This window comes from Netta rufina (genome assembly GCF_964035555.1).
Source record: "Netta rufina genome assembly, chromosome: 15".
Taxonomy (NCBI): Eukaryota; Metazoa; Chordata; class Aves; order Anseriformes; family Anatidae; genus Netta; species Netta rufina.
Genome location: NC_140138.1, coordinates 7334395 through 7445004, shown reverse-complemented (window position 1 = coordinate 7445004; position 110610 = coordinate 7334395). Strand labels below are relative to the sequence as shown.

The 110610-nt window shown below is 45.4% G+C and overlaps 5 protein-coding genes across 10 annotated transcripts; 4 read left to right on the top strand and 1 right to left on the bottom strand.

Annotated features, from left to right (window-relative positions):
* Nucleotides 1-20921: 20921 nt before the first annotated feature.
* MPG (N-methylpurine DNA glycosylase) lies at nucleotides 20922-35807 on the top strand. Of its 2 annotated transcripts, XM_084295731.1 has the most exons (5): nucleotides 20923-20990; nucleotides 24016-24164; nucleotides 24771-24996; nucleotides 28907-29111; nucleotides 35117-35807. In XM_084295731.1, the coding sequence occupies exons 3-5, from the start codon at nucleotides 24775-24777 to the stop codon at nucleotides 35509-35511; spliced, it is 822 nt and encodes a 273-aa protein (XP_084151857.1). In that variant the 5' UTR covers nucleotides 20923-20990; nucleotides 24016-24164; nucleotides 24771-24774; the 3' UTR covers nucleotides 35512-35807. The 2 variants fall into 2 exon arrangements, with proteins under 2 accessions (XP_084151858.1, XP_084151857.1); XM_084295732.1 differs by lacking the exon at nucleotides 24016-24164 and having other exon boundaries at nucleotides 20922-20990.
* On the bottom strand, nucleotides 27428-88252 carry NPRL3 (NPR3 like, GATOR1 complex subunit). 5 transcript variants are annotated; one of them, XM_084295728.1, is made up of 15 exons: nucleotides 88127-88252; nucleotides 85476-85545; nucleotides 80163-80201; nucleotides 76350-76479; nucleotides 72567-72641; nucleotides 69287-69440; nucleotides 68389-68470; nucleotides 59230-59367; nucleotides 58319-58475; nucleotides 57756-57862; nucleotides 56369-56498; nucleotides 46405-46594; nucleotides 45081-45273; nucleotides 38715-38847; nucleotides 27428-27477 (listed from the first exon to the last, which is right to left on the bottom strand). In XM_084295728.1, the coding sequence occupies exons 1-15, from the start codon at nucleotides 88242-88244 to the stop codon at nucleotides 27472-27474; spliced, it is 1722 nt and encodes a 573-aa protein (XP_084151854.1). In that variant the 5' UTR covers nucleotides 88245-88252; the 3' UTR covers nucleotides 27428-27471. The 5 variants fall into 5 exon arrangements, 4 of the variants coding, with proteins under 4 accessions (XP_084151854.1, XP_084151853.1, XP_084151855.1 ...); XM_084295727.1 differs by lacking the exon at nucleotides 27428-27477 and having other exon boundaries at nucleotides 38102-38847; XR_014618875.1 differs by lacking the exons at nucleotides 27428-27477; nucleotides 38715-38847 and adding an exon at nucleotides 45699-45903 and having other exon boundaries at nucleotides 45145-45273.
* A 4791-nt stretch (nucleotides 88253-93043) lies between these two features.
* LOC311215210 (hemoglobin subunit pi) lies at nucleotides 93044-94991 on the top strand (the record flags this gene model as incomplete). The annotated part of the gene is made up of 3 exons (XM_084296265.1): nucleotides 93044-93138; nucleotides 94089-94293; nucleotides 94863-94991. The coding sequence occupies 3 exons, from the start codon at nucleotides 93044-93046 to the stop codon at nucleotides 94989-94991; spliced, it is 429 nt and encodes a 142-aa protein (XP_084152391.1).
* A 2901-nt stretch (nucleotides 94992-97892) lies between these two features.
* On the top strand, nucleotides 97893-98928 carry LOC311215250 (hemoglobin subunit alpha-D). Its single transcript, XM_084296326.1, has 3 exons — nucleotides 97893-98037; nucleotides 98190-98394; nucleotides 98753-98928. Exons 1-3 carry the CDS (start codon nucleotides 97946-97948, stop codon nucleotides 98879-98881), a joined length of 426 nt encoding a protein of 141 aa, XP_084152452.1. The 5' UTR covers nucleotides 97893-97945; the 3' UTR covers nucleotides 98882-98928.
* Nucleotides 98929-101042: 2114 nt separating this feature from the next.
* Nucleotides 101043-101866, top strand: LOC311214850 (hemoglobin subunit alpha-A). The gene is made up of 3 exons (XM_084295688.1): nucleotides 101043-101183; nucleotides 101332-101536; nucleotides 101641-101866. The coding sequence occupies exons 1-3, from the start codon at nucleotides 101089-101091 to the stop codon at nucleotides 101767-101769; spliced, it is 429 nt and encodes a 142-aa protein (XP_084151814.1). The 5' UTR covers nucleotides 101043-101088; the 3' UTR covers nucleotides 101770-101866.
* Nucleotides 101867-110610: the final 8744 nt, after the last annotated feature.

The following is a 110610-nucleotide window of genomic DNA, read 5'->3' as shown; positions in this document are numbered from 1 at the left end:
GCTCCTTCGGTGCCTCATCTTCCTCAGCACCCCACGCTTCTCCCTCCTGTGCACACGTTTGTATGCAGTGCTCATTGGAACACTTATCCTGTGTAATCAGGCATCAAATCTGCCAGCACTGACAGTCTTAAGAGCCTTAGCTGTCCAGCTAGGAGGCATTAGCGCAGCCTGTCTCAGGAATGCAAAACACAAAAGCCAAGTTTCCTTCGATTCTGTGCCAACAAAGTGGTCCTTTCCTTCCCTGCCTCCCAGCACTGGTCCCGCAGTCCTGGCCTGTCCCACCTGCTCACTCCAGTCACGCCGAGAACCTGGGTGCTGATTTTTACCAGCTTTTTGATGCAGCTGTAAAACAGCATTTTTGTGTTGTCCAACATAAGTTTCAGGTGGGTGCATGGGCTGGTTGGACCTGCCACATTGTCTAGTCCCAACACAAAAGTCATGGCCCCTCTTTTGTTTGGCACAGCACAATGCTCTGAGCCAGCACAGCCCCTTTTCCTTCACCTTCTTTCAGCTTGCATGCATTGCCTTACAGTTATGTGAGGACAGCTGGGACACACCAGGAGCACAGAGATCTATTTTTATCTGTATTGCTTGTAATCTAGACAGATGGTTTGGTTTTGACCTGCTTTGTTCATGGTTTAGGCCAAAAAGTGTCCTAGTATACAGCAAGCACAGCTGAGAGCATCGGATTGCAGCCTTCACAGGGAAAACAGAGCTTCCCTTGCCTCCTGGCAATGGACTGGCTTTGCAACAAAAAGTTTTAAAATCTATATATACAGATATGATACACACAGATATATGTTTCATATGAAAGGAATAAAAACGTCATGGGAGAAGTAAGATGCCCCCCCCACAATATCTGTTATATAGCATGAAAGACTCTTACAATTTCCAAATCCACTGTTGGCAAGAGACTAAATAATATTGCTTCAGAATTTCAAAACTAGACAGATTTATCTCCAAGGGGCACACAAGGGCTCTCATAAAGCAGTCAAATATGGAGCATTCTTGAGCCTGTGATCAAACCTTGCCTTTTAGCTGGTGATTTGTAATTCTGGAGTGCCCTAGATTTTAAATGGTGACTTTCATGTATGAAGGCAATATAATGTTGAGGGGAGAGCTATTGGTGTCCTGTTTCTGAAGGACAAGAGCAGGAAGCTCAGTCTGGTGGAAAGCAGACAAGGGGAAAGGGCACGATCTGAATGCAGAAAGTGTTCCTACAGAGAGTATTTTTTGAGAGCTGGATCATCAAGAGAGCTTGAGCACTGACATCAGTAGTCTGGCAAGGGCCAAAAGGTGGAGATACATCTAGAAGGTATACAAAAGACTGCTTTGGAGAACAGCTCCTGCATTGCACATTAACAGCTTTCTATCCAGGAACAAATGACAGGGACTCCTTGCAGATTTGCAATAATGCAAATCTGAGGAGAAAATGTGATGAAAAAACACTCATGGGCTGAGATAATGACAGGGAGATCACTCACTAATTACCACCACAGACAAAACAGACTTAGATTTGGAGATTAATATAATTAATTGCCTATTGATAACAGAATCACAGAATCACAGAATCCCAGAATTTCTAGGTTGGAAGAGACCTCAAGATCATTGAGTCCAACCTCTGACCTAACACTAACAGTCCCCACTAAACCTAGAGCAGTGAGAACTAAAAGCAAACTAAGACCACTTTCCTCCCATCAACCCTCTTTTACCTCCTCCCACCGAGCAGCGCAGAGGAATGGGGCATGAGGGCTGCAGTCAGTCCCTAAAGCTTCGTTCCTGCTGCTCCCTCACGGCCACTCTCTGCCCTTGCTCCACGTGGGGTCCCTCCCATGGGATGCTGTCCTTCCCAAACTGATCCCATGGGGGTTGCCCACAGACAGCAGCTCTTCAAGAACTGCTCCAGATAAATGTCCGTACCACAAGGTCCATCCATCAGGAGCAAACTGCTCCACCATGGGGCCCCCACGGGCAGCAGCTCCTGAGCATCATGAAAAGGGACTCAAACACAGCAATCACCACATCTCTCAACTTTCCAAATTAAAAAAGGGAAATTAATTTAAAGAGAGACAGAGATTTCCAATTCAGTTACTTATAAATAACCTGAAAGAAATCATAAAAGAGGTGAGGAATTTTGTTCGGTCTGTTAGAAATAAGCTACTTTTTTTTTGAAGAAAGAACAATGATATGCTATCTTCCTGCAAAAATATGAACTCAGTAATTGGAGAATAAATTAATTTGTTTACTGACAACAGTCTTATAAAGAACTTGCTCAACTAAAATGATAGGGCTTTGTGTAAACCCAATAAATCTTTAAAGAAATCTTGACAAATAGTTTTGGCATAAGCAACTTAGAGACAAAATAAAAGGCTGGAATTTCAAAGTAAAATCTGGTCTCCCTGTTTCATTAGCATAGTTTGGATCCACCCTCCATCAACAAATAAATTAACCCTGTCAATGTTTAGCAAGAAATGCTGTAGTTATATTTAAGGAACAATAATATTTAAAATAAATACTATTTCAAACCATCTTATTTCATGGGATTTGGTCTAAACTATTGCCCCTGTGCTTCCCAGCCAGTGAGAAAAGGTACAACTGGAAAGGTAGCTCCCTTTCCTGGTCTGTCACTGCTTTATTGCTTTGGTCCTTCTGTGCTAATCCTCATTTTTTAGGATGCAACAGGAGCTAATGAGAAGGAGGGGGTTACCAGCCTCCAAAGCTGCCGTTTCTCCACAAATCCAAAGGATCCGAACTGGACACCGAAACACGAGCTATGCAAACAGGAAGAGAACATTATTTGGAATTAACCCCTATCAATGGTGAGCTACAAAACATGCTGAGCTATAAATAGAGCCTCGTTTTCCAGCAGACTTTTTGGTGGAGGAGCTAAAGAAGCTGTTGCCAACCTTAAATGACAAGGTAGTGGAGCTGTCTCTGTCTTTCCAGACCTTTCACACGACATGGTAAAAAGAGGAAGTTGCCATCTAAGTTTATAACCAATTTTCTGTTTGTTATAAGATGCCAAACCAGGAGAAGGCAAGTAAAGAATAAAAATTCATAAACTGTAAAAGAAAGCAACTGAGCTGAGCATAAGTCTTGACTCTCACCCAAGACCTTTGCATGTATTACATTTTATTATAAACATTTATTACAAAAAGTCTTGACTTGGAGCAAATGATCCCAGTAGTTTAGCACAAGCCAGCTTGTTTTTCCCTTCCAAAAATACTGGCACATGAAGCATTTTGAAATCAGATGGAGTTTTCTACTGCTTCAGGACTTGTGAAGTCCCAAATCAAGTCATTCAGAAAATTCCCAAGTCACTGTTTGGAAAACTTTGGGCGTATATGAGCAATCAAACTGTCTTCTCAGAGACCAGCTAAAGCAGATTGTCTGGCCCAGAGGCATCTTTCCCTCTTTAACTGGACATGACAATTGCACCAGTGAATATGGTCAAAGCTTCAATTAGGCAGAAAACCAAAAAAATAAGCCAACCTCCTGCAGGATTTGGAAAAAGAAAATATTTCTTCGTTCCAGGTTGCTACAAAGCCCCTGGATGTCAAGTTGTCCAAAAAGGAAAGGACTGCACAAAATATCTTAGTCTTTCAAAAAACACACCCCAAAACACAAATGTTTCAACAGAACCCATTATTAATGTAACACACAGAAATATCTCAAAGACTGGGTAGAGAATTGTGTCAGAAAAAGGAAAAACCTTCCAAACTGCTCGCTTCCAAACTGTCTCAGAGCCTTGGGGATGAGATGGACAGGCGTTTTACTGGGCTCCCCACAAAATCACCACAGGGCATGCTAGATCATCTGGGAAAAGGCAGATCTGGAGCTTCACTGCCCCAGCCTGACTCTTCAGGAGCAGAAGGGCTGCAGCAAGAGGGACCTCCTGGATGGGCCCATTGCTGGGCTCTGCATCATCCCGACACTGGGCCCTTTCCTGGGCTCTGCTGTCCACTATTGGGATGGCAGCCCTTGCTGCCAGCAAGAGAAAGAAGTTGCTCACTGTCTCATTCCTATTCTCCCCTGAATAAAGCCTTGCAGGAAAGGGAAGGGATCATTTCATTTCTTAAAGGGCAGCTGAATCCCCTCTAAATGGCCACATTCTTGTCCTGCTTGCAGAGTGCGGCCGGTGCCAAACGTGGTCACAAAGGCGTATTCACAGCTTTTTCCGTCCTACACATTCAGGAGTTGAAAGCCAGTTTGGTACAGGCCCTCCAAAATGACTTATTCAGCAGCTGCTCGCCAGCTTCCTGTTTGCAGAGCGGCAGAGCTGGAGCCAGGGCACGAGCCCGTGCGCTGTGCACGCTGCCAGGGGAGACCCCGCTCCGCTGGCAGTCTGCAGGGCAGGGATCCTACCAGCCAGCACTGCTGGGGCTTGGTTTGGGAAAAAGCCCCATCACCAGGCTGGCCTCTTCACCTCTGCTTTTGGTTTCATCACCAAATTTGCTCTTTCCTGAGGTTGCTGCTCCCTGGGCCACGTTCCAGCTGTAATGAGGATCTTTTCAGCAGTAAATAATTCCTGCTGTCTCCAAGGGAATGGAGCAAATACTCAGCCTCAAGCTACTGAGCATTGAGGGCAGCCAGCTCCTACCCTTGCCAACAGCCATGGAAGTGATTATCCTCCCCGGGATCAAGAGACTGAATGTCTTGTCTAAAAAACTACAGGAAGACATTGGAGGAACAGTGACAAAGCTGTCCCTTAGCTCTTAGCTTCATTTATAGCAGGGAGGTCTGGCAAAATGAACTCCTCAAAATGACTAACTCGAAATGAAAAGTCTCCGCCTGACACAATGCCACCTTTGCACCGTCTCCCTCCTGGTACACTCTCAGCTCCATAACACTTCGGGGAAGTGTAGGAAACACCAGGCCGTAAGTCCGGGTGCTTTTCAGCTATGAGCTGAGCTCCCATGAGTGGGTTGGGATGGTGGGGTGACTCTGATGGGGACATCGTTCGTTTACCAAGGAGGAGAAACCCCCAGGTCCGTACAAGGGAGGTGAGCAGCTCACAGGAAACCCACATCTGCTGTGAGTGGGTCAGTGGCAGCTCCTGTTTGCAGGGGCAGGTAATAAGAATGTTTTCCCAAGGGCAGCCTTGGGTTATGTGGTTTCTTCACCATCTGTGGCTTTAGCATGACTGCCAGCAGCATGGTTTCTCCTCTCAGCCTCCTACACAGGCCTTTTTCTGGAAAACGCCTGCGTGGTGTCTGCAATCCCTGCAGCCACACTTGCTGCTCGGGCTACAAGAGGGAACCGAGAGCATCTTCACGTCCACAGATGTCCCTGGTTAAGTGACTCCCCTCACACAAGAGACAACCTTCCCAAGAGCATGCCACAGCCTATGGAAAAGGAACCTTTTGCTGCCAGATATTTCTTCTACACCACCACCATCGTTTCACCTCACATCTTGTAACTGAGCAAGCTCGTGGCCACCAGGAGGATGGCAAAAACAGCAAGGTTTCACACCAGTGGGGCCACACTCTTTCACGGTTGCACACACCATACTGGAGGCTCGGGCGGTCCCCAAATGGGACACTAAATCACTAAATCAGCAGCATGCTGCTATGCTGACTACAAAAGCTGGTATAATGATCACACAGATGATCGTTTGTTGCAGGCCCGTGGTAAATGAGCTCCTCTGTGGTTCCCTGGCACTAAGGGGACCCTTCCTGCTCACTACATGTTTGCTCTTTCAGCTGTGGTCATTTGTAAATGAAGAAAAGTGGTCACATCTGACCCTGGCTGTGGGCCATATGCATTGCCCCATTGCCCTCAAGATATATAAATTAGAGGCCTCTAAATGTCAAGCATGGGGAGCCAAGTGTTTGGCACCTTCCTGCATTTAGGGTAAAGACATGAACGATTTCCCCGCGTAATTGGGTTGTATGGTTACTGTGGCACCATAAGGTGATGTGGTGGATTGCTGAGCTTCCTGATGGCCATGGGAAGGTCTCAGGGAGTTTGGCCATGAATTAAACAAGAGTCTGCAATGAATTTTTAGCTTTTGTCAGTATGTCCTGCATATGCATATGTATGCAATTACACATGGTCAGAGAGCCAGCAGCAGAGCAGTGAACAGAAAAGTCAGTCCTTGATCTAAACACTGGAGGAATCGTGAGATCTTCACAGGGTAAGTCAGACTGGTGAGCCAAACCATCTCTTCTAGATTTAAAATTTGTGATTGTATCACACATATGCTAGGGCAGCCCCTAGTTGTGCAGAATTAGCTGAGAGTTATGCCTGGAGAGCAGGGTCTGGGAAAACAGTTCCATGAAACACAAGGAGGGAGAACCCTTGAGGGGCATTTTTGCAGGGCTGTGGATGGTGCTCTCTGTCCCCCTGCGGCCCCTGCTCACACCTTTCCTTAAAGAGCTTCCACCCTGGGAACTCTTTTCCAGGCCAAGTGACCTCAGCCACTCCTCGTATGTTTTCCACTCTGGGCCCTTCACCGTCTTTGTAGCCCTCCTCTGGACACTCTCCAACAGTTTCACATCCTTTTTGTACTGTGGTGCCCAGAACTGCACACAGTGCTCGAGGTGAGGCTGCACCAGCGCAGAGCAGAGCAGGACAATCACCTCCCTCGACCGACTGGCGATGCCGTGCTTGATGCACCCCAGGATGCAGTTGGCCCTCCTGGCTGCCAGGGCACACTGCTGGCTCATATTCAGCTTGGTGTCAGCCACAACCCCCAGATCCCTCTCTGCGGGGCTGCTCTCCAGCGTCTCACCACCCAGTCTGTACGTACAGCCAGGGTTGCCCCATCCCAGGTGCAGGACCTGGCACTTGCTCTTGTTTAACTTCATGCGGTTGGGTCCTAAGCTCCAGGGACAGAGCTCCCTGACCACAGCTCCAGCACAAGGCAGCTTGGACCAGAAACAAACACTTACATTTCCCCAGAAGTGTAGGAAGGATGGGAGCGCCTGGCACAGCGCTGGACCCTGTATTACTCTGTACCGAGGAGCAGGGAAGATGGAGAAATGTGAGATTTGGTGCTGCTGAGGCTCAGCAATCACAAGGCCTCGTATATTTCTGTTGTACATAATCACACCAACAGAGCCAGCTCCTTTGGTACACAGCAGGTGAGTGCTGTTGGAAATGAGGCCAGTTTTCCATGGCATGTTTTATATTCTTACAGCCACTGATTCAGCTAAAAGGATGTTCTGCCCTGGGGCTGGGCAATTACGAATTTAGCAGCTAGAGTTATAGGTCCGTAAGTGTCTCTGTGGTAACCTTTTTTCATTGCATCTGGGAAGAGCCCAAACAGGAAATCTCAGGTAGAAGTGGGAAACAAAACCTCATAATTTGAGTCATCAGTCATACGGCAAAGTTAGGAGAGGAGTTAGCCCTAGTACAAAGGCGCTTGTCTCTGGCAGGGCTTCTAGAAATAGAAGCAGCAATTTCCAGTTTCCTGGAAATCTTGCATTTGAGCTTGTTCTTAATTGTCCCGCTGGAAAAGGAATACAATCTGACCTACTTTTGAGCAAAAGAGCAATTGGAATCAGGCTCCCAAAATAGGCCTGGACATCGATGCTTCCTTGGTGCCCACTGAAGCTGGTTGTTTGCAGTGAGAAAATGCTTCCGTGGAAGAATCTCAAAGGAAGAGTTTCTGTAAATGGAGCTTCAAATAAAATTATCTGCCTTGTTGTTTGGGGTTAACGAGTCCATCTTAATATTGAAAGGCAGTTGTGTTTTCTCTCTAGAGCTTGTTTTGTCTTTTTTTTTTTTTTTTTTTTTTTTTTTTTTTTTTAATAATAACCCTGGTAACCAAACTGATGTGAAGCCACTGCTCAAAGTGAAGTCAGAGCCTGAAATCAGCCCTCACAAACAGTTGTGTTGCTGGCCTTTTGAAAACAACTCTTTTCAGATGTGTGATTGGGAATTTGCCAGGCCACTCCAGATATTTCCCCAGAGGTCCAGATGGTACCAGAAGACATGGAAAACAAAATATGTCATTCTTAAGTAAGCCTTGCTGTAAAATACTGTCATTGTACTAGTTTATTTTGAGTACATGACCCTTAGACTTCCAGTCCTTTGCAAACAGAGGGTGTCGTGCTAAGCAGGAGGGATTCGTGTGGGGTTGCACGTGTCCAGGAGACTGAACACAGCCCAGTGAGTTGGGTACCCAGGCAGTCCAGTCCCACTGCAGGTGAAAAGCATCATCCAAACCATCACCATGATTTTCTTCAGCTGTAACAGCTAAAGCACAGTTATAAAGAAAATCCAAGCAGCCACAGAGCAGAGGGTGAGCCTTTGGAGAATCCCTCTGAGCCCCTGCCTCAGTCCCTCAGCAGGGTACTACTGAGAGCTGTAAGCAGAAGGACTTGAAATCTGCTTTGGGTGAGGAACTCCAAATAAGGGGGTCTGGAAAAAGTTGCCATTCAGTTTCACAATGAGGACCAGATTTTCAAGAATTCCCACTGAAAGGAAATTTCTACACATTTAGAAACTAATTTTGGAAAACAAAAATATTTCCATCCGTTTGCAGGAGGGAGGAATATATGTCCCAAACAGACCACTATCCCAAATGTGGCTTTGAGCACCAGGGGCTTCACAATGTACCTGGGGGACGAGGGGTCCTGGCCAGCTGAGGACACCTCTCGGTGCCCTGGGGAGGACATGGAGGAGATGGCTCATCAGCCCCAGGACTTGGTAGCATCCGCCCCACATTTTTGTTTGTCTATCTCATTTCACAGTCATGAATGAAAGGATGTAACGAGACCCAGCTCTGGAGAGCACTTGCACAGTGTGTCTGGGCAAAGCCATGGTAAGCCTGGCTTTTGGCAAGCTTCAAGTGGAAAAGTTACTCCTCAGCCCCTCCATCCTCTCCAACAAAATGTTCCAGGGCCCCTCAGGACAACTTGTCAGGATTCAGCAGGGCTTTGGGAGCCAAGCGGGGAGCAGAGGGGTGCCCAGTGGTGCCAGCAGCCCTTCCAGGCTCATCACCTGCAGCGAGCCCAGCGTCCTGAGGAGGAGCACAGCCCCTGGCTGCTGTGTGGGAGGGCCTGGGCTGCTCTCCACCTGCCAGAGCGGCGGAGATGGGGCCTGACTCATCTCCCCCTGCAGCTTCAAGTGGGGATGCTGGGCAGCTTACAGGCCGTTGCCAGGCCCTGTGCCCCGCTGTAACCCCCAGGAATGCTTCCTGGGCTAATGATAGCCCTACGGAATCTCATGGCCCACCAGATTGCTGCATGCTGCTACTTGCAAAACACTATTTCTGGCACCACTGCCATCCTAAAACCCAAACCATAATGCTGGAGTATGCCCAGTTCCCAGAAATTCCAGCGACTGATGAGATGGGATTTTTCTCACACACCCACACAGGAACTTAGGAAATGAAAAGCTAAATGCAAATGCAGAAGCTGTTGGTAGGGGTTACTTGAGCCTGGACACTTGGAGAAGCTCCTTTGTCCTAAGACATGAAATTCTCTCACTTTTTTTTCCTAAGGAGTTTGCTCTCTGATGGAAGCTTCTCCCTAGATGCTGGAGGTCCAGTTTGGCACACGTTGGTAGGGAAGGCTCTGGTCACTGAGCTGAAATGTGTCTGCCCTGTTGAGAGGAGGACAGCTCATTGGGAAAGCGAGGAATCTGACTTTCTCCAGGGATTATTCTAATTAGACACTGGCTATTTTTAACCCATATCATATGTTTGAAATACAGCTTTAAAACCACACTGGAGCAGCCAAGTTAAATACTGTAATAACCTTGAAAATAGGTTTAGTGAATTTAATGGCTAACAATAACATTTCTAGCCATAATGCTAAACCAGAGGGACTAACTGCCTTGCTTCTTGGCACAAGCTGGAAACCAGACGATTCAGGAAAGAATCTGCAGCACCTGACAGAAACTCGTGACTATCTCAGCCTCTTTAGCAGAAGCACAGTCACAGGCCACTGCGAATGATGGGTGAATGAAGTTGCTCAGATACACACGGTCAAATCCTAGAAACAAATTACGTTTCCAGCAGCTTCTATATTCATGAATATCCCTACAGCGTGTCTCATAAATTAGCCAGCAAACCAGTGATTATGGCTAATGGGAAGGAGGCCAGTGGCTCAGTGCCCAGAGCAGCACGGGAATCCTGGGCTCCTTCTCAACTTGCTCTGGGACCAGGGAGGAGCAGCAGTGAGTCCTCGCTGACCACCGTCCCTCTGTGCCGTGATGCTGAGCAGCTCAGCGAGCCCACCCCCCATGGGCCTGCAGCCATAGCACACTGGTGGGCTTGATCCAAGTTTATTTTTCCTGCGCTATGTAGCAGGACCCTGTAGCAGGACCCTGCTGCCTGAGCCATGTACACTCTGAAGCTGAGGTCTGGCAAAAGCTCTGGGAGAAAAAAATCCCTTCTTGTTCCTAAAATAGCACACCTCTTGTATAGCAGCTTAACCTGGCAGACTTTCAGTTACATGAGCACAGATTTGGAAGGATCAGGGTTAAATTTAACTCCAAATATTTGTGGAATTTGAGCTTTTTTTACAGCTGTAGAATTCCTGCTTGTTTTAAAACCTTCACACTGTGCCCAGGGGCCTTACACTGCACCCCACCCAGCCCCTTTTCACACGGGGGTCTGGTCCCTCCAGGGGTATAGAGATGCTCGTCCACTGCAGTCAGCTGTGATGGAGCCACAGCAGCTAAAGACCCGTGCCCAGCCTGTGCCAGCAGATGGATGTCCTGGACAAAGCTGCAGGAACGTGCCCATTCTGCTCCCACAGGGCACTCGGGTTTGCCAGCACAGCCTGGGAAGGGAGGCTTCTTTCCAGGCAGGGTGCAGGCAGAGGCTGCTGGGGTGGCTCCTCTCTGGCCCGCGCCTCCCACAGCAGGAGATTGTTCAGGGCCCGGCTCCCTGTGGGGCTGGTGTCCCTGCAGGTCTGCACAGAAATGTCACCCTCAGACATCCTGGCTTTGTCAGCCCTTATCCACGTGCGTCTTGCTCAGCAATCCTTTAGCTGCCTTCCTACAGGGCAACAACCAGACCTAGTCCAAGCCACCAGCTGGAGACTTAGTCAGCTTCCAATCTCAGCTGCCACTGTGGCATCATTCTGATAAATTCTGTGAGATTGTCCAGGCCAAAGTAAATTTACTTCACCTTGAGCACAGCCGTCTGCAGAAAACTTTGTGTTATTTTTTGTTGTTGTCCAGACAAGTTACCCTCGTTTATGTAGGGTAACACTCTCTTTCAAGGAGCATGACAGGCTTTGATCTCAGGGCTGTGAGAGGTGACTGCACAGCTGTTTGGCCTGGGGTGCACACATTTTCCATAACCCTCTTAGAAAACATCTGTGAGCTAATCCAAGAAACACACCTGGAGTGGCCCCATCCCCATCCCTGGCCTGCTGTGTGCATGGGTCGTAGGGGTCTCTGACATGAGGGAATTTTCCCACACATACTGCAATGAGGATCAAGAAATTTCAACAGCACTGGGATGATTAAAGACAAAATTTGGAGTTTTTTTGTTGTTTGTTTGTTTGATTGATAGATTTGCTTAGCTTGCTGTGGTCTGCGAATGCAGTGCCACTCCAGTATCTGTCCTGAGCATTGGAAACACAGATCCTGGGGGCTCCACCCCAGGGGCAACTGTGCACAATGCTGCTCAGCAGCCAGTTTCTCTAATCCCCCAGGTTTTTGGCTACTGTAACCCACCATGCCAATGTCAGTAGCCCTGAAACCACCTTGACCTTCCTTCCAGCAGTCCCAAAAGCAGTTTGCATTCTTTCTATTCTTTCCCCAGGTGCCAAAGTCAGAGGCTGAAGCTAGCCCCTGGGAGCACCTTGCCGTGCCATGGGAGATGATCCCTCTTGAACAATGGGAGTGCGCTGACACGGGAGTTCAGCTTCTCTTGTTCCTGAGTGCACCAAGTCCCGGGTACATGTATTATCCCAAAATAGTAGGACCAGCCATGTGCACGGCCTTCTCCTGGGAAAGGGCAGACATACAGCATGCTGCAGGGTGACAGGGCAGGACAGAGGAGTTACTCACAGAAGCATTTCCTTTCTCATGATCACTTAGTTTATCTTTGATTAGAAGAGGGTTTTTTTTTGTTGTTGTTGCTTTATTTATTTATTTATTTATTTTAAACTTTAACTAGTCAGACTGAGAAAACAGTGTGGCAGTGCTTCTAACTGTCCTGCTAACTGCTTCATTAAAAGCGTTTTGAGGGTTCGTCTAACCCACAGAAATTGTTCCTGAGACAGCCCTGACACCAAAAATGGATTCTACAACATTTAATTTCCAACCCTCTTAGTTGAAAAAATAAAAATAAAATAAAAATCCATTCCAACAGTAATTGAATTGTGGTGAATTTAGTGATGCTTATGTGAGATGTGTAAACAGCACGTGTAAATAACACCTTGGCTATTTGGCTGGAGGTCACTGTAGCGCACAGCAAGCTGTTCTGCTTCCCCTACACACTTGTCATCACACCCGCCATTCCAGCTGACTAGTCCTCAGTCTCTCTTTTTCTCCTGTTTGAACCCAACATATGGAGAAGCAATGCTGTAGAAATGCTATACATCGGAAGGCCACGTATCAGATGCGCTATGGAAATTAAAATGTAGTAGCAGAACAAAATTAAGGCACTTTCAGATGCAAGTCCATAGGTGATATAGCTCCTCTCAATGGTTTCTTAGTGAAAAAACAGAGAAGCAACCTTGCTATATCCCAGCAAGATGTGTCAACTTGTCAGAGGGCTTCCAAAAACAGAACAACTCTGAGCCAGGTTACAGTCAGTGGAGAATCAGGCAGAGTAATGTCTGTCCAGAGCCTGGGGTTTGGCCTCTTGGTTTGCACAGCAGCAGCACAGCGCAGAACACAGGGCGTGGTGGTTACTTTTCTTCCTCCTTGTGCTCAGTGAGGGAGGAGGGTGCCTCCACATCCCAGGTAAAGTTCTACAGTAATAGTGAACTCAAGTTATGAATGCTGTGTCAGCAAAGGATGTGTGCTCCTTTTTTCTGAGAGGAGAGACACAAATCACCTTTCTCCAAAGTATATTCAGCTGGTCTATGCAGGTGTGCCACATCCCCTTAATACCACTATTTGAACACTTGTGTAATCCTATGCACAGAACCAGAGATGGATTCCTTGACACCTGACGCTTGAGGAGGACCTAACAGGGGGCAAAAGGCCTACAAGAAGATACCACAATATGTAAGTCTGTTTTGTGAATCTAAATTTCCTCATCCTGTCTGTATTTAGACTTGTAAAGCACAGAAGTATTGATTAGAAGTGACCTTGGAGGTGTCCAGCCCAGTCTTCTACAAGAGCAGTACAGTCACCAACACTAGATCAAGGCACCTGTGGTTTTGCCCAGTGAAGTCTTGAAACCTTCCAAGGGTGGGAAAAAAGCTTATTCACTTGTCCAACCCAAACCAGATGCTGTTAGGCAGATGCTATCCTTTTAAATGTTTAATTACTGTGCCAAAGGCTGTATCTTTGATCAGTGGTTAGCTGCAGAGCAACCTGCTGCAAGTGATGAGAGTGCAAGTTTCTGGCCTTCAGCTTACAGCAAGGCAACACATTCATGGCCACTGTTTGAGAGCCACTGCTCGGAGATGATGCTGTAGGCAGAGAGGAGCACTGAGGGGCATGGCAGATGGGGTTTTCATCTGTGGGGGTCTCATGCAGCCTCAGAATGGCTGAGGTTGGAAAGGACCTGGAGGTCAGCTGGTCTGACCTCCTGCTCTGAGCAGAGCTGGCTGCAAGCTCATCAGAGCCTTGCCCAGCTGAATTCTGCAAATCTCCAAAGATGAAGGTCCCATCATCTCTCTCAGTACTGTTCTGGGACTGCTCCATTATCAGTTATCTGATGGGACCCAGAGCTTCCCTTGTCACTGCCTGTGGCCTCCTGCCCTTCCAGGGTCTTTGTAACCCCCAGCAACAGCATAAGGTGCAATTCAACATGAAGAGGAATTCTCCTGCTGCTCAGACCAAAAAAAGAAACCCCAACCCCCCATTCTGGTCACTTTCTTTGCATGAGGAGGAATTCTGACTTACTCCCAATATCTTTGGGTATCCTATATCACTACAAATTTGTTAAGACTAGAACTGGCTAACCCACAGTCCCATTGAAGACAAAATTGCAACTTTTATTTGAAGTTTTAAATACCACAGCCCACAAAATGGAGCAAGACACAGCTTGTGCTGCACTCTCAGAAATATGTCAGCAGGCCGAAAACAGATAAGTGGGGAAAAGCCATGAGCCAAGCAAGTGTGATAAATTTTCAGGAAGTAGGAACAAATAAATTGGGAGCTTAGCTATTTTGAAAATAATTCCTATTTTTTCAGTGAATATTTATATTGGCTCTGCGTTCCTAACTTTCCAGTCAAAAGTCTTTCTTGCCATGTGACAACATATTTTAACATTCAGCCAAAAGCAATGCATATCCCAACTAAAGCAACATTGTGATGTACACGAACTCTTTGGTAAGGCAGCCCAGAGAAGGGCAAAAAAAGTTCCAGATCATTGCAACCAGATGTGGTAGCTATCTTAACCAACTCCTAGACTAAAACGTGAAATGAGCCTCTGGCAGGCAGCAATCCATGGTAGGGAAAAGAGGTTCCTACTTGGAAAAGAGGGAGTCTTGGAGCTAGGCCATATCAGCTTCTTTTCAAAGACCTCATAAGTCTGTGGAGAATATTTGTGTCACCAGGGAATTCCATTTTGAGTATTAAAGCCATGGGGATCAGAAAATCTTTGCCTACTGTCTTTACTGCCAGTGTAAATTCAAGTCCCTCAGCTTGAGGGCTGCATTCAGTGCCCTGCTGTTTTGGGATTGTTGAAGGGTTGTCACGTCTAGCTGTCTGCTCTCACCTGGCAGGAGGCTACTGCCTCCAGAGCAGACATGACTTCACGGCACAGCTTACAGCACACCGTGGGAATACACATATTCCTATAAGAGGACACAAAATGCTCCTGATTTCAGTACTTGCGTGTCCTCTTTGGCCACCCATGACGGCAGAAGGGCAAGCAGATGGGGCAGAAACAGCTTCAGCAGTGCTAGTTAACCCTGCTGCTTTGTGAGTGTCAAGGCCTTTCGTTAGGTTAGACGTGCTCTACAGGTTTACTGATTTCAGTGTAATCACCCCCAAAATATACAGAAGGCCCAGGAAGAGGGGGAGCCCAGTCCCCTCTTTGCAGAAGTTCAGGAGCCATTGCTCAGGAAAGCTGATTCCTTAATTATATGATTTACCTTCAATGCCCATTAAAAGCTCTTACACAGGGATCTTGGCTTACATTGCCCAGAAGTTTTCCTTGTTAGTACAGAGGAGTTACCACCTCAAACAGGCTACAATCCCTTAGCAAAGGGTTTTGTTTTTCCATTATTAATCAAACTACACTGGGATTTTCCCAATATAATTGTACTGGTCAGGGTGTTGTGTTTTTTTTCTTGTTACATTCCTAAAGTAAAAGCCACAGCAAAGCTGCAGCATAGGCCTGTCTTGACTGAAGCAGATGTTAAAAGTGGGTGTATGCTGCAGAAAGCTTTAGTGATTTACGTTCAAAAGCAAACTTTACCTATACTGTAGTTATGCTCCCAAACTGCTTTTTTTCTTTTTTTTTCTCTCTCTCTCTCTCTTTTTTTTTTTTTTTTTTTTCCTCCCTGGGAATATCGAAGTTCCCATCTCTTCAAAAAGAAGAAGAAAAAAAAAAAAGACATTTGTTTTCAGTGGCAGTACTTGGAACTGGAACACTATGTCCAATGCCAACTGAAAAATTGATATGCAGAGGGTGCATCCTGCTGCTTTCCAACTACTTGAATTCTCACCCCAAAGTCTGCATTCTTCTGGGAAACCCTGCAGCAGGAAATAACCACATTAAACCCAATGAATTTGTCTGAAGACAGATTTGAGGGTTCAAGAACCCCCCTTTTTTTAAAATGGGACCTCAGACAGAAACTAGAGATCCTTCATGTTTAAGTGGGTCTTTGAGCAGTGGAACAAAACGTTAGGCTCCTAGGCTCCTGTGTCCAATTTCCCTTTCTTTCCACAAAAACCTCCATCTCCTCCTGTCCTCCCGAGGACCTCACCATGCTGCCAGCTCCTCTATCTCCCCCTCCCCACCCCATATGGTTCTATACATCATTTACCTCCCATGTCCCATAAGCAGCATAGGACTGGGAGGGTGGCCAGTAGCTCTGTGCTGACCACCCAGAGCACTTGAAACAGCGTAGGGAATTGCTGAGAGCATTTTTTCCTTTTCTAAGGGGTGAAAACATGATTCCAAATCTTTATCCCCTACCTAGAAACTGGGTTTCATAAAATCTAAGGAACCTCAGCCTGCAGATTCAAAAGGGAAGGAGACAAGGGGAGTGCATAGGTTTGCTTACCCTGGGAAAGGATGTTAAAAGGGAATGGAGCAGTAATTTTAGTTACAACAACTAAATTTGAAACACAGACCCTAAGAGTAGGGGTTCTCCGGTTCTTGTTCTGCCTTGTGAGCCTTAAGATGAACATCTCTCATGCAGCATTTATAATCATCTTTTTAGTCTATCGGGACATGAAAACTGGAGTTAAAAAACACCAGGAATATAATTAACTTACACTTCAGTCAGAACTAACCTTTTTGTTGCCAGCAGTCTTATACAGGCAGTAAACCCTTTCTTAGATCATTGCCTACATGCCAACAGTTCTGGTCAATGATTATCCCTTGCAAAAAGCCTGTGACATAGTCCCTCCAGTCACCTGTTTACATCCCAAATGTTCTCATATTCTGCTATTTCAAGCTTAACTCTTGTGACCTTAGTCAATGATATTCAATCCAAGCCTCCTTACCAGTTCCTGCAAGGCAAACAACTTCAGGTCAGTTTTAGCAACCAGTGCTATGTCATGCCTGTGGTCAATGACTCTAAATATGCCCACGCCCATGTGTATCCTAAATCTAGACGTCTGTGATGGCAAACAACAGGGTCTGGATAGGCAGTTCTGTTTCACTAAAGAAGATTTGTGGCATTTTTGCTCTTCAAACATTTTCTTTCACCTTCTGTGCATTGCCTGGATGGATTTAGACGTATTAGAAGGGGTCAGCTAGGCAGGATAAGCAAAACAATTGTGACTCCAACATAATCTCTAAGGGCAGATGAGTCAGATAACAGATCCATCGAGCAGAAGATATGTACCTCCAACAGCGCGAATTGCAAAAGCTTACAGACAGTATAAAACCAGGTCAAATGTACAGTCATACTCCTCCTAAATACTCCACCAGACCCAGCGGTTTGTGGCTCAGAGACTTCCCGAGTTAGAGATGGTGTCTGCGTTTAACAGCCCTGGACAGACTTTCCTACCAAGTATTTATTCAAACGAATATTGAATTCCTACAACTTTGTTGTATCCACAATGCCCTATACAAATACTCTCAGTTGGTGTAATTATCTTTCTTTGTGATAAAAATTGCCACTTTTTGCTTCTTTCTAAGCCTCTTTCTTTTCTTTTCAGTCTTCGCTCCCCCTCTCCATGACAATTTTTGTGACCAGCCCCTAGGACAGTGAGTGACTGAGTCCCAGTCAGGACATAAGCTTCTGATCTCATTTGGAAACTGCTCTGTTCTTTTCCCAGCAAAGCTAGTAAGTAGGTGACCAGTCTTTATCCCAGTACACTCATACAATACAAGCATCACCTTTGCAAAGTTCCCTTTGGTGGTTAACAGTACGTACTGAAATGACTCCCTTTAGTGTTTCTGTATTTACAAGGGGTACGGGCTTACTCCTGTAAAAACAAATGATCAGCAGCAACTCGGCTGCATTTGAATTTGAATCTTTTTCATCTCTTAAGAGACAGTGGTAGAGTGTACCTGAGCTACTAGCAGTTTGCTGACATTGCACAGGCTGTGGAACAACTGTCATTCCTCAGTGTTACCCTGACCTCAGCTTTGCTGATGCACCTTCTTTGTGCCCGCTTCTGCTCAGACTGCTCTAGGTTATCCATGTCAAAGGTGATCTGTTGCTCTGCCTAGGGAGTGTGGGCATGCTCGTGGTGGTTTCACACCAGTAGGTAGCTCAGCACCACCACGCCGCTCTCTCACTTCCCCTCCTCAGTTCAAGGAGCTGGTTTAAGCACAGGCCTGCAAGTTAATGCACTGGTACAGAACAAGTGCCTGGAGGCAAAGAGCACTGAAATGTCTTACACTGGCATTTTCCCTGCATCCAGCACATTCTGAGCACTCCCAGCAGAGGGGCAGTGATGGCCAATAGCATGTGTCAGCTCCCTTTCATGGCTCCCAACATCCTACCAGTTTAGCTGGGCCTTTGGCTTCAGCCTCCAGCTTCCCACTGTTGTTGCTGCCCCATGCAGCTGGGAGAGACCCCAGGCATGTCTGTCCTTATGGAACTGCCAAAATCTGTGTCAGTGGGGATATCACGTAAGCTCTTAGTACTGCAGACACAGTGAGCAGAGCCCACCAGCCCAGCAGACTGCCCTGCTCACTTGTTTTTTCTATTTGTTTCTCTGCACTGAGCAATCCCATAAAGCAAAGCCTCGTCAGAGAATGAAATATCCTGCATCCAAAACAAAAATGAGACCCAGTAGAGTCCATTAAAATGTTACTAAATAGGACTTGCCTGCCCTCTCAGGTCCAGAGCTAAGGCTCCCTGGAGGTCTGTTAATTTACTGTGTTTTCCCATTACATGCAATGCACTTGCTATGATTCTTTGCACCCTGAGTACAAAGTAGGTGGAATGGTATCCATCATGGATGTCACCAAATTTAGAATACAACATACACATCTGCTTACATAACAAGCTGAATGGTCTTGGTTCGCAGAACTAGATATTTGATCCATGGCTCAGCTTGGGTGTGGGAGATACCAAAGTAGCTATGAGCCCTGCTGCCTTCTAGTAGCTGGTTAGTTCTGGTACTAATTTGAGGGCTGTGTGTACATACCTCTAACAGACACTGACTGGAAATAGCTCTGAACAAGACGCTGGCAACTGAAACTAAGCAGGAAGCAGCAGCCAAGACTGGATGTCAGGAGAGGCCAGGAGTGGGTGTTATAAAACCCTGTGCTGTTTGGAGCATTTTCATCTGCAGGAATTCTTCAGTAGTTGGCTCATGAAACTTTGCAGCTGTCTTGCAAGTCCTGGTGAGAGTCGTGTGGCCATGCAAAGTGGCCAGTCAACAGCCACTGGTAGGGAGCTGACTCCATGTCACTTTCAAACTGGACACGAAATCCAGTTTCAGCAAGTATCACAAAAACTTGATTTGGTATCTTATACAGGGAAAACTTGGAAATCTGTCCTTTGTGCTTTCTTCTGCTTCCACGCTGATTTGCTGTCCTCACTGCAGAAGGAAGGTAAGTCAACAGTCATCACATCCTGGAAGCTGTGGAGAACACTTCGCAAACACAGTTTTTGTTCCAAGAAAAGCCCAGCCCTCTGTATGCATCCAACATGCTGCAGATCCCAGGTCTCAGAAGGCCAGATTTTCTAACAGCAGTTTCCAAGTCGTTCCTTTCAAGGGGAAAAAAAAAAAAAAAAAAAAAGTGCTTTTGCCCAGTAGACAGGGAAACTTTAATCTTCCCAAATAGATCAGCTTTTACAAGAGGCTATTTTAGGTTTTAATTCTGTTACGCTGAAGTTATTGGACAAATGAAGATCATGGCATATGCTGTAGCTTGGAGCAATTTGCATTCTTCAGGTGTTAAAAGCTTGAAATACTTCCTTTGGGCATGAAATAGATCCATCATCAAAGTCAGCATTCCTGAAAGTGCCTGTCCCACAGACTCCCATAGGAGAAAGTCTGCAGAGCTGAACTAGTCTGACACCAGGAAATCCTTTCTGCATCTCTCATTCCTTCTTAGTTTCACATTTAGTTTTTGGAATTTGATGAAAGGCCAGTTTGATGCTTGGTTATCTTCCTTTTTATACACATTCTTGGCCTTCCTTTCTTATATTGACACCATATTAAAGCTGGGATGTTAACCATGCAAGTGAGGAAGTCCAAGATGCTAAGCTCTTCTGGAGGCATTCAGTCAATCAACACTGATTATGATTGTATATATGTATATACATTTATATCCTGATTTCTTTGCTAATAAGTGACGGATTTTCTGCTGGAGCTAAATGCATTTATGCAGCTGGACAACAGTATATCTCCAGGGAATCCTAACTGTTGTGAGCTTATTTTTGTCCATTTGTCCATTTTAATTAAACAAAGTCATAGAGAGATCTATACTGTATAAACAGGAAATAAATACATTTTGATCAATCAGACCTTTCCTAGTACCTTTTATGCAAACACTTGTTTATGAATCCATAGGCCTGTGTCTCTCCAGAAAGTGGTGAGGAAAATCTTATTTTGACCCTGTTTTGACCATACGCTCCATCTGGGTAAAAGCCAAAGCCAAGATTCTTCTTCTGCAGGCCAGACACTTGTTATTCAGAGAACTGAGGGAGTAATTAATGCAGCTTTCTATGAAGTCAGCTTGTGACCATTCGCATTCTCTGGAATATATATTCACCCTTCTATTTCATTTTTCTGGGTGTTATTAACATGAAGCAGCAACACGTCAGAAAGTCGATGTTGAAAACCAGGAAGAGTTCAAAGATGTGCTACAAAGCCACCTGCGGCCCATAAAGGAATGACAACGAAAGATCAAGCAAGCTCAGAGAAAGGGTTGCAAATCGACTTGATTGTGGACCATCACCACCTACACCGTGAGAAGACGGCAATAAATAAATAAGTAAATAAATAAATAAATAAATAAATAAATAAATAAATAAAATAGAGGCCTTTTTAAGAGAGCCTGGTGCCTGGACACAGGAGACAGTGAGGTAAGGCCAAAAATCATGGCCTGCGGGCACACAGACGGTCTCCGGAGCCCACCGCCGTCCCCTCAGCCCTTCTCCCCCTCAGCAGCCCGGCCCCTCACGGCCGCGTATGGCGGGCGGGCGGCGGCCTCACCGGGAGGCGGTGCCCGGCAGCGGCCCGGCCCAGCCCGGCTCGGCCCGGCCCGGCCCGGAGGCACCGCGGGACAGGGGGCGGCACGGCGCGGCCCCGGCCAGGTGCGTGTGCGGCGGGGCCGGGCGGGCTGGAGGCCGCCGCCGGGCCCACCCCGGGCTGGCTGCGGGGCCGGGGCTGCCCCCCGGGGCCGCCTCCGCCTCAGCCGGGGCCCGGCGCCAGCGTGCGCGGCCTGGAGGCGTCGGGAGGACGGGGCCGCCCCGTGAGGCCCGACCGCGGCGGCTGGGCGGGGAGCGGGGTGCTGGCAGCCCCCGGTGCTGCTGCGGGAACGGCTTCTGCGCCTCAGGGGTCCCGCAGCACAAGGGACGAACGCTTCCCGGTGTGTCTGGCCACCGAGCTCCCAGGAAAAGGAGCTCTTGGAGCTGTCTTCACGGTCACCAGTGGTGTTTATTTCAGGCTACTGTGTCGAAACATCCCTTTCTGATGCTATAAAAGCTATTTTCTGTGCTTCCTGGCTCTAAGGTGTTGCAAAGGCCATATAATGAATTGAGGGGAAAACAGCATCCCCGTGCTGTGAATGCAGCTGGGGTGAAAGAGGTGTGATAGCTGATAAAACAAAGCGTAAATGGACGGCTGCCTTTGGAAGATGGGTGCGCAGTGAGCCCCATCTCCTGTCCTGACACCTTCTGTTCTGCAGAGCCTCCTGGGGCCTTTTTATACGTAACAAAATGCACAGATAATCAAATCAGTCAGCGATGCTCCAGAGATCTTGGAAAATCTTCGAAGATTTCACAGCTAAACACTGGAAGGCCAACTGCTCTACAGATGTGTGTGTGCCAAAAAGAAAAAAAAAAAAAAAAAAAAAAAGTGGTATGAATTAGGCCCTATAAGGAGGAAAAATACCCAGTCTACAGGAAATGTGCTGCTAATCTGTTTTGGAAAATGGAGGCTTTTCTAAATAAGAATGCTGTGTTAGAATCAAGGCTACTGTGGCATGAAAGGGACCGTGTTCATGCTTTACTCGTTCATGTCTATGTCTGACTCATATTTTCACAGCCTCTACAATAAGTGGGGATTTGCTCGATTACTGGAAGTGTCTTTTTATAGGAGAAACTTTAGCTTTTGTTCCTGTATTACATCATCAGATGTTTTTTGTCTCATTGCCACTAGCAGGCTGGTTTTGTCCCATACAGCATATGATCCCAAGCTGTGCGGGAAATTGACCCCTCTCCTCAGATCCTTCACTGTTTACGTAGAGCCTGAAGACTTTGGGGGTTTTGAAAATGTTCATTACTGTGGTGGACATCACGTCAGCTATGTATCTTAACCTGCATTTACAATTGTATCTCAACAGATCATCATCCATTAAGGCTTTGATCAAGTGTTCTGTTTTCTGACTTGAATTATTTAACAATGCCTGGTAATGTAATGCAGAGCACAGACAAATATTCTCTCTCTAACTATAAAGATTAACCCGGAATCACTAAATGTAGGAAAAGTCTTTCCTTTGGTTGAAAATTGAGGAAAGGAACCTTGGAATCCTATTGCTGTTTCTAATGAGAGCTGAAGATGCTGAGGTCTGTGTAGGATCAGCCTGTAGCAATGAAATTACCGGTGCTCTTGGGCTGCCCATGTAGCATGTCTGTGAGAGCACTTGCAGCTTTTAAGAATTGCTTAACTGGAGAGGCAATAGGTGCCAGGCAACTCGGATCCTGTTTCTGATGTTGCGTTCCATAAAAGCACAACTCACCAACTGAGTTAGTGCTCCACACAAACTGGCCATGTTTTCAGCACGTCTTCATGTATTGCTGGTGATCTGGAAGTTCCAGTTAACGCCATCAGAAGAGTCTGGGGGTAGTCTCCAGCGTGAAGCACTCCTTTGATTGACTCTTCAGAAGTATTCCTCTTCTGTCCCTTCCTTCACACAACCCCTTTTCCCATCCACGTCCTCCTTTCTAGGCGGGATTCACGTTTGCAAAGGCCAACAAGCAATTTTGTCTGAGGGAGGTAGGTGACTTCTAATAACAATTTAGAGTTGATACAAAGTGAAAGCAATGGTCCCGAGCAGAATGCTTGGCATGGAGTTGGCCATTCTATGCCAAGTCTCTACCATCACTGAATTATTGCAATAAAGAATTAGATGTTCAGGAAGAAACAAACGTACCATCTTTTTGCAAGTCATGGCACTGTGATTTTCTTACTGCATACCTTTATATGCATGTGTCTCTGCTTCTGAAGAACGTAACAGTACCGGGGAACCCACACTTGTGATTCATTATTGTTTCAGTGCAGGTAAAGGAAACTGTTGCTGATGTCTTTGTGAAAAATATCCAGGCAAGCTACAGATCATTTTTGATGGCAAAAGGTTTTGCAGGCATTTTTAAAAGCTCCTGATCTAGTGGAGAATGAGTGGCAGTAGTTTTACTGTGTATATGCTTCCCTTGCAGATTCAGCTGTGTGTAGGTCTCTTTCGATTTCCACTTATGTAGGATATTGAACTCTTGCTTTTTTCCCTTGTGTCTAGATTTGGTTGAATTTTAGCATTGGTGAAGCATCTTTTAAAACCTGATGTCACTGCTGTCTCTTATAAAACTTCCTTTTTAAGGCTGACACTTTCCGAATTTAATAAGTGGGTGGGATTTTTTTTAGAGTTTGGTTTCAGCTTTTTGTGTATCCGGTCTTGTTGGAGTACAGGAACAGTGCATTTTTCCCCACTGTTTTTTTAGCCTTTTTGTATAAAAAAGGCTAAATAAAGAGCATTTCCCAAAATGACAATGTCCCAGCTGGGAGACTGGCTTTTGCTAGACCCTGAGAAGAAATAGAAAATTGTAAGCTGTTCCTGAGTAAATGATGCTTTGTTGGTATTATGACCTACAGCTCCAAAATCTCTTAGGCTACCTGGGAGGTTCTGAGAGTCCAGTAAGCACCAGGAGCAGCATACACAACAAAAGGACAGCTCACTTCTGTGTTGTGCTCTGCAGATGTTCCTGCAGTGAAATATCTCCCACCAAAGCTAGTTGGAGTCACGGTGCTAATCCATTGCCCCCAGCTCCCACGTCACGCTGTTAGCCAGCATAGATTTCAAAGAGCTTCATAGAGTGAATTAATAACTTTGTTCTTCTTTGACAGGTGTAAGGACTGCAGCACAGAAAAAGAAACAAACTTTTGAATCTTGCATAGTAAATTGGTGACAAATCTGGAAGAACAATTTTGTCTTATGTAGTTGTCACAAACACATACTGTAGGCTGGAACAGACTGCTCTTCATCCCTTTGGCAGGTGAATTTAAAGCTTATTTTGTGAGGGTCTTAATACAAACATTTTTACAGCATGATAAACAAGTCTGACACTACGACTGTAAATAGGGCATCTCCCATCTCAACTGTTCTGTGCCCTGTGGAGACTGAGATTGTTGTCCAGCTACATTACTGTATGAAATGATTGATACATCACTTCTCTGAACCTTCTAACTTGGTACAATTTTCAGGGTGTTTGTTTCGTATTTTTTTTTGTCTGCTTAACAGATCATCTCCTTTTTTGGAGAACTAACATAGTACTGCTTCGTATTTATTTTCAAATTCTGAATTTCCTAACCTAAAAGCAAACATATTTTTACTGCTACGTAGAACAGAGTTATTTTCTGTCTGGAGTCTTTACAAGATGAAAACTCAAACTGCAGTTTTCTATTTGTGTATCAGCAGAGCCCAGTATTTGCTTAACCTGATGTAGACCCGGCTAAATATGTCACCTGCTTCTGTAGTTTGCCTAAGTTGTCTAACCTTTCAGATTCATTTTGTGGAGAGGTGTAAAAATCCGTGTGTGTGGACACGAGTTACTTTTAAATAAGCTTTACATCCTCTAATTATGTTTATATCTATTTTCTAGAACTATGCCAAGAAAAAGAAAGCTGTTGGCTGAATTAAGTGCTCTCCAAAGGAGCTCCAGCATTCCTCCCTCTGATGCTTTGGAGAACCTGAACACCACTCCTGATGGGGACTCTTCTCCAAAAAGCAGCAAATATTTTGCAACAGAGAAAAAAAAGTCTTTCCAGCTAGAAGCAGATTTTTTCAGCCAGCCCTGTATTAGTCTGGCCAAATCCTTTCTAGGACAGGTAAGACATTTAGACTGAGATTACTGTGCTGGAGCATGTGCTAGCTAATAATTTAGTGTAAAAGGATGAAATTCTTTTTCTGCAATTTGACCCTAGGGCTTTTCTATTTTAGGAATACTGTTCTCCTCATTCTTTCTCATGCAAAGTTTAGGAAATTAAAGACTGGTAGCTAAATCTATTTTGGATGAAGACATAAAAGTAATTTTTTTAGGTTTAATTTATTGTCACATTTCAGAATTAGTTTATTTTTGTGGCATTTTTCTCACTTATTTTCTGATTTACTGAAACACACTTTATTGTTTGTGGTTTGAAGGTTGCTTGAGGCCAATTTTTTCTTTTCAGGTATTCCTTTATTTGTTTTTGCCCACTCCTGCTTTGTCCACTGGAAAGTAATGCTGTGCAGTCAACATCATTTGCTCCTCTACCTCCATTTTATATCTTAAGATGCTAATAGCATGCCAGGTCCTTGGCCTTTCTTGACCAATAACCACTGTCATAGGGTACTGGAATATTCCGTTCTCACCTGGAAGTACTCTATGAAAGTTGTGTCTTTCACGATCTGCTTTTATTTTTGCTGTTCTGCATAACTCAGTATTGTCAGTAGAGATGGGGAGCTTGCTAACAATCACCTTTCCCAGCTTACTAACACAAATACGTGAGGCAACATAAGCCCTAGCATGGAGGCCTCTGGGATGCCACAGTCCCACAGTTAAACTCTGACATGTTATTCCTACCTACAACTACTTGTTCATGAAAGTACCTTCTACCTTATCCCACTGCAGAAATTTTGAGGAATCCATGGACCTTGCTGAAAGCCTTTGGAAATCAGAGTACAGGAGATCACGTGTGTCTCTTCTGCTCAGCAAGTCCTTCAGAAAACCCTCTGGCTCTCTTTATGGGAGGGAGTTCCTCCAGTGTTCTCCCTGTAAAAAGTTCCAGTCTGAGACCTCCTAAACACAACTGCAAAATGTATTTTTAGTTTTACTGCTACAATCTTATCTGAGGCTTTTTTTTTAATACCTTTATTATCTGTAGGGTGAACTCTCTGGGTTCTCATTGGTTTAGATAACTTCAGGAATTTGTTCCACTAACTGTTGTTTTTGGCATGTATTGCCATGTCTAGCTTTGGTTTTACTTTTGAAGGATACTGTCTTGCTTGTAATTGATGCCTTTGCTCTGTTTTCACAGAATCACAGAATCACAGAATTTCTAGGTTGGAAGAGACCTCAAGGTCATCGAGTCCAACCTCCAACCTAACGCTAACAGCCCTCCACTAAACCATATCACTAAGCTCTACATCTAAACGTCTTTTGAAGACTTCCAGGGATGGTGACTCCACCACTTCCCTGGGCAGCCTGTTCCAATGTCTAACAACCCTTTCAGTGAAGAAGTTCTTCCTAACATCTAACCTAAAACTCCCCTGGCTCAACTTAAGCCCATTCCCCCTCGTCCTGTCACCAGGCACGTGGGAGAACAGGCCAACCCCCACCTCGCTACAGCCTCCCTTGAGGTACCTAAAAAGAGCGATAAGGTCACCCCTGAGCCTCCTCTTCTCCAGGCTGAACAAGCCCAGCTCCCTCAGCCGCTCCTCGTAGGACTTGTTCTCCAGGCCCCTCACCAGCTTCGTCGCCCTTCTCTGCACCCGCTCAAGCACCTCGATGTCCTTCTTGTAGCGAGGGGCCCAAAACTGAACACAGTACTCGAGGTGCGGCCTCACCAGAGCTGAGTACAGGGGGACGATCACCTCCCTCGCCCTGCTGGTCACACTGTTCCTGATACAAGCCAGGATGCCGTTGGCCTTCTTGGCCACCTGAGCACACTGCTGGCTCATATTCAGCCGACTATCCACCATCACTCCCAGGTCCTTCTCTGCCTGGCAGCTCTCCAACCATTCCTCTCCCAGTCTGTAGCTCTGACTAGTAGCTTTTTTAACCCTGCTGCTTTTTTTTGTTCTTTCTCAGCTTTTCTCTCAGACGTCATGATGTGTATTTGCTCTTTATAGACTTCCTGCTAGAGGCTTGCCTTTCCTGCTTTGGCCTTTGGCTGCCTCTTTTAAGTTCTTCCTAACAAGCTTCCTCATTTTATGTAGTTTCCCCTTTTTGCTGGTAAGCAATACTGTAATAGATTATTTTTAGACCTGAAAGCTTGTGGAAGGACACTGAACTTTGTACTTCATGGCTGAAAGCTCAACAAATTGAACAACTTTGTGAAAGTTGTTTTTCAGAGATGAGCCTTTGGAGGACACTTTGCATTTTGCTCTGGATCACTTTGACAGTTTATATACTGACAGTTGGTGGTATCTAAAAAATATGGTCCATGGCCAATCCTACTGTGGTATTTTCTTAGTCTATATGAAGATACCTGAAGTTTTCTTGTACTAGTGCATTTTTTGTTGTCTTGATGATTCCAACATCCTCATGCATTCTGTTGCCCCAGGCAGATGACGTTTTAGTCCCAGTTCCATACTTTTCCTGTTTAGGCCTACAATTACAAACCAGGCAAATTCTGTGTTAATTTTAGATTTTCTTTAAAGTATAACTCCCAGTTTCCCGTGATGTAATCTATGGTTTCATTTTGTTATAATTATAACTGCATTGGTAGTTCACTGTTTACTTTTATTGTCTTTGCTCTACCAGATTTTGGAGGTGCCTGCTTTATTAGTATTGCTTATTATTTTAAACTGTTATAACTGTAAATAGTTTGTCTGAAGAGAGAGGGAAATGCCTGCCTACTCTTAAAATTGTAACTTTACCATTGCTTTTCATCATATTAAAAGAAAAATTTGGCCATCTGCGTGTGCTTTTGGGGTGTTCACAGACACCGGTGCTTTTCTGAAGTCACTGTTGTTCACAAAACCAATAAAATGTTGTTTTCAATGATTTGGGAACTGCTGTAGGGAAAATGTGATATATAGGAGTTGCAACATTTAAGACAGACTTCTGGAGCATCTGTACTGGATCAGGTCAATGACTGCATTAACAATCCAGGAAAAAGATTTATTAGGAGGTATGCTTTGTTTCTTGCAAGTCATTCTTGAATTGCTGGTTTTTAAGTATGAAAGCACAGAACATGGTGTAATTAGACTGATGAGACCATAGTGCAGTATTTTATAAACACGCATTAAGTAAAAAAAAAAAAAAAAGTTTAGAAATCAGGTCAAAAAAAATGCTGTACAGAGTTTAGTGTTTATTTTTCTAGAGAATCTTTTCACTGTTGTGGTTGTGCTTTTCCCCATCTACTGTGTTTTATTTAAGGAGGTAGCAGCAGTGAAGAACACACTGCAGTAACGAAGATCCTTTGTTGTCTGCCTGAAGCCACTTTCTAGCTCTTCTGCAATTGCCCTCTCCATGGTGTAGAAAATAACCAAAGTATCAGTAGTACTTCTGTCTCTATAGTCACTAGGACTTTTTTGAAACACCTCTAGGAGAGACTATCCAGTCACAGTAGTTATTTAATTATGCTGCTGTCATATTTCTTCTGATCAAAGGAAAACATATTTGTGGTGCTTCAGAGTTGATATTAGTGCTGCTTTTTTGCCTTAAAGCTCTAGCTCTCCTGCAGGGTTGAGGTGGAGAATACAGAAAATAACCACAAAAGAAGCTCTGTGGGCTGTGGAGATTGCTGCTTTGTTGTAGATATGGTCATAAATTTGCTCTGTATGATACTGTAACATCTAGACCCTCCAAGCATTTTGCTGAGTGAACGACAGGTAGGAATTTCTTGTACTGGGATGTGGCCCAGACAGTAGAAACTGAAAGAGTTCTTATTAGCTTACAGACTGAACTCATGGAGGTATAGGAGAGTAGGTTGTACCATCGTGCCCTTTTTTCTGACTTGCTTCTACAACCCTTGTGCTGTGATTGTTTTGTACAGGGGGTTGCTAACCGATGCCCTCTGACCTCTGTTTCAGATTTTAGTTCGCCGACTTCCTGACGGCAGGGAGCTCTGGGGGAGGATCGTTGAAACAGAAGCCTATCTGGGTGGGGAAGATGAAGCTTCCCACTCGAAAGGTGGGAAGCAAACTCAACGAAACGCAGCGATGTTCATGAAACCAGGCACCCTGTACGTGTATCAGATCTACGGGATTTACTTCTGCGTGAATGTTTCCAGCCAAGGTAAGCTGAGGCTGAAAAAGATTTAATGCCTACAGCACGGGTCTGATATTGCAATCTACATTTGCTGTGGTGCAGTCACTCGTGAGTTCCCTATGGACTCTGTGAAGTCAATGACTTGTCATAATCTCTCCTTTGGACCTTAGTTTTGCCATTGTAAATGGTTTGTAGCTGTGGCCAGTGTGTTAGCTTCAGACACTACAAGCAGGGCCCATCTCTGGCTATGCAGTGACCAGCCAGATGGGGTTTTTGTCCCAGCTGGAAGCTCTATGGCTGTTCAGATGCAGAAATAAAGGTGAAGGACTAGAAGGGAATCTGGACAGGATGGAACTTTCAGTTTTGATGACCAGAGCTGCTGCCTTATTCATGTGAGTTGGTGAACTTTGTTCCTTGAAGGTGGTATAAGTAAGTAGCCACTATAGGATCATTTTAGCTGCTTTGCTGTATCTTAAGGAAAAAAAAAAAATGGAAAAAAAAAACAGGCTGTTACAGGATCTTTAATCTTCTGTTATTCTCAAGATAATAAAAGCCCTAATCATATGATTCTCCTTTTAACAAGCAGGTGTTGCTTGTAGACCTGTTTTTTGCTTTACTTACAGATGACAGTGTTTGCCTTGCAATAAAGCTATTGGTTAATTAGACACCTTGAAATGGCAGCATGTATTTCTTAGAGTAAACACTTACTTTGTTTGAAAAATCTCAGAAGCTTTTTTCTTTTTCACCATTGCAAAGATAGATCTTAAAAACAAAAACAAATTAAAAAAAACTTGCTTGTATATTCCTAATTAGAAAGCAAGTGCTGTCACAGTGACCATTAATCCTCAGGTTTTGGCCTTTGGACAAGAGCCAAGCAGAAAAACAGTGCCAGGTAATACTGTGGGGGAAGAGCCTGACTTCCTAAATGGAAGTCTGGAGTCTGATGGATGAACACATGAATTTCATTATGATGTCTCTGCCAAATCTGTTCAGATAATGAAAGAAGAATGTTTTGTTGTTGTTGTTGTTCAGGATGGGATTCTTAGTGTATGAAATATTAGGAATAATAATTTTTACTTTAAAAAAAAAAAGCTTAGCCTTTGAATTCTAAAAGATTTCTTTGAAATCTGTGCTTTCGGAAATTTTCCCTTATATACCTATGTTTAGTTTTGTAGCAAAACAGTCAATGAGCTCACTGTTTTGATGGAATTTGGAGATTGGGGTCTCTGCTTTTTTTGTGATTATGGCTAACAAAGAATTTATATCCCTCTTCCTAAATAGCTCCAAGCCACACCTTTAAAAGTTAGGCTGTTTGGAAATCTGAAGATTTAGCTGAGCTCTTAGCTTTATTTTTAGTTTCTTATGTTATTTGTGTTGCATTAGGACATTCCCCCATGTATCTGACAAGACGTTTTGTTCCCTAAGCAATGCCCAAGACAGTGAGTCTCTGCACTAAAGCAAAGAGAGAATTTGTATGAAACAAAAAGATCTGTTAGTAAGTTATTACCTGTCTTTGCCAGGATCTTCCTGTGCTTTAAAAAGAAATGAACTCAGCCTCTGTCTGCTCTGCAGCCTTGATATGGTGTTGTGGGGACACAGAGTCTGAGATGATGTAAGTGTAAGAACAGACCCTGGAAGTATTTGTGTTCCCTGTCTGTTCTTGGGCACCACAGCTGTCAGACCCCTTGCTCTAGAAATGATTTTTCTCTCTTTGAATGTCAGCAGGTACTGCACGATGACTTTTGCATAATCAATTATTCATTTAGGCCTGTTTTGCTATGGCAAGTTGACTGTGAGGTCAGAAGGGAAGCTTTTGATGGTGACCGAGGCCTTTACTTGAGTTTTCTGTACTCTGCAGGATTGGGGTGCAGGAGGAAGTGCCCAGCAGATTTTGCTTTGCAGCCTTAGGTTTGCTGCCCCAGCAGTGCCCTGCTTTGGTCTTTCCGATCGGGTGGCCACGTTTACCAGCTGGAGTAGCGTGATCTGGCCCTCATGCTGGAAACGCCTGTTCTGTATCCAAATTTCTGTTGTCTCAACCACTGCTTTTCCTCAGCGTTTCTATGCCCCTGCTGAGACCTTGTATTGCTGTAACTGTGCCGGCTCAGGTCATACTGACCAGTTCTGCATTGCTGGCAAGCCCTCGTGCTGCTTCCACAGCAGGGTCCTGATGAGGAAGGGGCGCATTTCAAGAGAGCCACTGGCTGCTGTCCTGCTGCGGCTCAGCTTCCTGAACTGAGCGACCAGAGCGCTGATGTGGAGCTGTTAACTTAATGAAAGCAGCTGTACTTGCCTGGAGGAAGATCAAAGCGCCGTGCTCTCAGTGTTGCCTGTGTTTTGCTACCTTCTTGGCATAGCTGCTACACAGGGCTGTCCCGGACACATGCGCTGTTGGGACCAGGCAAGCAGCACAGGTCAGACTGTTGCAGCAGACAACAGCTAAACTCTGACTTGAATTGTGCAGGCAGCTTTTTGCTTCTTAAACAGCTCAGGATCTAAGACAGTAACATGTGTGCAAGCCTTTATATGCCCCTCTTCCTTGCTGCCCTCTGCGTACCTTCTCAGGAATGAGGTATTTGGCTCTTGAGCCTCTCGCTCTTTAAAGCTCCCTTTTTTTCATATGTAGCCTCGTAGCATTGTCTGTTTTCCTACCACTTGGGACAAACATCTTCTGTTTTTTGTATTTGGTTTATGCGAGACTTCAAGCTCAGCCGTGTCACTCGGGGATAGGAAGAGGCGTGTCACCAGTAGAGCTGTGCTGCCAGAGATGTGTGGCAGAACAGCTACAAAAGCAAGTTTTACTGCACGACCCACCACCACTGCAGTGTCCTCAACAGTAAGTCCTCAGCCCAATGTGATGCTGCCGACAGACGGCAAAAGCATTTCAGCTGTAGCACGTTGCCTCGCCACATTGAGGCGAGAAGTTGAGGCTGTTTGTGTATTCAGCCAAGTCCACTTGGCTGTGGTTTTGTGTTCATAAAACCGTAACGAGCTGAAGGGTGGTCTCATATTTTCTGTCACAGAGGAAGGGGAAATCTTTGTGTACATCACCAAGAGAAAGCTGAATCGTGGGACTATACTGGAGGGGGCCTTTCCCATTACTGTCAGGACTGGTACTGCCTGAAGCCATGGAGTGTGTCACTGCATTGTGTTTTTGGAGAAATCATAAAAGATAGAGGAAGAAAAGTTTATAGAAAAATATAACCAATGTCCTTCAGCGTGCATGAATCCTACCACGAATCTTGGCAACAGCAGAATAATCTTAGCACAAAGAGCCTTCCCAAGGGCTATGAGGGATGCTGGGCTTCCCTTGCTTCAGAAAGACAATAAATGCCAGTCAAGCTTCTCTTTGACTTCGCTGTGATTTTTTTTTTCTCAGGCATTTGCCAATGTGAGCATTTTGCTGCCATATCTGAAATAATCTCGTGTAAAATCAGGATCCTGGTTCCTGGTGATTCTCTACCCAGGCCCAGGGTCACACAGGGTGGACTTCTCCCTAACTTTTGGATCCTAGACCAGGACTTTGAAGGAAGTGCTTTGAGAGCAGTGAGTCAGATGGGTGGAGAGAGGAGAAAACGTCTCTACAGCAGCCAGGAGCTGTTTCCAAGAATGAGAGCTGGAGTTGATCCAGGGAGGGAGAAGCAAGCTGCACAGCGCGGGTGTGGGACTTCATTATCATTTCATGATTTCTAGCTGCCCAGGGAGAGAATTGGCCTCTGCATTGCTGCCAGACCCCAGCTTTTAGTTCTAAACTCTGCTCGGTACACAGAGTGACTCTGTGAGGCATGGGAGGTAAATACACTGTCTCTGGACTGGAGCAGAGGACCCGAGCTGCGCTGATGGTGTGGCGGTGGCAGTGTCTGTGTCAGGCTGCTGCTGAAGCCAGGTGACCTCACGAGCTCGCAGTGGCAGGCTGCAGGAAGGGAAGAAGGAAGGCTCAAGCACTCTGGCAGGCAGGTGGTGAGCCAGGATTCAGGTACTATTTGGTAGTTAAAGTAAAACTTCTGATACGCAAATACACTCAGAGGGTCCTGAGCGCCAGCCTGCGGGCTGGGAGGGCAGAGAAAGCATCAAGGCATCCCTGCACTCATATCCTGCCTGCTGGCTGTTCCCAAAGCTCTCGTGGTGTTGCTCTCACGCTCAGGGGCTGCTGGCTTGGAGCAGAGCAGGGTCTGTATTGCACACAGCTAGGAAGAGCTGGAAAACTTCCTAGTGGAAACGCACAAAGAGCAGCCAGAGACAAGTGCCAGGTACACCCTGCCACTGCTGTGCGGGTGCTTTGGAGCACCTGGAGTTTCTCTGAGGGCTTGTCTTTCTTCACATGAGCTCCCAAGGACTTGCTTTAATTCACATGTAACCACAGTTTCCACTTGCATTTGTGATGGATGAAGGCAAGTAGTGTAATTAGCAGCTCCTCGGAATCCCACAGTTGTTCCTGGTGAGTGAGGCAGCATCCCAACATGAAGGATGTTTCTGTTTGCACGGATGAAAAGCAGAATTAGGACATGGAGCATGTTCTTAAAAATCTAAAATGAGCTTTGAGCTCTAAATCAGTGTCAGAGAGGGAAACAGCTTTTGGCTGCTAGATTAGCATCAGTCCCCTTCCTTAGAGAAGGGAGTGTTTGGAAACAGATTGCGGACAGCTGTTGGAATTAAGTCTGTTTATTTCACTGAGCTGCACTGGGGGCGGTGGGGGTTCTGTGCAGGTTCAAGGCAAGAGGCACACCTTGCAAAAGCAAGAATCAGGCCTTCAGTTTGTAGGTTCATTGGGAACCCAGGAGAGCAGTTTGTTATGGGCCTTGTACAAAATGTGAGAGGGCTTCTATTTTTGGAAACTGCAGGTCCCTAGGGATCTGGTGGGCTACAGAAGAGCCTTTGCCAGGCTTGAGCATGGCTCCAGATGTTTGAGGCTGGAGAGGGAGAGGAGATTCTTGTGGAGCAGCATCACCAGAGCGCAGATGCTGGAGAGGAGGAATGTCGTGGGCGGCCCCAGCACAACGGGTGCTGTGTGGGGCAGCACACAGATCGCATTGCCAGGCTCTCAGCTCGCCCACTCAAGGTCATGAGAAGACCTTCCCTGCTCCCCAGTGGAAAATATCAAGGAAGTATTTATGTCCCACTTCAGCTGGATAGCCTCCTTGCAGGGGAGTTTCTCTGCTCAGAGCTGTAGCTTTGCTTCACTGTCCCCAAAATGAGGGGGAGCTCCAAAGGCTCCCGACAGGGTGACAAATCGCATTTGAGAAGAGAATGGCAGCTTTCTGCCCTCCTCGTCGCAGGTGGACCATAGCTGCAGAAGGGATGCTCCCAGGGCCGTGCAGCCCCTGCCTGCCCCAGGACCCCATCCTGCGAGAGCTTCCCTGGCACAAGGATTCGGATTGCACTCCTCTGCAGTTCCCCAAAGCCACGTTTGTCCCACCCACACCTCAGACGGGGCGCTGGCGTTGGGAACGCCTCCATCCCAAGCTCCCTCAGCGGTAGCCCAGGCTGCTCCCAGTGCCTGCTGCTGCCTGCCAGGAGGCTTTGTCCAGTGTCACTCCACAAGCTGTCTCTTTCTGTTGGCAGCATCCACACTCATTCCTCCTCTCCTTTGTTAGCTGGAGATCTTATAATCAGAGTTTATTATAAATCCACTGGGTTTGGGAGCAGCTTCAGATAGTTATGCCAAAACTGAACCATATGTGTATTTATTCCCGAACATTGTGCTGACAGAAGGAAAACCTCTTGTCCTCTGGCAAGCCTTGGAGCAGCAGTGAGACCTGGGAACATCAAGAAGTGGGGTAAAGGAAGAGCAAATCAGCTCTGGTGAATCAAGGACACGGAGTTATGGGACTCCAGATATTCAGGATAGGCAAGGGAATGCACTGACCATGGGTTTGCAGCTGATTTGGTGACAGCCTGGGAAAAGTAGAGGCCCTGTGGCTGGTGCTGCAGGCAATTGAGATAGAAATGAAGAGCTTCCACTGGCCTTGGGGCTGAGCACGGAGATGCTTTTGACAAACAAGCCTGTACTAACGTGTGGTTCTTGTTCCGCACAGGGGAAGGCGCTGCTGTCTTACTTCGTTCTTTGGAGCCTCTTCGGGGTTTAGATGCGATGAGAGAGCTGCGCAGTGCTGCCAGGAAAGGACCTGCAAAGCCACTGAAGGATTGGCAGCTGTGTAACGGGCCCTCCAAGCTCTGCCAAGCGTTTGGGATTGATAAGGCTTTTGACCAAAGGGACCTGACCCAAGATGCAGCCATCTGGATGGTACCTGGACATGAACTACCAGGGGAGCAGGACGTGGTAGCCACAACCAGGATTGGTGTTGGCAACAGGGGAGAATGGTCACATAAACCTCTCAGGTTTTATTTACGAGGAAATAAATTTGTAAGTGTTGTAGACAAGAAAATAGAGAGAGAGATGGCAGTAAGGGGACCCTCCCCTTGCAGCTGATGAGTCTTGCGGGTGTGCCACCAACCAGGACTTGATCGGTGCTCTGTATGAGAGCCTCAAGCTCCGCTGCAGCAGCAGCAAGGACAGCTTGTAGGTTTTTAACAATAAACGTACTTTATCACAATGAAGACAGCAAGGTGGAATTTTGTTTGGGGAGGCAGATGGGCATGGCTCTCCCAGCCAAAACGGAGGTTGGTTTTGAGCACTGAAGGGCACTGGAGGCATTGTGAACAGATCCAGGCTCTGGTAAGGTGGGTGACTGGTGAAGGCTCACGCTGCTGGCCTGCTGTGCTGCTGCCCAGAAGAAGCTTCCCACTTGGCATCTTCTGGGGAATAGCCAACAGACTGGATGGCAGCAGGGCTGACGGAAGGGAGGAGAGAGCTGTGGGTGATCAGCCTGGAGGAGCGGAGGTAAAAGAAGAATCTTACTGTCGCCTACAACTACCTAGTGGGAGGCTGTAGAGAGGGCAGAGCCAGAGTTCTGTCAGAGGTACACAGGGGCAGGATGAGAGGTAATGAGCACAAGCTAGAAAACAGGAAATTCTCATTAGCTACATGGAAAACTTTTTTGCCATGAGGGTGGTCAAACACTGGAACAGGAGCCCAGAGAAGCTGTGAGCAATATGTCCTGGGAGGCATTCAAACCTCCTCTAGACAAGCTCCTGCGTGACCCGACCAGACACATTCTCTTTAAGCAGAGATTTGGACAAGAGCCCCTGTTCAATCTATAACCCCAGTCTATAAAGTCCATCTTTTTTTTGTTTATTTTTCCTGCTGCTTTTGAGACCAGTTCAAAACTTACGAGTGTGTGAGCCTCAACACAGAGAAAGCACCAATGCTGAGGCTTCTGCTTCGCAGCACTGCAACCTGCCATGAGGTACGGGGTGTGTGTGTGTTTGCACTTAGGATTCAGGGCAAAACCCACAGAACTGCAGCCCTGCTGGCAGTTTGCCTTGGAGATACGGCACCAAGCCATGCAGCCAGGCCAAACAATTGCCTGGGTCTCAGGATTTAGTGGCCACCAGCCAGTGTTAGGAACCTCTGTGCCACAGCGTTGCTGCAACTTCCCCCGCGGAGAGCTGCACCCTGCCTTCCCGTGCCATGACCGTGGGGTGGGAGGGCAAGGGAGCGCTGTGCTGCACTCAGCCACAGCTTGCACAAATGCTGCTGCAGGGCTGGTGCCAATGTGCCCTGCTGACCTTGGGCAGGATTTGTCTTTTCACCTGCCAGCCAGGCACAGCTGGGTGATGGCCAGCAGCCTGGGGGCTGGCCCCTTCCCCTTTAGGTCCGGTGCTCACCTGTGTCCCTGGGCTTGGGCCCAGGTGACCACATCCCATCAGTGAGGTGTGGCACTTGGCTTCAGCTAGCAGTCTGTGTCAGCATCTTGCCTATGACCACAAATGAGATGACAGGGATTCCTCTCCACCTTCAGGATTCACATGCAAGAAAAAGTTCAAGTTTCCAACCCCCCCATCACATGAGAAGGCTCTTACCCTGCTCCTCCAAAGGGGCTTAGTTATGTCCAGCTCATTAACGCCCCGAGATGCATTTGCTGGGGACTGGATGGGCCAAGGGGCCCTGCAGCAACGTTGTGCTGATTCTAGCTCAGGCATCACTTTTGTCCTTCTGTAACATCCTTGCTTGCAGCTGCAGGGGGTGATGCACAAAAGGGCCTGGCATGAAGTAGCTGTCATCAGGTATCCAGCACGCTGTGGGCCCTGGGCTCCCTCGGTGCAGCTGCACCCTGCTGGTGGTGGCTATGCTGGGCAACGCGTTTTTCACCCCTGCCGTGTGGGCAAGTGAAGCTGCTCTCACATTCCTGCAGCTCTGGGGAGAAGTTCAAGCTTGTCTGTGTGGTCTGTGTGGTATACAGGAAGGTCTTCAAGAGGAGCCTGGTGGTCTGTACACACCGCATGTCCCTGGAAGCCACCACCACAGAAGCAAAAGTTGCCCCTGCGCCCTTTCCTGGATGCACAGCACAGAGCTGTAGGGGTGCTCAGGAGCTCAGTATCTCCTAGCCCCGGCCCCTGGGTCTTCTCTGCCTTCACCCATGCAGCAGCTGGAGCTCAGCGTTGGCCTTAGGGGAAGAGGTAAAACGGGCACTTTGCTGCAGCTGATGGCAGAATGTCCCTGCCTTGCTGTCGCCTTGGACCCCGCCACGGTGAGCAGCTGTGGGGAGCTGCTCAAGTGTTGCTGAACTGGGTAAGGAAGCACAGCCACGTACAGCCCTGTGTGTTGGTTTTCAGCTGGATGGCTTTAACCCAGGCCAGCTCCCTCGTCTGCTGCCCTGCAGCTGCAGCAGTGCTTGCAGGGAGGGAAACGGAGCCACAAACTAGGCCCCAGAGGGGCAAGCAGCAGCCTGCAGCTTTGTGGAACAAATACAGCCAAGCACCTGCAGTATGGCCAGACAATTTCAGTCCTGCTCTGTAACCAAGCTCCTCCTGCCCCAGTCAAAAACAGATCTGCAAATCTGCAAACAGGCTGCCTTGTGACAACAGGGTCCCCACAGACACTTAGTAATAAGGATACTGGGAAGAGGAAGCAGCAAGCCATAACAAAGCAAGTCATTTTCATTCATGAAACTGTTTACTTGTGATACTTTGCATTCTTAGTTATGTCCCCACTGCTGCCAGATAACGATGATCAGACAGAATTCCTCGGCACCCAGGGACATGTCCCTAAAAGCCAGGCCAACTCTGCTCTGCCCTTGAGCAGAGGCCAAGCACGGTCTGCCGTGGGGAGAGGCTGCCCACGAACAGTGCCCACGGCTAAATGACCCAGCGGTCACACTGCCGGAGAGCAGAAAAAGCATTTCTGCTGCAAAACATCCACCCAAATGTACTGTCAGTAACACTGCCGTTAAAAATCTTCTTGGACCACACTTACAAGCCCTGGTAAAGGAGTAGGAAAACAGTGACCCAGCAGCTCCCCTGCTGTGCAGGTGGCACGGCAGGAATCCAAGCTGAGCAAGCACACGCTGTCCTGCAGCAGGCCCCAGAGCCCCTCACATAGACTGGCCTCAGCAGTAACCGCAGGATGAAGATGGGAAATGGAGGCACGAAGGGAGAGAACCTGCTCTGTGTCATGTGGCAAGAAGGAATTGAATTCATCTCTTATGTTTTAAGCATCTCCTAGAACATCAAGCGTGTGGCAGGTTTTTGCCAGTAGAGTCATTTTAAGACTGACTGGAAAACTGAAATCACCGGGTCCTCGTGGCTGGTCACTACCAGGACACTGCGGAATTTGTCAAACAGCATCAGCAGCTGGGAGCGACGCATGTTCTCGTTGTACATGATCTCCTCCAAATGGTGTCGTCCTCGGAAATAGTGCAGCAGCCTGCAGGGAAAGAGAACAAGGGAGGCATGTGGGCCAAAAGCAAGTGGATGCAGCAAGACTTGATATTGCCACCCTCAAGGTCTCCCCTCCGATGGAATGCAAATCAGAAGACACCTGGCTTGTGTCCCTCATTTACATGAAAAGCGAGTTGAGTGAAATCTGTGCCTATCTTAGACATGCCTAGCGCATAAGTCCCCCGGGAGAGCAGTACAGGGGACATCACCCACTAAATTCTCATTTACGTGTGCAATTTCCATCACACTTACTTTGCTTCAGCAGTGCCCAGCTGTTCTAACGGCTGCCCTGCTCCCGTGTTGCCCTCATCGCTACATCACATGGCAGCTAGACTGTAATGAGGAAATGCAGCCTGGGGGTTTTGCAGAGGCTCTCCTTGTATCGAAAAGTTTCCTGGCCTAGGGCATTTCCTGAGACTGTCAGTAGTTTTAACTCCAGAAAACACAGAACCACAAGTGCCAACAAGCCCTGAAAGCAAGAAGTGACAGATTTACTTCTGCAGTCTCTTAGCTGGATCTACAGTGTGCTTGTCACAGCTCTGCAGCAGCAGTCTAGGTAACTACACTTTAGACTTAAGAGGCTATTTTCCTCCAGAGCAGTCCAACTGGCTTGGTAACTACAGGTCACGCACTCCTGAGGTTTGGTTAGCTTGGGGTGGGTGAAGTGGTTGCAATAGGGAGATGGCAATTTTGGCCAGAATCACCACAAAGAAGGCCTGGGAATTACGAAGTCCTGAAAGAGCCCCTAAACCCTGGCTCTAAGCTAAAGCCACAGCAACTACTTGCATGGCCAGTCCTTGTTAGTCAGTACAGATACCCCTTTGCTGGGCACCACCATACTGCACAGACATCAGCTCACCTCAGCACTGCACAGTCACAGCAGGGTCAAAGACTAACTGTGGGCTCTGCACTGCATGATGGCATCCCTGATGGCAGAGGAGCTGCTGCTCCCCCAAGACTCCTCAGAGCACAGCCACCAAGCCAGCCCTTCAGATATAGCTCAGGTTTGCTGCACAGCCTCTTAATTGTCTTAACAACCTCCCAAATGAAGGAACCATGCTGCACGTCACTCAAAGTACTCCCACTAGCCAAGGCCCAAACACATGCCAGAGTCATTTCTCCAGTTAAACATAAAGATGTGCATCTCCATGTGTTATACATCACATGCTCTGCTCTGGAATTCATCAGCTTTTGCTCATGTTTCCATACCCATCTGCAGTTTAGGAACATACTGGGCTGCTGCTTTATGCCAACTGATGGTAAAAATGAGTGGAGATGACAAGATCTGTTTTCCAGTTCATTCATACCGTCCTCATGCAGGAACAGCCCCTGAAAGATGCCAAATATCCCTTAGAGCATTCCTGCCTGTATTCAGGTGATGGCAGGATGGGGCCTCTCCTGCTTTCACTGAAGGACTGAAGCTTGCCTGGTTGTCTTCTGCTCTTCAGGCTGGGCACTCCAGTCACCTCACCACCCTTCATGGACACCTGGAAAGGAGTCTGTATGCAACGAGCCTCCCTTCATCACACCCTCCATGTACACCACACACACGTCACCTCCAGTCTCCTGATGTTTCTCTTTGCTCCCCATCTTGCCCCATTGCTCATATCACCCTCCTCATGCTCCCTGGCCACGGGTAAGCTCATTGCCTCATCCCTGCAGGCAGCCCAGGGGTGTGCAGTTCCCCAGCAAAACAAGCACGCAGTGCAAGCACAACACGCTGCACGCTCCCTTCTGCTTTGATGTACATCTGCCAGCTCTCACGTTGGCACCGTTATGCAGAACATAATTGCTAAGTCTGAAATGCAAACAAACAACGGGCTCCAGTCATATTTACATTTCCCCTATCAGTGGAGTGCATTGGCCTCCTGCAGTATCTCCCACCGGGCATTTAAATTAGGCTAATCAGCTTCCTTCCCCCAGTCGATGGTAACCAGCACGCTGAGAAGTGGCCATTAGCAGGCAAAGCGGGGGGTTGTGTGCCTCAAAAACTCACCATTGCCTGAAGTATTAATGGTAATTTTTGAAAACACTGATTTTGGACTTTTTTCTTTTCATGCTCACATTTTAGCTAGCAGGGGGATTAGCATTCCTTTCTTTCTAAAAATGACTACCTATCACTTCTACCAGATTCTTCCCCCAGAAGGACTGCTTTCTAGAATTCTCCATTTCATTTTGGCCAATTTATTTGCTGTGATTTTCCAAGCTGAATCAAATGCTGTCTAGCCTTGTCTGGGCACTGTGTTGCTATCTGTCCCTGGCCAAAGCTCCTCCTCCCCTAACCTGTGTCACTGCTCAAAAAAACACTTTAAAGATTTTTAAAGCTCCGTATTCCCTCCCTCCTACAAAGCTGCTCACGGTGACTGTCCAAACTCTCAAACCCTGGCACAACTGACTTCTGTGTGGATGGTTGCGACCTGGTTTTCAACAGCTATGCAACCTAAGTAGGAGTTTTCCAATAAATACATCCGTCCTATATTCAAAAAGAGTCTGGATTTGTAACTGGTCAAGATGAAATAGTTTCCATTCCAATAAAAGCTAGAGAGGATATTAAAGAATATCACAAAAACGCTGGCTGGAAGTCACCTCCAAGGCCTAGTCCAGCCTCCTGTCCCAGCTGGACTATTGCCAATGCTGCAGATTTTTCTGCCCAAGCTCTGTAACTCTCCAAGGGCAGTGATCCTCCCACATAGCTGGGTAATCTGTCCTGGGCAGCATCGCCCTCCTGGAGAAGTTTTCCCTAATGTCCAAATAGAATCTACCAAGCTGCAACTTGGTGCTGCTGCCCCTCGTTTAACTGAGGAGAGTTTGGCTCCATCATCTGCTGTAGCTGCCCTCCAAAGTGCTGCAGGCAGGCGTTGGATCCCCCTCAGCCTCCACTCTGCTGGCCTGAATAAGCCCCATCTGAATGAGCCTCCCCACCTGCCCCATGCCCCAGACCCAGCCCAGCAGCCAGCACGGGCCCTTCTCCACCTTCACCAAGCTCTTCATGACCCAGGGAGAGGAGAGAGAGGGAAACGAGACAGTTTTCCAGGTGCAGCACCAGACAGAAAGGAATAATTTCTTTCAGTCTGATGGCCGCTCTCCCCCACTAATGTATCATTTGTCTCTAACAAAATAATAAGGACATATCCATGGACAACAAGCTCAGGCGTGTGCACCACAGGAGTCAGTGGTCAGGCTTGGTGAGCCCCACGCTTTGCTCCTGGTTCCCGTCTGTCCTGACTGACCCGAGCCCAGTAACTCTGCGCTGGGCTCCTTCACGCGTGCATGCATCCATGTCCATGTGCATGCCTGCAAGCCAGAGCTCTGGGAAATGCCTCGCTTCATCTGTCCCAGGCAACTCCTACCTGGAAAATACAGCAATTAAAGGAGGAGTGAACAGAAAGCTCATTTTGCTGTTACACAGGGATAAACCAGTAGCACAGGCAGGGCAGAGGGAAGTGCCCGGTACGATGGCATGTCGTTAAACACTGCCCCACAGAAGGGTTACACCAAGCACCCTCATTTACAGCTCCAATGAAGGCAGGCACTATCTTCACATTGTCAGGCAGTGAACATTTATGGGACCCAAAGAGGACATAAGATGGCAGTTCTGAGAATAACACTGCATTTGGGTCCCTCTGAAGCTGCACAACTATGTCTGTTGACAGATGTGTGCTTCCAGGTCCAGATGCAGTGATGGAAGATTATTTCTTTCCATTGCTCATCACTGTCCTCCCTGCCTCCCCGTTCAAGTTACCAGAGCTGCCCTGCTATCAGCACTGTGGTGGTACAGCAGTTCCCTAAACTGCTTCAGACAAAAAAAAAAAAGATATCTCAGGTTAGTCATTCAAATAAAATTAGCTTATATCTAGCCAAAGAGATAACCTTTCCAACACTTCTTGAAGATGGAGCAGAACTGTCCACAGCTTAATAACACCTACGAATATTCCTCTATGGAGTAAAGGACCTCTATTTCTCAATCTAAGAGTAAGAAAAAATCCCAAAAGTGACTCTACACCCATGGCTTGGGAGAGAAGCCTCAAACTGTCTTTAAAAGCACTGCTTGATGTGCATTGAGGAACACTTTATATACATTACTGAAGATCTAGCACAAAAAGAGCTTTTTTGCTTCTCAAGTGTAGTTCTGGAAGGACAATGCCATCCCTCCTCCAGCAACACCTATGGAAACAACTTGGATTTGAATTCCAATTCCATGCTATGAGGATTAATGCAGCCAATGCTAAAGCCAAGCTCCCATATCCCTTATTTCCCCCTTAAGGTTTCTGCCTTGCAAATACTGGCTTTGCATAGTAATGGACAGGCACAAGTTCTTTCTGGCATCTGTTTAATGAATAACAGGAGTTCAGAGGCATAGACACATGAAAATATATCAGGCTGAACTTTACTGCTATACTGAAAATAGACCATCCCTTCGTGCACACACAAAACTATACTTAGAAGGTCAGTTACAGTATATTTAGTGCACTAACTATGCATTTATAGTAGGAATTTGTTCTGGTAGGCAGCTGATACAGCACAGCTATTTGCTGTAGCACAGCTCTCATTAGGCTGTTATTCTTAAAGATGAAGCGAAAAGCAGACCTGATGCAGTAACCTCTGCTGGGGTAATGAGGAGGATCAGCTCATTCACTGCAGTGGCTTCTCCACAATTATTTATACTTTCACTAAGAGCCACATGCTCACCCAGACACTCATCTCTAATGGTTTACAGGACAAAATGAGAGAAAATACATGCACGACCTCCAAGTTGCGGTGTCTCATAAAATCACAAGTAACCAAGAGCATCTTGTATAAACATTGCTATTTTTACACTCTAGCATCCTACCCACAGGACCAATCTATTTACTCTACCTCCTCTCTTTCTCACTGCTGACTTAAGAGTGAGTTATGGTTGTCAATTCAATCTACAGTGGAATGGAAATTAACATTTTGCAGATGCTCAGCATGGCTTTGCTAAAGAACCTAGTGCATGGACAAACTGCAAAATACACATCATTAAGACAGCTGCCTGATTACGGCAGCTGATTTTCTGATGAAACTGAAGTCATTTTTGGCATCTGCAATTCAAAAGCTTTCAAATTGTTGCTTTATCCAGATGAAAGAAGTGACAGAGAAGCAATAATGAGATCCTTTCCTCTCTCCAGGATAATTAGGAATCTGCATTGCCACTAAACTCACCCGAAGTGTCCCCCACAAATTCTTTCTTAAGATACTACCAATTATGATTTTTACTTTTCTTTCTCACAGGTTTTATAACCACTTATCTGGTAATGAAGCTGCAAACTTCATCACAGATAAGAAAAGCAACTTCTTGCCAATACAGTTTCTGTAGGCTACTTGACTGTATCCATCCTAGGGTGAAAACCATGTTTTCAGGGATGACCACTTGAATTTGTGAAGTACGGAAAATGTTACAGAACTTGCCCCAGGTGGTTTTCTGCTCTGCAAGTATGAAAAACAGTGAAAGCTGCATTCCAGTGATGCCACCATGTTTTGAAATGCTCAGGAAAGGAAAAATTTCCCCCCTACCATTTTCACAGATAGCTGGTTAGGAAGTCATTCTGCTTTTGACCATATGCAGAACCACACCTTGTGTATTTTTGTTGTGTTAAAATTTGTAACAACAAAACTGGGTGCTACTAATCACACAACATAGTGACTTTAACTTCTAGAGCTAACTAACCTACTCAAATAAGCAGCTTACCTCAGCAAAACTGTCCTTGAAACCTTTGTAAGCTGTTCTGTAGAAGTATTCAGGTTGACTTTGTCTCTGATGCTTTTTTCTTTGTCTCATATTTACATGTAGTTTATAAATCTTAAAATAAAGACTATCTGGCTTGAAAATACTAACACAAAATGTGTCAGTATGAATAAGTCTTTGGTTTGCATACCCAGATTTTTTTTTTAGGCTATGCTATTATATCTACCATGTGTGGACACAGGAAAACTGGTAGGTAAACAGTGATGGTTGGACAACAGGGTCTTATGTCCTGATGCTCCTTCATACATGGAGAATTTTGTTAATAGGTGTTCTTGTGACATATATATTAGTTTTTGTCAAAAACTGTATGAAATAGTTATAAAGGAAACAAAATCAAAACAATTTATCTTCCAAAATGCCAAGCTAATGGTATTTGCTTCGAGTCCATGCCTATCCTTCAATAAAACAGTAAGGATAAGAAAAAAAAATTATGCTCTGTACTCATTTCCTACCTTGCAAACATGCGAAGATCTTCTGGATTTTGGGCAGCAGGGACATTGAGGATAGCTTCCCGCTCGTGTTCCAACAAGCTTGCTAGGAGATTCTCTGTCATCCTTTTATTTAGGGGTGAGTCCCCACCAGGTATCAACTCAGCACTGGAATTGTCCATGCTAGGACTTGTCAGAGTCATGTCATCACTACTAGCTATCAGGGGATGAGAGAAAAGAGACAGAATGTTTACATTCCTCAGCATAACAACATAAAGATTATCAATTCAGGTCATTTCTGTGCGGTCTTTCCAAACAATCCCCTCAAATCTGTAGAAAGTGGCTCTGGAAATGCTACATGTATCTGCAACTAGTGATATGACAGCACAGGAATTTTCTCAGTTGGAAAGTCAAATATTTCAACAGCGTCATCAATTTATGTGGGAAACTACTTCTGGAGACCATAAACAGTCCATAAAAACACTTGAAAAGAAAATTCCCAGCCAGCTCTGCTGGAATACCATGAAGTGGTAACATGAAAAGCCTAACAACACAGAAGGTGGGAGCAAGCAGAAAGGCCAAGAAGCAATATCCTCTTGTGAGTGAGACAAAATAAGCAGAGCGCAAACTTATCAAACTCACGTTCCAAGATTTCTGCCCTAATTCATGAGTTCTGTAAAGCTGAAGGTTGCACAGAGTATCAATCCTGATTTCCAGCCGCAGTGCTGTTCAGCGTTCTGAGAATGCTGCTCATGACAGCACAGGCAGGCACATTTAGGGATTTCTGTGTTGTATCTTCTTTACTCTTTGAGAAAATGCTTTCCTAGAATCACTCTGAAGAATGGCACTAAGGAAATTAAATATGTCAGGAAAGAGAAATCAACCATTTGTGAGACTGACAGCCAGCTTGGTATTTTCTGCATGCTGCTCTACAGCCCACAGAAATTAATGCTGTTTAAAACAATTTTTCACAATTTTCTTCCTCTCCTGATAACAAGAGCTCATGCAGTAACAGCAGTGCAACCAAAGGTCCTTCATGGTTACTCTTTAGCACAGCAAGGAAGTAGAAATTTGCTTGGGAAAAATGCACTGAAGTACCTCTGATAAATATTAAAATATTTGACATAACCAAATGAGAACTTGACAAATTAAAAATACCTACTTGTTTATAAAAACAAGAATTTAAGCCCTTAAGACTTTCACTAATGCCCAGCTCTAAATTTAAGAAGGGCAATTCATAATTTGCAAGCACTCCAGCAAAGACAAGTTATCTTGATACTAAGGCATCGCTAACAGAAGGTCTAGAAGTTGGCTGTAGTCTGAACAACAGAGAAAAGCTTGCTCATACTTGGAGAGCCAAAGCTGAGAGCATTGGGGGTGCTTAAACTTCGGCCTCCAACTCTGGCAGTAAAGGGCATGTCTTCATCCTGGGCCCGGAAATCCTCCTCATTTGGTGGCACCATCAGACAGACATAAGTGTGAAGCTGAATAAGAAGCCGGTGTTGGAGCATCCATATCACCATTTGAATGAGCTGAGTCTGCAGAGTGAGAAAAGAGACATTATACACCTGTGAAATAAAACACAGGAGAAAAAACAATGCACAAAGCCTAAGAAATCACAACCAGAAATGCTTTCCATGCCAGAAAACAGTTTTATATTTTCTCTGAAACATCAGCCTACACTTTCCATCACAAAAAGGTGACCAGGCACATGTGTGTTCATTACACCCAAAGCATTTGTGTATGTTTAGGCTGTTATCTAATGACCAACACGTCTTTATGCAACACTGGCCAGCACAGCCAGTGCACTCAAACAAACCAACCTTGCCCCCCTGCCAGAGTTTCAGCAGCTGCTATGTTCTAGCAGAGCAGCTGAATGCCCTCACCACACAAAGATTTAGCCATACAGATATGGCCATACCTAATACTTTAGCCATACAACCCCACGTAGAGCTGTTCAGTCCTCTTTTAACAAAAATGTTCGTAGGTGCTAAAAGAAAGAATGATCATCCTTCTGAGAGACACAGGGCATGCGAAACAAATGAGGCAGATGCAGCCCTGATGGCCTAGGCCCAGCAGTGTGAGCCCCGGGATCAGCATGCTGGCTTTTACACAACGCCCACTAAAACCAGTAATCACCAAACGGTTAATCCCAGAGCGGTCAGACCAAAGTTCATCTTCTCCTGGAAAGCCAGGGAGAGGGCAGGGTGACAGGACACAGCTGAAGCAACCAAGACAGGTGCCCACATGCAGGAGGCTTTTGTCATCAGGTGAGAAATTGTTGCAGAACCATGAGAGAGTCTGGGTATCAGAGCCACACCAGGAATCCCTTCCTGCTGCAGAAGTAATGCTGAAGGCAGCAGACAACTGGACAAGCAACAGCAGCCTACGGCTGCCAGGGAGTCCCCTCTCAATATGCAGGGTTAATATCGCCCATTTACTCACCATCTCTCCACAATAAGAGGACAGGCCATGCTTGTAAAGGCACCTAGCTTTCTATAGTACAGACAGGCAAGAGTTTAAAATCTGCCAAGAGATGACGCTCAACTTAAACAAACAAGCAAAACACCTTTGTGTTGCAGCAGCTGAAGCAGCACAATGTCCCAAAGGCGATGCTGAAAGCAGCAGGCAGAATGAGGGAGGAACATTGGTAGGTTTCTGGCATGGCCTACTTTCAGGAGTTTTAGAGGAGCATTCAAAACCCATCATCATGTCTGAATTTCTACACAAAAAGCCTTTTCATTTCACTATAGACAACCCTTCCCATAGCTAACAGCTCTGAAAACACTGATTCACTGACAAAAGCTATTTGGGGATTTCATAGCAACCAACATTGTTTTGGTGAGAGAAACACACACAGAATGAGCTCAGACTCTGAGAAGGAAGCTAGCTCTGCTGTATTAATCATCAGGATAACAGGCCAAATCTCAAATACAAGCCCCCAAGATGAAGTTCATCAGCCCACATAATCTTCCTTTTTCCATAATTCATTTAATTTTCAGTTCCTTCTCTGCTATCAAATCACAAAAGAAACATCTTCTGCTTGCAGATAAACACACACCCTGTCTTTTCAGGGATTACCACTTTTTGAGGCTGAATGGATTTTAATTTTAAAACATCTTATCTGGGATTGCCTTCTACACATCTTTTCCATGAAAGGTGTAATTAATTTTATATGTTTAAAAGAAAATCTAGAGAAGGGGAAGTTAGCAGAAGATAGCAAGTACATTTGCATATTATTTTGCTAACATCTCAGATCAGCCTGTAAATAGAAGAGGCTTATTCCAGTGATTACATAGCTAAAAACCTTCCTTCCAGATGCAGGCCTGGATGGAAAGATCTCTTTTATGTTTTACTTAAATTTCCTACCTGCTGGCATGCAGCGGCATCTAATTACCTAGTTTCATGTCAAATTAAAGAGGTCTGCAGATTTCATAGACCAAAATAACCTCAGAAAAATCCAAGAAAACTCAAGGCACAAAGACAGGCTCTGCCGGACCTGCAGAATCTGCTGTGTAGGGCCTGACCTAGACCAACCTCCACTGGCCACTTTGGTGATTTTGTAAATTACAAAAATAGCCAGTTGTTTTTGCTGCAGCTCTGTATGCTTGGGAACTCTCCCATTCTGCATACACACCTTCACTCCAATCCTCTTATGCAAATATCTAGAGAAAGCCACCCCTGAGACAACAGCCTTGGCTCAGTGGAACAATAAGCCAGGCAAAAGTGGTGGTAAAGATTTACAACTATAAGACACTTCCCTGAAACAATGACTGCCTAATGTCTTTGTGCCATGACTGGGAGACTTGGAGATAGTGAGTAACTCTAAAACCAGAGAGAATTGTTCTTCTGTATTGAAGTGAGCCTGAACAACCACCTCTAGGTAAAAGAAATTGATCATTGAAGCTTATCTCTAATAAGCCTGACTTCAGTGGGAATTTAGTCTCTTAAAATCCAGTCCTAGAAAAAAGACCAGGCAGTGAAAAAAAGAAAAAAGACCAGGCAGTGAAGCACATATAGCAGGCACTATGCCCTAAGTTGTGTGTATTGTGCCATCACTGCTAATACACCTCCAACACCTTTTCCACTTTGTCTTATGTACACAAAAATACTTCTTCCAGGTTTAAACTTATTTCTTACCAAAAGCAGCAAGCATTTTCACAGATAAGATAAGGCAGAGGCTTTGCTAATACTCTGCTGCCTGCACTTCTAGACATGAACACAAAATTTATATCCTTTCTCCATCTGTTCGTCCTGAGCTATGATGGAGTTTCCAGAAAGGTCTGTAGGAGAGCGGGCTTCCCCGCACCATCTGCGCTGCTCTGTCTGTTGGAAATGCTCTTCATCCCTCAGGGACACAAGCTTATCTCCATGCTTGGTCTCAGTCTGCTGGATTAGCTGGGTTCTTCCTGAAGCAAAAAAGGCTGAGAGAAACTTCCCAGGAAAGGGTATGCTTCAGTCCCAGGACTGACTCCACTCAGTCATTAAATGACTGTAGGAAGCCATAGCTAGCCTTTTTTTGGCTGAAACACCAGTACCATGATAGAAATATAAAAGGAAATATTCTTCATTGTTTAATTCAACAATCAACTCTAAATTTCATCTCTATTTCTTTCGTAGTTCCCCTCTCCCCAGCCTGAGGGGTTCTGTCAGCTGCAGCATCTGCATGGTTCCCACTGGCACAGATCAGCCCGTGGCCATCCCTTTCCTCACCCCCCATCGTGGCGCAGCAGACCCTGGGTGAATTAGGGTATTCACCACAGCATGGAAGGCATTGGTAACAATACATTGCCTTGTGTTTACTGATAAAATCAGAGAAGGTGGGCACTGTACGGCAGCCCATCTGGGCAGTTTGAGACACTCAGGAAAGCTCAGACCCAGGTCCTGGAGGAACAGGATTTAGCATTCATTCCCTCTGTGAATCAAAGGGAGCATTCCTAAAACTGTTCAGTAGTATGTTAAATAAAATGCATTTCCTGCACAGATTCCTTAAGGTAGTTTCTTTCCCAGGCCTAAAAAGCTAAAGAAAACACAAAGGTAACAGGGCCTAGCAACATGTTCAGGAAAGGGAAAACAGCACCACAGAAGCACCCAAATCCCAGCTCAGTATTTCTCACTACCCAAGGATATCCTCTTAGTTAAGAACCAGCACATTTTGCCTGCTGAAATACGTAAGCCCCCTTTCTCCAGTCTGGATTATCTAGTTAATTTGACACACGCTCTTCATGGTCTGACTGGAGAACTAAGCATCACTCTGTAGCAGTAAAACAGCACCTGCATAGTCACTGCATGAAATGGATGTTTGCTGAAATGCATTAAGCATTTATCATTCAAACCATCCTGCTTTACAAATAACAAATCTATTACATTTTATCCTGTTTTGCATAAAACAAATTCAGAATACCCCTATTAATGAAGGATAAAACATTACTGTTTAATATTGCCATTTTTATCATTATGTGACAGCTCTGAATTCTCACTTTACCAAGAGAGCTTAACCATTCCCTCCCTTCAGACCTAGAAAGCCATATTTTTTAACCTGCTACACTGAAAAACCCTACTGTTTCCATACCTCTGCCAACAAAAGCTCTTATAACTCTTAATGCCTTCCAGATGCCCAGCAGAACAGTGCCATTTGCAGTCTGTTTCTCAGAAGACAACTGCCTTCTCAGCATGCAGTTCTCCTCCCACTCCCATCCTCTGACACACACGCTCATTTTCCACTGTGCCGTTACACAAAGCATGGCACGTCTTCCGGATGTGTAAGGCAGAGGCCTCATCTGCTGGTGCCTTTGTCCCAGCAGTATGGATTGACTTTATTCGAGTAAAGGTGAAAAACCAATCATGCATGTTCTGTTCCCTGGCAGCTCTCATACTTCTCTGTTTTTTTCCACAGTTATCCTAGCCCCATCAAGGAAAAAGTAGTTAACTGTAATAATAACTGTGTATTATGATAATGAACTATTGTAGTGAAGGGGATGCAGGGGCAAAATGGGATGTCTAATTCACATAGGTGCATCCCTTCTACCTCATGGATGGAAAGATCATCTTCGTTCCTCAGGGCAGCAGAGAGATGTTAAATCTTTGTCTCAAACAGATGAACTAGCTGAGGCTACAAGGCATGGAGGAGGGAAGCCACAAGTATTATGATTTACCCTTGGTTTGCCAAGAAACTTAGCACAGAGTATCTGGATGAAGAAACTCCGATATTGTACAAAGAAAACCTTGCATTGAGAAGCAGAATTAAAACATTCCTATGCAGCAATTGCAGTTGTCAAGCACATGCCTGGTACACTCACTCTCTCAATGGAAGGTGTTGAGCTAATGGTTTTAGGGCTCCAAGTGTTTCAGTGCTTTCACATGAGGGCATGAAGGGGTGCGCACCAATGAACACCTTGCCACTCATCCCAGATCCCAGTGAGAGATTGGAAAAATGGCAATGGGTCATCACAGATCTGAGTGTACAGCACTTCAAAGAACCAGCTGCTCTAACTGCTGCTTCTTAGTGCTTGTAAAGGTGCACACACACACACACACACACGCACACCCCCCTTCACAATTCAACTGAGCAATGTTCCTTGGATGACACCCTGCCACTTAAGCAGTGATTGCTGCACTCTGAAGTTTTAATCTGCTCCTGATACTCCTGCATCAGCATAGAGGGACATGACCAGAGGACTGGTGTTACTGCTCTGCAATATTCTACAAGAATATTCTTCCAAAAGGCTGTAAGGCCACCCTAGAGTCAAGCTGCCATAAGTGGGTGTTCTCTGCACACAGACACTTATATTCTTTGTCGAGACTGAACCAGTTGCTTTGTATGCAATGAATCTAGGCTGTGTCTCCTTATCTCCTACAACTTTTGAGAAAGAGCATCTATCAACAAACGTACAACCTGATCTAGGTGATATTCAGATCCTTTTTTTAAAAAAGGAATTTGAATTACACCTTCAGTTAATACTGTAATCTTAGATAAACTGAATATGGACTTAGACTCAAAGCTCACAGCTCTTCACTTTGTTTAGCTAATGCCACCACAATGATAATAGGCATCTTAGCTTATCAACAAGAATGGGAGCAAAAAGCTGGTAACTCTACAAACAATCTTGTGCAAATCAGAGGGGCAGATTCTCTTATCAGCAGAAAAGCTTGCTGTATTCTTTAGAAATCACATTGTTCTCAGGTAAGAGAAAACAGAACGACGCTAAGCAGGAAGGTGAGTGTCAGACGTGGCTTTGAGATGAAATTTTAACGTGCTTACTGAAACCCTCGGCTTCTGTATGTAACCTCAGACCTTCTTGATCAAGACACAGTTGCAGGTCCAAGCAGCTAATATTGCCCACAAGCTACATACACATGCAGCTAAGTTCTTCCCAGTAACAATATGTGATATCAATGCTGTTCTAGCTACAAGTTGCTTCCGTTTTCCTCACTCACATACCCAGCTGCAAAAGTGCCTCCCTTGCTCTGTGCCAGTCCTGGAACTTGCTGATCCCCTGAGCAAATTCCACCTGCTAACCTGGCAGAAAACCAGCCAGGCTGAAACAAGTTAAGTGAATAGAGTCAAGCTGGACAGGAGCCAGAGCACCAGCACAAAGGAAAGGGGGAAAGGAGGAAGGCATGTGTGCACACACTTGAGAATGGAAAGGAAAACCAGGGCCGCCTCCTCTTGGCAGCACCAAGATGCCATTATATCAGCTGAGCTGTAGGCATAGGCTCATCCTCATGCTACTGCAGCACTGCTATCCAAGCAAGGCAGATTAAACAGAGAAAAAGGGAAGCTAGCATGGAGATCCCTACCCAAAGACCAACAACTCGGCAAATATAAGCACAAGGCCACTGACAGAGGATGGATATTCAACCACTGAAGAGTTCAACTGCAATGCACTGCAAAGGCAGTCTCAATAGATGCCACTGCCTGGCCGCCTCCTACCTACCTGACAGACAGACACCAAAGCAGAAAGTAGACATGCACTGAAGCTCTCAAGGCAGTCTTATCCTTACTGAGGGTATTGCAGGTTGTTTGTACCTCCTGCCAGACAAAAAATACCACAGCACCCCAAGTACAAAAATGCCAGTGTCCCATTTTTCATCTACCCAGAGGAATGGAGCGCCTCCATCCATGTAACTGAGCAAACAAAAAATAAGTGTTCTCTTTTAAATGAGGCATTGTGACTGCATCAACACAGAAGGAAGGAACTGCATCAAAACATCACTACTGAAGATAAGGAAAAGGCTGAGGTTTTAATGCCTTCTTTACATCTGTCTTTACTAGACAGACCACTTATCCTCAGAGTACTCAGCCTCCCAACCTTTAAGTCTGGGATGGGGAGCAGAAAAAAAAAACAGTGCTCAGGTGGAAATAGTTAGAGACTACTGCCCCATCTGGAATGTCACAAGTCCATGGGACCAGATGGGATCCACTTGAGTGTGCTAAGGAATGTGGCAGATGGGATTGCAGGGCCACTTTCCATCATCTATCAGCAGTCACGGTCATCCAGAGAGGTCCCAGATGACTGGAGACTTGCTGATGTGATGCCCATCTATAAGGGTTGTAAGGAGGAACTACAGGGCTGTCAGCTTGACCTCGGTGCCAGGAGAGGCGATGGAACAGGTCATCTTGAGTGCAATCACATTGCATATGCCGGACAGACAGGGGATCAGGCCCAGTCAGCATGTGTTCATGAAAGGGAAGTCCTGCCTGACCAACCTCATCTCCTTCTATGACTGGGTGACCCACCTGGTGGATGAGGGAAAGGCTGTTGATGTCATCTACCTAGACTTCAGCTAGGCCTTTGACATGGTCTCCCAAAGAATTCTCCTGAAGAAGCTGCCAGCCCATGGCTTGGACAGGTCAATGCTCGCCTGAACATGAGCCCAGGTGCCCAAGAAGGCCAACGACATCCTGGCTTGTCTCAGGAGCAGTGCAGCCAGCAGGACCAGGGAGGTGATCATCCCCATGTATGCTGCTCTGGTGAGGTCGCACCTTGGGTGCTGTGTTCAGTTTTGGGCCCCTCACTACAAGGACATTGAGGCCCTGGAGTGTGTCCAGAAAAGGGCTATGAAGCTGGTGAAGGGCCTGGAGCACAAGTCCTGTGAGGAGTGGCTGAGGGAACTGGGGTAGTTTAGTCTGGAGAAGAGAAGGTTCAAGGGAGCCCTTATTGCTCTCTGCAACTACCTGAAAGGAAGGCGTGGGGAGCTGGAGGTTGGTCTCTTCTCACAGGTAACTAGCAATTAGACTTCCCACAGTACCAGCCTTCCAGTACAGACTACCTTCAGAAATACAGAGACAGTACAGTCAGCATGACGAAAAGCACAAGGTATGACCATGAGTGAATTTCTTCAACGTTTAAAAAAAAAGCACCACAAATTAAAAAACATCCACTCCAATGTACAAAATTACAATGAAAAGTCCAAACTTTGTTGGTTTTTTTTTTTCAAAGGCAAAGCAAACACAATTAGACAATATTTACAGTTCAGAGTGCAGCATCTTCTACTGCTGCACAGCAGAAAGAAAGAACACCCACGTTTCATCAGATTACTTGCTCTGTCAACTAGATCTCTGTTAATTACAATTGGAGCCTGGCCACCTCAGGATAGGGATGGGATTCATCTCCCTTAAAAGGCTAGTTCCTAACAAAACAATACTACAGGAATTCTATAAAGCTACATTAAAGCAGAGGAATGTACCTTTTCTACAGGAACATAATAATACAAAAACACCCCTCCATTTCAATCTTCTTCAAGAATTGGCATGCTTAACTTTACGCAAAAGAAGCTAGCCATCTCTCACAGCAGCCCACTGGTTTATAGTTTGTCTTGCTCATCCTCATGCACGTCTTGCCAAAGGAGTCCCAAGTCTTCCACAACCACAGAAACTCACCTCCCCTTTTCAGATTGCAGGAGGCAGTTCCATAGCTTTTCACAGCATCATCCTCAGTGCATGAACACATGCCAAAAGGATGAGGAAAACCACCCATGCTGTTGACTTTCAGAGCCCCATCACGGAGAGGCGAGCATCAGAGTGAAGATGCACAGCCTAAAAGAGCTATTATAGCATCCAACAGCTCTGGCAAACATTGACTCACACTGTTGTTTCAAGGCTTTCCTCATAACTGCAGTAGTGTGTGGCAGATTTTACTTATATATTTTAAACAAAAGTAAGATGTCTGAAAACAACCAGAAGTATTGAAGGAAAAGTCCTAAAGCAGGTAATTAATTTTTTAAAAAGTACTGAGAGTAAAAATGCCTCCTAAAGCTACTGCAGCTAAAATAAAATTAACTCTATTGATTCAGCTTCAATTTTCAGGACAGAGATTTGTCTGCAACTACAGCAAAGTACTGACAAAACAGTAGTCACTGCTCTTCCCCCGCTTCTAAAGATGGCAGCTGACCAGTATATACTATGGGGATTAGAAGCTACATAAGTAGTTACCTCTATCTCTGATCATTATCTCTGCCAACCTGTAATTACGACAAATTCATCTCTCGCAATTGTTTGTGTGCTTGATTGATGTTAATCTTCTAGGTATTTGAACAGTGACTAATTTAATATAAACAGAAAGTCATCAAAGTACAAAGGCTAGCAAACAGCACGACAAGATACCAGTTAAAAAATTTGCCTATGCTCACTTTGCCACAATGATTGTTCAGAGGTTTTTTCATTTGGAAATGTAACAGCATCAGCCTGGAGGTCTTACATTACTGAGATCTTTCTTGCATTTCGCCAGTTCCCAGAAATGCTGCAAACCATGATCAAGCAAAATAACAGCACACAAATTGAAAATCAATATGCTATTATTCCAAATCTGAACATCAAAATGCTGATGTTGTAACACGTGGGCTTCTGTTGACTACCTGCTGAATCTACTTCCTGCAATAGCCTTTAAACAATTCCAGTTTTGTACCAAAAGCTAAGTGAATAGACAGTTTGCTTTTAAAAACAGATGGGATATAATAAATGTGATTGTGAGGAATCCACAAACTTGCATTAAGCCCTACAGTTTATGACAGGCCTTCACTCTTCTTCCATACTACATCACTCAAGGAAAAACAGCATTATGATTTTTCTTTTAGGAATGTGCTTTGCTACCACAGAGCATCCACACAGCTTCATCTTGAAAATCCCCACAGCTTTTTGGCACACGGATATGAAACAACAAATCACGTTTGGAAATGTAGTAAGTGGCAACTTCTAAGCCTACAGTAGCAAGTTCCTAACCAGGTACTCCAGAAATATTACCAGTCCTTTTTCTCCTTAGCAGGGCAACCATACACTGTCCAAACAGCTCTTGCATGCTCCCCCATCTCACCTCCTGAACAGGCGGTGCAAGTGGATTCTTGAACTCTGAGAGTGACACTGGGAGGGAGAACTTGGAAAGCATCGATGGCAGATTGTGGCCCCGAAACTGGCAAGAAAATGCATCTGCTAATGGAGAGTAACTACAGAAAAGAGATAAAAGCAGAAGTCAGTTTTATATTGCCGGTCAGTGTAATATTTATCCACTTAAGCATTACATTAAGTGTCAATTTCAAATGAAATATTCTCTATCATCTAAAAACACAGTAAGGGTACTTAATGGCATGTTGCATCTTGCTTTAAGTAACCACATAGAATATGTATTTTCATCTTGGCATTACATTCAGCTTCACTGTATTACTGAGGGTGTGGAGGGAATCCAGAGAAGAAAAATAAAAATGATAAAAAGTCTAGACCTGTGCAGTCTCTGATCAAAGGAACAGGGATTGGTCAGTCACGAGATGACAGGACTAGGGATGGGCAGTATACAAGCACAATCTTCAAACAAGCTAAATGCAGCTGCAGATGTGACTGCTCTCCCTGCCTGTGCTGAACAAGGAAAGCAATATGACTGATTAGAAGTACAGGAGAGTCAAGTTAAATATTAAGAAAACTGTTTGTCTTCAAGAAGAAGACTGCCATGTATGACACAGGCACAGCTGTTCGTGCATGACCTCAAGGTCCCTTTCAGGACTATTTTTATACTTCCATCCCATTAGTTTTGACCTAAAAGTATTTTCCTATAACTGAGTTCCAACACAGATTCTAAAAACATCTCAAAATACAACCCAGAAAAAGTTGCCAATCTTCAGCAGAGCAAAAATATCCACTGCTGCCTCCATATCTTCCTTGATTGCCACTACCTTCCCTCAGACTATCTGCATTACCTTCAGTCTACTGAAAGGCATGTAAGTGGAAATGCCATCATATGAAACAACACAATATTGATGGCAACACTACCCTGACTTGCTAATTTGATTCTTTTCAGGTGATGCTGTGTGCCAGATACCCAGACAGTCCCGTGAAATATTCAGTGATTCAACTTAATCAAGTTTTCTAAGTCTTTCCACGTTGCTTAAGGATCATACAACCTTTTCTGATATGGACACAGTGATGTACTAAAGGATGGGACATACTAAGAGTAGCATCACAATGTAAATACTGTTTCCAAGTCCCATGTCACTGCAGAAGCATATTGAACTGCTTTGATACCGCTCCCTACCCCAGACAAACTCATATGTGGCTTTGCAATTTCCAGCTCATGTAATGATTAGTGTTCTGCACAACTGCAACAAATTCATACACAACGAAAGATCTACCCTGTATCCAGTCAGACAGGAAAGAAAATCTGCACTTCTCACCAATTTCTTAATACAATCATTGATCTTCCTACTACTTACAGACAGACACTGGCATTTGGAGAAAGCATGTAGACATTGTTTTCACACAGCGGATAAATAATAATTGCTTTTCCCCAGTAAACAAGATGTGCAGCAAGCTGAAAAACCTGCATTAAGGAAACAGGGAAAAGTTAGGACAGCAAAAAAGCAAAATTCAAAATCTCACCAGGACTTCCATACAATGACAGAAAATTCTTATCAGATAACCAAAAAGTCTTGTTTGAGCTGAAATGAAAGCAAAATATTATATCTTTTAACTCTGCCTTCAGAATAAGTTCAGGGTTTAAATAACATGTGGCACATCAAAAAACATTTGACAAGGTTAAGGATTTCCACAGCAACCCATGATTCAGCTTTGGATGCAGGACTGTTGAGCACCATCACTGCACCACTGATCTTCATTTTGCCCATCTCTCCCCCACACTGTAAGGCTCAAGCTTTCTCTGTGCACTCTGCTCACACTGAAAAAAAACTAGCATGCTCATATACCACCGAAACCCACTGGCATGAAGAACGAAAATGTCTTGTGAATTAAAAGAATTTCAGCTTACAGTTCTCCATACCTGCAGCAATGCCAAGTCAGCATCTTGAGCCAGTTGCTGCAAATTCTTCACAGCAGAGGTAGTTTTAATTACTCTCACCAGGGCAGGAGAGCAGTCCAATGGGAGCTCATTAAGCAACGACTTCTCATCATTTAGAAGTAATAAGGCATGGTAAGGCCTGCAGAAAAAGAAGGAATATATTTGCCCAGTAAACTGCAACTTTTCCTGAAGGTTTAGTTATTCCCAGGCCATGATACCTCAGCTGGTAAAAATGACACTCTAATATCATCCTTTTGCTGTAAGTGGATTCAGAGTAAGCTTATTTTTATGTTACAAGATAAGATGTTCCCCACAAAATGGGGATAAAGGGTTATATGATAACTGGATGCCCTAGTGACTAGAGAAGAAATGACACTGTGCTGGCATACAGTTAACCCTAAAGAATTTGACTGAAAACTGCACATTTGCATCACTGAAATACAGAATGAAGTAGAAGAGAGGAAGAAGGCAGGACTGAGTTAGTTTTGCAGGTAAAAAGCTGTAACCATAGAGAGCAAGAAATAAGACATCAAAGAGCCCAGGCTCTCTTTCCTCTTTACAAAAAATCAGTCCTGTGTCAACAGATTCAAATGAACACACAATTTCTCTGAATGCAAATAGTGCAGACCTCTCCCGCAGCACTGCCTACCAAACTCAATTATGTTAACCAAACCACCTTATGTTAACATGAAAGCTGTGGCTTTGCACCACCACGTATACAGCAGCAGCACGATACCTCAGCATAAGATTCAGGGAGTCCTGTCTCAGCTCACGCCCCAGCCACCCACCACTCAGCGTCCTTTCATCCCCCCAGCTGTGCCAGTACAATCATTTGCAGCATAATACTTGGGCCTGGTGAAAGGACAAACCGCAGCTGAAGGACTTGCTCTTACCTGATCGATTTCAGGCTTCTCTCAATTGCTTCTGGAGGAATAAAGTTTGTTGCAACATAATGGATTTTATGAGGCAGGCAGAAACTCACTTCCAGCCAGTTGTTGATATGTAATCGGACCACTCCTGTTGTACAGAGACTATAACGGGAAGAAAATAAATACATACAGCATTTATAGTGTATACCAAGTGAAAATAGTGGACCAGATTGATTTCTGCATGGGAATCAGAGCAGGGCAAGAAAAGGGTGAGAAGGGTGAGTGTACCATGTCTACCGCCAGACTGGATGAGAACAAGATGGATGATTCCTGGCTGCAAGGGATTCCTTAATTTACAGAACATTATGTATTATGAGGCTTTGGGGAAATTTGCAAGACTATATCCCACTGACTGCCACTTCCCTCTGCTCTTAACATTGCAGCAGTATCTCAAGAGAGAACAGTTACTTGAAGGTCTCCTGCAAGGTCACTACACTAGAAAATTCCCTAGACCAGAGATGGAAAGGGCAAAGATAAATAAGGCACAATGTTTTCACCACCATTTTCCATCTTTCTGGAAAAAGCTCCGTTTGTTCAGAATCCTTAAACAGTTCAGAGACTTGAGACTTAAATATATGCATCCAAGAAAAGTCTCTCAAGCTGAAAAGCAGAATTGCAAAGTTTCCATTTGGGATAAGTATTTGCCTTATTTGCCCTCAGTCCTGCATTTCAAAAGCATGTTGAACCACAAAAAGTAGTTTCTGCCAAAATCTCAGTTCCACAAAGCAGACAAGAGCACCTATATCACAAACATAACCAACATCTTTTGATCCATACATCATATGATAAACAACTGAGATACCTTATAGGGCTTGCTTTGGGTAGTGACACTTCCAGATACTTCAGCAATGAACAGAATCAAGTCAGAAACAATACAGAGAAATGGAAACAGGAGTCTGTAAATCTAAGCAAGAGATGAAACATACCTAGGTAGGTAACTGTAGCTGCTGAAAAATGGGTACAGGTGGGCAAGATACTGTAAGGAACTAAGCCAGCACCCCCATGCAAATTTTTACAACACTGCCCAGTCTGACAAAATGAAACACTGGCCTGGAAACAGCCTTGCTGGAGACCATGGGACGGAGCAAGGAGGAAGAGAAAAGGCCCAGAACATCTTTCTATGTATAGGGAGTTAGAAACAAAACCAAACTCCCTAATCATTCTTAAGCCAAAGCCAACTTTGTCTACACTGGAGAGCTGAACTTCTCAAGATGCCTACAGGCTGTTGTCCTCCAAGATGAACAAAGTGCATCAGAGGCTAAATGAATATTGCCTGAATTCAAACCTCATCCTCAGAAAAAGAAAAAAAAAAAAAAACAGTCCTCAGAATGTTTCATCCCGAGAACAAAAACCAGTCCTCAAAATGTTAATCACTCCATGGCACCAACTCCTAAAGATGAGCTGGCTGGAATCCATCAGAAGGAGTACGCACGTAGGTCTGTAACTATAGATTACAGAATCACAGGTAGACCTTTACAGGCCAGGTTTCAGACAAAAAAAAAAAACAAACCTCTAGCTCCCTTAAGATGCCCTCTGCTTTTGAAGTTTGTTCTAAAATATTTTTTTCTAAACAAAACAATATTTTGAAGGTTTAGGTTGGATATTAGGGAGAACTTCTTTACAGAAAGGGTTGTTAGCCATTGGAATGGGCTGCCCAGGGAAGTGGTTCAATCACCATCCATGGAGGTCTTTAAAAGATGTTTAGATGTTGAGCTTAGTGATATGGTTTAGTAAAGGACTTGTTAGTGTTAGGTCAGAGGTTGGACTAGGTGATCCTGGAGGTCTCTTCCAACCTAGACAACTCTGTGATTCTGATTCTGTGATTCTTTTTACAAACTTCAGTTTGCAAACATTCCAGTCTAAATTTTAAATTTGAGTGTGTTGAGACTTGCAATATGACTTTTGTGTAGATAAAACCCAAGAATTTCCCCTCTGCTCAAAACACATTTAAAAACAAGCCAGGAGCACACAGAGAGTGAATACATGTCTTGAACATTCTTTATGTGGTGATTTAAACATTTATTCTGAGCACTTAATTTTAGGCCACAAACTAACATGCTCTTTTTCAAGTTCATCTGGTTGTATAAGGAGTTTAGAGAGATCAGAAAATTCAGCTTTAAAACAAAAGCATTGGTAGCTTTGGCTGCCAGTGTAACTATTCACCAAACCACAACAGAGTGGTGAGAGCACAAACAAGATCCTGTCCTGCCTTTTGCATGATCAGACTCATAAAGTCAAATCTCACTGTAGACAAAGCTTTTGTAAAGCAGGGGCCATGGTTTTGTTCTCAAATCCTGCACTGAACACTGAGAAGTATTTATTTTCCAAAATGTTAATGGAACAAACACTATACATGTTTTCCTTTAAAAAAAATTCCCTGAAAAGCTAAATCCACTCTCTGGTGCTACCATCTCACACCCATTTAGAGGCTACAAACCCTGAAGGAACATGCAAAGCATGGCAAACACCTCAGTTTGTCTTGCTGCAACTCCGGTAACACTGCTTAACCCACCAGACACACAACAACTGACAGAGAAAGCTGAATTATCTTAAAATACATCAAGGTAAAGGGCACCTTGAAGCAGTAGTTATCCGCACTGTGTAGGGGGCCAAACACTCACAAGAGAAAACATGACAAAAAAATCAATTGCACAAATGAGTTAAGAGACTATGTGAAAGCTAGTGTGGTTGTCAAAATGGGTTACCAAAATGAAGGAAAGAAACATGAAAATATGAAACATTTGCAGGGATATTCTCCCTGTGTACTCTAACACTCAGGAAAAATATATGTTTGGTTCCTTTCATTCTTTGGTCCAAGTGCATTAAGGCAAAAGCTTTAATTATATAATTACATTCTCCACAGCATAATTTTGACTACATTGCATTATACAACAATAGCCTAAAATTAAAGACAACAAGAAAAACAGATTTTGAGCTCTGATTTCAATTTTAATTTCATTTTTCTACATTTGCATTCAATTTCAAACCTTCACTATAGCTAGCTTTATGTAACGATTTCTCTTTCACTCCTCCCCTTGTGGATGGAAAATAATTTAAGTCTCTAATAATCTGGCTGGGAACAAAATACATCCACCAGCAACAATGTATGTGACTGCACTTAGCCAGTCAAAATCAATTAGTTTTACCAAGATATATGCAAGGATTCATGAAATACAGTAAAGTCCAAGAAAGTGAAATGGACAATGGGATGGAGTGCACCCTCGTTGAATTCACAGATGGCATAAAACTGTGAGGAGTGTGATTTACCAGAGGGCCATGCAGATATCCAGAGGAACCCTGTCACACTGGAGCAAAGCACTGTCTGTCAAGAACCTCATGACATTCAGCAAGGAGAAGTGCAAAGTCCTGCACCTGGGGAGTAACAACCCCAAGCACCAGCACATGCTGGGGGCACCCAGCTGGAAAGCAGCTTGGCAGAAAAGGTACTAAGAGTCCTGGTAGACACCAAGTAGAACAAGAGTCAGCAATGTGCCCTTGCTGCAAAGAAGACTAACGGCGCCCTTGGCTGCATCAGGGAAAGTACTGCCAGCAGGTTAAGGGAGGTGATCCTTCCCCTCTACCTAGATTTGGTGAGGCCACACGTGGAGTGCTGTGTCCGGTCCTGGGCCCACCAGTACAAGAGAAACCTGGACATACTGGGAAAAATCAAATGTAGGGCCACAGGGATGATGAAGGGACTAGAGCTCCTCTCCTGTGAGGAGAGGCTGCGAGAGTTGGGACTGCTCAGCCTGGAGAAGAGGCTCAGGGGGATCTCATCAATGCCTGTACATCCCTGAAGGCAGGGTGCACAGAGCATGGAGCCAGGCCCTGCTCAGCGGTGCCCAGGGCCAGGCCCAGAGGCAGTGGGCACAAACTGGAGCACAGGAGGCTCCCTCTGAGCACCAGGAGGCACTTCTGTGCTGTGCAGGTGTCGGAGCCACACAGGTTGCCCACAGAGGCTGTGGAGTCTCCTCCTTGGAGAGCTCCCAAAGCCACCTGGACATGGGCCTGGGCTGCCCTACTTGGGGTGGCCCTGCGGGGGTACGGGGGGGGAGCACATGGGCTCAGAGGGGCCTCAGGCCTCAGCCATGCTGTTGTTGTGTGAAATTGAAGTTTGGATCCGCATTTGCTTTCATTTTTATTTGTTTCCCACAAAGTCATCTATTTAGCAAGCTTTTTACTGTAAGCCTCACAAATCCCCATGAGCTGGCTGCCAGCTGTTTGGCTGGGGACCATGCACACCCAGAAGCTTCCTTCTTTAGGGACAGAAGCACAACACCAAAAACTGGCAACAGAAGAAAGAACCAAGCAAACAAGTTGTAAGTTATCGAAGTTGCGTTACGGAGTCACCTAGCTGCACTTCGACTTTGCTCTTCTCAAACAACTAAAATTGTGGAGCAAACAGTCCTGTGTAAGTGGTGATATCCATGCTCACTGAGCACATGTAACTCTATAACATGATGTCCGTATGCAAAAGATGTGGTGCTAGCTCCATTGTGCTGATCCTATCCTAAAGAGACTGAAACGCAGTTAGAAACCAAAGTGGAATCATCTGTACCTAGCAGCAGTGAACAGGTCAAATCCAAAGGAAAACTTAAGAGCACAGACCTCACTATCGCACCCCCAGTCCAGCACCAGGAAGACACAGGACCACAGAAGGTGAGAACACTGCGTTGGCCAGCACTGTACCGTGAGCCTCTGGCTCTGGGACACATTTACATAGCCCCTGACAGAAAACATAGAATTACACAAAGATTTCAAAGGCGTGGTAGATTTACAAGAAACGTACAGGATTACCTCTTTTCTTCTTCGCTCCTTTCCCAACTTCTCTTCATGTTTTATGGGGATTTTTTCAGTGCTACTGTACCCTGAGGTTTTCCACTGAACCATCTGCTCTAATTCCAAATGCCCTTTTCAGAACAGTTATATATTATACAAGGTTTGCCTTGTCTCATGTGCATTACTTTACATCCAACCATAGTGAATATCATCTGCTGATCAGTTGGTCTCCAGTAACCTTTCTTCAAATCTTCCTCATCTATTTGCGTTTTTATTCCCTTCGCTATTATCTATAAACTTTGTCACTTCACACATTGCCCCTTTTTCCAGGCCAGTTATCAATATGAACACATTGAACAGCACAGGTATGAATACAGATTGCCACAGACAAACTGGGTAAAAATGGCTTCATTCTCCATATTCTAATCCTCCATTAAATCCTCATTGATGTTCCATTTCTCTCATGAAAACTTAATTTCAACACTTTTTGTTGGAAATCTCTGCTTAGATGCTACACGATGAGTGATGCTGAGGGATACATAGCAAGGGATTAGGATACTGACAGGGGATTTTGTAGTAATCTGAAAATGAATCAGGGAGGAGTAACCAGTAAAAAGCTGTTCGCTGTCTCTCTAGTGTAAGACCTAAAATACATCTAATGAGACTGGGAGGAGGAGCAAAGTTCAAAAAGAAACAGAAAGAAACAGAGCAACCAGTTAAGCCATGGAGCTCCTTATCAGAGGATGCTGTGGTTGTTAAATATTTACTTTGGCTTGCAGGAGAGTGAACTAATTTTGGGAAATGAGATCAGCTTAAGGCTGTTGAATATACACAAAGCACCTCCAGAGCTGCAAGCTGCAGGAAGCTGTGGAATATTTTAGGGAATATCAATGCTCTTTTGCTCTGTTCTTATGCTTTGCCCTGAATAGCAACTGTGATTTAATCCCCCCAAAATGGGAATCTTAAAGTTGGCCAGATCCTACAGAATCCCAGCCTTCTTTTTCACAACTATCAGCAAAACACAGCCAATCCCACCTCACATTTTATAAACTGGTTATGAATTCCTACACACACACCACATCTTATGTTTATCCTGTTTACACCATATATTAATAACATGCTTGCTAGTTTTGTAGGGGTGAGCTTGTAGCTTTTGAGTTTATTTTTGCTAGAGGTTGTGACTATTTGGAACTTTCAAATAGTTTTACTCTTCCCTGTAAAAGACACACTCACTGTCCTTTGGTCAACTAACTGTAGTTGGCTTATATGTCATAGTACAGTCATATAAATAACATATAATAATTCATTAATTTTCATATAATTATTCCTCTTCCCCTTAAGTTGATGAGAGGCTAGATCCACCAGTCAGTTCAAATCCCACTAGGCTAAAATGTATAAAGGCTCTTTGTGTATTAAAAACAAATAAACAAAAACCAATCCTCTCCTCCCCCTCAAAAAATAGTATTTTCACTTTTCTTCTAATATAAAGCTAATAAAAATTTGCTAAAAACAGATGGGCACTTAGCTATCATCAAGCTAACAAATTATCCACTCTAACAATTGGTGAAAGTAGTCTTAATTCCTTAAATTGAACGCTGGCTTACAGGAGGCCCCCATTGTAAAAGCAGGAAAGGTTCCCCTTCCTCTGAGGGGAAGGTGAAAAAGATTTTCAAACTTGTTTTCTCAACTAATGGAAGAGAAACATCTGGTTTTAGGTATTAGCCAAGAAGGTCCCAGGAACTAAATGTTGCTTACCTCCAAACTGTCAGTTTAATAATACTCAGTTACAACAGCAACAGTAGCACTACAGTCAAAATGACCTGGCTACTGATTACTACCTTATAAAATAAGGACATTTCATTCAAAATGCAAAGGACATTGAGCTATAAAAAGATTTGTACACTTATGGTTTACTACAAACCAGCTTACTAAGGGACATGTTGGGTCTTGCCTGAAACACCTCAGCACCATCTACAGGAAACCAAAGGCTAGACAGCAATTCTGAAGCAACTGCAATAATTCAAGAAGCATTTGACTGGAATTCCAAAACAAGCAGGCACTAGGAAATGCTGGCTTGAGCAAATCTCAAATGGGGAGATGGGTTCCCATCTGCAATTCAAAGTGCCCTCTCCACCTAACTATGACATTTCCTTATGCCAAAGGCTATGCCAGAAATGCCCATATATTTAAAACAGTACATTGTCACTGCCTGCACTTATCACAGAATCATAGAATGGTTTGTGTTGGAAGTGACCTTTAAAGATCACCTAGTCACATGGGCAGGCACATCTCCTGCTAGGCCAGGCTGCCCAAATCCCCACCCAGCCTGGCCTTGAGCACTGCCAGGGATGGGGCACCCACAGCTCCTCTGGGCAGCCTGGGCCAGGGTCTCACCACCCTTACAATAAATAATTTCTTCCTTATACATAATCTAAGTCCACCCTGTTTTAGTTTAAAATCATTAGCCCTTGTCCTATCACTACATGACCTTGTTATAAGTCTCTCTCCATCTTTCTTACAAGCCCCCTTTAGGTATTAAAACTCTTCTCCAGGCTGAACACCCCCAGCTCCCTCAGCCTCTCTTCACAGCAGAGGAGGGAGCTCCAGCCCCCTGACCATCCTCATGGCCTCCTCTGGACCTGCTCCAGCAGGTCCCTGTCCCTCCAGTGCTGGACAGTTTCTTCTACTTGACCAAAAAATTATTTTAGTTATATGCTTGCCCTGCAAGGTGCTGCTGCACCTCTCACCCTATCTGCCTGCAGGTGTAATAAGCATATTTCCTATTTTCTCGTATAAAGCATTAATGGAAAATGCAGAACACCACCTTATTACCTATCCAGCTAACACTGTTAATGACTTTTCAAAGAGAGCTTTCCGATCAAATGCAAAGTCATTTATCCTTTTACCAACAGTTTAATTCTTAACTTGCTTGTGACAATGTCATGCAAAATCATGTTAAAATATGACATGCATGTCCTCTACCCCACCCACAATGCCTAAATGAGGGAAATGAGGGAGACTGCTTTGTTTTATATCTGGGAGCCAGCACCAATGTGTGTTTCTCCATGGCCAGTCTACTCCTTATTGCATGGAAGGACAGTAGTACTACTCCATGAGCCTGGGCTATATGTTCCTCCAGTCACAGTTAAATGCCACAAGATGTCACTGTGTCACTAAAATGTTTGGAAACAAGATCAGTATCTGCCCTGTCACGAATTCATACCCTGAGAGGAACAGAGAAACGTAAAAAGCAAGTGAAAAGTTTGATATGAGAATTACAGGCTATGCAAAAAAAAAAAAAAAAAAAACAGCCTTATTTTAAAATTTAGTATACATTTTGTGAGAATCTAATTGAACAGTGTGCTACACTCATTCCAAACAGGCTGAAATTCACAGCTCTTGAACACAGTAAAAACAGCTCATTAGAAGTTTTATAACGTGTTTACAATCATTAATTTATCTAGGTTTTCAGTGCCTTGCCTTCCAGGTCTTCATGATTGTTCCATTTGAACAAAGGAAATTGTGACCTAGGGAAGCTAAAGAGTTGGTCTAAGCTCATACACCGTGCCTGACAATCAACGAAGGAACTCAACAGTAGTTTTCCTAAGTCCAGACAAACACACTAGTCAAGGGGCTCATCTTTCACCCCACCAAACCCTTCTGTCTTCTGTCTTTCTCCTGCCAAGTGCATATCCTGAATAAAGGTGTCTGCTCTGCATGACGAATCAGCACCGACATACGGTTGAAGCAGTATGCTGGAGGAGCTGGGTGCCCGACTCCTGCTGAAATTCAACACTAGCTCAACGCTTCCTTGAAATCCTCACCAGAACCTTTAATCCAGTCAAGAAACAGCATGTTACACTTTCCATTCCGCTGAAAGTCTCACCACCTAATCCAAATTCACTGTCCAGACATGCACAGTGTAACCAAATGAAGCCAAGGCAGTATCTAACGTTGCCATCAGTGCTATACGCAGCATTTTTCTCTTACTTGCAGGTTTATAGCACTACTACAGAGACAAAATATTCATATTCTTATATTCAGATTTTTCAGTTTTACAATTCGTTTATCCTTATGTGCCTTTGTGCCAAAGAGGAAAATAATTATTGAAGCTGCAACAGATCACCGACTTTTAGGAAACATAATATATCCAAAGGGAGACCAAGGTGATGATTAGGATAGCAATTCTGCAAACATTTTACCTGACACCTAGCCTCCACCTCATCTAAACCCAAATCTCAATGAGTCAGCAGCATAAAGACATAGATAACCTCCTAAGGAACAGGGCCAAGAGGTTTCAGTGACAAGCAACATACTATGAGCCATGAAGGAAATCCTGCTTACCTGTCATAAGTCTCTTTGAGATCTCTGGCCAATTTGCACTTGGGCAGGATATGATGGAAAGGTGACTGTGGCCCTTCTGTGGCTATGGAAAATTTCAAAACAAGGAAGCAAACAAATAATTTCAAAGCAGAGAGAATTTCCTTTTCCCGCTCTAGGCAAAGCCAGTACCTTAGGCACAGAATCCATATCTTTTTAATCTACATTTCTATTTCAAAGCTTTTATGATAATCCAAGTTAACCATTAAGATAATAACAATGAATTAATGCCAACTTCTGATCCTCAACTTAGTTAAACACATTACCTGTGAACTTGACGTGATCATTTTCAGTGTTTTTGTTTCTATACATACTAGGTTTTATTTTCAATACTTGAAGCAAGATGATGTGTCAGTAAGAGTTCACCTTAGATGGTGCATATTATTATAATAAGTTGCTATAAAGCATGGTCTATAAAAATGCTGTGCATAAAAATCTGTTGGCCATGGAAACTACATGTAAAAGTAAAATTTCCACACAAGAAGTCTAGTAACTAAACATAGTGTTAGAGCATAGGAAACTTGCTCTACATTAGGTGAAGTAGCTACATATGAGTTCTTCCATATCATCCTAACAGGCAGATCCAAACATGATGGTTCAGTACACCCTCTCCAATGATTGTTCTGAACCAAGCTAGCAAGGAAAGCAACCAAATTACTTCACTTCTAAAGCTGACGTCTCTGCACAGGGATAGTTTTCTTGGATGAGGAAAAATGCAGTCAAAAGCTGTAAGAATGCTAAAGAGCACCAAAACTTGTTCATACTGATCCCTGCCACAAAAGAAAAAGGCACAATCAGCACTGCTCTGAAAAAGTGCTCCTGCACAAATAGAGTTGTACACAAAGCTAAGCTCAACACTTACTTTCTGACATGGCAGACACTTCATCCTGAATAGCTAAGATCAGCTTGGCCTCCCTGGTCAGGTACTGGCAGCGGCGCTCCTCATGCTGCAAGACGATGGCGATTCGACGGGAAAGGTTGTGTAAGCAGTTTATCACTGATGGATCTGCATTGGCCTACAGGCAACACAGAAGGGAAACTGTCTGGTCATTCAGCCACAGTCACATTTATGGAACTAGAGTGATGGATAAGTAATCAAAGCAATTATCTTCAGCAGATACCGCTCTCTCTGGCAACTGGCTGAAGAATAGAGTTTTCTCTGACAGTAACAAAGCTCCCAGAGAAAGTTAAGGAAGATTAAAGTGAGGGACTTACAGACTTGTTCATGAACATCAAATTAACACAGCACCTGGAGTATGATACTCGTATCTGTTTTTTTTTTTTTTTTTCCAGCTGTTACTAGGCCTTTTGCTAGCAAAGAGACTAAAGAACTCAATTTCACATAGCCAGAAAAGAAAATGTCAAGTTATTTGAAAAGGAAGCGCATCACAATGTTCAGGTTAAATTCACTGGGAGTATAAGGACTGCAGTGCCTTTAACATAGCCCACTCTCACCATGTTGGTTGTACTGAAGTTTGTCTTATACAACTAGCATTTGTCTTGTCAGTATGTAAGTAGTACCAACAAATGATCAACACTTTGATACAAAAGCAAAATGAATCTGGACATACATTCCAAAGCATTTCACAAATATGGCTTATTACAAACACTTGCATTTGTGCAAGTCCCGGAACGAAAGTGCTAGAAAAATCTATCACGTAAGTACAGCTGATAAGGGGGGACTCAGCAGCTCTAGTCAAAAAGTGCACAGTAAGCAGCTGCTTCATGTTTGTTAAGACTTTTAAAGGAATTTACAGTTCTAGCAAGTGATAACTTGGCATGTAAACTAGCATACCATGAGTCAACATTTTCAAATTCCACTCTTCTTGCTGAGTCATGACACGTTGGTAACCCTGAGCTTAAACACAGCAGGATCAGTGCTGATTACAGTGTTTGGGACTTTGCCTGCTCTGTCTGCCCGCTGCAGATGGGCTCATCTTTATCACAGAATACCTCCACCCACACTTTGCAGTGCACTAGACTCTGCTAGGAAAAAAAAATTCACTTGCTTTACACATAGCACTTTCCAAAAACTTGACAGCTCTCTATGAAGTACGAGTGTCTCATTTGGCAAATACAATTAAATGCTATATTAAGCACATAGTACATCAGTATCCTCACAGTGCCAAAATGCAAAAAAGTGAGTTTTCCTAGGAGAACCACTAGAAAACAGATTATAAAGAAATGCAGACAAGAGGAATGTACATGTTACTAAAAGATCAAAACTTTTGAAGCTAACAGCTCTTAATGCGTGAAATTTAAAATCAACTTCTGTATTGCAAATTTGGATCTTCCTAACCTAAGAATGTCCCAAAGCACAGCAACACTGGATTCCCAGCAGAACTCAATGAACGATATCTTGCTTGATTCAGATTGGGATAATTGTCTCTTGTGAAACCTTGCCTTTCCACTGAAGAAAAGCCACTTGGACTATGGCCATGTATAAAGTACCGGTGCTAAAAGGGGAAGAAAAAGTCACTTCACAGTCAAGGAGCTGGAGGCTTTAAAATCATGACATGGTATCCAAAGTACTAGTCAAGCAAAAATCAGCCATCTCCAGCAGGACAGCTGTTCCAATGCCATCCTTCATTTTCAGCATGTTGCTTCACATGCATATGTGCCACAAAAACAATATGATAGCTCCACAGATGTAACCTGTGGGCTGTGAAGAGAAAGCCAGAGCTCAGAAATCAAATAATGCTTGAACATAATGAAATTTCTAGGGTTTTATACTATCAAATTAGCGAAACCAGGATCCCTTAACACTGATACCAACATCTCATCAACAGAAACTCCAAGGAAAACATACATATTTGCTCCAGATTTTTGTTTAACATCAAAGTGTATTTATTCCTCACGTGTTCCTGCTTCTCGTTCAGAATGCTACATACAGCCAGTTGCTCCCTGGCATGCTCCTTCTTTTACAACAGCCTCATGGCTAAAAAGAAGCAGCTTTCAAACACTATCCAACTAATTATAAAGAGGCCTGCAGGTAATGAGCAGAGGCACATGGCTCTGTATCATGAAGCATGATTAAGGGCTCTAAATAGTGCTGTTCTGAAGTATCATTTCAAAAAGAGCATCAGGGTTAAAAATAATAATAATAATAATAATAATGAAAAAGTGATAGGTTTTGTCCAAATACAGAAGGACAGCCAAAAAAACTCTTCAGACATTAAACTGAGAGCACCTTCATCCACAGACCAATCTTGGATGAAACTGCAAGCCCATGATACCAGGAACATGGTTCCCACTCAGAAAAATGCTATGAGACGAGAGGAAAAAACACACAAATGCCATTCCTTTCTAAACATGAGCCTAAACTCTATCCTTTGGTTCTGATATGTCTTCCAAGAAACTACAGCACCATGCTAACACACAGAGCCAGCACCCATCCTGGTCTGGATCCAAGCTGGCAAACCTTACTGGAAAATGTAATGGCTCTAGAGAGCACAGAGCAGATTTCTTCATGGCTTTGCACTGAACAAGCTTGGGTTAACCAAAGCCATGGCAGGGCCCTAACTTGTAAGTCTGTCCAAACATGTCACTGTCCATGCTTGCTGCTGCCTCTGCTTCTGGCGCAGAACTGACCACCAAGGCCAGAGCTGCATGGAGCTACAAGGGCTCAGCAATGTGCTGTATGGATTTGGACCTACCCCAGGCAGAAGTAGAGCAGAGAATGGCATCTGGCACACAGGACAGTAAGACACAGGCTGCTCTTCCACATAGCTAACTTGGACAAGCTTCAATTGCATGATTAGAAACATCACAGCAGGTCAGCAGCTCATCAATAACAACAGACAAGACACATGCAAGATTTGTAACAGGGTTCATATCTATTTTTCAAAGCGATTTCTTGCATGCCTTTATAGTCTGGGTTTTTAAAAAACAGAACAAAAAAGCTCTAAGATGTATCCTGAACAGAACAACTGTGCTTGAGGCCACATAATGCTGGGCTGGAAATCTTACTAACTTCTCAGTGTCATGTTCTACTTTGTTTTGTTGTTTCAAATGAAAATCTCCCAGTGAAATTGGGCACTGAATGTTTTACAAGAGATTATGGCAACATGAGCCTACTGCATTCTGTTACACATCTGAAGGACATTCCATTACCAGATGACTAGAAGGCAGTCCTTACTTACCCTTAGGGCAAACACCACATTGAAGAGAATCATAGTGGGCATCTCTCTCTTTGGCGAGGGATCAGTTTTGGATACCTGAAAAATATTTGAAAGAAATCCCATATGCTACTGTCCTCCGGAACAAGTAATCAAGGGAGGAAAAAAAAAAAAAAAGAAAACTCAGTCAAATAACAGTTTGCTGAGAGATGAGAGCAGACAAATCAAATTCTACCATCAAAATTTGACTTGTAAAAAATAAAATTGTATGATTATTTTCTTATTAAAGTATTACAGTTATTTTATGCTTTCTGAGAAGCTGGTAAAACATAAACCAAAACATTTTGGTAAGGATCATAGAAATGTGTATCGGTTAAGACATCGGCATTAGTAGATGTCTTTACTAATGCATTCTAGCACCATTAGGGGCCCTAGATATAATTTTTTCTTAGCACAATTGTTATATATTGTTAACCACAGAAAACACTACAGATTTCTCACCCCATGCCACACATATTCTCCTTTTTCCTAAAATCCCCATTTGGACTGCATCATGTTGCAAGCTGTTGTTTTTATCAGAAAAACTGTGCTCGAGAACTGCCCATATTCAATCTCACGCACTTGCACAATACTAAGATAAAAGGTTTGGTTTACATTCCTGCAGGACTTCAAATGCATTCTCCATCATGCACGCCTTCCCTTCCCCCCCACCCCCCAGAAAATGTTCCTTCTGCAACAGAAGGCTTCCTAGTGTCATAATCTTTAGCACATGTACAGGCTTTCTTGTGGGGAGGCGCAGAGGAAGCGAAGACAAGCAAGTTGTATTTGCAAATCCAGTACTAACATCTCTGAATCAACTATGCGTCACCACAAGATGGAGCACAAAATCCAGAGGACACCCCTGCCTTCCCCGAAGCTCCCTGCTGAACACTCAGTCCAACCTGAAGTATAAACCACCTGAACAATCATCTAGCCTAATATTCTGCCTCTACACCACAATGAATGGGCATAAAGTTAATGCAGTGTCCGAGGCAGGGCAAACACAAAGAAGCTAGCAACAGCAAAGCTGCTTCCAGCCTTTCTGACAAGTAAGGAGCATCAGCAACAAACTGCTCACTGGTGAACTCCTGAATGCTTTCACTTAAAAATCAGAAAAACTAGAAGTAGTAACACATACCTTTGTTTTTCTAAATTGTTAAGTGAAGTTCTATCAAAAAGGCAGTGACAAGGGGTATGACAAAAACAATTTACTGTGCTTATTTGTTCTTTTGGAGATACAGGTTCCAAGATGTCCTGTGAACTTCAATAAAGACTTAAAAGCATTAAGTGCAGGGACTGATCCTATTCTTCCCTTAAAATCAACCATTAACATCAGCTGGAATACAGCTAGTTTTCATATCCCCTCTTGAGTGGAAAAAAAGACCTAAGCTGGAAAAGAAAATGATGAAAGAATTTAAGAATTCAGAATATCATTACATAAAAGACAGTCTGGCACATGATTAAATGTTGGTGCTCTTGTAATTCCTCAATCTCATTTGAAGAAGAATTTGCTGAGTTGTCCTGTGAAGTAACTTACTGCAGCATGAACTCCAAAGAAATCCAAACCAGAGACTGTCAGGTTACTTCAGTCATTGCTTTTGCTCCATGGGACAGGGATGAAATAATCTAGCTTCTTACTAACTGCCTAAGGGTCCCAGATTTAGACCCAAACGAACTAGTAGAAAGGGCTGCCACATCCAGAAGATTCTGGAAACTAGAAAGTTCTGGGTGCCTCCTGGGGTGATAAGACACAGCCAAGAAAAAGATTCTACTAGAAGTAACAAAAAGGCATTTACAGCACTCTATAATGTTGTTTATTTACACAGATGTAATTTTATTTAGACAAATTGAAAATGAAGAGGTTTTTCATGCAATTAGGATAAAAGTGACTACAAGCAGAGAAAATGTGTAACGTGTGGTAAACAAATGCAAATACAACTTTTCAACTTAGTTTAGACTCACTACACCACAATTATGAAGTTGTGCCTTTTGGACAAGATTGGCAAAATAAATGAACCTGGTACTGTGGGAGAACAGACCACTGTTGTCAGGGCCCTGAGGGCACCAAACACTCTTAATGGCCTTGGCCGACACCACTTGGTCCCCACACCTGCCCATGCATGACCCAGGAGCCCCATTTAAGCTCAGTATGGGGCCTTTGGTCCCTGAAGCTGGGGGTCTCCAGCCCTGTCTCTTGGATTGGCCTCAGACCTATGCTGTAGGTAGTGTGTCTCCTGGAGGGACTGCACTATGTACACAGCAGCCTTGTCCTCTAGCCCTACCTGTGGCTCCATCTCCTTTTACTCCTGGCTGAGCTCTCCAGATGGACCCTGGGCCCAGTTCATTGCTTGCCTTCTGTGAGACAGGTGACAGGCCCTGCTAGCAGCACCCCAGCTTGCCCATCCGCCAGGAGCAGCTGGTCCTTGCTGCTCCCATACAGCAGCACAGTGGGTCTGGAGCATCCCCTCATTCTCTCCCTTCCTTAGCCCTTTCCTCCATCATTTCATAGAGTCAACTGCCACACATTACTGAGGTGGGCTGTAACAGTCTCTATAAAAACAAAACAAGGCAACACCTTCTTGTCTCTTTGCCACCATTCTATTTGCTCTAAGTGTCAGAGCTAGAAACGTGAACGGCAAAACAAGAACTACCTTGCAAAACACTGCTTAAGCTTCCCAGCACCTGACCTCACTCCCACCAGCACCAGGAACTTTTAGTGTCCTAGGGTAGTGGGCACCAGCTGTTCTGAACACAGCAGGTTGCGTTTACTGAAGTACTTGCACAGTCTGGGGGAACTTGTATTCTGTTTTCCAAAACAGCTCAAACATTTGAGAACTGAGTCTTGGTGATGCTCAGTCACATTTCTTGTACTCGTATGTGAGTTTCAGAAGTGGAACACTGGCACCTTTTGATGCTTGAAGCCAGCTTCTTACTTGGATAAAAGCAGTCCTAAAGCAGTCTGGTCCTCTAAATACCAAGCAGCAGTTGCCAACAATCTGTTTGCACCTCTAATTATAGATAGAAAGGATGACAGAATTGGCAAGCAGATTTTTGCCTGGAAAAATGAACGACTTAGCAAATTTGACAAAAAAGGAGATGAAAGCAGTTCAGTGATACAGATTAGTGTTGGATTTAGAAATTACCAAAGCCTGGTTCATTTTTACAGTCTGTCAGGATAAGGAATGGGAAAGGGAATATTTTGCATGCAGAACCATGCAAGTTCTTTCCTAGATTTAAGCAGGGCCTTTTCTATACCTGGGTGACAACTGCTTTTACTCCAATCACAGACCATAAACCAAGGTCTGAATACAAACGGCAGCCAAACTTTCTCCACAAGAAAATTTTAGACCTCTTTTTAACATTTGTTAGGGTTTGGGCTTGTTTGTGGGTTTTTTTTGTTTGGTTGGTTTTTGTTTTGTTTTTTACTGCCATACTAATTGGTAGTGATGAAAAGCTAAGTTGCAACGACTAACATGGTGAGAAACAACTTTTTGAGCTGGACCACTTAGCAAACTTCTGTTTACCCAAGCTCCTTTTCTAATGTGACCAGACTGGGGTTTCTGTAAGTCACTGACACAGCTCCCTTAGTTTGCTACTCACTGTAGTTATCTGGAAATACAGAAAGGCAGCTTCGAGCATCCACAAGAATCAGAAATCAGGAAGAAACAGGATCAAAAGCAAACCTATCCATTCTAAATTCTAGGTTTCCTAACTAAGCCATGGAGTTTGAAAAGAAAGCATGCTCCCCAAGCAGACCTCTTACCATACCTGCCCAAGGGCATGCTGAAGCAATGTAGGGTGGCCAACAAAGCGAACATTATCAATCTTCAGTTCAAATTTTTTGCCACACATATCTGACTTTGTCGCCAAAATCGTTGCCAGGATGACATCTGAAAACCTTGAAGAGCAGAAACAAAAGTTATTACAATTTTCAAAAAGCATACCCCCAGAATGTTCCTCCAAATACAGATGTATTTAACTTGTGAGATTTTTTTTAAGTTGTAAATTGTGTATAAATTGCTGTACCTGGCATACCCCCAATTACAGAAAATTAAGAATCCCTTAATTACATCTGTCAGATCATCACAATTATAAAACAGGAAGCGTTCAAGACAAAGACTGTGGTGTCATGCTTATTTCAGTACATGCACAGCAAAATAAATTGGTAATATTAGATGCAGTTTGTTTAAATACAAAAACAGCCTGAGTTAGCCATTGCCTGGATTTAGCTGCAGATTAATGAACTTACTAAGCAACTACATATCAAGACAGCCTGTCACTCAAGCACAACAAAGATCTTTAAGCCACCCATTGCGGCAAAGGGGAAGGCAAGACAGAGCTTGAGTCAATTAAAAGAAAAATATATTCTACATTTGTCCCTCCTTTTCCAAATCTAGTCAGTGAGACTCAAAGTTACTCACTTAACAGCTCTCAACCTGCGGTCAAAGGACCAGCAGCACCCTGCTGAAAATTGCTTGGCATCACCTGGCCTCGTCTGATAAACTAAACCAAGACAAATTCATGACAATGGGCTCTCCTCAGTGCTGACCACATTTTAGTGGTACTGGGGACTGCTCTGGATTTGTGGTGGGAAGTCTACAACTACGAGACAGGACAGCAAGTACCTACAAGGAGTCTGCCAAGTAAAATACAGCCACAGCTCCAAATTGGGTAAGAATTCCAGCGTGACAAGGGAAGAATTCTGCAAACACTTCTGATGACCTTACAACATTGGCCTTCTCTTTAAAAATACTCATGTTCCTCAGGGTGTCCCCTGAGACAGTGAAGCTCAAATCCATACGAAAGGGGACCTCAGTTAACTGCTGGAGGGAACTTCTTGTTGTTTCACGACAGCAGTAGTGCAAGGTTTGATATTAGCAATGTTCTTTCCTCATCTGATTTCTCTAAGACCCTCACTTAACCAAATGGATTTCAAGCCAGCTTCTGATGAGACTGTTTTTTAAATAATGGCAATATTTAATCCAGTTTCTTTATTTGCATTCATGGACGTGTGTCCCTGTCAGACCATCCCCCTCCACCACGCAGGTTTCCCGGATAACACAGTATCACTCAGAGAAAAGGGCAGACATGGGTGTGTTCTGCACTCACCTTATCTCTCGGCCACAAGCGAGCCCTCAGTGCCCAGGGAAGGACTTAATGTACCACGCTCCTGGTTCACTCTGAGTGAGTTATGGAGTACCACAGAAACTAAGACAAGCACACAGCCAGGTCTTTAGTCTGTATCTATCTGCATATGACCCAGGGGCTATTGCTGTCATTAGACCTACATATACTGAAGATGCAGGATAATACAGGGGCTTTCCAAACTGCCAAAGCCTCTGATGCTTGTACAAAAAGGTCCTCCTCACCATCCTGCTTATGTTTGGCTAATGGAAGGAGCAGCTCTGTACAAAGTTCCAAATCCCTGGCTGCTCTGCTCACACAGAATGCTGAACACAGCTGAGGGCTAGCAGAGAGATGGGCAGACTAGCCAGAGACTCCTGGGGCCACTGAACCCATGCTCCCCGGCCACTGCGCTGGACTGGGCTGCACAACACATGGATTTCATGAGGAAAAGGTAAAGCTTCCTCCAGCTGGACTTCACGTGACAGCTCCTGGAGATCACATCCAAAATAGGAAAAAGTCACCACGACAGCAGTGAGCTTTCCCTCCTCTTTCTGCCATGCCCAGCTGTGTTAGATACTAGCCTGGTCACAGAGCCAGGAAAACTCTAAGAACAATGGATCAAAAATGAGCATATGCTCTGGTAAGCAGAGGTAGAAACAGGGTAAACTAGGAAGTGCCTGCTTGCTTGTAGAAAATGAGTTCTTCTTCCCTCCCCCAGCCTTGGCAAAGGATGCCTTGAGAGCTGGAAAACCAAACTTCATTAATGACGACTTACACCTCTGTTAAGATTTCACTTTTACACGGAATTCCACCACGAGATCTTTTCATGCACAGCTGCGGTGCTGAATGTAACAGTTCAGCAGTGCCCCGGGATAGCTCACGACACTGACACCCACCTCTGCATTACCTCCTATTTGGCTCTGTGAGGAGCACAAGATTAAAAGCTTAATTTTGTAATGTCTTCCCCATCTTCTTGCTAGCCAAGACCTCTCTTTCTGGGAGAGCGCTGCAACTGCAGCCAGATGACATGTTCAGGATATATAACCCTCTGTTGTGTAGCAGGGGCTCTACCTGATGGGTACAGGCACCTGGTATCACCACAGGCTCTCCAGAGAGACCTGGACTCCAGACTCATTCTCCTGGTCTGACAGCCTGGAAGCATTGGTTTGGTTGTTTGTTCCAAATCCCCCCGAAAACATTCCACATCTTTTATACATTTCTTAGGCCTCTGGACAAGAGGGAAATTGAGGGACAACTGATATGTCATTCCCTTCATTTCAGTTCATCATTTCATCTTAAACAACAACATTTTAGTTTAGATATTTTAAAACTGGTTTTCTAATCTCTGTAGCATACTAAGATGACTTAAAAACACTGACTTATCAGAGCCCAAGAGTTTGTTAGAAGCAGATTAGGTTTCACAATTGGGCAGTAACAGTTCCTTTTTATTTCATGGGATTAGCCCAAGCTCTGTGATTTACAGAGGGAAGCAAACTTTCCCTTTACTAAAGAATTCAGCAGCTGGAAACTAAATACAAAAAAAAAACAAAAGCTTTGATTTGCCCAAAATATCCTATGGTGAGCTTGACATTGTGGCAGCAGCAGACAATCCAGCAGTACGATACAAACCACACTAGTGCAGACTGACTGCTGTCACCAGCACCTCCTCTGGAACTGACATAGCTAAACCAACAATTGCTTTTGCTTTCGCATACAGAAGAGGAGGGATATCAAGAATATCGAACAAAAACATATTTTTTTCCCAAGGATGGAAAATAACTTTAAGGTTCACAGGAAGTCAAAGTAAGTTATTTCTAAGGAATTCATCTTTGAAGTGGTTTAGAAAGGGAGCTGACTATCTGGGTGATCATCTGTGATACACGGGTACTAGAGGTGAGGCTTAATACTTCTGGGGCCCCTGGCAGAGATAAGTACTTTTCCCTCCACACATTCAAGAAGGGGTATAATGCAGTCACCCAGCTTAGTTTTGTGGGGCAACAAGAGCAAGCAACCAGAGCATCCGCTCAAAACCTGGTCTCTGAAGAGCTCTCCGTAATTACTGTGAGATTGAATAGCGTACTTACTGGTCGGTACTTCTAACTCATTGCTTGTCAGAAAGCAATTTGTTTTAGGGCTCCTTGTCAGAATAACTACAATGTTAAGGCTATACATTTTTTTATTCTTGGAGGGTCACAACTTTCCTCAATTCACAGAGGGACATTATGACACCCATTCTGGGTACCCTACAGAAAGCACAGCGATGTTAGTAGGACCTTTGTAATTATCCTAGCATAAAACCTTAGCGATACATTTCCTACAGACATTGTGATTTAGCGTATAATTATGTCATCATTCGGTGTGAAGTAGAAACCAGGAACAAAGCACAATTAAAAGGATAGTGAGAAAAGAAAGCCATTCTAGACAGAGGTGATTATTAAGAACATTTGGTCTTACCCTGAAACCAATTGCTCATCAGTTAGAGGACATTGGTCTCTGAAATGGGAACATGGCCATAAACACAAGACAAAAACATAACAAAAGAAAATAAACGAGGCAAGTACACACCAAAAAAAAAAAAAAAAAAGAGAAAAGATAACATTAAATACTATGATGATCTATTAAGAGTTAAACTTCTGTACAGGAATGACAAGTATTGAGAAGACTCAAAACTAATGGTAGGTGAATTCCTGGGACACATTGCAGACTGAAATTGAAGGCATTTTAGTCTTCTCACTAACACTGTTGTAACGTCCTCCCACAATGTGCTGCATTTATGGAATTGCATTTACACTGCATTTTTAAATTGACGCTTACCTTACAAGAAACAAACAAACAAAAACAAACAAACAAAAACACAGAAGATGTTGTAGTCTGATTTAGAGCAGATTATAAACGTCACTTTGTTTTCTAGACTGTCAGTAGAGGTTTCGCCAAAGGAACATCCCACGCAGCCCCAGCTGACTCAGAGCTCTTCACCACTGGTGCTAGTGCTTCCATACCCACAAGACTTAGAAAAAGAGGATGGCAAACACTGTTCCACACACAGCCAGCATTATTTTTAAAGGGCTTTGCACAAACAGCTGCTGCTGCTCTCCCACAGGGATCTAAACAATAGGTACAAGTGTGTCCAGAATCACAGCACAAGCATGAAGGTAACTTAGGAAGAGTAGGTAGAAAAAGTTTTCAGGCAAAGAACCTGAACGGTGTGCAGAGCAAGGCTCTGTTAGCAGCTGCGCTCACTTTTGTATCAGGGAAACAAATACCTATTTTAATTCTATCAACTGCTTGGTGGTTCGGTTTTGTTTTGTTTTTGTTTTTCCAAATAACAAGGGAAAAAAGGACTTTGGAAAAATGAATCTGTAATGAAAAATTAATCTGATAAAAACTTCATACTGTCCACTGTAGAAATGAGACAAAATGAAAACCTCCAACAATTATTTAATCCCAAAGACTGCAGATTTCCACAAGTCATGTTGAAAAGGTAGAACAATCCCAAAGGACAAACAATATACAACAGGGGTGATATTACAGAAAGGATGTTTAAACAGATGGATGGGTGAACAGAAAAGCACAGGCTTACAGAAAGGAAGCCTTTCAGAACAAGTAACAAGGGAGAATACTGAGGTCCAGTGAAAGAGGGACAGAGGAGACAGAAACATTACCACAGGAGAACTACTGTTTGATAGAAAGGGACATTTGAGTCCTTGTTTGTCAGTAACTTGATGGTTGTTTTTTTTGTTTTGTTTTGTTTTTTAGCAAAAAGCATGTAGCCAATTAATGACATCAATGCTGTCAAGCTTACTAAATCTCCCTCAGTTAGTTGGTTACACTACTAAAAAATATAAAGTCTGGTGTAACATATGTTCCTCTGTGTGCATCTTCATTAGAATTTTTGCTGAGTATCTCCCCTCCAAAGAAAACTACAAAATGCACTTCAAAGAAATTTAACAAAGCATCATCTTCAGACTTCAAGAGTTGCTACATGTCTTTACTGCCTTACCTTTTTCCAGGATGGTGGGCATCTCCATAAGTTGTGAAGGGTATATATTATTGATATAGCACTCAAAAAATGAAGCATGTTTTTGATGAGAGTAGATGATATAAGACTGAGAAGAAGCCAGCAAAGAGAGACACTTGACAGGTGATTTGCTTTGACAGTGACAGAATCTTAGCAATACCTCTCTGTTGCCTGGCTATCATCAACACACCTTGAACACTTTTGATGCTTGACTTGCCTTTAGGATAAGAAAAGATCTGTATTCTAACGACCCAAATACACAGCTCCACTGAAGAGAAATCAACACAGCTGATACACACCAGTAACCCGGAGGCAGGACTGTCATGAATAGGCTGCACTTTTCTTTAAAAAAACAAAGTATAATGAAGACCAGGAAACTCATGTCTGAAGGTCACAAGAAAATAAATTATGCATACAAATATGGAAATGGAGAGTTAAGGCACCTGAACTGATCTAATTTTCTGAAGCCATAAAGAAATACATATACCTTAACTGCTCCATGAGAGGTACGCTCAAAAGTAATCAATCTGGGTTCCAACAGCTTAGCAAAAAAGCAATACTGAACCTTTTCTAGGATACATTTCATCCTAGATTATCAGTAAATCATGGACAGTCATCCACTATAAAAGAAGATGCATCCAACCCTCATGAGAACTATTGTAGCAGCAAGAGAGATCTGAAATAACCTTTGTTAACGAACATAAAACGTTATCAAACCACTCAACACAGCAGGCTGCCCTCTCCAAAGCCCTAGTTTGTGCTGCCAAAAACATCTGGAGAGATTACTGATATGTGGTGATTTAAAGGAATCTTTTTGCCAACACTTCCTTGAGGAAGCCTTCCAAAAATAACACAAAGCCACTTCATAAATTACTTTCATCTGGGACAACTCCAATAAGAAAATACCACCAGAACACAGATAGGACTTCATGCTGACAAACCCTCTCACTCTGTAGACTACTACACTGAGCATTTTGGGAAGAGAATTGCTACACCACTGCACTGCACAAGAACAAACCTACAGGGACAGAACTGCCACTCAAGAAACAGGGATGGCTCTCACCAATCCAGTCGCTCCACTCCTGGTCTCTCCAGCCTTCAGTAGAAACATAAAAAGCACTCCAAACTGGAGCTCAGGAGCGAGAATCAGAACACTGCTGAGGAATAATCCCACGGGCTCAGCAACAGTACTGGTTTTACAGTAAATGATATTTAAGCTCTTTCCTTCCCTAGTCTACTCACACAGGTCATAAATCATATGCATCTCGCTCTGTCCAAGACCTTTTGCACTTCTCAGCCTCTACTCTTCCCCAAGGATCTCTTATGCTCCACAGGCATCAACTCTTGTTACTCCTAATACAGATACAGATCAAAACTCTGAGCCACCTGTTGTACATGACTTTGAAAATCGCTTTTCACTTTGTGCTGGAAGATGGGTTTGCGTACCGAAGACTTGCATATGGTTTCTACCTACATATGAGAGCTTCAGTTATTTCTTTTACTAGTTGCTATCGCTGAAGAGAAGGATATTTAGCTGCTGCATCAGTTGTATGGCTGCATTAAATGAATCTGAAAGCTTCTCTTCTGTCTTAGTGTGAAAGGCAGCTTTTTCAATGGATTTACAACATGAATTACACTGGTATTCAGGAAAGGCTTTTCCATAAACAAAACTGAAAGAAACCCAATTTTGAAAAACACTGCATTTCTGAATGTCGATGTATACCTGTGGAAGCAGCACAAGCAGTGTGCTGGGCCTCAAGATCTGGCAGAGCAATACGGATGCTCCGCTTCCCCCACTCCCCTTTTACCTGAATAGCAGCGATTGGCAGATCCATAGGATAGTAATAAGGGCCCTCCTGCTAATAGACCTGTGTTGGCTGGCACCTCAACTACATAGATGTAACTATAAGGCTATGAACTCCAGTAAACTTGACAACCATCAGCTACAGACAGTACAGCATGGATTTGTATGTACTGCTATGTAAGGCTGTACAAATAGCAATTTTTCTCTGAAGACCATCACTACAGAGAGGGATTTCTGTCTTAATACTCTCTCACTCAGCACTTCAGAACTGTCCAGACCCACTTGATGGACTGCCAATAAGCTGATACTTTGAGCCTAGAGAAGTCGGTTCCCTAAATTCTTTTAAACACTAAAAGCTTAATAACAAATACTTGACCCAACAGACTCGAGCATTAGCCTTCAACCACTAATTTCTGGACTCCACTATAATAAAATAATTTAACTCTTTGTTTAATTTAGGTTACACACCAGCACATTCAATCCACTTACAACCAGTTTCAGAATACTAAATTAAGAGCACTTTTCTCATCTGACTGTAATTTGAAGTGATAAAAGCTCTTCTTCCACCACAGTAGTAGCCAATATTGCATCACACTAATTCAGCATCACAGACAACATCCAGCGAGCACAGCTCGGCATTATGTGTTTTGTCCAACCTGCCAAAGTGGAAGAGGCAACAAGAACAGGTATCAAAAAGAAGCTGGCTCACTTCCAATATTCCCTTAAATCTATCTAGGGAAATACTGGAGACAGGGTTTTTGAACAGCTCCCAACAAAATCCCTGAGATAACCAACAAACATGCACAGAGCCCTCCTAACATGCATGTTAGGACATGCTGTCCACAGGACAGTCTGAAATGTCATTCAACAAATATCAGACTTAAAGACATAGTGTGGTCCCACTGGAGTTGTGGCTCATAGCACACTGAGTCCCATGGAGACATGGTAGAACTATTTAAAGGTTTCGAAAAGATGCAATACATACAAATGACCCTAAACAAGATGTGTTACATCTGTTTTCATAAGGTCCCAGTCCTGGAAAAACATACAAACTTGATGAAGTTTCCTGTCATGGGTGGTTTTAATTTCAGTGAAACTATTCTCAGTCAAATGTAAGAACAAGATTAAACTTTGCAAGTTTGGGATATTCATTTCTTTTTTTGAGGACAAGTGATGACAACTTTTTTTTTCATTCTTGTATTAGAGAACAGCACCAACTATGCCATTGTTAATATCTGAAATTAAAAGACACATCTCAAAAAAGATCTGGAACTGAACTATGGCCCAGATTTGTCTCATACCTGATAGAGATAAATTTAGAACAATGCAGCAAATTACAGATTTTCTCCAAAAACTAATTAGAGGGTCCATTTCTATGTATATGCATGCTGAACAACATACATTATTTTCAGTGCATTTTTTCAGTGCAATGACCCACTGATTTCCTGTAATTGAAAAACTATCTCTAAGTCTCAGTATCCTTTTGAGCTACTATTTCACTCCATGGATACACAAGCAGCTATGTCTGGAGAAACAAAATTAGTTACTCATTAGCGTAGAGCAATTCTGTATGACAATTATATGAGCTAAGAAAGAATCTGAGGCAACTATACAATATATCCAGTTAGAGGTATGCAGGTAGAGAAAAGTGGAATTTTGCCAAAGGATTAATACCCCTAGCTTTGAAAGAGTAATACTGCCTTTCTAACAAGCACAAAATATCTGAACAATACCCTGCCCAGAAAACAACAGACTCACAAGCATTCACTCGTGAGACATTCCTCATTAACAAGCACTGATTTGCTCATAACCTGGCATTAAAGCATCTCTTCGCAGGTCTTCTATACACTGTAAGAGAATTCGCCTGCTGAACTAGCAGGCAAGAGAAAGAGAGGCCATCTCCGCCTGTTTCAAACTCAGACAAAGTGAAACGTTTTCTCCCTACCTGGAGTCCCCATCTTGATCCTCTGAGGTGTCACCAGAGCTATTCACAGCATATCGACTCCTTGGTTTATCTAAAGCAAAGAATAAAGACATTTTTTTCAAGGAACAACCTCCTTAAAGTGTACATTAAAGAATACTTGTCTGTGCCCTTTTAAAAATCATCTATAATCAAGCTCCAAAAAAGTAACATTAAAAGTAAGAATCCTTTCCTTTTTAAGTGGAAATACCAGATCTTGGTATGTTAGGTTTTTTTTTTTATTATTATTTTTCTATTTTTACTCATAAACACATTAAAAAATAGGAGAAGCTTACATTTTCAGGGAATACAGAGAAGAAAGCAAAACATACAGAGAAGTAACTTTTCTCTTAAGTACCAGGTAACAGTTTGCAATTCAAGAGAGTGGAAAATAAAAATCTGACCAATTAATTTCCCTTATTATTACTCAGGTTTCAGTAGAATGATAATGCTCCAGAAGCCCCCTCTGCGATGTCAGATATCAAAATCTTTTGCAAACAAAAAGCAGGAGAGAGACAGGAGGGAAACTGACAGCAAATATATATATATGTGATATATATATGATATCACACATGATATATATACATGATGATTTTTCTTATAAAAAACAGAGAGGGATTCAAAAATTACTTTTGCTCAGTAAAAAATTACTCACAACCTAAAAAGGGGTGTCAAATCTCCCATGATACACGGCAGCTGGCAAAGATTCATGTAGAACAACTTGAGGCCACGGACCATGATACTCACCTACCAGGTGACTCTCATGTTCAGTTTGGTATGTTCTTATTGAGGTCCAAATCATCAAATATTCTTAGGCACCAAACTCACACAGAAATCAAAAATCATTTCAAACTTACCTGCAATTACATTGCCTGGAAATGGCTTAGGTCTGCAAGCAATGACGCTGTGATCTTGAGGCACTAACCATGCTAAGGCCTCTCAAAGCTGCTCTGGCTTTTTAGTAGCAGTGCACCTCGAAGTGCAGGACAGAACCAGCCACGCTGGCTGCACAGGGCCAGCACAAGCATGGCTTCATGTCAGCCATTGCAGACCCAAGAGAAGACTACACAGAATTTATAGAATTTACAGAATATACCAAGTTGGAAGGGACCCACAAAGATCAAATCCAACTCGTGGCTTCTCACAGGACAACCCAAAAAACAAACCATGTGTCTGGGCATTTTCCAAATGCTTCCCAAACTCCAACAGGCTCAGTGCCATGAGCACTGCCCTGGGGAGCCTGTCACCCTGCAGAGCCTCCACCTCTTCCCGCTGGCAAGTATCAGTGGCCACACTGATTCTCATTTAGAGGCACACGCACAGTTATCCTACTCCTGGCTCCAGGCTGACTCCTGCTGAAAGCAGGTCTCAGTGCTTCCCAGATACCTGCTGGGGCTGGAGATGGAGAAAGAGGTACAAGTGAAACTGCCTCCGCAGCAACCAGCTGAGACCCGGAAGGTCCTGTTTTCCTGTATAAATGAAACCTCCTCCACCTTATTATTCAACACAATGGACTGAAGGGACAAGAGGAAACGGCCTCAAGTTGTGTCAGGGGAGGTTCAGGTTGGAAATGAGGAGACATTTCTTCTCAGAAGAGCAGTCAGACAGTGGGATGGGTGGCCCAGGGAGGTGGTGGTGTCACCGTCCCTGGGGGTGTTCAAGGAAAGGTTGGATGTGGTGCTTGGGGACATGGGTTAGTGGGTGACAGTGGTGGAAGGGGAACAGTTGGACCAGATGACCTTGGAGGCCTTTTCCAACCTTAATGATTCTACGATTCTCTGAAGCTTCTTAGTTTCTATCCATTATTGGTTAAAGCTCACTTTGTCTCTTCTGAATTCCTTCTCCTAGATCTGTATCTTTCCCCCTTCTGTATCTTTCCTTACTCTGTCTCCTTCATCCTCCACAGTTCCGAAACCCCCCAGTGCTCCAGCTGATCCAACACCAACAAAACACCAACACAACACTGCCTCACGAGTAACGCCAGTCCCTACCATGGTTCAAATTCGCCTTCCTCAGAGATGTCAGCATGGGCACCTGCAGGCAGGGCACCTGCAGACAGCCCCTGCTCGGCACCATGCCCTGTGGCAGCAGCCTGGGGACAGCCCGGCCGCTGAGGTGTGAGCACCGCGTGCCAAGGTGTACATGCCTACAGATGGCTGCCCCACAAAGAACAGAATAGAACCACAGAATTTCCTTCCAGGTAGTTGTAGGGAGCAATAAGGTGTCCCCTGAGCCTCTTCTCCAGACTGAACACCCCCAGCTCCCTCAGCTGCTCCTCACAGGACTTGTGTCCCAGGCCCTTCACCAGCTTTGCAGCCCTGTTCTGAGCCACGAAGATGTGCGCGCCGTGCCAGGCAGGGCAAGGCACGAGGAGCTGTGTGTGTGTGTGAAGGGGACACCAACCACGAAATGAGCCTCAGAAAGGGGAGGCTGCCTCCGGGGTGCCACACACCAACAACTGTGGGGATGAGGGCACGGTGACACCACAGGGGCGTGCGGGGGGGGGGGGGGGGGGCACACCAGGACACGCAGAGGGCTGTGAGCTGGGCGAGGGGCTCAGGTGCAGGAGCACCGGCGGACGGCTCGGCACGGCTCGGCTCGGCTCGGGACGGACCCCAGCGGCTGCACACACTTACTGGCCTGGGCAGCGGGGTGCTCGGCGCCGCGCTGGAAGGGGAAGCGGAACAGCAGCTTGTTGCCGCGGCTGCCCGAGCTCACCAGGATGACGCTGATGGGGCTGGTGCTCTCGCCCATGCCGGCACGGCTCGGCACGGCCTGGCCCGCAGGAAGGCGGCACGGCTCGGCTGATTTCCGCTTCCGAGGCCGCCGCCGCTTTCCCCGGCCCTTGGAGCTCTCGCTGGGGCGGAGCTGCCCCGGTGCGGGGCCGGCGGAGCTCGGTAGCCCGGCTCGGCTCGGCTCGGCACCGCCACCGGTCACAGCCGTGCCCCCAGGACAGCCCAGCACCTCCCGCTTGAGGCAGTGCCCTCAGTACAGCCAGCACCCGGTGTACTCATTCCGTTTCAGTCCTTCAGCCAGCACTGGCTGTAGCCATTCCGTTTCAGTCCTTCACATGCCTAGGGACGGTGTCCCTAGTTCAGCCTAGCACCACGGCTTTATTCCGGCTCAGCGCTCTTTCCCCAGCGCTTTGGGCCCCAGCCGGTGGCTGTGGTGCCGCAGGGCAGTGCCAGCACCCAGCCCACCCTGACACCGGCTCCCGGCTGGGGCACCTGCCCTGGCAGCCTCACACCGGCTGTGGGAGTCTCGGCCCAGTGATTGCCAGTATTTGCAAAACCCTGCACTGCATCTGGCTTTCTATGGGAAGGTTTATTCCCACCTCTTCCCATATGCCTGCAAACCCGTTCACTACTTTCATGCCCTTTCAGTCATTTTTAGTCATTCTGTTATTACAGCTCTAGAACTTCACTAAAAGCTGGTGGTCAGTGGTACTGCCATCAGCAAGCGTCCGTAACTGAAGAACCTGTCCCTGCTCACAGCTCACACACTGAAGGGTCTCCACGGGAGGCACGCATTGGAAATCAGTCTTCTCTCCTCTGTGCTCATGGAAGTGCACATTTTCTATGTTCATTGTATGATTTCAGGGCACTTTGCAGCACAGTGTGCACTGCTAATGCAATTTGTCTTCTCATTCCTGTAAATTTATAGATTTAATGCCTATAGCTTACTAATTGCAGCATTATTTGCCCAGCAGCTGCTTTGGTGCATTTGTCTTATTTTGTGTTCTAATCAGATCAGAAAACTATCAACAATTATGACAGAGGATGTCCTGGATTTTGCATGTAAATTCTTCTGTATTGGATTGCAATATTTAGATATTTGAATAATCTGAGGAAAACTCTGGAGTTTTCTCTGCAAGATTCTTCCCTGGGACATCAGGCAGAAAGATGGGTGGTTGAAAGAGTGAAAGGGAGATGAGCACATGCAGCAAAGGGCTTAATCAGCACTGTCATTCTCTGCAAGGCAGGTGATAACAACTGAAGCAAGAGAAGGTGTCATTGAGGCGAGAGAGTTGTTTAAGAGTGATTAAAGAGCAGTCACATTATCACAGCAGAGCATTCCTCATGCACCAGTGCTGGGCAGCTATGTTAAAATTTCCCAGTGTGTCTGCTTCAAGGCATAATTTTACTTTCTTAAATTATAAATTACAGACATATTTGTCATTTCCAACTCTTGTAGGTGAGCTTAGTTAAAGCAAAGCTTTAGAATATTGCATGCTCTTTGAGTGCTAGAAGGAAATTAAAGAATAAAGGCAAGATTTAGATTCTACTTTTAAGATTCCCAAAACTTAATACACTCCACATTTGTCAGAGTTAGAGCAGATATATGTGCCACCGTTCGTTATGCACTGAAATTCCCCCTGAGAGGGAGGCAGGCCCTGTGCAGAATATGGGCTCATGGGGACAGTTATCCATGATCTCACAGAGGTGCACAAATTCAATTAGTCACTGGATTTACAGTCAGGGCTCATGGAAATTATAATCCCACTTTTATAATGAGCAAACAGGTCTATTGCTGACTTACAGCTTTTATAATGAGAAAATCTGATAGCCTGCTTTTCAAGAAGGATTAAAAAAGACTTATGTTAATATTAAAAAACACTTTTCCTGCTTGCTGCCTGTTCTGTTTGTTCTTGTGGGAGCAGGATGTGGGAGGGCAGGCAGCCCTGAGGCCAAGCTGCTGTGAAGGATGACAGTGTGTGCCAGCCCAGCCTCACTGCTCTTTTCCAGGGCTTTGGTGACATTTCACAGATTCATGACAAAGATTCATCATCTGCACCAGGGCGCACATTCTGCTACAGATTTAAGAAACATAATTATGAGAAGCAGCAGAAAGAGAGGACGGCATGTCTGATGCACATTGCCGGAGGACATGGCTTCATTATGAACCCTGTGACCGGAGGAATAACAGCAGCTGTGTTGTCCAACTCATTGCATCGTGTAGGCCAGGACTTCCACGCCTCTGTGTACTGTGGGCAGCTGAAAGAGTGGAATGGAAGAACTTGGCTGAGAAGCCCATGCAAGGGCAGAGCCCATCACTCTTCTTGTCACATTGCCACATATGGCTGTAAATCATACTTCTCCCACCAAGCATGTTTCTAAAGAGCTCCTGAAGCTGTCCCCAGCACAACCCTGATCGTAGGCAAGTGGTTAGGTCCTTCTGGCAAACCACTGTCACCTGTTGGCTGCTCTGGCTTTTGTGATAATGCAAGAGCAACTCTTGGAAAATGAATTCAAATTCTGTGAAAATTTATACATATAAACCAACAAGCCTCCAGTGCAGGCATTGCTTTGATCCTTGTACCTACACAGGCCTTAATCCTCCAGTCATGGAGGACTGATATTCAGGTTAAACAGTTGGCAACAAAATAGGAAGGAGTACTGTTGGCCTCTGCCTGGCTATATCTGAGTCACAGTGGCTTCTCTCAAGCACTCTCACTGAGCAGAACTTGGAGCATTGCCATGCAGTAGGCAATATAAGAGGCAGCACTTTTGGGAGGAGACAAACAACAGCAGCATTATTATCATAGTAATTTTCCTGTGGGAAATCTGCAAGTTTTTTTTTCTTTCTTTTTTTTTTTTAATTCATATAGTAAGAGGTGATGAATACAGCCTCCCTTGATACCTCCCTCCGTTTATGCTATATAAACTGCATATAATATTTTCATTTTATAGAAGAGGCCTATCTTCATATGAAGGCCAAAAAAAAAAAAAAAAAAAAAAAAAAACACCCCCCCCCACACACACAAAAAAAACAACTATAAGAACATCACACCCCAAACCCAACACATGCTGGCAGTCAGGTTCCAGTGCCCAGCAGCACAGGACAGCCACACCGTAGCTCTCAGGAGAAGCTCCACATTTGGTGCATGCGCCTGTGTGACATTTAGGGGAGCTGGGTGGTATGATTGCACTGGCACTGCTACTTTGATTCAGATAACTGTTGGCTGGACATACTCCAATGCATACGTGACCCAAGTATCATTAGATACTTAGAAGGGCTTTCATCTTAGCAGGACAACCATGTCTGGGGAGCATCGTCTGTAGCTGTTGGTAGCGTTGTGAAACAGAGACATGTCTTGGCAAGGAATCTGGCTTAGACATATCAACTCCTCAGCACAAGTGTGCAAGGCTATTTGGGCAGAGAGCGCTGATGCCTCTGCCTGTACCAGCCAGCTTGCTCTGCATTGCTGCCAATGCACAGTGGTGTGTATTGCTTTTGTGGTTTATCAGGGTGGCAGAGAGATTTACCTCTGCTTCATGTGCCGGCAGGATACTCTCTGAGGATCAGAAGCAACCATCTCCAGAAGGGTATTTCTTTGACATTTTGCCCACATATCTCTGATTACAGACCTGTGCTGGTCTTTCCTTTACTCATTTGGTCCTTCACCCATCAAGTGTGTCCAAGCCCTGAAGCTACAAGCTTTCTAGCATGGGACCAGGCTTTCCTGTGCATGTCCAGCATGTAGCACAGTTTATACCAGCACTGTCTGAGGTTCTGAGGGCTATTTTACAGCACCAGGGATAATTAACGGTAGGAACCATACAGCTAGAAATCAAAAAGATGCGGTATGAGGCACTTAGTGATGTAACTCAGATATCTATAGGAGGGAATTGTAGGTTAAGGAAATAAACTGCTGGGAAACATCTATGTTAACTGTCTCAGGAAGCCCTCTGGTATCAGCACTGAGATCCACGGACAGTAAGGAAGCATGTGCATCCAACTGGGTTTTCTCACATATACGTGCCTCTTTCTAGAAGAAATATTCTCAATTTCATAAGGTCTCAACTTCATAAGCTCTCTCTTCCTGTATCCATAGGAATCATTACTACTGTTGCTGCAAAAAGCAATATCAATAGTGGAGTGGGTCCCTAATTCTTTGCAAGAGGCTGGCAAATGCCTGGAAGTGCTGAAACAGGTGGAAAAATCTGCACAGTTTTCCACAAAAGCAGGGTCTCACTCCCACTCTGAACTATGCTGTGCATCTCCCAGCCTGTTCCCAGCACTACCCAGGAAGTATTTAACATAATATTAGGACATGTGATGGCCACATAAATTGGAAGCGTATGATATGCATGAAAGACATGGTCTGGTGTTGACATCTGTGAAGCAAGGTAACGTAAAGATTTTTCTACAAGCTTCTTAGTATGTTTGAAATCCACCTGCTCCTCAGTTTAAAGATGTGTCTTAATCTGCCATCACTGGAATATTCCAGCACTTTCTCTCTGTTCATGTATCAATATGTGTCCAGACATTTTTTTTCAGGCCACATAGCCATTATGTTAAGAAGCAAGAAGCTGATAACACCAGCAAAACAGAAGGCCAGTGCACTGACCCTTTCCAAAAAAGGCTTTGTTTCACGGGGAGATAAGAGTCTCCCACCTCCCTGGGTGGGCCTCTGGAGTGACCAATGAACGTGGACAGACCCCAAGGTCCACTCTCCTCTGCCTCTTTATAACCAGGGCTGTGAGGGCAACTAGTACAAACCTGCTCTGAGTGTTCACTGCAAGGAGCCTGAGCCCGCACTCTCCCACACAATGACGCTGACTCAACCTGAGAAGGCTGCCGTGATCACCATCTGGACCAAGGTGGCTACCCAAGCTGATGCCATTGGGGCAGAATCACTGGAGAGGTAAGTCACCCCGAACACCCTCTCCAGAGGGTGCCACCTCTGAGTTTGCTATGAGGATGCTTCTTGTGTAAATGTCATGTGGGTAAGCTTCATACAGTCACACTGAGACTGATGAGAATTGCTTGATTATCTCCATGGTGTCTAATATGACTTTTTTTTTCTTTTCTTTTCTTTTCTTTTTTTTTTTTTTCCCCTGGAATTACGTCTGTGTTACTAAATTCTAATAGATGGCATCAAAATCTTACGGCAAAGATACTTTCCTAAACAATTTTATGGGTTTACTTTGATTATAGAAATTCAGAATAACTGATAGGTAGGAGCCCTGAAGAGAAATTCAAAGTCATTCATACTTGATGACCTAAAACAGAGTTATTACTATTAGGAAATGAACTTTCACTCGTTTATCATGTAAGTTGTCATATGATGGGCATCAAGGGAATAGCTGTCCATGAAATTCACTGGGTACTCATGTTTCATGGCTCCAGTTGATACATAAAAAACTGTTAGGAAATAACAAAACTGGACCCTGCAGGAAGTACAGCACGGCAAACCAGTCATTCAAATTAAGCAAGCTGTCACAAAAAGGTTAATATTTTTTTCAGATTTTTTTCAGAAGTCCTGGAAACCAGTTTACAGTGTAATACAGGAAATGTAGTGACAATTTGGGGCTAATATTTATTTAAAAAATACATTATGTTTAAAAAAAAAATAACATTTCATTCTTCTCTAGTATGTGTAGATTAGCCCATTGTTTAATCTGTACATACTACAGAAGAGGTTTAAGAGCAGAAAGACCTCCTGATGCCAGCTTCAAGCTTCCAAAGCTCTGTTAACTGCTCAAGGAGTGTACTTCTGAAGCTGGTGGGTTTTTCAGTGTACTTGCCCAGAGGTTTTGTCAGATCATGCATGCCTTTTCCAATGCCAAACTTCATTATCATATTCTCCTCCAGGCTTTTCTCCAGCTATCCCCAGACGAAAACCTACTTCCCTCATTTTGATCTCAGCCAAGGCTCAACTCAGCTTCGTGGCCATGGCTCCAAAGTCATGAATGCCATTGGGGAAGCTGTGAAGAACATTGATGACATTAGAGGTGCTTTGGCCAAACTCAGTGAGCTGCATGCTTACATCCTTAGGGTGGACCCAGTGAACTTCAAGGTAAGTGAACACAGACATTTTAAAGAATGAAAACAGACAGTCACAGAACTACAGACCACAGATCATTTTGCTAATGGTTGTTTGATCCCTGACTGTATGGTACAGCCTTGTCAACTCATGTTGCTGCTGGTTCCCAATCTGATTTTTAACCTGAGACTGGATCTTCTAATAAAACATCTGATTCAGGTCAAGCAAAGAACTATTCAAGGTGCTTCTGTGGTTTGTGTTAGACAGACCTGAGTCCTTGCTGCCTTTGTTGTAATTTATCAATCTTCCCTACATGTAAGGTGGTATCACCTTCCCTGAATAGTCTTAATAAAATCTGAATTCCCTTCAGTGAAGAAGAAAGAGACAATTGGAAAAAGGGATTTATATCAAGCAGTGCCTTTTGCCCAATACAAGAGGCCAGTCTGCTTCTTCACACACTCCTTCTTCAGGCACTAGCATCACCCGTTTGGGACATGTATTTGTCATCCCAGACATTCTGGGACAAACTAAGGTCAATTGCAGACCCTCAGACTGGCATCTGTTACTGATTACAATTGAATTTATCTTGTTTTCCCTTACAGCTGCTTTCCCACTGTATCCTGTGCTCCGTGGCTGCCCGCTATCCCAGTGATTTCACCCCAGAAGTTCATGCTGCATGGGACAAGTTCCTGTCCAGTGTTTCTTCTGTTCTGACTGAGAAGTACAGATAAACAGCCTCCACAGAGGATGAGGGACGCACATCCATGGCACATCACAGCTGCCAAGCTTTGGGGTATTCACTCCTTCCTGTGCAGTCCTCTCAAATCCCCTATGCAGGGGCTTGGTCATCTGCAAACCACAATAAATAATTCAACTGTGAGCTATGGTCTCTGTGCTTTCATCTTCATATGTTCCACTTACACTGTAGTGTTCAGGTAGGGGTGTCCTGAAATCTCTACATAATATGGAAAGCTGATTAGGAAGCATTCTTTTACCCTTCTAGGATATTGAATGGACCCAGGCTTTTCATTTGGCCTCTCCAAAATCCAGCACAGCCTGTTCTGAACAATAGCTGCATTTCATATGGTGGGATGTGCACAAGGTGATGCTGAGCATTGTATTTGCATGCTCTTCTTCACAGGGTCTGGTCAAGGTATTTGGTGTTTCTTGAACACCTTGGGCTATCACACCTGCTAGTCACATCTGTTTGGTAAAGGGACCGTCCCCTCAGCTTAACATTTCCTGTTTATATACTGGGAACTTTGCATGCATTTGAAATTTGGGAAAACTAGTGGTCACTGGAATGAACACATCAACACTGGAGTGTTGATGACATCTGGGGGATCAGAAATTATGAGTGTTTGTCTGGAAAAAGGTGATGGAAGAATACAGGTCACCTGTATTGCTGACCTGTATCAACAGTCACCCTGGGGGGAGGCATGAATCTTCCATACATATCTACTCACGCCTCACTGGCCAAGGCCCTCCTGACTCCCACTGACTCCTTCCCAGCTCCCAGATGCTAAAAGATGTGTGAGCTGTTTTGTTTACATCCTTACTTCTTCCAAAGTCTTCCCAAGACTTACAGTGATGCATCACTTCTTCATGAAAATACAGGAATGTTTAGAGCAGTTTGAAAATCAGAAGTCCCTTCATTTGTTGTTGTATTCTCTACCTAAGTAAGCCACATGCTGTGAACAGGCCAAAGACTAGATAAGCTCCCCACACATGTGGAACAAACAACATATAGTGCATCTTAGAAAGGATCTGTGTCTAAGGACTGGGTGACCCCTGTTTCTTTTGCTGAGCTATATCCCTGTACTTTCAGTGAGATATTTATCAAGTTACATCACTGTCCATGTGTGTCTCAGAGGAGTTGTGACATGAAAAGATGGGTGCAAAGTCTTAAGCAAATTCTGATCAACAAGCCTGAATTGGTGCAGTGAGCTGTAGTGTTCATCTAATTTACAAAATTTAGGCTCTGAATTTGGGTAATTGTGAGAGAGAAGATGCAGAAGGTCTGAAACCATCAAACTGCTCTAAACCTGTTAAAGTGTAACACAGCATTTTCTGTGACCAGTAAGATTTTTAAGCACACTATACTGGTGGGTTTTTGGGTAGCTAAGAAGTTTAAATCAACAACTTAGAAGGCAGAATCATAGAATCATAGAATATTCCAGTTTGGAAGGGACCCATAAGGATCATTGAGTTCAAATCCTGGCACCACACAGGTCTACCCAAAAACTCAGACCATGTGACTAAGAGCACAGTCCAAACGCTTCTTAAACTCCAACAGACTCGGTGCCATGACTATGCCCTGGGGAGCCTGTTCCAGTTTGCGACCACCCTCTCGGTGAAGAACCTCTTCCTGATATCCAGCCTGAATGTCCTCAAGTCAGGGGGATCTGGTAGGTCAGCACCTGGTACATCCCTAAACCCAAACTTGTATCAATGACTTCATATAGAGATAAATGAAAGATATGACAGTCCTCAACCACCATAGCCCCTATGGAGTGTCCTAGCATTTGTGGAGAGGCAGGAGCACATACTGGGATGGGAATGAGGCAACAAGTGCAGGCCTGCAAATCATGCAGGTATGGACCTATAGTGATAGGACTAGAGGGAATGGCCTCAAGTTGTACCAGGGGAGGTTCAGGTTGGAGAATTTTGGAGAATTTCTTCTCAGAAAGTGTAGTCAGGCATTGGAACAGGTTGCCCAGGGAGGTGGTGAAGTCACCATCCCTGGGGGTGTTTGAGGAAAGTTTGAACGTGGTGCTTAGGGACATGGTTTAGTGGGTGATAGTGGTGGTAGGGTGATGGTTGGACCAGATGATGTTGGAGATCTTTTCCAACCTTTATGATTCTAGGATTCTATGATTCCATGACTTTGGAAAGACAATGTGCCAATGAAAGAGGTTCTTCCCCCACCCAGATTTTTCTGGACTGATGGAGAGATGCCTTTCCCACAGCAGGTCCATGGCATGACCTGCAAGGGCTTGCCCCACAGGTTGTCCATGGCTTTAGCTCAGAGGCATTGGGAGCATGCAGAAAGCAAAGGCAGCACAGGGAGCAGAGACGGCCCAAGCGATCTTTGCTCAGAGTGGGCTGCATGTGCCAGAGGCTGGAGGACAGGAGGGCCACGGGCAGGTGTGGGATCCACCCTGACACAAGTGACAAAGAGCCAAGCAGGGCCTTGGTGAGGGGAGAATGGCATATGTGGACAGGAGCACCAGCAAGGAAGACCAAGGCTGTGGCTGGCCTGTGGCACCCATGGGATGTGCTGATGGCTGCTGCTGACTGCAAGGCACAGCCCTGCTGGGTGCTCTCCCCGGCCCCAGGCCTGGTGAGGGGCTGCCTCGGATCCCTTCTGCCTGCTGCGGCAAGGCCACCTGCGGGGGCCAGCTCAGCTGGAAGGGCACAGCAGGGCAGAGCAGAGCAGTGGTGCCCCATCTGGGCCCCCCTTGGGGCCGGGCCCCCAGGGCCCCCTCTGGGGAAGCTGGGGCCCCCCAAGGAACTGCTGCAGCCTCTCCCTGGTCCCGGCACTGCGTGGCCTCAGCCCCTCCACCCCTCCACGCTGATAAGATAAGGCCAGGGCGGGAGCGCAGGGTGCTATAAGAGCTCGGACCCGCGGGTGTCTCCACCACAGAAACCCGTCAGTTGCCAGCCTGCCACGCCAGCTGCCGCCATGCTGACCGCCGAGGACAAGAAGCTCATCACGCAGTTGTGGGAGAAGGTGGCTGGCCACCAGGAGGAATTTGGAAGTGAAGCTCTGCAGAGGTGTGGGCTGGGCCCAGGGGGCACTCACGGGGTGGGCAGCAGGGAGCAGGAGCCCTGCAGCGGGTGTGGGCTGGGACCCAGAGCGCCATGGGGTGCGGGCTGAGATGGGCAAAGCAGCAGGGCACCAAAACTGACTGGCCTCACTCCGGCAGGATGTTCCTCAGCTACCCCCAGACCAAGACCTACTTCCCCCACTTCGACCTGCATCCCGGCTCTGAACAGGTCCGTGGCCACGGCAAGAAAGTGGCGGCTGCCCTGGGCAATGCCGTGAAGAGCCTGGACAACCTCAGCCAGGCCCTGTCTGAGCTCAGCAACCTGCATGCCTACAACCTGCGTGTTGACCCCGTCAACTTCAAGGCAAGCGGGGACTAGGGTCCTTGGGTCTGGGGGTCTGAGGGTCTGGAGTGCAGGGTCTGGGGGTCCAGGGGTCTGAGGTTCCTGGGGTCTGGCAGTCCTGGGGGCTGAGGGCCAGGGTCCTGTGGTCCTGGGTTCCAGGGTCCTGGGGGCCAGCAGCCAGACAGCAGGGGCTGGGATTGCATATGGGACGTGGGCCAGAGGCTGGGATTGTGTCTAGAATGGGAGCTGGGCAGGGGCTAGGGCCAGGGTGGGGGACTCAGGGGGACTTAGGGCCTCAGGGGGACTCAGGTGGGGGTCTGAGGGGGACTCAGGGCCATCTGTCTAGAGCAGGGGTACTAAGCCCTGGTTTGCCTTGCAGCTGCTGGCGCAGTGCTTCCAGGTGGTGCTGGCCGCACACCTGGGCAAAGACTACAGCCCCGAGATGCACGCTGCCTTTGACAAGTTCTTGTCGGCCGTGGCTGCCGTGCTGGCTGAAAAGTACAGATGAGCCACTGCCTGCACCCTTGCGCCTTCAATAAAGACACCATTACCACAGCTCTGTGTCCGTGTGTGCTGGGACTGGGCATTGGGGGTCCCAGGGAGGGCTGGGTTGCTTCCCCACATTCCTCAGAATGGAGAGACCTGCTGGTGGGGCTGGCTGTGGAGGTGGGGAGGGGGCACTGGCCCTGGGGTCCATGGCTACTCTCCAGGGCCCTGCTCACTCTCCCATCCCAACTTGGGACCTGCCAAGTTAAACACAATCCTGAAGCTGGTAGCAGGACCTCGGGGACAGAGCTCAGCCTGACACCTGCCCATGCCTGCAAACCTTGGGTGGGGGGTAAGGGTATGTGAGGCCAACCATGGTTCCTGGATCTCCTTGAAGGATTTTCTATGGGGAAAGATTAACTCTTCCTGGCTCTGTCACCATGACTGTTTAGGATTTGATTTGGGATGCTGTGGGAGCTAAGTGCCTGCATGAGCTCCACAGGCAATCAGACAAGTTTACAGAGTGAAGAAAAAAAAATCCACTGTGAACCATGAAGTACAAACACTGCTCTTGGTCTCAAGCCCCTGAGCCACAAATACCTAGCAAGTGCCTGAGAAGTGCCCCTGCCCTGTGTGTCTGCTCCTCCCCATCTGGGGAGGTGTGAGCTGCTCCCTGCAGAGCTGCACTCCAATGCCGCTGGTTTCACATTCTTGGAGCCTGAATCAAAAACAAAACAAAACAAAACAAAATAATTGGCTTTAGATCTGAAGGAGATGATAAGTTATAAGATATTAAACTAGCCCAGGGTTTATTCTGCATTGTGGCACCAGAGGGAGGTAACAAGAGATTGTGAGGGATGAGAGAAAGTGCATCAGGAAAGCAGTGGCTGAGTGCAGGCCACTGGGCATACTGGGACCCTGCATGCACAGAAACAGCTCTGGGGAGTCCTTGTGCCATGCTGGCTCCTGCTTTTGTGAGTGCACTCATGAACACACAGTGCTTTTCCTCCATGCTCTGAAGCATTATCTAAATCTGTCTCCATTTACCCCCAAATATTCCTGTGCCTTCAGTTTGAAGGGCTCGTCTGCTTTTGCGGTTTGCCCCACTGATGTGTGCACAGGATGAAAACACTCTGCCCTGCTACTCTTTCCCTGGGCTCTGCTCCCCCCTCCTTCCATGCTCTGACATGGTGCCAGGTCAAGCTAATCTCCCCCAAACACAAATGATAAGAACCACTGGCCATGGAGGAAACAGGGGTGTGAACTGTCCTCCACCCGCCTGCTCTCGAACCTACTGGAAGCACTGCTGCCCTCACCTTGCCAGCCGTCCTCATCTTCCTCGCCCTCCTCATCCTCCTTGCCCTCCTCACCTTCATCATTCAGGGTGCACAGGGCTCACCATGGGCCACTGTGGCCCTGCGTGCCTTCCTTCCTTCCCCAGCTGTCAGCTCGTGCAGGCTGGTGCTTGCATCTGTGCCTGGTGCTGACCCCCTGGCACTGCTGTGTGTACCCTGTTCCCAGGAGACAGGGAATCCTCCAGTTGTGTCACCACAGACCCTAACCTGAACCTGTGCCAGCACAGACCCTAGCCCTAACCCCAACCCAGCTCTTGTCAGGGTTGGAACCCACCAACCCCAACACTAACCCCAGATTGTACTGGGGTCAGTCCCCTCCAAACCTAACCTTAATCCCAACCCCAACCACAATCCCAGCTCATGCCGGGGTCGCCTCCCCCCCTCAAACCCTAACCTTAATCCCATCTCGTGCTGGGGTCAGACCCCCCTGACCCTAACCCCATCAGACTCCCCTAACCCTAACCTTCACCCTAACCCTAACCCTAACCCTAACCCTAACCCTAACCCTAACCCTAACCCTAACCCTAACCCTAACCCTAACCCTAACCCTAACCCTAACCCTAACCCTAACCCTAACCCTAATCCTAACCCAGTTCATGCCGGGATCAGCCCCCCCAAACCCTAACCCTAAACCCATCTCGTGCCGGGGTCAGACCCCCCCTAACCCTGACCCCGACCCCTGTTCATGCCGGGGTCGCCCCCCCCCGGTGGTGCCGGTGCCGCAGGCGGGGCAGGGCGGCGGCCCCGCCTGGCCGAGGTCCAGCCGCGGCGGGGCGGGCGGGGGCGGGCGGCGCCCGGGCCGGCACGGGGATATAAGGCCGGCGGCACCAGTGGGGGCACCCGTGCTGGGGGCTGCCAACGCGGAGCTGCAACCATGGTGCTGTCCGCGGCTGACAAGACCAACGTCAAGGGTGTCTTCTCCAAAATCGGTGGCCATGCTGAAGAGTATGGCGCCGAGACCCTGGAGAGGTAGGTGTCTGTCCCCGTCCTTTGTCCGTCCCCGATCCTCTCCTCTCTAACCCCGTGCTCTCCCCCACCGTGACTGTCCGTGTCCTACCCCACTCCATCTGTCCCCCGTCCGTTGATCCCGCTGGCCCTGACTCGCTCTGCTCCACAGGATGTTCATCGCCTACCCCCAGACCAAGACCTACTTCCCCCACTTTGACCTGCAGCACGGCTCTGCTCAGATCAAGGCCCATGGCAAGAAGGTGGCGGCTGCCCTAGTTGAAGCTGTCAACCACATCGATGACATCGCGGGTGCTCTCTCCAAGCTCAGTGACCTCCACGCCCAAAAGCTCCGTGTGGACCCTGTCAACTTCAGAGTGAGTCTGGTGACTTCCCCCAGCTCCTCTTCAGCACCCCTCCTGGGCCATCCGGCCACCCCTTTACCTCCCCCACTCACTCACCGTCTCCTTTTGCCTTTCAGTTCCTGGGCCACTGCTTCCTGGTGGTGGTTGCCATCCACCACCCCGCTGCCCTGACCCCAGAGGTCCATGCTTCCCTGGACAAGTTCATGTGCGCCGTGGGCACTGTGCTGACTGCCAAGTACCGTTAGACGGCACTGTGGCTAGAGCTGGACCCACCCTGTTGCCAGCCTTCCAACTGCGAGCAGCCAAATGATCTGAAATAAAATCTGTTGCATTTGTGCTCCAGCCCTGGTGTCCTGCTCTGGTTGTTCCTCCATGGGGAGGGAGAGGGAGGGAGCGGCTCTGGGGCTCTGTGCACCCGAACTGGAGATCCCCTGAACGAGGTGGGCACGCATGGGGAAATGGGCTCTGTTTTTCTTCTCCCGCTTGGAGAGAAGGTGGTTGGGTGGTGGTGCCCAGAAGGCAGACGGTGCTCTGCCAGCTGTGGGTATGAGCAGAGCATTTCTAGGCACTGGTGGAGAGGAAAGGCCACAGAGTGGCCAGAAGCTGGTCCTTGGGAGATCCCTGCAACCCCGGCCCGTCCTGACCTTCCCATCAGAGCACCATAGTCATGCTGAGATCCTTCCAGTTGGGGTGGAGAGTCCTGTGCACCCCTTACCACGCTGAGGATAAAGTTGCATGGGAAGAGACTACTTCATCCTGGAAGCGCTTGCAGGAGACTGGAGGACGGGCACCTGCCACCAGCTGTGTGATGGCATGGTGAGGACCCCCTGCGCAGGGACAGCTTTCCATGCAGCCCCACAACTGGTTGTACAGTGCTTGTAGGACTTCTCTGTTCCCATCTAATGATGCATTGCTAGTGTGCTGCTTAGTAGGGGTGCTAGGGGCATACTGAGGGGACAGCAGGCATAAGGGACTCCTAGGGGAGCCCTCAATAGGGAAGCCCTCAAACACCTGGGGCTCAGTCCCAGATCCTGCTCTTTGGGATGGAGCCTCAGCAGTATAATGTGGGGGCAGGAAAAGGAGAGCAGGCTGTGAAGCAGCGCTGGGGGCTCTGTGTAGCTCCCAGCCCTTATCGTGGCCAGCAGTGAGGCTGTGGGGTGGCCATGGCAGGTGGGGGGCTGCAAGTGGCTGATAAGAGGCACATGGGCTCTTTTCCAGCCTGCGGGTGTGGTAAAGGACCAGGGCAGCAGATAGTTGGGGGGGTGGGGGTTAGGGAAAGCAACCCAAAACCTGCCAGGTGCTGAGTAACTGTGTCCTGTCCCTGCCAGGGCTCAGAGGTGCTTGGTGCAGGGATGAAGATTCAAGAACGCCCTGGGGCAGCCAGCACAGCAAAGCCACGGCACGGAGCCAACTTGAAGGTGTCATGGCTCCCTTGCTCCCTGGCCTATGTGCCACACCGGTGGGTCTGGGTGGAAGGACAGACACTTGCCCCTGTGCATGAAGAGTGAAGTGTAAGAAGCAATGCAGGGGAATAGTATGTGTGTGGGTCAGGATTTGGCTGCTGCCTCTGCCAGGCTTTCACTTCCAATGGCTCTCACACAATTTGTCCTTAGGTAGGACACAGCACGGCAGAAGTTTGAGAGGAGGCAGCCTGTCCCAACAGGCAGCGCCCCATCTCTGCCTGGCCACAGAAGCACTGTGCTCCAAACAGCCAAATGTTTTGTCGCCGTCAATCACCCCCACTGCCACAAGATGGGGGCCTCAAGCCGTGGTCCCCTTATCAGAGCCAGCCAGGCAGTGCAGCCTTGCTCCTGGCTGCAGCCCGAGCTGGAGCCTCCAGCAGTTGCCAGGCTGTCCAACAGTGTGCAGGCCTCCTTACGTAAGTTTGTCCATGTTCTCAGGGGGTTTCCAGAAGGCTGCCTTCCCTAGGAATTATCCTGAAATACTGTTTTGCACCAGAAACAAAGAATCACAGAATCATTAAGGTTGGGAAAAAGATCTCCAAGATCATCTGGTCCAACCATCCCCGTACCACCACTATCACCCACTAACCCACGTCCCTAAGCACCACGTCCAACCTTTCCTTAACACCCTCAGGGACAGTGACTCTGCCACCTCCCTGGGCAACCCGTCCCAATGCCTGACTGCTCTTTCTGAGCAGAAATGGCTCCTCGTTTCCAGCCTGAACCTCCCCTGGTGCAACTTGAGGCTGTTCCTTCTGGTCCTATCACTAGTTACCTGTAGGAAGGAGCCAACCCCCAGCTCCCCATGCCTTCCTTTCGGGTAGCTGCAGAGGGCAATGAGGTCTCCCCAGAGCCTCCTTTTCTCCAGACTAAACACCCCCAGCTCCTTCAGCCACTCCTCACAGGACTTGTGCTCCAGGCCCTTCACCAGCTTCGTAGTCCTGCTCTGGACATACTCCAGGGCCTCGATGTCCTTCTTGTAGTGAGGGGCCCAAAGCTGAACACAGCACTTGAGGTGAGGCCTCACCAAAGCAGAGCACAGGGGAACAATCTGCTCCCTGACCATACTGGCTACATTATTCCTGATACAAGCCAGGATGCTGTTGGCCTTCTTGGCCACCTGGGCACACTGCTGGCTCATGTTCGGAATGTTCCACAAAGAACGTGTATCAGGAGAAGGTAGTTAATAGCATCAGAAGATTAGTAAGGATGCTGGATTAGTTGGGATAGAGTTAATTTCCTTCATGGTAGCTCATGTGGTGCTGTTCTGGGTGCAGGCTGGTAAAAACATGGGTCACACCCCGGTGTTCCAGCTGTTGCTGAGCCAAGGCCTTCTCTGCTCCTGATGCTGCCCAGCCAGTGAGCAGGCTGGGGGTGCCCAAGGAGATGGGGGGACACAGCCAGGACAGCTGAGCCCTGCTGGCCTCAGGGATGTGCCAGACCTTGGGGTGCCGTGCTCAGCCATGGCACTGGGGCAGCTGAGAGGGGGGCTGCTGCTGCTCGGAGGTCAGCCGGTTGGGAGCAACTGCGTTGGGCATCACGTTTTTTAACTTGATTATAGGAACAAAGTGTTTTGTTATCTAGTTGTCACCAAGGCAAGTGGCATCTGAGAGCTCATTTCTACCGAAACACCAGGAAATGAACTTGACAGCTATGGCTTACCTGATTGCAACAGTTTTGCCAGCCTCTCAAGAGACTGCAAACAGCTTTATTCAGGTAGCTTGGATATTTCTCTTACTAGCATCTGATAAAAAGTCATGGCCCTGGAGATTGCCTCGTGGAAAGGGACAAGGAACCACATACTTCTGGAAGAAGGCAAGCTTCCTAGAGGAGTTTACCAAGAATTTCCCATTTAAAACGTACTTTCCTATTTAGCAGAGGAGCAATGGGAGGATTCAGAATTCTTTTCTTTTTGAAAGCTGATCTTAGGATACCAGTTGAGAGATCCTCTTTCTGGAGAGATAAGGGAAAACGTGTTTACAACTGGTTCTTCTGTGTTTACATCCCATATTGTCATTCAATATGCCAACAGCATAACTTGCAATTAGTGCAACCTGTAGGTCCTTTGCCAAAAAATTGCTGCTTAGGCAGTTTGTTTGCCTTGTGTTTGGATAACTTTTCTTTCCTAAATGTCAGACTTCCCATACTGAATTGGTCTCTCTGATAAATTAGATAATTTTGAATTTTAACCCAGTGCTTTGGGGTGCTCACAACCCTTCCAGCTCAAGCACATCCGAGATTTTAATAAGTGTATTCTCCATTACAACACATAAGTTATTGATGAGGGAACAGTGAATAATGATGTTGAACCAAGGACTGGAATATGTCACAGAAGGAAAACAGACTCATCTGAAATGATTCATTCTTGGCAATAGCAATGGTTATTACTCATCCCTTTATTCGATTAAATATCCCACTGTTTGTTTTTGTTGTTGTTGTTGTTTGTGTTTGTTTTGTGAATTGAAGTTTTCTGGTTTATAGTTCCCTAGTTTCCTCCTTTGCCCCTGCTAATGATAATAGAACCTATTGTCTTACTTCAGCAACCCCATCACTCTCCATGGTTTCTCAAAGATTTGGATGGTGTGGGATGGCTTCAATCAGCTACTGAGGTAAAAGGGATTTTTTTTTTATTTTCAGGCAAACAGTCTAAAAACACTGGAATCATTGAAATATACTTTAATGCACTCTTTTCAGCATCTGCCCACCTTCTCTAACTGTTCGTTTGCCAGTTGTAAGTCCTTCATCAAAAATGACATTTTTGTGAAGACTGATTCTATTTTCTTTTTTCTATGACTACTTTTCCTGTCTCTGCTGAATCAACACCTTCCTCATGGGATGTTTTATTTTTGGCCTTTAAGTCTCTTATAAGCTATATCTTCCTTTGTGTCTTGATCCTTTGATCATGTCCCTACAGGCTAGCAGCTATTTCCTAATACGTGTTGTTAATGAGTTTGCCTCATCTCCAGTCAGTGGTTCCTTCTGGCAACCGAGAGCACTGGTTTAGCCAGGCTGTTTTCCTCCTGCCCTTCCTCTGCACTGGTACAGGTTTGATTTGTGCCCTTGCATCTCTGTTTTCTGTAATTGTTTCCAGCTCTCAAGACCCCTTTCATGAGAGGTTTCCTTGTCAGACCTCAGACATCAGGCTACTGAACTTGCTGGAGTTTTCTCTTTAAAGCCTCATAAGGAAGGTGTTGATTCAGTGGGAAAAATAAAATAGTCAAAAAAGACAGAGTCAACCTTCTCTATAATGTCGGTTTTGATGAAGGACTTAAAATACTTTCTCTCCTTACTTTCCTAAAAGCAGAGATTGCTCCCAGTGGAGCAGCCATATGAAGCACCAGCTACTGCACAGCTGGTCCTTCCGGAGAGAAAGGGGCTGACAAAAACAAGCATTATCAGAACTTTAAACATTGGCTGCTCTTCTTTGACATCACAAAAATTTAACATCTTAGAAAAACTGTTTGCTGATCCCCCTCCAAGTTGACCCATGAGGTGTCATTCTGTGAGTTCCCCATGACCAAAAAGGTCAAACATGATGAATCCCTTGCCATTGGAGATATTCGTGGCAGGTTCCATGTCTTGGATTTTATATCTGGGAGGAGAAGGAGCAGGCCTGTGGTAACTTGATGTTGACCACAGATTCCTTCTCAGGGCTGTCACTGCAATATTGGAGTCATTCATCAACTAAACAGCAGAAACTTAGCACTACTCCTTTGCACTGTTTTCCCACTTTCTTCTTGTGGCTAACCATGTCTTTTCTGACAATTAGATCTAGCCAGATTTCCACTGTGACTAAACTGTACCTCTAGCAACCTTTTTCAATGAAATTACAGCATTTTCATGTTGGGCCTGCTGGATATTATCCACTGGACATTGATCAGATTTTCAACTTGGAATGGAAATGCAAATTTTTTTTTCCTGCTAATTGTCTGTCTTCCTACCATGCACCAACCACCTGAGAAGATCTGAATGTGCCTAGGAATTATGAAACTGAGAATATAAGAAATGCTGTGCTGGATCAGATCATTGGTTCATCTCACCCAGTGTTGTTTTGAACAACAGGAGACGGCATTTAGGGTGATCACATGAGCCTAGCCTTTTCTGGTTTTGCTCTTCCAACATCTGCAGCATCAGTAGTTATGATTTCAGAGCGTACATTCCTGCATGTTGCCTTCGGCACCTGTTTATCGACCTGTTGTTCTTGAATTTGCTAATCTCTTTATAAACCTGCTGATCCCATTTGTTTCTACAACCTCCTGTGGCAGCAGGTTCCAGAAGTTTATTCTCCCTCCCTGCCTCACATGAAGTCCCTTTCATCCATTTTAAACCAATTTACTAGACTCATCAATGGTCTCTAGTTCTAGTGTTACAAAACCCAATGAGCACGAGGTGCACATTCACCTTGTGATCTGGTAAATTTTCTGTGCCCCCTCCTCCAGGTTGAAAAATCCCAGCCTTCCCTGGCCCTCCTCCTGTTGCAGCTGCCCCATGCCCACGACCATCTCAGCTGCCCTCCTCAGGACAATATGTCCACTGTGTCCAGAGGCCACAACTGCATAGATGTGAGTGCACGAAGCTTTTAACAGCCAAATAATGTCCTCTCTATTGCCTTCAGAGTCCTTCCTGATGACATCACCACATTTTGCTGGCTTCTTGGACTGCTCTGCACACCAAGACTACAATTTTGTTGAACCATCAAAAAAGACTCCAGGATATTTTTCCTGAGCTGTAATAGTCAGTTCAAGTTCAATATCTGCTGGTTAAGATCGTAGTTCTGTATCTGTGTCACCTTACACTGAAACAATCAACTTCTTATTTTTTCCATTCTGGAATATCAGTGGAAGCTGCACGTAGCAAAGCTGGGACTAAGAATTAGAGAGATGCATTTATTTTGCTGCTGATTCTCTGCTTCTTACCCTTCCCTTTGCTGGGCTGCCTTGAGAGACCGTACAGAAGAGCACAGCCATGCCAAGGACCCAACTGGTGCCTGGCTTGCCACATATGGGGCTCCTGAGGCATGGCAAGAAAGGAAATCCTGTGATGAAGTTGATGGATGGGAAAGGACCTGAGCCACTCAAAGCATCGCTGGATCATGTTACTCCATGGACTACAACAGAAAGCCTCTTACCAGTCTCCTGCAATGGTGGAGAAATGTCTAGTATTCCATCTGAAGTCAGAGCATACAACTAACACCAGAGTTTTGATCCATGCTCATGGGATGCAGTACTCTTCCTTTCCAGATCCCCTGCCACAGTGAATTCAGTTAGGCAATCAGCTGCAAGGTAGACACAATCCCAGGCTTTAACTGGAGATGGTTAAAATCATAGAATCATAGAATATCCCATGTTGGAAGGGACCCATAAAGATTGAGTCCAACTTCTGGCACCGCACAGGTCTACCCAAAAATTCAGACCATGTGACTAAGAGCACAATCCAAACATTTCTTAAACTCCAACAGACTCGGTGCCATGACTATGCCCTGGGGAGCCTGTTCCAATGTGCAACCACCTTCTCGGTGAAGAACCTCTTCCTGATATCCTGCCTGAACCTCCCCTATCGCAACTTGAGACAATTCCCTCGGGTCCTATCGCTGGTCACAAAAGAGAAAGATCGGCACCTGCCCCTCCTGTTCCCCCTTGTGAGGAAGCTGTAGACTGTGATGAGGTTTCCCCTCAGCCTCCTCTTTTCTAGGCTGAATGGGCCAAGTGACCTCAGCTGTTCCTCTTATGTCTTCCCCTCTGGGTCTTTCACCGTCTTTGTAGCCCTCCTCTAGACGCTCTCCAACAGTTTCACATCCTTTTTGTACTGTGGTGCCCAGAACTGCACACAGTGCTCGAGGTGAGGCTGCACCAGCGCAGAGCAGAGCGGGACAATCACCTCCCTCGACCGACTGGCAATGCCGTGCTTGATGCACCCCAGGATGCAGTTGGCCTTCCTGGCTGCCAGGGCACACTGCTGGCTCATATTCAACTTGCTGTCAGCCACAACCCCCAGATCCCTCTCTGTGTGGCTGCTCTCCAGCGTCTCACCACCCAGTCTGTACGTACAGCCAGGGTTGCCCTGTCCCAGGTGCAGGACCCGTTTAGAACACAGTGTTTTACACCCTGATCTACTTTTTTTTTTTTTTTTTTTTTTTTTAACTTTCCTTGTACCAAAATCAGACAAATAGATAAGGGAGCAGACTGTGCCAGCTCCATGCTCTTTAGAGACCTTTGTGTATGGCCAGGAAGACTCCAGCTATGGATTTATGGAAAGCAATACAACAAAATATGCGGCTGCTTGTTCAGGAAGCTTTTATACCTTCTTCAATGGTTGAGCAGCTGAGTGCATTTTTTTAACAGTAGAAGTGTATTTATCAAAATTCATGCTCCATAGAATTTGGACAAGTTGCCATTAGTTATTTTTCCAGATCACAGCTTCAGATGGGGTTGTTTCAGTACATAGTCACAATTTCTCCCCAGGCCTGTTTGAAACCTTGTAAGAAAGACATGAAAAGACATGATCAAGAGCAGGTTGTTCTTCCTGTGACTTCCTGAGGAGGGACTCACTCGTGGACCAAAGAGCAGTAAGCAGCTGCTGTTAGCCCTAGCCTTTACGCAGGCTGGCCTGTTGGCACAGGCACCTGCACTGTATTCAGAGTCAAATGTTGAAGTTAGACAGAACCTCTGGTCCTGACAGGACCGTGCTCCCTTAGATTTCAGTGAAGACAGAAGCTCACCTGGGGGTTTCCAAACAGTGAGATTTTTGTTGGCACCACAAAAGAAACAGGTATCACTACAGCTGGATTTTCTGCCTGGGAAAAATGTGGCAAAAATCATCACGAACTCCAGAGAACCCTCAAATAAACCCTTAACCACACACACAAGCAAATTTCAGATGTAGCCCACACATGGGATTTCCAGGAATTTTAATGGTACACAAGAAAGATAAGGAATTTCTGCTAGTTCATTAAACAAGGAATTTTCTTGGAAATTCTTGACATTCTCTCTCGGGAAGAATGAGTGTGAGGTTATATCCTCTCTTTCGAGGCCAACCCCACTTGTGACAACAGAACAGCAGTACTTCCGTGCTAAAAAAGCTGTGGTCACTGATCTCAGGCACGGAGAACTCAGCCTCTGAGGTATGACTGCGCTGGGGTGGGTCAGTAGGGGAAGGGGAATATTTCAGCCATGGTACACATGGAAAGTTACTGACAAGAGACGAATAACCTGTTCCCTGTGTACATAGCAGCTGAAGCAAGAATTAACATGACATGATGCATCCGGCAGTGCCCCGTGCTACTCCAGGGGCTCAGCCCCAGCAGATGGGGCAGTGCAGAGCCCACTGGTGCAGGCAGGCTGGGGAGGACCAGCCGTGGCAAGGAGCGGGTCTCTCACACCAAGTCGCGATGGATCAGATGCGGCTTGCCCAGGGTGGCAGAGAAGGAAGCGTGCTGCTTCCCACAGCAAGGCCACCACCATGCAGCACAGGGAGGAGGAGGAAGGGGAACCAAAGACCAGCTGCACCAAGCCAGGCATCACCACAGGGCTTGCCATGCCACGCCAGCACCCGCAGATGAGGATGACGGCGAGCTTAAGCCCTTTGTTTTCCCAGTGCTGCTGTTCCTGTGGCAGGTGGCTGCAC

Coding starts and splice junctions, on each gene's coding strand:
- NPRL3 (XM_084295727.1), bottom strand. CDS start 88,244: ATGGGCGAGAGCACCAGCCCCATCAGCGTCATCCTGGTGAGCTCGGGC. Junction 72,642..76,349: donor TTCAGCATGCCCTTGGGCAG/GTATGGTAAGAG, acceptor AATATTTTTCAG/GTATCCAAAACTGATCCCTC. Junction 57,863..58,318: donor CTGACTTGGCATTGCTGCAG/GTATGGAGAACT, acceptor TCCTTAATGCAG/GTTTTTCAGCTTGCTGCACA.
- LOC311214850 (XM_084295688.1), top strand. CDS start 101,089: ATGGTGCTGTCCGCGGCTGACAAGACCAACGTCAAGGGTGTCTTCTCC. Junction 101,184..101,331: donor GGCGCCGAGACCCTGGAGAG/GTAGGTGTCTGT, acceptor TCTGCTCCACAG/GATGTTCATCGCCTACCCCC. Junction 101,537..101,640: donor TGGACCCTGTCAACTTCAGA/GTGAGTCTGGTG, acceptor TTTGCCTTTCAG/TTCCTGGGCCACTGCTTCCT.
- LOC311215250 (XM_084296326.1), top strand. CDS start 97,946: ATGCTGACCGCCGAGGACAAGAAGCTCATCACGCAGTTGTGGGAGAAG. Junction 98,038..98,189: donor GGAAGTGAAGCTCTGCAGAG/GTGTGGGCTGGG, acceptor TCACTCCGGCAG/GATGTTCCTCAGCTACCCCC. Junction 98,395..98,752: donor TTGACCCCGTCAACTTCAAG/GCAAGCGGGGAC, acceptor TTTGCCTTGCAG/CTGCTGGCGCAGTGCTTCCA.
- MPG (XM_084295732.1), top strand. CDS start 24,775: ATGCCAAGAAAAAGAAAGCTGTTGGCTGAATTAAGTGCTCTCCAAAGG. Junction 24,997..28,906: donor CCAAATCCTTTCTAGGACAG/GTAAGACATTTA, acceptor CCTCTGTTTCAG/ATTTTAGTTCGCCGACTTCC. Junction 29,112..35,116: donor CGTGAATGTTTCCAGCCAAG/GTAAGCTGAGGC, acceptor TGTTCCGCACAG/GGGAAGGCGCTGCTGTCTTA.